General features: G+C 34.6%; 1 protein-coding gene across 2 annotated transcripts; it reads right to left on the reverse strand.

The window, feature by feature from the left end:
* Positions 1–14,270: 14,270 nt before the first annotated feature.
* LOC126966454 (band 4.1-like protein 4) lies at positions 14,271–105,968 on the reverse strand. 2 transcript variants are annotated; one of them, XM_050810495.1, is made up of 20 exons: positions 105,629–105,968; positions 79,220–79,321; positions 67,639–67,743; positions 64,174–64,295; positions 57,061–57,158; positions 43,518–43,638; positions 42,072–42,159; positions 41,018–41,170; positions 37,109–37,263; positions 36,479–36,579; positions 35,484–35,562; positions 34,401–34,586; positions 30,277–30,426; positions 27,151–27,232; positions 26,314–26,399; positions 24,906–25,088; positions 22,685–22,810; positions 21,406–21,639; positions 19,858–19,903; positions 14,271–16,550 (listed from the first exon to the last, which is right to left on the reverse strand). In XM_050810495.1, exons 2-20 carry the CDS (start codon positions 79,304–79,306, stop codon positions 16,434–16,436), a joined length of 2,319 nt encoding a protein of 772 aa, XP_050666452.1. In that variant the 5' UTR covers positions 79,307–79,321; positions 105,629–105,968; the 3' UTR covers positions 14,271–16,433. The 2 variants fall into 2 exon arrangements, with proteins under 2 accessions (XP_050666452.1, XP_050666453.1); XM_050810496.1 differs by lacking the exon at positions 19,858–19,903.
* Positions 105,969–137,201: the final 31,233 nt, after the last annotated feature.

Genomic DNA, 137,201 nt, shown 5'->3' on the forward strand with positions numbered 1-137,201 from the left:
AATGGATCAAGCATAAATTTTTTATAAAGAATTATATCGTAAAACAGAGGAAGAGGAACTGAGGTCTGAAATAACAAAACATACAAATAATAAATGTACATAGACAAATGATATAATAATACACGAAACAGAAGTATATGACAATATTAAAAACCTAAAAACAAATAAAAGCCCAGGCCCGGACATTATAAGTAATGAGATACTTAAAATTTATGCACCCATTCTTGTTCCTCATCTGACAAAGCTATTTAATATGATAATTGAGACAGAAGTAGTACCGAAACAATGGAATGCATCAGATATCATATTATTATATAAAAAAGGCGATCCTAACAATATAGAGAACTACAGGCCTATTAATTTACTGGCAAACATATATAAATTATTTTCCTCGATAATCTTAAAAAGGATAACACAACAAATTGATAACGAACAACCTGTAGAACAAGCTGGCTTTCGCTCAGGTTTCAGTACAATGGATCATATTCATACCTTAGAACAAGTTTTCGAAAAATATAAAGAGTACAATAGACCACTTTACGCAGCTTTCATTGATTATAACAAAGCATTCGATAGTATTAGTCATGATTCAATTTGGAAAGCACTTAAATCCCTTAATGTACCTCAAAAGTATCAGAACATAATAAAACACATCTACTCTAATAGTACCAGTAATGTTAAATTGTAAACAAGAGGAGAGTCAATAAAAATCGAACGCGGAGTAAAACAAGGAGACCCTCTGTCCCCAAAAATTTTCATTTTAGTACTGGATTATGTATTTCGACAAATTGACTGGGTAAACAAAGGCATAAAAGTTAATGGCTGTTTCTTGAGTCATCTAAGGTTCGCTGATGACATCGTACTACTAGTAGAAAATCCAAAAGACCTAGAAAATATGATCAATTCACTCGACAAAGAAAGTTTAAAAATTGGATTAAAAATGAATTTCAATAAAACTAAAGTGATGACCAACAGTTTTCAAATACCCATCACCACTAGCGGCAATGAAATTGTCGTTCGTTGAAAAATATATATATCTAGGCAAACAAATATCATTTGATAAAAATTCCAACGAAGAAGAAGGAATCTAACCTGGAAAAAATTTTGGTCTTTGAAAGAAATTCTAAAGGGAGATTTCAATCTAAAGCTGAAGAAAACTGAAGAAAGAAAATAAAAGATGCACTGACCCACGCATTGAAACTAAAATGGCAATGGGCCGGTCATATATCACGACTCACAGACAACAGATGGACGATAAAGACAACGAAATAGAAAGGGCAGGTGGGCATTAGAAAAGTTGGAAGACCGTGTAAGAGGTGGGCTGATGATGTGATTGAATACGCTGGAAAAGACTGGCTAATATTGGGCAAAGACCGAATAGTGTGGAAAAAAATGGAGGAGGCCTTCACCCAAAGAGGGGCCCATACTACTAATTAAACATTTATTATAAAAAAATAATACTAACATAAAACTATTCTCTTTTTAAGTTCTTATAATATTAGGCTTAAGTTAAGTTAAGTTTACTAACAATAATTATAAGTTTGTTTTAATTTTTAAATTTAGCTTAACTTAATTATGTAATTATGTAATTTAATATGGGAATAAAAGGCTTTTTTATTTTTTTTTATTTTATAAAACAATACGTACGATTGGCAGTGAATAATTTTCCAAGGGAAAGAGTGCGTGCTTCCATTTATAACTAGTCTCAACGTTTAAATGACTGTATTGCAGCCAATGGTAACCACTTCCAATAAGGTAATTATATTTTAAATTGTTTTATATTTATGTATTAAACTAACACACTGTAAAAGTAATTAATGGCTTCACAATAAAAAATATATTTTTTCTTTGTTTCAGTATTTATGGCAAGACTAAGTATAAATTAACGAATGTGTTTGAGCATTATAAAAAGTGATATTTTTTTTATAACAGCATAAATTGTGGCAGTTGGTAAGAAAAGACAAGTTACAGGAGGTTTTTGTGAGAGGCCCAACCCTCGTCTCTACGGCAGCTTCAAATTATTTTTTCCAAGCAGTTGACTACGAATGTGTGTACGACTGGAGTTTTCCCATTCGAAAGCATAACTTTTCGTGTTTACATTATTTGATATTCTTTAAACTCTTCACTTTGCTCGTAATACTTGGCTCAGTATATTTATTTTATTTCTAGGCAAAATTTCTCCTTTAACTTAAGGAAAATTTCACTTCAATGTACTTTATATTTCCCCTTGTACATATTTCCCACGTTCAAATTATAGCACGGGAAATCATTATTCGTATAATTTGTTACGGTATTATAAAGTTATTCAAGTGAAAATATTATCTTTGTTTTCTTTTCATGTAATTCTTGGCCTAATTTAGGAACTCGAGTTGTTTCTTGTAATGAATGGGCAACAGCTAGTGTTCATACTCACAAACAACGGCTATATGAAATGATAGTTGGAGATCATTATAATAATCTTTACTCGCGTATGTGAAAAAATACTCAACATTATTTAAAAACTTTATATTTATACAGTCTTCCAAAAATTTTTTTTATGAAAATAAGGGACGAGACGATTAGGACGTACAGCTGATGGTAATGGATACGCCCTGCCCATTACAATGCAGTGCCGCTCAGGATTCTTGAAAAACCCCAAAAATTCTGAGTGAGCACTACAACTGCGCTCGTCACATTGAGACATAAGATGTTAGGTCTCATTTGCCTAGTAATTTCACTAGCTACGGCGCCCTTCAGACCGAAACACAGTAATGCTAACACATTACTGCTTCACGGCAGAAATAGGCGCCGTTGTGGTACCCATAATCTAGCCGGCATCCTGTGTAAAGGAGCCTCCCACTGGTGAACATACTATTACAAAGTCAATGTATTTAATTAAATAATTAAAAATTCATCAAATAAAATAAAGATGACTTGAAATCTTAAATGAAAACAATATTGTTTTCTGACATTCCAACTTCTCTCTCAAACATTTACTTTTTTTGGAAAATGATAAATGATTTTAATATCATTTAAGTTTGCCGCGCAGAAACAATTAACTCTTTCATTTTATTATTTATTTTGCCTGCTACTCGGTTAAGTCGAGCTTGAAAGTCTTTTATTGGACGATGAACATACTTTTACATCCCAGAAAACGTACAAAACAAATGTGTTACGAAATTTTAAAGAATGGCCATAAACGTTATTGTGGTAAATGTTAAATTCTTAATGATACCATAGATTGAGAAGGAAGCGAAGCCCTCAAGCTATTTAATTAACAAATTTTATTGTAACGAAAATTCATAAAGAAAATGGAGCCCTGCTATGTTTCAGCCGACTGTTCTTCTCGACAATATCTTAGGGATTTTTTTTTTATAATAATGTATAGAAGACTACAAGACTTCAGCTGTCAAGAGAAAGATAATTAAAAAAAAATCCTATTTGGATCATCTACTGAGATAAATTATATTATCCTTAAGGTTCCAATTAGATGTTTATAATAAAGAGGTATCTTTAATGTATTAATTACTCTGGGTGGCTCAAAAGGAAACCCTGTGCAGAGGAACATTTCGTACCATTTCTTACCAACAGGTATATTCATCCATACTAAAAATTCTTTCAAAAAGCAAATCATTTGAAGTATATTGTAATCGAGTAGTTGATAATGACTTTAGACATACACACATACACAATCACAACACAAAATCTTTATAAATTAAATTTTTATTTATGATTTAATAACAGTGCACTTAGTGCATTAAATGTACCTAAAATAGTGTCAACTTGTAATTGGCAATAATATGTTTTACTTTTCGTGTGCTGTTTGTTCAATAATAAACAAAAGAAAAGAGATATCCAGTGAATATCGTCTGCTATATAATTTAATTTAATGTTAATAATGAATATTGTTAACATTTAAGGTGGTTCGTATTCTTGTATATCTTCAATTTAAATTTCAATATAAATATTAACTTTAATTGCAGAATATTTCAGCAAAATACAACATGGTCTCTGTTTCAATATAGCGTTACTGTATTATAGGCTATTGCCTCGTAACGTTATTGCAAATATGAATTGCCTGAAGGCTTTATCGAAAGCTAATTGGCCAATAGTCGATACCACAGCTGTGTCTTTTCATGAATACGTTTCATTCAAATCAAGGTTTCTATTCAGCTCTATTCATTTTGTTGATTGTACAATAAAATATATTTGTAGCAATGGGAGATACATCTGCGATAGTAATTACAAGTGTGTGTGTGTGTTTTTTGTGGGTTAACCTGTCATCTAGACTACTGTTGTTGTCCAATTATGAATTACATTTTCATTAAATACCCTAAATTTTTAAAATTTTAGAATGTCACCAGTAGGTGGCTCCTTTAGTAGCAGTAGTAGAGTAGTAGTTTATGGGTACCACAACGGCGCCTATTTCTGCCCTGAAGCAGTAATGTGTAAACATTACTGTGTTTCAATCTGAAAGGCGCCGTAGCTAGTGAAATAACTGATGAAATGAGACGAAACATCTTATGTCTCAAGGTGACGACCGCAATTGTAGTGCCGCTCAAAATTTTTAGGTTTTTAAGCATCCTGAGCAGTACTGCATTTTAATGGGCAAGGCGTATCAATTATTTCAAGTACAGCTGAACGTCCTGCTAGACTTGTCACGTATTTTCATTAAAAAAAATTTTTGGAAGACTGCAGTCCGCAGCCCATTCTCTCTTGTAACAAGCAGACGAATCGCAGGAGCGTTTCCAACCTCATTTAGCGTCGTGTTAACTTACATATGAATTCTAAAACCAAAAACACATTAGTACGTGGCGGGCGAGGATGGAACGATCGAAGATTCAATACTTCCTTTTTCATTATGACATAAGTATTTCTATTTCTTCACGATTATCTGATTAAGGACACACCAGGAGGAAAAACTTATGTATGAAAATTGCATATTTATAATTATCTTATTTGTATAGAAAATATTGAGTTTTATTCACAAAAATATTTGAGACTAGTGGGAGGCTCCTTTGCATTGGATGCCGGCTAGATTATGGGCACCACAACGGCACCTTTTTCTGCCTTGAGGAAGTAGTGTGTAAGCATTACTGTGTTTCGGTCTGAAGAGCGCCATAGCTCACTAGCTAATGATAATAGTTTCAGTAAATTACTGGGCAAATGAGACTTACATTTTATGTCTCAAGATGACGAGCGCAGTTGTAGTGCCACTCAGAATTTTTGTGTTTATCAATATTCTTGAACGGCACTGCATTGTAATGCGCAGGGCGTATCACTTTCCATCAGCTGAACATCCTGTTCATCTCGTCCCTTATTTACATAAAAAAAACAATTTTGGAAGACTGAAGAAAATTCTGTGCGGCATTACAAATGCGCTTGTCACCTATAGACATAAGATGTTAGGTCTCATTTGCCTAGTAATTTCACTAGCTACGTCGCCCTTCTGACCGAAACACAGTAATGCTTACACATTACTGCTTCACGGCAGAAATAGGTGCCTATCCGGATTCTGCTGAAATCTTGTCCGTATCTTGTGCAAAGGAGCCGCCCACGAACATTATCTTACAAAATCTGCTCTGCCTTGCATTGCGTCGACATGCATATTCTGCGTCTCAGTATATGCTTAGCCTAATATTTGCGGTACCGCGGCGGATTGAAATGTTGTTACCGAAGACTTGAATTGTTAAGTTACACTGTCTCCCTGAAGCCACACTCTATTGATAATTTATTATCAACAATTATGAGAAGCCTAAAAACTTTTTTTTTTAAAGTTAAAAAAACCGACACTCATATGTGTTTGTGTAACCGATTTATCATAATAAATTAAGTGAATAATTAGTATTGTTTAATGAACCATAATATTGTTTCTGTGACCTGTCAATACAATGTCTCTTGTTTATTTATATTCATTTAAATTTTCTAGCCATTTTCATCAGGCAAAAATATGTAATTTTATGATATATTCTGAATTAAGCATCAATCAGGAATATTATTTTAAAGTAAGTACGAAATTTTTTCTGAAGTAAAACTAAAAAAATTATTTAGTAATTAATATGTCTTGTCTTATCGTCGCCCTTTGATTTTCCACTTTTCAATTAACTTGTACCACACGCCCCGGAACCCCTTCCTTAAATACTGCTAATAAGTTTTCACCCTTCAATGCACTGGTCGTCGGGTGGACGAGATCGCACCTATGTTGTCTTATTGTTTGTCGGCGAATTGAGTTGGAGTGTTCTACACAATATCGTGATTAATTGGAATATTTAGTATTTATGATAAATTTATATCAAATTGTATTCTTATTTTCTTATTGAATAGAAGGAAAAAATGAGCTTGGTGAAGGTAATAGATATGTTGTTACAAGGTGAAATTCAAATTGAAAAACTTTATTCCATGTAAAACTTTATAAGTTACTTAGTGCAAGTTAGGTTGAAGTACAACAGCATTCAAATGAGTATAACAGTATTAATTAACATTACATTTAGAAACATTACTTCCAACGTTTCACACTATATGTATATGTTAATAGTGAAATAGGTATATGTTAATTTATTTTTTACGATACCTTTTTGTTACATGGGTAACATTTTAATATCATTTGGGAGCTTATTATAAAATATAACAAAATCCACTTAGAAAAGATTTAGCAATTTTACGGAGCCTAGGTATCGCGAGTTTATGTTTGTTTCGAGTATTGACATTATGTATATCACTATTCTTTTTCGTTCTCGTATATGTACTGGCAGATCTAGTACCACGGTGGTGCCATATTATTCCGTCAAGCAGTAATTGTCAAGAATTATTATGTTATGGTTTGAACACAATGACGTTATCTATATAACGTCATTGTTTGAACCGCGTCGTAGTTAATGAAATTATTGGCTAATGAGACATGACATTTTATGTCTCAAAATATGTCGATGTATCTTAGAAGTTAGGATGTTTCAAGATCGTAATGTAGGTACTGTGTACTCCTGTGTGGCACTACACAGCACCTACATTACAATAAATGGAGTATACGTCATTAGGTGGGCTCGCTGGTCTGAGTCTCGTCACTTATTGTCATAAAAGAAACGCTTGCAAGGATCTGGATATAGTGGGAGTTCTGCAAAAGCTACAGACGCAATACAATAATAGAACAGTACTTTAAGTTCGATTCGAATCGACGCATGCACACATATACACCATTTACATGGCCGCTAAGCAATCTTGAGAAGGCATAACTATTGAGTGCACAACCGCCACGAGACTGGTCGCTGTCGGAGTTAAATTAGCTGCGCCGCGCGGCAGCGTCCATGATCTTTTTGTATGTACCAGGCCTCACCTCCCTCGACCATATTTTAGTAAGAGATCACGCATATGACTCTTGTTATATACTCAACAGTGAGTCATGCCAGCCGAAATACACCGGGCGGGTTCAGTCCACCGACAGGTACGTTAGGAACCGGAAGAACTGGATGCCATATCTTGATGATGAGGATCATATTTGGATTTGTAGCGAGTGCTACCAAGCACTCTCTTGTTCCCACTCAAATTCATATTCAAATATTTTTGTTCAAAATAGGATGTGACATCAATTATTGAAAGTAAAAAACTACCTACTGGGCTACGAATGGGCGCAACAAAGTCAGCGGGCTTTTTTTTCATCAAAAAAAATTTTTCGAAAGTAATATTGTACAATTGTTAAACTTATTATTTAATAGCCTGAAGGCGGTCGCTCCATTCCCAATCTGTGGTATCATTAAGAAAGTCATTTATGTTATAGTAACCTTTACCACACAAACGTTTTTTAAGAATTCTTTTGAATATCGTAATACTTTTGTTTTAAACATTATCTAGGATCTTGTTTTAAAAGCTTATACATCGCCCCACAAAAGGCTTACTAACTCGACTAAGCCGAGTAGTAGGCATTATAAGCTTATGTCTGTTTCTGGTGTTGACATTATGGATATGACAGTTTCTAGCAAATTCACTTATATTTCTATGAACATACATTACATTATCAACAATATATTGAGAAGCAACAGTCAGGATGTTCATTTCTTTGAATATTGCTCTCAATGATTCTTTAGGACCTATGTTATAAGTACAGCAAATAGCCCTCTTCTGCAGCACAAATACTGCATTAATATCGGCAGCGTAGTCCTATAGCACAATACCATAGGACATAATACAATGGAAATAACTAAAGTATACTAGTCGCGCCGTATCTGTCAGTAACTCAACTAAAACATAGTGAGTGTTTGTTTCTGCATGAGAGTAGATCTGATAATCTGTGGTCAGTGCATCACGACGACATAGTGCATTGTGATGGATATGGCGCGTTATCGTACGTTACGCACAACACATGTGATAAATAGTCTGAGAGCCGAGTAGGACTCGTAGGACTTATTGTTAAATACTTTATATTTTATATCAAAAATATCGTTATGTATAATATGGTGTCTCCGAAAAATATTTAATTAATCTCGTCATGAGAGATAATTTTCAGACAACTCCACACCCACTCGCGATATTGCTTCAACATATTAAAATACTGGTCATCTATTAAACAGTGGGCTGAGGTCACTTTTTGTTCGGATTCTCTGGTATAAGATGTCTTGCATAAATATTATGTACGAAATACCAAGACAATTATTCTGTATTGTTTTCGTGACTCATAATGTAAAAATGGCTTCATATGCCGCAGTAGTACGCTGCTTACAGTATACATATAATCTGAAGAAGTGTTTACTTTTATCATAGAGTAAATGCAAGTACCTAGTTAACACGTTAGCAGCGGTGCCATTTTCATTAAACTTTCAGCCAGTGAGTTAGAGACCTATTACATCTCATAACCTTGCTTAAACGCAGTGCGTAAGTGATCTGAAGAATCTCCTAAAAATTGAATTATTGAAAAATCATAACTCGTTCAAATGATAAGATATGAACTCTGTGAATTTTAGATCATTGGTTACTCTATCTTCGACATGATATATGAATTTAAATGTAATTCTAAAATAAAATTATGTAGGTATCCATTTTATCACGCATCGCAAACTAAATATAGTGTTATTGAGTAGCAACTGAAATGAAGCGAAAGAATTATATTCAGTTATCGATAATAAAGGTTTTTGTGAAATAAATATTCATTTTGGAAAACTGCTCATTTATGAAAAGCGCTTTCCAATGAAATACGTTAAACACATCGATTGATTGCATTATATATATTTGTTTGTTATCATTGTTTGTTTTGTTTTCTACATTGCCTTTATAGATTAACAGCCTTACAAATAAACTTGGTATAAAGTTATAACTGATGATAAACAAAGAAAATGCAAAATGTTTACAATATCATTGACACCACTGTCAATACAATGATGATTCTGAAGTTTTGCGAATGACAGGCTGCCTTGCAAATAAACGCGGGAAACGTTATACGTCCAAACAAACCATTCGTAAGCAAAATGTCTATTTGTAAACATTTTAAATATTCTTGGTTTATGCTTAGTTATAACTTTATGCCAATTTTATTTTTAAGGCCAATAGAATTTATTGCCTTTTTTCGTAAGGAAAGGTGATCTCAGAAATTCCTTCATGAAAACCTGCAATAAAATATGCAAGATGATGATAAGTATTATTATAACATACATAATATTATATATCGTTGAAAAATATAATCAATCTCATTTCAAATTTTTCTAACTAAAATTTTACCAACTGTGATTTCATCTTGTTGTGCATGCTTATTGTTTTTCCCTGATCTCTTTTTATCTGCACCTCATTGTTTTCATCCATTTTTCAGATAAAAAATTGACGTTATGATTGTCACTTTGTTCAATTTCGCTATAACTTTATTGTTTCTTTTTCTATCTTTCGTCCAGTGTATTATATATTTTATGGATGTCTTTCATTCCGTCTGGTTTTCATGTCCAACTTCTTCCTGGTCTTTTCTTTTGAGTTATTGTCAATTGAATAATCTGTCTTCTAGTATTTTTCAACATTAATATAAAAATGTTTATAAATTAGTTAGTTAGTTAGTTAAGATGAACTTAAAGACAATATAAGCACACTTTTCTATTTATTCATGTGTCAATCAAGAAGCCTAAGTGTGCTATAAAAAGTGCTTCAATAATACATTAACGACTCAATAAAAAGATGGTGTGATTTATTATCGGTAAGGTTATTTTATTTATATACGATTGATATGCAAAAATCTTAAGTAAATTAATAAAACGAATATTTTTTCATTTAATTATTGACAAGTCCCGCTTGTCAGAATGAAACAGATGAAAGGATAGAGTCAGAAATGAAAACAATTGAGTCGCTCTTTCTAACCGACTTCAAAAAAGGTGGAGTTTCTCAATTCGTCGGTATGTTTTTTTATGTTTGTTACCTGCGACTGGGTGAACCGATTTTGATAATATATTTTTTTTATTTGCGTTGCTGGTGCTTCTATGTTACTAGAATTAGATCTATTAATTAGATTTTTTAAATATACGCAACTATTTTTATACTTTTTAGTGTATATTATATCTATTGGTTTGGAATAGTGTTTTTGAAGTCATTTGTTTATTTGTCAAATTTATTTTAAAGGTCAAGTGAACAATGATTAGCAATATTGTATTTTGTGTAATGTTAATGGCTTACAAGAACGTGAACGCTTACATACTAGTGCTATTCACACGTTATCACAGAAGTATCGTTACCTAGTGTTAATTGATACATCGTAAATATGTAAAAGCTAATATTTTTCAGCTTTCCCGTACACTAGATAGTGAAAGAAAATTGGCGCCAGTTGGTAGCAAGAGAGAGATGTGAATAAATTAAATAAGATAACACTAAATAAAATAATAATTACTAAATAAGCATATTTATATATCACCACTAAAGAATTTAGGTTTTTTGGATTAAACTACATTTAAAATTTGACAAAAGCTGTCATATAAACAAATGTTGATGTCAGCTTACGCTACATACACGAAAAAAAACCCTGGAAAAGATATCTAAGTCTAAACGACAAATCTAATTTAATTCAAGGAACTCAACATTAAAATTACCAGTTTAAGTAATTATTTTATCTTAATAAAATTATTATATTTGAGTATTAGTGTCTCTCATTAAACCTTATCTTAACTCATTAAATCCAAATCCCTTTAGAACGTAAAGAAGTAACAAATATAAACTCAAGCCAATAAATAAACATACAAACTTTCCCCTTTATAATATGAGTGTTATTTTAGATTAAAAACGTTAAAAACCTCCGATTGAATAGATCTTGATCGGAAAATGGGACAGACAGTCGAACTTAAAATTAATAGCAACCCACGTTTTTGTCTGTATTTAAAATAATACATAACTGCTACTCCACTGATGTCACTGTCCAAATCTTACGCAGCTAAAACTGAAATAGTTTTTACATTCCTGCCTATTGACCAATTATATTTTAAACAACTGGATTAACCGCAGATATGTATAGACATATAGCCATATTTAGGCTTTGATTTTGTATGAGGTGCATTGTCTATATGTATAGAACGTCATTGGTTAAGACAGTTACTCTGAACTGTCACTATTTCTTACTGTTGAGCGATTTTGAAAATTTTCCAAAATTTATATTTACTAATCGATGGAGCAACATAACTAGTATTTATGGGAAAATGAAGAAATTTTTGGTACTCTTATCTGATACTAATGCTAGTAGTCATTGAGTTTACAACTTTAACTTCCTCTCTGATTCTGATTTGCTCTAAGGATTGCTATGATACCCTTTTTTCTTTTATAAGAACTCCTAATTTAATCCACTTTTCTAATTATACGTATAAAATTTTCTAAATATATGTATAACTACGTAATTAACCTTAGTCGTCTCACAAACCAATAGCACACAAACTAGAACTGCACAAAAAAAAGGGCAGCGCTCTCTTTTCACTCTTTGCGTCTAGGTCTCCGATTTCCCAGATATAAAAGATCTCTTTACGCACTTAACGTATTATATCACTACCTAGTACATAAGGGACATCTTCGATCTCTAATTTTTAGAGTTCCGTTGCCAAATCGCAAATAACTGAACCCTTATAGATTCTTCATATCTATCTGTCTGTCCGTGTATGTCACAGCCACTTTTTTCCAAAACTATAAGAACTATACTGTCCAAACTAAGTAAGTAGATGTATTCTGTGAACCGCATTATATTTTTCTTACAACTGAAACTCAAAAAAATTTTATCATCATACCCATACATGTGTATGGATAGGTCTTCAAAACTGATATTGAGGTTTCTCATATATTTTCTTTCTAAACTACTTAGTTTGCGCGAGTGACACTTGAAAAAGTGGTAAAATGTGTCTCCCCCCCCTGTAACTTCCAAAATAAGAGAATGACAAAACTAAAAAAATATATGATGTACATTACCATGCAAACTTCCACCGAAAATTGGTTTGAACGAGATCATTTGCAACGTATGATTTTGAGCAACGATTTGCCTTTTCTATTTATATAATTTAATATCACTTTCCTTTAAATATAACTTTTATATTATGTTACTTGCTGCTACAGAACCCTTCATGAGCGAGTCCGACTCGCACTTGGCCCTTTTTTTAAATTAACTATTGAGTCAAACTTGAAACGGGAAACATATAATATTATTTGTCTGTTTGATATACATAGAAATAAATAGGTTACGGCCTCCCGCACAGATGGAGAGAACTCGATTTTCGGCACCGCACTGGCTGAATTACCGTACGACACCTTTTAGATCCCCAAATGCACTGAACATGTTAAGGAAGTACTTTTTAGTCATATTGATGCTAAAGTAAGGTGCTTTATGTAATACACAGTTGCCTTCGTGGAATTTAATTTAGTCTGGTCACAATCCAATTAAACTGATCCTTTCCGAATATAATTTGAATCTACCTAATAATTGTCGGAAACGGGACATTGGAGTCGATACCATAGATACGGTCGTTTAATTAGTTCAAAATCGCTATTCTCTAGACCCTTTGTATAAGGTCTGACAATAGTCGGACTCAATAACGAACAAGTTATTTGATGTTCTGGTCCTCTAATATTATTGATCCCATCATAACCCTACAAATTTATTTATTATTTTATTTATTTATTTACATGCAACCGTAACTTAATAGAATATTGTTTGAGACATCGATTTTCACAGATCCTAGGATGCGAGTCTGAGAGTTTCAAATAAATGAACGCAATAAAAATCTGAATTAAATGAAAATACATCAATAAATGTAAAATTAGTCTTTTCGACAAGTGATTATAGAAACTACAAACAGATGTTTAATATTTATCTAGATTATTATACACATTACACAGGTAAATACTATGGGTACTTGGTACAGCAGGTTTATTCCTCCAGGCTTCGGTCACACGCATTGACTTACTTGGGATTCACTTTAAAATACGCCTTCCTACATCAAAAGCCCATGTATATTAATAATTATTTTGTATTTCAATGCACTGATGATGAAGTGCAGATTTGAGAAAACTCTGCATCACCTAAGGCTAAGAGTAATCATCATAATTATCACATACGTCACGCAAGGTCCAAAGAGGATACAGTATTGTAGAAAGCACGTAGTTTTGGATCAAATATTTCTTGATGGGCTTGAAGCTTCACCATTGACCGTAGAGAATATCTTATAATATAAATTGCTCTTCGGTATACGTTGCGAAACTGAAGTGGCAATGGGCACATAGCTCGTAAGGTGGACCGACGATCTGGTTAAGATCGCCGGAATAGGTTGGATGAGGGCAACGCAGGGCTGATCGCCATGGCGATCTTTGGGGGAAGCCTTTGTCCAGCAGTGGAAGCTTTCCGGCTGTAATGAAATGATATGTAGACTCAAAAGACCCAAGGTAAGACTTCAAAAGACATATATTTACCAGTGGGAGGCTCCTGGATGCCGGCTAGATTATGGGTACCACAACGGCGTCTATTTCTGCCGTGAAGCAGTAATGTCTAAGCATTACTGTGTTTCGGTCCGAAGGGCGCCAGCGCGCTAGTGAAATTACTGGCCAAATGAGACTTAACATCTTATGTCTCAAGGTGACGAGCGCAATTGAAGTGCTGTTCAGAATTTTTGGGGTTTTTCAAGAATCCTGAGCGGCACAGCATTGTAATGGGCAGGGCGTATCAATTAACATCAGCTGAACGTCCTGCTTTTTAATTTCTTCAATGTTTTACAGTAAGGTATAAAGTTTATTTCAATGTAAAATCTTGAGTTTCAAAATATATACTTGGACACATACCAATCGAACTTTAGTAATAAATTAAAAATCAATTCATATCTTATTTTATTCCTTTAATAATATAAACAAAATTGGAAATTGTTCTCACAAAAAACAACATTTAAATCGCGATACACAAATAATTCAGAATCATTTATAAGTTATCATTCAATATTTGGCTTCAGTCTTTAAACCTGCAAAAATTGACAGCGTTGGGTTTAGAAATACTGGTTACAACACGAAACATTCATAATAATCCAAAATTTATTGACACCTTCTTAAAGTAGCCATTAGATTGCCGCCAAATTGTAGCCGTCGGCAAAGAATATATAATATAATATAGTACAAGTGCGGAAGTCTCACTCCGCAAAATCAATTAAACCAATAGGGACTCTTGCGGTCATACAATAAGGTGTACTTCAGATCGCACAGCGCTACTAACCTACATTATTATTCACTTAGAAGTTGCCTCTCTTTCTATCGCGTGACTCTTACCTCTTCTGACGACATTAGGGTTGACTTCTTTACCTCAAACTGAACCTACCTAGAATAAGGTCATCTCATAAATATAACTCAGTTTTTCTATAACATATAACTATAAATTATTTCGTTGTCAAACCTACATTAATTGTAGATAGTAATGAATGCGTTGGAAGACCACGGCATAGTCAAACCAACTTAGTATATAGGGAATAGTAGGTAGCTATCGTGAATGGTAATCTAATTATAATAATAATCACATTAAATTAGATTGTTACAACGTCATTAGGAAGCTTAAGGAATTTTAATTTGCAATGACCTTTATTTACGTTTCTCCATTTTTAAAATATCGGTCGAATCTGTAAAGAGGTTGCCAATAAAGCGCGCGTGTGTCACTGCTTGCTCGTGAGCCCCTACGCCTACTGTGTAGAGACCACCGCAAGTATTTACGATTTTGATACCTGCATGGGGACCAACCAGGAGTGTATATAAGAATAAGAATGAACCTTAATTCTAAACCTACATAACAACTGTACAGGATTGGATGAAAATATTTTATGGTATGGGCAAAACAAAAACAGTGTTTGTTATTTAGATATAGGTATATATAAAACAGGTACAATATTTATACAAAAGAAACTTATAAAACATAAATAAATCTGTCAAAACTGTACAGTAGACAATGCTATAAAAATACAAACCTTACGCTTAATAAACTTAGTGAATTCGTTTAACTTTTATCAAATAAAAAAAGATCTTTTTGGATTTATATAAAAATACAAATATCACTGTGACCTTCGATTAATGATTGGTCTCCGCTGCGCTCCAACTAGATACCGCAATACTTAAGAACAATAGCTTTTTTATTGCGGCAACTATTAGATGTTTGTGTGCGTGGCATCTTGACACTCAATGGCATCTTTCAAATTTTATAAAGTACGCTTCGTGTTATTTTACATTGAAATTAATAAAATACAAAATATTTCTGATAATATGTCATCCCAGTGTCATTCTTATTTCTTGTAGTTTTATTTTTATAAAGTTTTACTACGCATCCCCGCATTTTAGTTTCAATTATTAGCAAAGTTTAACAGAACATGTGGCACGTAAACGTCACACATTGTTGGAGACTCGAGTACTCCCACTTGGGCGTAGTATTCATTGCCGCACTTTGCTACTGCGCCTGCGGTATCTAGTTGGAGACTAGCGGAGACCAATCCCTAATCTAAGACTGTGACATTTAATTGAATTTAAATAAATTATTTTCATCCAAATTGAAATGAGGTACTTATCTATTTTTACCATCAAATAAGACGACTTAATCTATTTCATTTGTCTAGCAATCTCTTTGGCACTATAATATTAATTTGTAATATTTTTGCCTTACCATTAATCCGTACAAAACGCAGTTTAAATAAGATTAGGTTGTGTCTTCAAAATTAATTGTATTTTACAAAGAGTGTATATACCTGTATTACAATATATTAATTTACTGAAAAATATTCTTAAAATAATGAAATCTGTAATTACATAATGTAGATACGAATAATATATTTACACAATTCTTTATTAAAACTACATCTTAATTAATGAATTAATAAATGCAGCAGTAGAGATTCTTTTATTTTGTATATACATCGAAATTTTTCAAACTATATATTATAATAAAACCACATAAAACTATATGACGTGTCTCAAAATAAAGGTAGGATTACATTATGTTCCAAATTCATTATTTATAATTCTGTGCTCATTTCAGTCGCGTTGCTATTACATGTGTTGGGGAGTTGCAGAAGTGAATGAGCGTGGTTTGAGCTGGACGTGCTACCCTCCGGGTTCAGTTGCTCTGTAACCTGTTTGTAAGAGTATATTATGAATCAAATTGAATAATAAAAAAAATACCACATAACATATTGAGTTTCAATAATAGACACATAATTAACACATTATTACAATAGACATTGAGGTCATGTTAGTTAGTTAGTTAGTGTTAGTAATAATTCTACAATCCCGTAACCGATGAACATGCATATGCAAACCTCGCAGCAAACAGGGTCGGGACGGGATCCGTGCGTGCAAATCATTGTGCTAAGTTGACACAACGACGAGACGGTGCGATTTTACTTACTGCGTGCTTTCTATGAGGGGTTTAAGGATAATGTCGAGGGTGTTGTCATGTCGCGCGTGCCTCGGCGCGTGTGTTCGCGGCAAATTCGCGTTGTGATCGCGCGTCTCACGCGAAGGTCGCGCGTACCGTCGCGCCAAAGAGCCGCTCTCGCCGATCATTATGTTGTTGTTGCTAGCATGTCTCTGTACGCCAATCATACACGCGTGTAACTACCGATGCGTACCGGCACAATATACCGCAGTGATACAGACGCAGCGGGACGGAAACCCAATTAATATCTCTGTCGAGTATTGCTGTTGATTTTCCTGTATGTTTATTTTAATACTTTCAATATAGAGCTCGATTTATATCATTCGTTCCGTTTAGCTGCATCTGCATTAACTTAATACCCAGGCACAAGTAATAAAACCAACTAACAAAATATAAATCTGAAATCTGAGTAAAACATTTTAATTTAAGTACATACATATATACCAATTTATATTTAATTTCGGAAAGCTTTATACTCATAAGTATTCATTTTGTCTGTTGATTCTTAAAAGTACCTCAAATATAAGCATATCATAGATAAACACCAATATACAAAGCGTTTATAATGAATTCCCATAACTTTAGGGTTATATCTATAGCTAAACAGAAAAGTCCAAGAAACATGTGTTCTAAAATGCATAATATTATGGGAAATAATTAAAATGTTTTAAACTGTACGTTGTGTCTTGATTAAAACCAGTAAGTCAAGTTCAATATTAGCGACGTTGCCAAACTTACACTAGCAAAGTTAATCGAAGGACATAATAACCAATGAAAGTAAGATGTGTCATATTTTTCATTGATAAGTAGGTAGGTACAATTATTCATAATTTAAAGCTCTTAGTATGCTGCGTTGCCAATTTTCTCGTTAAGTTGTGTGACATTGATATTTGATAATAATTTCATTTATTTTGTATGAAACGAAAATAGAAAGAGTTATGAGAATTCAACATAAACACATATCACCCAAAATATATTATAATTATGGTTACCCGTCTTAACAAATTACATTTAGCTACAAAATATTATGTAGTCTTAATTTTAATACAATATCAATTAAGTCCTTTAGTAAGTTGCAGTACTGCCACAAGCCCCAGTAAGCAGCTTTACTAAGTAATATTAATCAATAGTTAAAACTCACTTATAACTTTATGTTATAGTTAAGTTTATAAGTTGAAAGTAGCAAAATATCTACATTATTTATAACACAGCAACCTGTAGATCGTTAAAGTTTTAGCGGCCTAGAAACAGGAGTTGCAGATCGATAACTCTCTTATTACAAATCTGTTCCGCCTTAAATGTAATTAAAGTCTCCGTTTTTTCCCCCTCGGTAACTTGACGATCAAATAATAATAGGCTACAAGTCTTTGCACTTTCCTGTGATAAAATTGATTTAGTACAGAAAGATGTCGCCGATGAATTTAATTATACTTCTAAGTATGTTTTCTTGTTCGGTGAGCTAAGAAATGGCAAGATCATTTTTATTTCATTAGACAAATTTAAAATATTAACCCGTGATGTATTTCTTACCTTCAGTCTTGAAAAGCGGAAATAATTAGAAATTTCAAATTCAAATATTTTTATTCAGAATAGGATGTGACATCACTTATTGAAAGTCAAAAACTACCACCCATTTCATAACGAATGCCTAAGAACTGAGAAGAATGGGCGCAACAAACTCAGTGGGTTTCTTTTAATCGAAAAAATATGTTTACAAAGTAATATTGTACAATTAAACTTATTATTTAATTGCCTGAGGGCGGTCGCTCCACTCCCAATCTGTTGTATCACTAAGAACGTTAAATATGTTATAGTAACCTTATAGGTTTATGTCTGTTCCTGGTGTTAACATTATGGTCTAACCTTCCAGTGTTGAAGGTCCATTCGACATGGCTTCTATATCCAATAAATTACCGCGGAAACTCACATCAAATGCTCTGAATATTGTTGTGATAGATCTGCGGATGAGTGATGTTATGATATACAATTATTCTTTTATAAATGCCAATTTGATTACTACATTACAAAATGATCGTTGGACGGTTGGCGTAGCATACGACGATACGAATTCAATTATAACGCCTTGCTCTCGTATTCCTGATACTTGATAATGGGATATGTCTGTGATTAACAGTCACTGACACTTTTCAAACCAGAAACAGGTGAACCGCTATATTGCGGCATTAAAAGATATTACAGCCGCTCATAATTTAAGGTGATTTTACCATTTGCCAACATTCTCTCCCTTGTCTACGTATGCTTAAGGAATAATATGAGATTGACAAGTCAGTTGTAGCAGTAAAAACTTGCCGGTCTTCGAAAGAGCTTTTTTTTTATGAAAATAAGGGACGAAACGAGAAGGACGATAAGCTGATGTTAATTGATACGCCCTACCCATTTCAATGCAGTGTTGCTCAGGATTCTTGAAACACCCCAAAAAATCTGAACGGCACTACTCCTGCGCTCGTTACCTTGAAACATAAGATGCTAAGTCTCATTTGCCCAGTAATTTCACTAGCTACTGCGCCCTTCAGACCGAAACACAATAATGCTTTCACATCACTGCTTCACGGCAGAAATAGGCGCCGTTGTGGTACCCATAATCTAGTCGGCTTCCTGTACAACGGAGTCTCTCACTGGTAGAACACTGCCTATGTATGCTTAGGAAATGAAACGAGTTTGACATTCAGTTGGAGCAGTAGAAACATGCCGGTCTTCGCTAACGCGTTCATTTCATCAAATTGTATTGAAAAGAGAGCTATCGATAAACAATGTTAGAAAGCGAAGCGCCCACTCACGAAGAGAGAAAAGCCATCGTGTGCGGGGTGTCGGCGAGGGGGCGCGCGGGCCGGCCGGAGTGCCGCACTGTCGCTCGCCACCGAAACGAGCGAGCGCTGCGACCCGGACACGGCCCGCGCACGGCCCGGGCCCGCCGGCGGTCGACAGGCCGCGCGCCCCGCGTCCGCCCCGCACCCGCTCCCCGCCCGCCACCGCGTACTCACTGGAGCCGCCGAGCTGACCGCGCCGCACTTCGCACTGTCGCTCGACCTGACCAAAGTCAATCTTATATTTTGTATTATAATCATAACTTTTACAATTTGGCCGAGGATATTTGGACAGCCCTAGCACAGGTTTCAGTCTTTCTTTTATGGAAAAGGAAGACATACTAGCGTTAAGGGTAAGCTGGTGTTAAGTTATCACCGCCGCCCACATTAGCACATTCTCTTGCAACACCAGAGGAATCATAGCAGCGTTGCCGGCATTTAAGGAAGGTGTACGCACTTTTTTTGAAGGATGCCTTAATGTACCGTAATATGTCCTATCGTCCCGGAAACACCGCACATAGAAGCTAATTCCACAGCTTTGTAGACCGCCACACATTCAGGTGGTGGGGATGATATCCTTACTTGTGGCGTGTCGTGCGAAGATGGAATTCGATAGCACGAATCAGGTACAACAGCATTTCGGAATACACCCCTATCTTATAAATATAAATTAAGATAAGCTGGCCACAACCTTAAACAACTGATAGTTACTGAGAAGGTAGACGGACGAAGCCCCAGATTTCGCAGACCTACTAGATGGTCTGACCGAATCCGCACATCTCTGGATACCGGACTTCATGGCGCACTGCACGTAGCCAAAGACAAATACAGATGGCGAACTATTGTCAAAAAGTTGAATCCTCGGAGAAATCACGACCCTCAGCAACGTGGAATTCGACGCCAGGACGAGGATTTTTTTTACAATTTGGCCGAGAAGTTTGGACAGCCCTAGCACAGGTTTCATTGTAATTGGGCTGCCAGTGACAATCACCAGCCTTAAGTTTTAGTCTAATGCTTTGGTCTATAAATTATTCACTTCTTAAGGTCTCCATAATAAATAAATAAAATACATAAAAATCGATATGGGCATGTGTATATTATGGATGGACCCGAATTCTTTAGGCATTATTCAGATTAGCCCTGAAAATGATTATGTAAAGTTTGGTAGCAATTGGATCAACAAGTTTAGAGAAACTTTAAAATCTGATCTGAATCTGAAGTCAGTGGTCTGGCACACAAAGTACATACAGGCTAAATTTTTTACAGGCAAATTGGGGAAGAGGTTTATGTGATGGAACATGAAGAGGCAACTATCCTTGTATATCTGGATGACAAGGGATTAAGGGATGCGTTGCCGGTCGGAATTAGTGCCTTATAAAGTTGCAGGAGTTATCTTGGAGTGAAGTAAAATCTCGCCTTACTAAGTACACCAAACTTTTAAGAGTCGAATTTGGTCCACTCTTCTAAGTGACCACAGAACTGAAAGTCGCCAGTCATACCGACGCCGATACACACTGTGGCACCTAGAGGAGTCCTTATTTCAAATTTAAATTTTCAACAAACTATTCCTGTTTCATGGTAGTCACTTTTCAAATCTATCGGAAGTCTCTTTATAATTGCCTTTTTTACGTATAATATTTTTATTAACTTTGCGAAACTTTTAGTTTTATATCGATCTTGCATCTTAATCAAAATTAACAGAATATTCACTGGGAAAAAACATACCTTTCAGAAGAATATGCGTAGTCCTGATCAGCGCCGAGGCCAGAGTCCGTGTGCTCGTGGGAAACTCTTGCACTTCCAGATATCAGCTCGCCACTGGAACTGTTGCTGTTGCTGTTATTGACAGGACTGTATGGGTTGTTGTTCATCGTTGTGATGGAGCCCTTGTACCCGTTGTTCGTGAGGAAGTCATCTCCTGGATGACTCATGGGATCATCGTAGCAAGGGTAAACGCGTCTAACGAAAAGAAATTTTATTTTTTTACACAATACAAATAATTTAGACAAGCTTCTTTATTTCAGACGGTACGAGAATGAATGTTATTCAATAGTGGGTATCTCTGCGAATCAGATCAATGACGCGACACGAATCGAATTTTTATTGTTACTTCGAGAATTGGGTACATTTCTCAAGTAAGGCTTCTTTCATAACGTAAAATTCGTGCGATACAAATTGTCATCCAGATAGGGAGTAAAGTTTAAGTAAAGTAGAGTATATTGTGGCATATCTTTAGCTGTTGGGATGAAAATAATAACTGCATGAATGATAATAATAAATGCATGTAATGAAACTGCATATGTAAAATATCGTGATGAACAATTGTATTATGCCATGCCTGCTATATGGCTGTCAAACCTGGGCATTCACAAAAGAAAAAAAAAACAAATTTAGAAAAGACAAAAAAGCAATGGAGAGAATCAAAATGCGGATCAGGAAACTACAAAAAGTATGTAGCGAAGACATTAGAAAAAAAACCAAGCTTACCGATACATTAAGACACGCGATAACATTTAAGTGGCAATTGGTTCGCCACATTTCACGCTTCACAGACAGAAGGTGGACAATGGAGACCAAATGGAAAGGACCACCGGGGAAAAGGACCACTGGTAGAACCAAAGCAGCAATGGGCAGATGACATCGTGCAGGCGGTGGGAAGAAACTGGATTGATCAGGGCAAGGATTGGGAAAAATAGAAAAAGTTGGGGGAGGCCTATACCCAAAATGGGGACTATTACCAAAATGATATAAGAATAAATAATTAAATTGGTCACTTTAAATAAAACTAACACTAGATTTTAAGAACTTTAAATTACTAACATTTAATTGCAAAATAAGGGTTTTGTAATTAAATGTGTTTGGCTTATTATTATTATATAATAATGAAACAATACAAGATATTTAGCAAGTAGCTATACAGTAATAATTATTTGAAGATTCATACTAATAAGATAACAACTGAAATAAAGAGTTTCATAGTCAAATATAATAAAAATAACCTAACCTTCCGTGTCTTTCAATATTGGTCCTGTGCACGCTAAGGATACTTGAGCTCGATCTTACGGAGCCATGATTGTCGTGATCGCCTTTGTGAGCCTTCTCTCGTCGCGACATCGACCCTTGTTCGTTCCTGTGTTCATGGTACCGAAAAAATTTAATCATCAGATCGTATATTAAGATTGAAAGACAAAGGAACAAAAGAAAAAGTTTACAATTTCAACAAAATAGACCTTATATATATGCAAGACCTATGCATTATCGTATCATAAAATAATCTCTAAGCTACAAAGTGATAATAACGTCATAAATCATGTATGATTATATAATTCATGCTATTTTTACTAGTTATTAGTTTATTGTACCAATATAAAAATAGAATTTCCTCTACCAGTACATTAAAAATTAAATAACGGGTTGCACTTCAGGAGTGCGCCGGCAGAAGAGAAAACTTGAACATTAACGTTGTGCATTTTTGAATATTATAGAATGGTTAGAGAATAACTTCGCACGAATTACTGTATTTATCAGCATAAAAGTACCAGCATTTAAATTTTGTAATAAAATATTGATTTATTGCGCCATCGTACACAAAAATGACAATTTTTATTACATAAAAAAAAATACATTTCAAAACTATAACAATTATTTCACATTAAGAAGATCTCTCAGAAAAATCAACTTTCATCCACAATTTCACCGAATATCTAACGAATTTCGATCAGGTCACGTATCCTGACGCGAGTTTAATATTTTATACCCATCCCAAGAAAAGTGCTCAACGCCGCTAAAAGAAGTTAATTAGGAAACTTTGGGATATTTATTGGAAAAACTATAATATAATGTATAAAAGATTGTTTAAATGAAGATGGATGTATAAGAACACTAGAAATTTTGAAAATTATCGATTTATATAAATATTTGTAAAACACCTTGTTGTTAAAAGCGACTTTAAATAAACGATAAAAAAAGCCTTGACTTTAAAACATAAATGGATTTAGATGATATAAAACAAATACAATGGATACAATATAATATATCTTGAATATATCGAAATATGATAATAAACATTGATCAGGTACACTGCTGTGATAGTAAAACCTGTACTAATGTAAATAGAAGGAAGGATATATTTTGCTTGATGCCTTAGTTGCGTGCTAGTTGCCCGTACTGCCATTTAAATTATAGCTTGGGCTTGGCATTTGTGAATCAGAGAGGTGGGATGGTAATACTCGTATGTAATTTGTGAAGTAGATGTCTCAGTAGTCATTATTACTTTCCAACCTGTTGCAAGTTAATTAATAATATTTACTGTACAGTTAGCACAGTTATATTAGGTATCTTTGAACACTTTGAATATATTTGACTGACTCAGTTAATTAACATTTTCAAAATATAATTTTTGTATCTTTGATGTGAATTTTGATTTCCGTCTCAAAGCACTGTTGTTTGTAATGTTCAATTTGGAACTGAAAGTTAGATTTGTTTTTCAAAACATAGATTAGATTTTCCTCGAAAAAATAACATTTTAATCAAAATAAATAGAAATAGGCTTAAAGCTAAAATAGCTAAAACTTTCAATGTGTTCAGCAATTAACAGTCGGTAACCTGCCGTTGCTGATAGTTTCAAACTGATACCATCAACACTTTGAAAAACAGAGAAAAGAGGAAAGAATAATCCTACTAATATTATAAATGTGAAAGTTTGTATGTCTGGATGTATGTTTGAAATTCTGAAACGCAAAATCCACTGAATAGATTTTGATGAAACTTTACAATAATATAGCTTACACACCAGAATAACAAAAAGGCTATAATTTATAAAACTATAGTGTGAATTATACAAAATATAAAAGAAGTGTGATTGTTACTAATGAATACAACTAGCGCCATCTCTTATCAACTAGCAAGCAAAAGATCAATAAATTTATGTGGCAAAACAACGTTTGCCGGGTCAGCTAGTTATTCATAAGGTTTCTATTTATATCAGATTGTGTCTGAATAAGTAATATTTTTATCATGGAAAATTCAATATCATGCAAAATTAGTGTAATACAAATTCCATGTTTTATATAAATAATTTGCAAAAATTTCTAAAGGAATTTCTTTAGAAATTTTCAATTGACGCCAGGTATAACTTTTAAAATTGTTTGCGTATTGGGTAATTCATGTCAACAGAATTTGTCTAACACTTTCCTAATACTATTTGTTCTCCATCGTATACGTACTGCTTATGCTTCGAAGATGTTCTCAACTTGGTGTGTCTGGCCTGGCTGGTCTGCACCACGGTATACGGGATCTCTTTAAGTTGCTCCTCCGTCATCCCCGCTGTATCCACTAGCGAGAACTCCAAATGCTGTTTCAGTTCATTTGGCAGCCACTTCTTGTCGTTCGGTGAACCAGACCGCGATCTAAGCAAGGATTTTATTTGTAGTACGCCACTTAAAATAGATATAACAGCTCACATTAAAATAGTTACATTTGTAGTAAAGTCACATTCCACTATTTTATCTGCAAAAACTAATGATAGTTTTTGGATACCAAATACGGAAAATAACTTAGGTTAGAATAATAGGTTTAAATTTTTTTCAGAGGTTAGATACACCTTAAAGTAAAACATTGACCCACTCATAAATAATTTTAGCTCTATTAATTTTATCCAATAAAATGATAATGCGTCATTGCCAAAGCAAAAAATAGCTCCTTAATTAAGCTACATCAGTCTATATATTTATAAAAATAAATTCTAAACTTGACAAAGTTCAAGAAAACGTAAGCATTAACAACAAAGTACGTAAGACCATTATCAAAATAAAATTTACGACAAAAACAAGTTTGAATATAAATGAACAAAGTAACTTGGCGTAACCTAGACAACTTTTATTACCAGAGTCATATTTGTAAGATTCAAACACGACCATTTGTTACAAACGTTTAACGCCGCACATAGATATCAAAGTTGTACGCGCTTATAAAAATGTTCGTTGCGAGCTAACGGTTCGTGGCAAAACTATTAGAGATGTTAGGAAGCTTGCCAAGTGGAATGTGACTCGGGTTAGAGTAAATTTAAAGCGGGACTTGCAGTTACGCTATTTTTCAGAGAAACTACGGTTGGAGATAATATTCTAGACATTTTATCACCACTCTGTATTATGTTGTCTGGATAAGTTTAACTCTGTTGCAATTTAATCGTAAAACCGCTAAACAGAAACGTAAATTGTGAACACAAATGAACTTTACTGATTGGATAGTTTAGTTCAGATAATAATGGTAGGTACTAATATAGGTTATAATGGTAGTGTGAGTTTGTTACATCGTTTGATTGTACGCGTAGGCTGGTGTACCATGGTGCGATTCTGATAATCACAGCTTTTGTTCAAACAGGTTGAAAAATGGCTAAAAGAACAAAATATAGGCTTCTATAAGACTTAGAGTACAAGTATTAAGGTATCTGTAATAAATTGTGTAACTAATTTGTTTAATATTGGCTCAATAAACAGTAAATTAATTTGAGAAATTCGCATATAGGATCAGAATAATATAGAACCAAAAATTACAAAGATACGGACGCAACATATCCATGTTTAATATAACTTTCGATTTACAAATTTTCAAAATGAAACACAGAATGTTTACCGATGCTTCTTGTGTCTTCTTGGTCTGTGAGATGATCGATGTGTTCCAATCTCTGGCTCCACGTGCGAGCGTCGGACGCTGGCGACCTGCGATTCAAGTATCACTTATAAATCACAATGAAATGCATATTGACATGTTGAGGGACTCTCTTATATATGCCATTTCGAGTTTAATGGATCTTATGGATGACGTACAAGAGTAGGTACATTTAGTTGAATGTAATTTATTACTGATGAACTTATTATAGAGGATGGAATTAAAGTAAATTTTCTATTTATTTATATTTTGACGTACCTACTTACGTATTTTAGTATGCTATAGCACATCTCATATATAGTATTAAGTATTGTTTCTATTTAAATGTAAAAATAAATTTTGTTTATATCCCATGTTGTGTAATAATAATGTTTGATTAATAATAAACACACTTCACATCATCATATTATCTAGCCCCAAATTAAACATACTAAACATTGGCTGTACTATGGATGCCACACAGCGATATATTCAATATAATAAACATATTGTAATATACATTACTACATATTATATAATCATCCATATATCGGAAAAAACATTAATGTACTACAGTGATAATACTCGCGCTAATCCTTTGCTATATATTTTGTTTTATAAGCTTTATGTAAATAAATCGAATTGAATAAAATTTTGGCACAGAATTGCCTAGTCACTTGTTCATTGGAAATTAATGTTAAACATTAACAAACCGTTGTTGATTATTGTGTTGATGCGAACAAAATAATGTCTTGAGAGACTGTATCGGTCGTCGCCTGTAGAAGACATAACATTAATATCGGAAGAGACTCGAGTACTTACTTGAACCCCACCGCCCGCGCCGCCCGTCGTCTGTCTTAATACCTCTTTCCATTGTGACTCAGAGTCAACTAACTCGTACTCTCTGAAACAAATTAACTCATTAATAACGATACTTAATAAAACTGGGATTTCCTTTCAACTGTGTTGAAAAGCAGCCACGGAGACCGTAGATATGAATCGAAGTATTTCAGCGGATTTTTCTAAAGTAGTTGGACATTTTTACTGAAAGCGCTTTTATAGTGTGCGCTATCGTGAACAAATGGCACACTGTAAGTGCGCCCTTCCAACTTCAACCTATTAAAATAATAAGGTTTTTGAAGCTTTGCTATTAATCAGTTTGAATTTTATCTACTTATGAGTAGTTACTATTAAATAATATAATATTTGATCCCATTATTTTAATTAACGAAATAAACATTCAAAATGGATTCTTATTTGTAATTTATACATTGTGTATGTGGATCTAATTTGTGGTTCTTTTTAATAGAGTTACGTTATTTAGTTATTATTAGGGCATTCCGAAATCGTATCCATACTTATATAACAGATGTTATTGTTATTATAGTCTTAACTATAATAACAATAACATCTGTGAACGGCTCGATCACCTAGTGTTGCGTAGATTGTATGTCTTTGTGTGTGCATTGTGTCTTCTATCACATTACACATTCTTAGCAAGACCGCCACAAATTAAGATATCATCGCCACTATATGGATGCGACATGGGTTCCTTAAAAAAAGCGCGTATACACTCCTGTGATTCCTCTAGTGTTGCAAGAGAATGTGGACGGCGGTGATCACTTAACATAAGGTAATCAGGTGTACGTTCGTTTGTCCTATATTTCAAAAAAAAAATAGTTGTAATATTTATTTAGTTCCCAAATAATTTCATTCTTCTAAAATCCGTCATCAGAAGAAAACATATTATTACATTAGTGCTCAGCTGACAGTAAACTTGATTGCGCGTGTACAATTGCGAAGCAAAATGAATCTATTTTTAAACTCCTTAATATTGGAGTACTACTTAAGCAAACGATTACGGATTAATAGTCGGAAAATATATCATGTTCACCCACTTATTATAGAGCACCTAATTGAAGGAGAAATCTGTACAATATATTCGAAATTGGCAGAACACGAATCTTTCTTTATAATTTTTGATGAAGATGTTAACATGCGCGTACGGTCGATCGCTCGGTCAGCGTCGTACTGAACGCATTAATTTATCGCCATAGCGCGTGAGTGGACCGACGTACGCTACACCGATGAGCTAGACTGACGATTCTCGTCAGCGCGACGTAGCTGTACGCGCGTAGCAATCCATCAGCGCTGGTCTGAACGCACTCATATGTTTTCTTTGAGCATTGCAAAATAAGAGAAATTGGTGTGAATATCTAAGAGATGACATTAATCAACTAGCAATAGGCATAGAGCCAAACTCGAAAACGAATAAATTACATATTCACATGAATTACACATTCTAACCAACGAACAATATTTGAATAATATTATAACAACCAATACAGCTGCTTGTGTGAAGACGTGTTCATGCTATAATAGACCTTATTTACATGTTATTATTAAGTAAGTGATTTAAATTTGTTATTATTTGTACATGTTTGTGTTGATGTTAAACTTAACTCATGTTGCTAATTTCAGTGGAAAGTGGATAATAATATGGTTATATAGACTACACTGTGTGGCTTATAATAATTATACTATGTTCATGTTGTAGATATAGCGATATCTATTACACAATGATGCATAAAATATAAATATAAATAAATTAAAGTGTCCGTTTATATAAAGATACTAGTGGACCCAACAGACGTTGTCCTGTACACACGTCTTAAATTTGAAAAATTGGTCCAGCCGTTAGGAGGATTTCACTAACATACACATGAGCAGGAGAATTATATTATATGGACGGAATTGAGAATCTAAACCAATCTCAAATTGACTGAAACAAACAAAAAAATCTGCAAAATCGGTCCAGCCGTTTAGGAGGTAGTTTAATTGTGAATCTAAACCATTCTCGAATCCCCTTGAACTCACACAAAAAATTTCATCAAAATCGGTCCAGCCGTCTAGGAGGAGTTCAGTGACATCCACACGCAAGATTGGCAGTCTATTTGGTTGTAAGATCGATTTAATGTGATGTAATAGTTTTAATAGAACAGCTTTTTTATGTATATGATTTAACTGACATATATTTCTAAAGGAATTTCTCTCTCAAAGTGCATTAGGCTCACTTAGTCTATATTTATTTGTAATAATGACTTATTACACATAACAAAACGTTAGTACTTAGAAAGTATATCTGTTTGAATTTTTCTTTAAGCTCAAAACGATTCCCCGAAAAAGAACACAGTAATTAAAGATATTAAGTATTTGTAGAACGTATCATTAACCAATTTATGGGGCTATTTTTTCAATATTATTTAACGTACGAAATATTGTTTATTAGATAAATTTAACAAATAATAATAAATATTTCTTATTTGTTCTGTTTTATTTTTTAGTAATATTATAGCACAAAAAAGTATATATTTCTAAAATACCATTAAACTGTTTAGAAAGTAAAGTAATATGTTACGAATTGGTGGAGCTTTATTAAAAATGCTTTTGTCAATGAGTTTATTTATCATTTCCAATTAGTGTTGTGAGCAAACGTTTATTTATATAAACAGATGCCCAGTAATATTATTAAATATGGATTCTGCCAACAATGGCTGGTGGATTATGCTATCGCAGACTCATTAATTAACTTTGATCTTTTAAAATAATGTTTCAAACTCACACTGCTGTTATTAATGTGCTGATGCTTTGAACCTGCTATATAATACAGGCTAAGTCTAATGGTTTCATGTTTAAGTAAGTCAAATCGCTAAGAAATAAATGCCTAGTATACATATTACAGCTACAAAAAAAAAACCGTAGCATTCATGCCATATTTATATCTTTAAATCGAACTCTTACGAGGTGGTACTAAATTCGACAATTTAAGTAAATTACACCTACATAATACATGAGATTGTTTTATAAAGCAAATTATAATAACTTAATTAAGTAACTTAATAAATAAACAATAACTTCATTATGTAAAGAAATTGATTCCAGACTTACTTGGGTTCAGGTTGCGATTCATCCCGTTCTGAAGCTGAGTCGTGTTTGTGTCGGGAGCGATGTCTTCTATGACGTCTCCCGGACCTGCCGGAGCCCCGGGACAATTCACTTTCGGCATCCGATTGTTGCCTTCTCGATCGATGTCTGTGTCTGTGGTCGATGTCAGCGTTATAGTTTACATCAAAACTTACATTCAATGGAAAATATGCAAATATCTGTAGGTAGAATAGGTATATACATCGAGTTTATGTTGAATTCTCATAACTCTAAAGAGACCGTTTATTAGAACCGAATAGTGTTTATTATTTTTAATTAGGTATTTTTTTTTTGCGTTTCTTATCTTTCATACAAAATAATTCAAATTATTATCAAATGTCAATGTTACACACCTTTATGAGAAAATTGGATACGCTGCATACTAAGAGCTTCAAATTATGAATGATTGTAGTTACCTACCTTATTATGTCCTTTGATAAACTTTGTAAGTGTGAGTTTGGCGACGTCGCTAAAATAAGGACATGGCTTGCTGGTAATATAGACACAAAATGGACATTAAAAAAAACTACATCCATAATATGGGTTTTAGAATACATGTTTCTTGGACTTTTCGTTTTATCAATAGATATAACTCTTAAGTATGGGATTAAATTAAACACTTGTATAAATACTAACTATTAGGAGCTTAAAATTAATATGAAACTAAAAAATGTCTGTTTCTTCCAGCAAATTATTGAAATCGTTGCATAAGACGGAGCTTTCAACGGCAGATTTCTCTCGTCTATCGGACATTGTTAATAGGAATTGATGTTCGGATAAAAGCATTAAAAATTTAAATTCTAGATTATTTAAGAATAACCTATATAGTTGGCTAAAAGCTTATAATTTTTATAGTGTTAAGGAATTCATGGATAAGAAATTCTGATAATCATTGTATTAAGTTAATATTTGCATGTTAGGAATAGTGCTAGCAAAACATATGCGCTCATTATTATAATATTTTAACACCATCTTATATTTTTTTTTTGGAAATAAAAATATTATTATTAAAAAAAACATTCTTCGCAAAAATCCATCCAAAGTGTAGGGGCGATTTTGGAGTTACGAGCGCCCGAATTAAAGACGAGTTGTTGAGATATTTTTTGAAAAGGGGGCAAACGGGAAAAAGGCTTACGTGATGTCAAGTGAATAAAAATCCGTCCATAGGCATAACAGAGGTCAACAGATGCGTTGTTGCCAGCATTTAAAGTGATCATATATATCAATGCTGAGATGGTTTGGCCATGTCGAGAGAATGAATGAAGAACGATTGACGAAAAAAGTCTATAAGGCCTCTACCGTCTATAAGGTCTTGAAAAAAGGCCAGGTCAAGAGTACTCTAAACCGAAGAGCACGTATGAAAGGAATAATGAAAGTGGACGAAGCGAAACAAGTATGTAAGGATCGTAGCAAGAGTAAAGAAGTGGTCTCTGCCTACCCCTACGAGAAAGAGGAGTGATTATATGTATGTAAGTTTGTATGTATATATTTAAATATGGGAGCATGCTCCAAGCTTAAAGCTTCCTCAGTCGTGTCGGTACTGAAATTCGGGTGACAATAGTAACTGAAGCTGCTCCACTGAGCACTCCCATAAAATATGTACACAACGCCATAGAATCAGGCCGATCAGAAATGACTCGTCGATTACTAACTATCACATATTTTTCATGATTATTTTCACTTGAACCCAATTATGAATTTAATCTTAGGTAACTTATACGTCTAGATAGTCTCTTGCTGTTAAACAACCGATAAATTAGGCTAGAAATATAAGTTATTAGTGTGCGTGAGAAGCTACGTCTTACACTCGCGATTTGTATGACACTTTGTGTTAGTGTGCGAGTTGATCAAAATAGACGTTAGTTCTAAATTAAATTTTTTTCGACGTTTTCACAGCTGTCATAATAGTCTGCCTAGACGTATAAATGATCTAAGAATTTAATAATGAATCTATATATATAAAAGAGATTTCCACGTATATAGTCACTCATCACGATATCTCTGGAACCATTAGAGCTAAAGACTTGAAATTTGGTAAGAATATTCTTCTCACCGAGTAGAGGCCAGCTAAGAATGGGACCAAATCTCTAAAAAAAAGTAATAGGACATCTCTCTCAGGTCTCCTGCTTTTCGGATCACCCAATGTCCAATCTGAGCTATTATAGTCTTGTATATAGTGGCGAAAGTTACCTTTGTATTCTAATGTTATTGTAGCTGTTTCTGATTAAAACACGAATAAAACTACATTTTTTAAAAATTTAAACGCAGCTAGATCGATTTATAGCCCCCGAAATCCCCTGTACACTAAATTTTATGACAATTGTTGGAACCGTTTCCGAGACTCAGATTATATATATGCAAGAATTGCTCGTTTAAGATATCAGATTTATTTTTGGTTTTATGAAAAAATAATCGTATAAAATAGTGTTGTGTGACATTAATCTCAACTCGTCATTGAGTTCAAGCGCTCGACTCTTATAACTCGTTCTCAGATAGGCACTCGACAATTACACGGGATTAAAGTGATTAAATAATGAAACAGCATTTATATTTCAATTAATTAACTGAGTAAGCAATTACTATTACCAGAATTAAATTCTAATAAAATTTAGTTTTAAGGCTGTAGTTCTAATATATATCCTCTAAAATTTTAATAAAAGAGGATCCAAATGATTTTGTTTTCTTTAGTTTTAATTCCACCAATATTTGTCTTTAAACAATTCAACACGTGTTTCGCCTCTACACGAGGCATGCTCAGGAGATGTTGACTCGCCAAACTCTGGCACGAGACATGTCTCGAAACACGTGTCGGATAGTTTAAAGACAAATATTGGCGGAATTAACCCTAAAGAAAACTCATAAACTTTGGATAGTTATGGATTTCCTCAAAGTAACGTCTACTTCAATATTTTTTTTATCAAAGAGGATGTAAATACTACGTAATAAGAGGCAGGACTGCCTAAACTTTTAAATTTAGTTTAGTATAAAACGAGCAGTCATTTGACATAAGCTTGAAATAGTAGTAATTACAGTAATCTGATTGGCTACGAAGTATAATCCGGCTAAGTTTGAAAGCGAACAGTTGCTAACAAGATCAATCAATGACTGCACATTTCACATAAATAAGTAAATCGCTTTTTTCTAAGAGTTTTGCTAGGCTGATTATAATACAAATTACTAAAATTTGCGCAATCGTTAAAACATTGATAACATTAATTTATTTTTCAATCTTAGTCGCTATTTCTACAAAATTAATAAGAATTATGCAATGAAATAAGCTTTACTGATATTCCAATAATCTAGGAGCTAATCTTGAAGAAGGTCCGATAAACACTTACTTCGCAGTTAACTCTAGTTAAATTACGACTCATTGCATATAAATTAAACTCTCGGCAGTAGTGCGACATTAAATTAAAAGTAGAATATTTATTTTAACACAAGAATTTATTAGAATCGAGCTGATACAGAGCCTGAAATACATCATTGATAATGTAAAAGAACAGATACGTAGTACATTGTTCAACGAGAGGAGAAAATTCCGAACGAGATTGTAATTTTTAGGCACAACATCAAGTCGAGGGCCGCAACTCAGGCGAGTGCTTTTTACTATACCGACAAGGAAAATTAAACAAATTATTGTAATATAAATAGAAAAATTTCAAATAGGAACTATATCAATTATAAATTGTACACAGGAAACTATTTAAAGTCTTTTTGACAGCCTTTTAAAAAAATATTTGTGCTGAAACCTTAGAATACGGGGAACAGAACAGATGAAGTTTTCAATCACTGTGTCCTAAATAGCCCTCACCCCCCGCTCAGTGCTTTCAACGCTCCACACATTACCGCTTGTTTCATAAATTGAATATTTTAATAAAATTAATTCGGCGTTTCGGCGTGACATAGTATGTATGTAAATTGTAACTGGCTAGTCTAGTCAAAATACTGAATATCCAATCAAAAAAATAAATAAAGTACCCGTTAGCAAAAGATTTTATGAAAACCCGTTTTTTCCACAATTTGTCGTATCAATGCACGATGGTAGTCTCCGAGAAGGCTAAGTACAAAATATAATATTATTAACTTACTTGCGATTAGATCGAGAATCGTTCGAGCTTTGAGAGTCGACGGAAGCCGATCTGTGTCGCGGTGCTGGTGGCGGTCGGTTAGCCGTCGGAGAGGTGGAGAAGAGGCCGCGTCGGGCGGGCGCGGAGCGGGTGGAACGTGGCGACCCACCCGCCGTGGTTGGCACGCTCGTACACTCACCGATCATTCTGTTAATATTTAATTTTCGTCACGGACTAGTAAAAAAAGAAGGACTACGCGCCGTGATATTTGCAAGTGAAGCTTTATGATAGCGTGTGTGCTGTTACGGGGTATACCAGATACACATTTTTATCTCCCTTAAATAATCATATATCCACAAATACTTTTAAAGTATTGTTTTTACACTTTTTCACAACGCACGACGGCATTTTTTAAATATTTTGAAAAAAATGATCTGTCATAGACGGTGGCAAATCTCATAATGGCGGCCGATCGGCTTATATTAGTATAAGTGTATGCGTGGGACTATGTATTTACACGTTTACCGGCTTGTTTTGGTGCCTCACTGTTATGTAAGGTGACACGGAGTCTTTCTTATTTTACTTGTCCGTGATTTGCGTGTTATATATTTTATTAAAATCTTAAGGATCACATCAGGAGGACATCTACAGGAGATGTACGGCAAGTATTCGACTATTGCGGGTTTTTAGGATCGTTATTTTTGACTGCGCTAATGTGTTCCTTAGCGCGTTGAGAAATCGCTCTTTTTGTTTGTTCGATATAGGAGCTTCAGTCAACTTTAAGGCATCAAATTCATAAAATACATGTCGTGAGTACCCGTCATAATAATTACAACATTAATCAGTATTCAGGACCATATATGTCATTTTATATTTAGCAATAAAACGCACTAAAATATGAAATCCGTTCGTCAACAGGAATTCAACCCAAGACGGAAAAAAAATTCACTTTAAAATAAAACACACTGGTATTAAATTATGCTTCTATTGAGATAAATTATATTGGTATATAATTACTCTAAAAAGCTAAGAATAATATAACATTACCCGTATGTATCATCACAAAATTTAATATGAAATTAACATTTGCTTAATATTACTCACGAGCTAGGTCGATGTATCGAGGTAGGTTGTTTTAGTTCAGGAGGACAATCTCTTATCCTCAATTCTTCTAACTTTGGCACTGAAACAAATACATTGAGATAGAATCTTGAATTATATTTGGAAGCTAATAAGCAATTCTCCATTAATATAAAATAAATTATTATAATAGGATATAGCATAAAACAAACATACTTATATTAATAGTTACAATTTTATAGAACTAACTTTCAATAAATAATTAAAAATATACTTCACGGATAAATTGGTTATAATTGAGTGATATCTCTCACTTCTGGGATTAATTGAATTAAATTTGTAACCAAAATATAATGACTGATGCGGGACTCGAAACCACGACCTCTCGGGTTCCGTCGTAAAACTTTAAAAATAACATATGCTTTAGATTTAAAAGGGCGACATCTCAAGTCAATTTCCAAACATGCAATTATTGGGGTTGAACAGGTTATCAACTGTAAAGTAGATCCTGTAGATGGAGTCCCAAGCCGAGTATTGAATAAGATATACAAAGATTTACGAACCTAGCTCAGGTGGAAGAGCGCTTACGGAATCTGATGTCGCGGGTTTGAGTCCCGCATCGTTCATAAATTTTGGTTACAAAAAGAATTGGTTCTACATACATGGGCACTAAAATCATTAAAACATCACATATTATATATATATAAATAAGATGACGACCCCTATAGATCAGTGGTTAGTGACTATGCCTACTGAGCCAGAGGTCGCGGGTTGGTGGCCGATAGGTGTAAACATTTATATGATGATAATAAAATGATATATAATTATATATGATATGAATTTTTGTTTCCGAGTCATGTATGTTTATAAGTATTTATGTATGTTTAAGTAAGTATATTGTATTAAATATATCGTTGTTTATACCCATAGTCCAGGCTATGGCCTAGTTTGGGGCGAGATAATTTGTGTAAAAGTGTGTCATTATTTATTTATTTATTTAAGAAAGATTAGTGACTTACCATCGTGAGAGGATGAGTAGGACGGGTGCGGACGGATGTAGCGCCGGGAGGGAGTCCTTGTGAAGCTGGGAGGAGGTCGAGGAGTGGTCCCTCGACTACTGCTGCAAGTATTATAACTGTTAGTATCGAACAACAGGATCTCGGCAGTCGACAGTCCCTTAACATTAACGTTAACATTTACTATAGCCATTCTCATCTAGATTTCTGTGTATTTAATACAATACAGTAAATTTACCAGTGGGAGGCTCCTTTGCGCAGGAGGCCGGCTAGATTATGGGTACCACAGTGGCGCCTTTTTCTGTCGTGAAGCAGTAATGTGTAAACATTACTGTGTTTCGGTCTGAAGGGCGCCGTAGCTGGTGAAATTACTGGGCAAATGAGACTTAACATCTTGTCTAAAGGTGACTAGGGCAATTGTAGTGCCGCTCAGAATTTTTGAGATTTTCAAGAATCCTGAGCGGCACTGTATTGTAATAGGCAGGGCGTATCAATTACCATCAGCTGAACGCGCTGCTCGTCTCGGACCTTAGTTTCGTATTCGAAAAAAAAGGTCAAGTCAATTACGGTTGCAAATTTATAAGATAATATTATAATTGTTTCACAATTCTCATATATACTTTAAGTACATACCTATTTCTCAGTCTTGAGCCTAAGGTGAAGATATCGGCCGAGGCCGGTGATGACTGCTGCAGCCGAAAGAACGTGTGATGATCAGTGCAGCATCGCCATAGGTGACGACACGCTGACCTGGTGGGAGACTCGAAGCCGTACGTTGATGTGTCATTCTAGAAGTAAAAAATGCATTGGAGACCTTACTACGGTACTATTCCTAGTCTTGCCTTAAATACTGAATGAAATAAAGAAAAAAAAATGACCCCACCAAACGGTCGACTAATTCGGAAGCTTCGAAAGCTCTAAGCTTTGAGCATAAATACGGTCATTTTGTTTGCTAAAATGTTTCTCAATTGTTAAAAATTTCTTATCCAAAAATAAAAAAATTCTGTGATCTCCCTTTGCGTACCGCTTCAGTAGTTGTTTCGATTTTACCATCCTATTCTTTTTTAAATTATCAGTTAAGAAATGACCAGTACGCCTCTTATAGGCTGCAAGTCTTAAGTCATCTTTTAAAATACGCGACATGGTTCTAGGTGCTATCTTCATCTCCCGAGATAAAATATTTTGGCATTGCAGACAGGATTTCTTCGAATTCATTCCCTTACTGCTTTTATCACCTTTTTTGTACGAACTCTACGTGGACGGTCAGATCTTTTTCTGTCACAAACAGAGGAGGACTCATTGTACCTATTTATAGTTCGGTACACACACATTTTACTAATACCAATCACATAGAGAGTCTTAAAAATTGCATTAGGCTCCATACCGACTTTGTGTAATGCAATCACAGCGTTTCGGTTCTCTTTATTACCCCACTCCGTTTTAATATCGCAAAATATTGTAAAATGAATTGGCGCCAAAATGAGAAAACTCAATGAACAATCATATAAAATGACAGATTCCAAATTCAAATATAATGTTTTGTTTATTTTTAATTGTAACAGTATTTATGGCCAGACTAAGTATATACCTACGAGTGGAAGTGGAAGGGTTAATAAAAAAACGGGACGAGATGAGCAGGACGACCAACTGACAGTAATTGATACGCCCTGCCCATTACAATTTAGTGCCGCTCAGTATTCTTGAAAAATCCCCAAAAATTCTGAGCCGCACTACAATTGCGTTCGTCTCATTGAGACATAAGATGTTGAGTGTCATTTGCCCAGTAACTTCACTAACTGCGGCGCCCTTCAGACCGAAACACAGTAATGCTTACACATTACCTACTGTTTCACGGCAGAAATAGGCGCCGTTGTGGTACCCATAATCTAGCCGGCATCCTGTGCAAAGAAGCCGCCCAATGGTGCAAGTATTGCGTAACTTTCTGAAAAACATATTTATATAACAAGAGAACCTTGTATAAAAATGTAAAAGGTTAAACGTAGGAGGCACTTAATTGCAGTTTCCCAGTAAACAGTAAACATTACAGAAAATAAATCCCCGTAGCCCCGAGTTATATACGTTAAGGATATAGCAACCCCGAGGGTTATTATTTCCTTAACGTATATAAAAGAACATTCCAAAGTCAAATGTAATATTGTATTTACTCGGCATGAAATTATAAGAAAGTTCTCAAAGTTACAAATTAGAAGCCAAGAAAGAAAATTTTCGAAGTTTTAATTTTACTTGTTTGATTTCATATCAGTCACTAAGAAACGAGCCAACTTATCGCATCAATTATCCTTTTTTTGATTTTTTTTGTTCAAGTAGGAAGCTATTTGCTACTGAAGCCTAACGTGCAGTTCGTACTTCATAGAAATATTTTGAAAACTGTCAAGGCCCAAACGGGTCACTCACAAAATTCAGAATAAGTACTACTGTGTAGTATTATTTTATTTATAACTAGTGACCTGCCCTGGATTCTCACGGACAGTAGCCCATCAGCGTCGCATCACACAGTTGCATAGAGCATTGAATTAGATTTAAATAGAACACATAATATGTTAACACTAATTGAAGTAAATTTATTGAAATTGGCGTTGCTTTGCGGAAATCCATAATTATTCAAATGATTTGAGTTTTCTTTAGTGCTAATTCCGTAGGATGCCTCGTGTAGAGGCGAAACACGTGTAGATTTGTTTAAAGACAAATATTGGCGGAATATTGAAGTATTCTTAAAAAAAAATCTATCCTTCAGTATACACATTTCTTAGTATTTTCATTGACTATCACATTTAAATGGAACTCTTTTTAAAGGATTAAAACGCGTGTAATTGTAGCTGTATTTTACGTTAGATTCTTCCATCACGTTTTCAGGAAGACGTGAACTGGAAAGGACTCGAAACGTCACATTAACTAAAATAATAATGAAAATGTAACTTTTACACAAAATATAATGTTAAAAAACAGTTACAATTACACGCGTTTTAATCCTTTGAAAAGTGTTTTATTTAAACATATTATATATCCATAAAAATAGACATATGTTTTCTCGTACATTTCTGTAAAATATTTTAATCAAACAACTTCACAGTATGTATGTACCTTCATTAATAAATTCAAACGTAGTCTGAAACTTTGTACTTCCAAGACTCAGCTAATTAAAGTTACATTTTGAACGCCACGAAACATATTAAACAAAACACCTGTATTTATTGTGTAATTACGAAAAGTTTTAGATATATTCGACTTAAACTCGTGCATAAATTTCATGAATTTAGTTAGGTGTTTGAATGAAGTTGGTACGCACTTAACTAGCTGCTGGCCGGGATTACGTCCGCGTAGATAAAGCGTTTTTAAAAATAATAAGTCTATCTATCTCATGTCCTATTCCAGTTCCGGTTACCGTTTTCGCTCCCGTTCCCAACATATATATCATATGAATCTTATTTCGAGGAAGATTGCTATGGCAAACTAAACTTACTATTGGTAAAGAAATAGCTCATCGACATGAATTTAAATTATTTACAAATCCCGCGGAAACCATGATTTTTTCCGGGATAAAATGTAGCCTAGGTGTAAAAGCGTAACAAAAAACTTACCTTTATAATATTAGTAGGTATGTTCTTCTTTATGGGATTATAATATTAACTGTATTATATCGAAAACTTTTATATTTTACTAGAATGTTTAATATTCAAAGATATATTTCATAAACAAGGCAGCCCGTATTATTTATATCGTTCACCGCTTTGATCAACTTTTGACAAAGAGTAAATTTAAAAGCAATTTTGAGACCGTTCCCCTATTTTTACACACTTCAAAGCTTATACGACTAAATGGGGAACAGGGTGTGAGAGAGACACGCGGTTCTGTTACGAGCAGCCACGAGCCCAGTAAATACAGCGCTCAGTTCGTGAAACTTATCTGTAATTGCCTGCTCGGGAATGTCTTTCAAGAAACGGCATAAGACGGACTTATCTGCTTCTTTTGATTGAAACCACTATCTAGTATAACGATCAGTGATCCAAATCGTAAGCAGGTCATGTGTAGGCGCCTGTATGAAAAACAGACAACGATGACGGAAATAAACATTCAAATACATCAAACATACATTGACGTATTTGAATGTTAACATACGCCAGGGCGCGTGTAATTATAACTTGATTGTTTCGATAATAATTTGATAATATTAACATTATTGAATACTAGTGGGAGGCTCCTTTGCACAGGATACCGGCTAGTTTATAGGTACTACAACGACGCCTATATCTGCCGTGAAGCAATAATGTAAGCATTATTATGTTTCGGACTGAAGAGCGCCACAGGTAGTGAAATTACTGGGCAAATGAGAGTTAACATTTCACATGGTGACGAGCGCAATTATAGTGCCGCTCAGAATTATTGGGTTTTTCAAGAAACCTGAGCAGCACTGCATTGTAATGGGCAGGGCAATTGCCATCAGCTGAACGTCATGCTCGTCTCGTCCCTTATTTAAAAAAAAAAGTGAACAGAGCTGGAGAGTAGAGAACTATTTGTACTTACATTTTTATCAGCGACGCGGATCATGAAGTACCGTCCCTTGTAGTACAGCTTGGAGACCCGTGGCCAGTAGTAGGTCGCCACCGAGTGTTTACCTCGCAGGAGCAGCAGGCCGCTTGGCGCGACTCCCAGGAAGTACTCCACGCTGTCTTCGCCCTGTATTTAAATGTATTCTGTGTTATCAAATTCAAATTATTTTTATTCTAAATAGGATGTGGCATCACTTATTGTAAGTTAAAAACTACCACCCATTCCAAAACGAATGCCTCAGAACTGAGAAGAATGGGCGCAACAAACTCAGCGGGCTTTTTATTTTCTCATCAAAAAAAATGTTTACAAAGTGATATTTAATAGCCTGAGGGCAGTCGCTCCATTCCCAAACTATAGTTTTATTAAGAAAGTCGTTTATGTGATACGTAACGTAATATTTTTGTTTTCAACAATTTCTCGGAACCTGTTGTAAAAGCATATACATCGTCCCACAAAAGACTTACTAAGTGGACTTAGACGAGTAGTAGGCATTATAAGTTTATGTCTGTTCCTGGTGTTAACATTATGGTTATGACAGTTACTAGTAAATTCACTTATGAGCCTATGAACATACAACACATTATCAAGAATATATCCTGTGTTAAATATAAACTTATCCATCTTAAATAATCTTAACTTACATCTTATTATTTTTGCTTTGTATATTCAGGTTTGTCAATGACAAATTTTACTTTTTCCAAGTGTTATTTTTACTGCAATTAACTTTTATTGTAAACTGTACGTTGTCGCTTTTATCTTTAACATTTATGTTCTTAGTGAGACGTACCAAGGGAACAATTGTAATTATCTTTGTTCGTTATAACTTGAATATGTATTTTTCCTTTCTTTTCAGTTTTTGTCTCCAATAAATTTAATAAATTAAATTTAATCCATCACCACCCATGCACCCATAGTACAGGCTATGCCTAGTTTGGGGCAAGATAATTTGTGGAAGAATGTGTCAATATTATTGGTATTATTATTATAATTCAGTTATAATTAAAAATTATTTTTATAATGCACTTACCAAGACAGGGTGGAGATCAACACCATACATGTCGAGCCACTTCACTTTGTCTAAATATCCCAGTTCTGCCTGAGCTGGTGAAATGCCCCTGCAAAACACGCACCAGTTATTATAATAATAATTAGGTATAATAATAAAGCCTTTTATTAATTTTCCATTTGATTTTTACATTTTTGGGTAAGTATATATGTTAGTAAGATAAGTGCACAACTGAGATTTTTTACGTTTATGTTGGCTATAATGATTTTCCTTATAAACTATGTTAGTTTATTTCATATTTTTCTAATTTACAAATGGATCCCAGTTGGGTATACGCCTCCTCCATTCCTTTCCATTTCTGTCTATTTTTTCCTTTTTGAGGCAGTTAGGTATGCGAATCTCTATAATTCACTTGAATTTTATGTGGTCCCTTCCATGTTGTGGTCTGAATGGTCCATCTAATGTCTGTTAGTCTGGAAATGTGTCCAGCCCATTGCCACTTTAGTTTTAATGCTTGATTTAATGCATCAGTTAGTTTTGTTTTCTTTTTTATCTTCAGACTATAAATGTTATAAATTTTCCTTAATTTTAGCATTTTTTTATGAAGATAAGGGATGAGACGAGCAGGACGTTCAGCTGATGGATACGCTTTGCCCATTACAATGCAGTGTTATTTGATTATTGAAAAACTCTGAGCGCCACTACACCTCGTCACCTGGAGACATAAGTTGTCAAGTCTCATTTGCCCAGTAATTTCACTAGCTACGGTGCCCTTCAGACTGAAACACAGTAATGCTATTGCTTCACGGTAGAAACAGGCGTCGATGTGGTACCCATAATCTATCCGGCATCCGGTGGAAAGGAGCCTCCCACTGGTAAAATGCTTCTTTCCATTCCACACTGACATGTCCTAATTAAGTGTGTTCCTTTTTTGGTAAATACCCATGTTTAGTTGCCATTTAACATAGTAGAAGTAACACACACTAATAAGTTGTACCCTATTATGCTGCAATTAACCATTTATATGAATAAGTATTTATAGAATAATATGTGAAAGTGCCTAATTAATATTTTGTTAAAATACATGATGGTTTGAGACTGGTTTATGCCATTATTGAATTGAATTAAGTTAAACCACTTACAATGCAACTATTTGGAAGTATATATTAAGACTATCTAAAATTATTGGCTCATCATGTAAATAGTTTGTGGCCTTAGTCTAGGGTCAGAAACTTTTAAGTATAAGCAACTAATTCAAATACTTCAAAACTATTCAAATACCAAAAAAAAGTGAGAACATCTAAACAATTTGTTTGGTATTAAAGCTTAAGTTCAAATAATTACTTATAAGGTTTGAATACTAAAAACAAAGACCATCGTAACATTATCTCTCATTCATATTATTCTCATGTGCGGGCTTTAAGATAATCCCATATAAATGTTCCCGGCTCTTTGTTCTATACTTACGTTAAAGTTCTGTGTATGTCTGCCGCTCTGGCTTCCAGCTCAGGTGTCTGGTGCGTCAGGAGTCGGAACTCAGACACGTAGCCGGGGGCGTGTCTACGAGGCTCGTAGTCACCCAACTCGGCTGTGAGAAAATATCAAGTTTAGAATTTCAAACATTGACAAATCGACACGACACTTTCACATTTTGAATGTAGAATCGCTAAGCCACGCTCATTTATACGTCTTGATGTTACAGTTGTGAAGTAATTATTGTTAACTATTTATTAATTATCTCTTGGTGACATTATTGATAGTAAACTTTCACAAACATTTTTATAATTCTTAGATTAAGGATTGGTCTCCGCTGCCTTATAACCAGATACCGCATTACCTAATAATAATACCTTCTTTATTACGGCAACTATTAGATGTTTGTGTGCGTGGCATCTTGACACTCAAATGCATTTTTCAAATTTTGTAACATATGCTTCGTGTCATTTTACATTGAAATTAATAAAATTAAAAATACTGATGATATGTGATCCCAGTGTCTTTCTTATTTCTTGTAGTATTCTTTTTGCATAGTTTTACTACACAACCCGGTATTTCAGTTTCGATTATTAGCAAAGTTTAACAGAAAATGTGGCACGTCAACCTCACGCATTGTTCAAGACTGGCTCGATTACGCCCACTTGGGCGTAGAGTTACTTGTCGCACTTTGCGAATACGCCTGCGGTACCTAGCTACCAATACAGAATAAAGGCCAATCCTTAATCTAAGGTAAGGTAACGTTTACATAATATTAGGTAATCAAATATAATACATAGTTCAATTTACACGTTGTAGATATTTGCTTAAGCTAGACGAATACAAAGCAATTAACCACAGTTCTCTTACAGCTATATCTCGTCTTATCTCACTAAATCGTAATTAATTTACTTAAGCAGGGTGAATTGCCGTCCTAAATAAATAAACACAATACTGTGTTCCCCAGATGGTGTAAGAAGCTTATTAGAGAAATCTAACGTGCATGCTGTTTTCTACAATCTATATAAGGCTAGATAGACATACTTGAAAGAAAATTCCGGAAGCAAAGAGAAAATAAAATGCGGAACCATATTTAGATGTCAGACTAGAAAAAGCTATATACAGTGAGTGATGTTGACATCCATTTCCTGTTGTCAATCTCTTTTTTTTTACACACTTATTATTAGCTTCACCTGTATGTATGTTTGTTTGTAACCGACTCATTTGAACCATTATAAACGGCCAGATTTCGTTCAAACCACGTAGATTAATTTGATAAAATTAGTCCATTTTTCAATTTGCAAAAACCGATTTATCTAATATTAGGAAATTTTCGAATACCGAAGAGAATTAATTTTTTATTTAACAATACACGTAATAGGTTAAAAAAACTAAAATCACACTTTTATATAAAAACCAATATTTTTTAGTTCGGTTTTTCTATAAAAAATGTGTTATTAAGTTTTCTTAACTACTATTTATTATTATATTGTAGATCGATACAATTATGCCAATTGAACTTGAGGGTTTGTGAAAGGGTTCAACATTACTAATGTTTTATAACTTACTAGCAATGCCCCGCGGTTCCACTCGCGTAGACTCGCGAAGTCGGTTTGAACGGAATGTCCAATTTTAATAATTTAAACAGTATTACAGGTATTGAGACGGTCTCTTATAAAATGTCATTTAATGGGATAAGGATTAATTAATACAGGGGGATGAATAACATGGTTTTATTACTGTCGGTACTTTTATCAAGAAGTTATAGTAGTTAGACATATGGTGTCCCGGACTTTTATGTAGATATTGATACGTTCTACAATACTGTAGAATATTTTATTGTTCTATCAATAATAGTTTCCGCAGCGCACGCGATGACATGTTTTTTAATGCCAAATTTTCTCACACCTTTGGGTTACATAATTGTATTTGTATTAGGGATCCCTATTTTTTTGAAAATGTAATATAGCCTATGTCACTCAGTGAAGATGCAGCTTTCTAATGGCGAAAGAATTTTTAAAATTGATCTAGTAGGTTTTGTGTGAAAATATTACAAACAAGCATACAAAAACACAAATGTTTTCTCTTTATAATATTAGTTTAGATAAGTCCTGGTACAAATCTTGAGTCGAATAAAATTCAATTAAATTTTCTCGAAAGATTAAACAACAATGGTCTCTTTATCTTTGCGAGATATTTATGAGCGTTTAATAAGTAAGCAACGCATTTGAAAATAAAATGTAAATTACCAGCCGTGTTCTGTAATTCATTGAAACTAAAAGAAAATATTGTAATTAAGTATTTTCTATGATTTACACATTTAAATAAAACACTTTTTAAAGGATTATAACGAGTGTATTTGTAATTTTGTTTTTACATTACATTTTTGCATAAAAGTTATATTTTTATTATTATTTTAGTTAAACTTACGTTTCAAGACCTTTCCCGATCTCGTTTTCAGGGGGACTACAATGTTACTTTCACGTAAAAATCTAATGTAAAAACAAAGTTTAAATTACACCCGTTTTAATCCTTTAAAAAGTGTTTTATTTAAATATTGTAATTTAATTATTAAATGTATTAATAATATCAAATTTTCTCCAAAGCATATCTCTTATAGCTAGTATTGGGATGAAAGGAACACACAGTCACACAAATCAACACACTTATACTTATTTAGAACGAATGCGCACTTAATTAACAATATATAAATAGATGAAATCTTTTGACATTATGTTTTATAGAAGTTTATTTACGTTCGCATGTTCACTTCTTTAATTTTAAATACGGTGTAGACAAGAGTCATAAATTTAAAAGCGACTATATTTAAACACTCCAGCTACCGTTTACGACCTCTTCAACAAGAACAATACGACAGAACCAAACTTAATGTGATTTACTTCTCTACTCTCGTACATTTATCCTGTAATCATTAAATTACTGCATCTAGTGTGGCAGGAAGGCGGCTAGTTCATTTGTTGGTTACTAGATGGTATTACCTAGTAATTCAGGACGTAATATGTCTGTTAAATTAGACGTAGGTAGGTAATCTATAGAGGAACGAAAGTTTTTTTTTATAAAAATAAGACACGAGACGAGCAGGACGTTCAGCTGATGGTAATACGCCTTGCCCATTACAATGCACTGCCGCTCAGGATTCTTTTATTCAAAAATTTAGAATACAATTGGACTCGTCACATTGAGACATAAGATGTTAAGTCTCATTTGACTAGTAATTTCACTAGCTACAGCGCCCTTTAGAACGAAAAACAACAATGTTTATACATTACTGCTTCACGGCAGAAATAGTCGCCGTTGTGGTACCCATAATTTAGCCGGCATCCTGTGGAAAGGAGCCTCACACTGAAAAATACTGATATGCCTCAGAATTGTTTCCAAACCAGAATATTACTTTTCAGTCTTCCCTGTTTATTTATACATATTAAGAACTGATTCAGGTATACGTGTAATTTCATGTAATTACTATACCAAATAACACGAATGGCGACTACGTACTGGAAGACGCAGTGTTGGTAGGCCCCCCACAAGATGGACCAACGTTCTGAATATGACGATGATGAAATAGCAATATCTAGACAATAAACACAGAAAACAACTTGTTCTGTTTCTTAAATTCAAAAGTATTAGCCGCAATAAGAGTACACGACGATCTGGTCAAGATCGCCGGAATACGTTGGATGAGGGTAGCGCGGGACTGATCGTCGTGGAAATCTTTGGGGGAGGCCTTTGTCCAGCAGTGGACGTCTTCCGGCTGATGATGATTATAACAGATGTAGTGAACCACATCCGTATTATTGTTATTGATATTTTCTGTGTTAATAAGTGTTATTGGTTACTCGTATAAGCCGTTTTTATTAACAGTAAATAAATCTGATTTTACTGTTTATGCACCAAAAAGCGTATTTTTTGTTTCTTACTTGTATTGTAATAGAAAAATAAGCTAATAAATTAAATCAACCAGTATATGATTATATTTAAGCCGGATGTGTTTTCAACATACAGTTAAATTTAAACTCAAAATTTATGTACGATGCGACATTTGAAACCGCGAATCTCGCGTTCCGTGCAAGCGCTCTTACCACTAAGCCAGCCGTTCGAGTGACGTATCGTTGATAAATCTTGTATTTCTTGTTCAACTCGCAGGTTGTAGCTTCATCTACAGGATCTTCTTAACAGTTAATGTCGCACTTCCAAATGTAAATGTATTTCACACATGAAACCACTACCTGAGAGTTGAACAAGACAAACAATATTTCGACAACGATACGTTACTCGAACGGTTGGCACAGTGATAAGAGCGTTCCCACGGAACGCGAGAGGTCGTGTTTTCGAGTTCGTTCATAAGTTTTGTTTTCAAATTTAATTTGTGTCATTAATCCCAGAAATGAAGGTTATCAGTTTAAAAATAAATTAGAAATTGTTTACATACAGATAAGTCAAAACTTCTTTCGATTCAGATAGGATCATAACATTTGACGAGCAATATTTCACAGACCGTATGAAGCCCTCGGAGAATAAGCTGATCTGCACTTGAATGTTAATTTTTCTATATAGTTTTATCTTAAATGAAGACACAGTGTCGTTAAAAAGCACAATCACCTTGACCACCTTGAATATTTATTATCAGGGCTCTTTTTGTTTTTAATTTACGGAAAAACAGAAAAAACTGAAGGGATGAATAATTAAAATAAAATCGAAAATGGTAATTTTATGTAAATAGGATAAGATTCGAGTCTCTAACATTCTGTTAGAGAGTGCTTCGGCGTGGCTATGTCCTCAGATCATATAAACTTTGACAGCTGTGAAAACGTCGAAAAAAATTGAGTTTAGAACTAACTTCTATTTTGAGCAATTCACGCTAACCTACTTACAAATCGCTAGTGTAAGACGTAGCTTGTCACGCTAAACTAATTCTCCTGGCCTGTTTTTATTGTTAGTCTTACAGTAAGAGACTCTATCTAGACTATAAATGAGGAGATCACAGACATAGCCCAAATGATTGCGAAACTGAAGTGGCAGTGGGCAGGGCACAAAGTTCGACGGACAGATGGCCGTTGGGGCAGTAAAATCCTCGAATGGCGACCACGTGAAGACGCAGTGTTGGTAGGCCCCCCACAAGATGGACCGACGATGGGGACAAGATGACTGGTCAAGATCGCCGGAATACGTTGGATGAGGGCAGCGTAGGGCCGATCGTCGTGGAAATCTTTGGGGGAGGCCTTTGTCCAGCAGTGGACGTCTTCCGGCTGATGATGAAAAAAAATAAGTACAAATTATCTAAATCATGATTCCATAGCAACTACAAATTGACATAAACGGGACGAATCGGGCAACTTTTTTTGATGAGATTGAGAGAATGGAGAACTGGGATGAATAGAAGTTACCTTTATGAATAGCCCATTTCTGAAGAACACACTGCACAGAAGGATTATTTAGCTAAAAACCTATTTTCTGTCAGGGCTAAGATTTAATTGTTAGATCTTAATCTAAGATTTGAACATAAATATTTACCATTATTCTACAATGTAATTATTAACAGTAATATCATTACTGTTCCTGTTCCTCATTTTCTCCATATTATGAGCACGTAGGGAGGTTATACTAATTATGATTGGGGTTCAAATAATTAAAACGTAAATATTAATGAAAATATTAGATTCTACGAGTAATTAACTTGGCTTCGCGGATCTTCAAAGGTGAGGAAATTCTCATTTACGCTTGGATAAAAATGAGACAATACAAATGATGTGCAAATTGAAAATAGAAGAAACTTGGAATTATATTGTGTTTATTTTGTCTGAAAGTTTTAATTAGTTTTTCTGGAATTATCTATTTGAACTGTATCTTTTTTTTTATGGAAAAAGGAGGACAAACGAGCGTACGGGTCACCTGGTGTTTATGTGATCACCGCCCCCCACATTCTCTTGCAACACCACAGGAATACAATAGCGTTGCCGGGCTTTAAGGAATGTGAACGTGCTTTTTTTGAAGGTACCCATGTCGTATCGTCCCGGAAACACCGCACAAGGAAGTTCATTCCACAGCTTTGTAGTACGTGGAAGAAAGCTCCTTGAAAAGCGCACTGTGGAGAACCGCCACACATCCACATGGTGGGGACGATATCCTAACTTGTGGGGTGTCATGCGAACCGATCCGTCGCTTATATTTATCAAAATGTTAATTCCAACCGACTTTAAAAAATAGAAGTATACAATTTGATAACAATGATGTTGTATTATGGATTGATTCGTTTTTTTTTTGTTTCGACGGGTTTTCTACCAGAATTAAAAAATAGACCTGATAATAGAATTTATCAGTTGTTGGCCAGGCCACCGCTCAAATTATACAGGGTGGCTTTTGAGAAGGGCGGTGATGGCCAAGTCGGAAACTACGAGACTTAGAGAAAAGTCGTGAAAGGAGTCATGCCCTCGATTTATAAGAAACCAGTAAGTGCATATTTAGTTTTTTAAAATATCTTGAAATTTTGACGAAAATTAACTCGATTTTTTTTTTCAATACAATTATCTTTGCAAAGTTTGATCCTTATCAGCAACAGAGTCCATTGGTCTAATAATACAGGTTGTAATTTTTTTGAAAAATCATTCGGGTTGATTTCCGTCAATAGTTAAAGAAAATTTGAAAAAACTAAATATGCAGTTATTGGTTTCTTATAAATCGAGGGCATGACTCCTTTCACGACTTTCCTCCAAGTCTCGTAGTTACCAACTTGGCCATCACCGCCCTTTTAAAAGACCATCCTGTATATGGCATTGTTAAAAGTAATACTGTTGTTTTGTACTGGACTTTATTTTAATTTAAACATATTTAGATCAACTGTAATTTTACTAACATATTTAACTATTGTAATCCAAGTTGTATAATATGGCAAGGAAGATGACAGTTAATGAATGGATGTGTAACCCTGTAAATTATCTGTAGTCTGTACACTTAGATATATTTTTAATTTTTTGTATGTAATTTATGTATTAGTATACGATTGTTGGGTTTCCGAATAAATCTATATATATAAAAATGAATTTCTGTTCGTTAGACTCGCTAAAACTCGAGAACAGCTGGACCGATTTGGCAAATTTAGGTCTTAAATTATTTGTGGAAGTCCAGAGAAGGTTTAAAAGGTGAAAAATAGGAAAATGCTGCTAAATTAAATAAAAACAACAAATTTGTTTTTCCTTTGATGTGTCCATTCATGATTTCCATGAGAGAATTTATTGACGCCCGGTTTGACACTTCTGCTGTGAAACAATTTCATTACGACAGCAGGGTGCATATTTTACGAAGTAATTGTTGATGTTATGATATATTATTGACAAATTTATATAAAAACATTATTTTATTTATTATATAAAGAACAACGTCTGTCGGGTCAGCTAGTAAATAAATAAATATTTGTTTCTTTTTGAAGTCATTTAATAATAATGTATAGTTCCAAATGCCACACAAATAGTTCATTCACAGGAAAACGCTATTTGACTGCTTTGTTCTGGAATTATTTTTCTGGGATTAAAATTTAAGTAATAGCGCCACAACTTGAGAGTATGGATACCGCGGGATTCGGATGGATGGCTAAGTGGTCTAGACCACTAAGCGCTTAGGCGCTAGGGCGTATCAAGAGAGGCGAGGGTTATAATACCGCATCGTCCATAAGCCTCTGGTATGTAAATTAAATTAAATTGGTATGTTGCTACTACTTATTTTTATTACTTAATGATTAGGAATCTGTAATGTGGTTACACAAATATTTCAACCACACGAGCACTTGTTTTTGTTTTATTTATTTTTTTCATGTAAGAGGGGGCAAACGGGAAGAGGGTCACGGGATGGTGAGTGGTAAGGCAACCGCCCATGGACATCCGCAACAACAGGAGTCAAGAGGTGCATTGACAGCCTTTAAGGTGGGGGTATGTTCTTTTCTTCAAGGTCCCTAAGTCGTATCGCTTCGGGAAAGCCGCAGCCGGTAATTGATTCCACAAAGTGGCTGTGCAAGAAACGTCCTCTCCAAGCTCCACGTGATAAATGCGGTAGAAAATGCAAAGAGAACCCACATCTCTACGCAACGCCAAAGAATCAAGCCGATCGGAGATGACTTGATCGTTGATGATTCGAGCCACTCTTTGTTGTATGTAGTAAAATGAAAGAAGCTGGTACTGGAGAGCACCCGCCCGGAGGTGACAACAGTACTCCATGTGAGGCCGAATTTGCGCCTTACATATTTGCAGGCGGTGACTTATAGTGGAGTACTGTCTCGCCTTCCTGAATACACCAAGCTTTTTAGAGGTTGGCCAGTTTGGCCTTCTCTTCCTAGTGACCACGGAACTGAACATCCCGTCGATATATCGACGCCAAGTATGCCAAATCAGGCTGTAGCAGTTAGAGAAATGATCTGTAAGTGGTAAAATAAATTATTTTTTCTCTTAACAATCTGACATTTGGTAACGACACTTAAATATCGCAGACAAACGCGCATACTTGTCACCTGATGATAAGTGATCACCACCGCCCACATCTAACAACACCAGAGGAATCACAGGAGCGTTGCCGGCGTTTTACATAAGTGAACGCGCATTTCTGAAGGTACCCATGTCATATCGTCCTGGACAACAACACTTCACAAGGAACCTCATTCCATGGTTTGGTTGTATGTGGAAGAAAGTTCTTTGAAGATGGCACTGTAAAGTTACGCCACACAACCAGATGGTGGGGATGATATCCTAATTTTTGGCGTGTCGTGCGAAGGTGGAATTTAGCGATAGGATTTACCTCGAACATCTCTTCCCGATTATATTCGTACATAAATAAAGTAACATTTATTTCAAAATATTTAAATAATATAAAAATTCATTAGTTTTATATTAAACGTGCCCAGAACGCGCTTTCTATTCCATTCTTTGAAAATAAGTTTTTAACTGAAAGCACTGCGTCTTATCGTAGAATGCAGCGCTAGAAACGTTACTACAATCAGCGTCCTCCACCAGTATTGAAATGTTCTCAATGGTATTCGTCGGAGAATAAATTTAATTGAACTTTACTTCAATTATGTACAGATGTTTTTGAAACTCAATAATTGATTTGTAAGTACTTATCTATTCAAAGATAGTAAGTGTGCTTTGTGCTTGTTAGGAATCTAATTAGGAACTTTTACTTTTTTTTATGAAAATATGGGACGAAACGAGCAGGACTTTCAGCTGATTATTGAAAAATCCAAAAATTCTGAGCGGCACCACAACTGCATACGTCACCTTGAGACATAAGATGTTAAGTCTCATTTGCCCAGTAATTTCACTAGCTGCGGCGCCCTTCATACCAAAACACAGTAATGCTTACACATTACTGCTTCACGGCAGAAATAGGCGCCGTTGTGGTACCCATAATCTAGCCGGCAGCCTGTGCAAAGGAGCCTCCCTCCTCCTACTGGTGAACTACTACTTATTAAACTTGCGGTGTGGACTTTATTTTATAGGTATTATATTGATTCAGAGTGAGCCGTCAAGCCCGAAAATGTAACACTTGTTCGAGTAGAGTCGGCTCGAGTCCACAAAGGGAGACTCACTTTATGAGAACTGTTGCATTTCGTGTGGTATGCTCACCATGTTCTATATACTGGGCTTGCGTGAGGCTTCTGGTAGTACGTCACCACCGGTCATAGCGGTCACAGGGGAGCGACAGGCCACTAAGTATATCTAAATACTGTACTATCATCATGGGCGAAACTTCCTTTCACATACAACTAAGTGTCTGGTCGACTTGTTATAGTTAATAAATCATTATAGTTGTTGGATGCATTGATGAACACGATTGAACATTTTCTGGGATCTTGATGTAAAAACATATACTTCGCCCCACAAAAGACTTCCTAACTTGACTTAGCCAAGCAGTAGGCATTGTTTATGTCTGTTCCTGGTGTCAACATATTGTTTATGACAGTTTCATTCAGCAAATTCACTTATGTACGCACATAACATTATGAAGAATATATTGAGATGCAACAGTCAAGATGTTTAGATCCTTAGATTTTGCATTTTTAGGACTTTAGATAATTTACACGTCTAGATAGAGTCTCTTGCTGTTAGACAACCAATCAAAACAGGCCATAAATATTAGATTAGTGTGCGTGACAAACTACGTTTTAAACTCGCGAATTGCTGTCTTGATTTCTCTTGTTAGTGTGCGTTAATTGCTCAAAATAGAGGCACAGTAGACGCACATATGTCTAAAGTAATAGAGGTTAATTCTAAACTCTATTTTTATCGACATTTTTACCGCTGTCATAGTCTATCTAGACGTATAAATAATCTAAGATTAGGAACTATATTATGAATAGCGCGAATAGCCCTCTTCTGCAGCACAAACATGGTATTGATTACCGGCAGGTAAGTTTAAAAAGTTTATCATTTTAGAACCAAAACTACAGAACGCATCTATAGATAGATCAAATGAAAACGTACGGCTAGAAAATCAAATATTGAAAAAGTTCAAAAGTTTTGTTTGTTCAGTCGACAAAGTTTAGCTTTAGGAGGCTATTAAGTGGCCGACGGGAGCGATCGTGGAGGCCGACGCAAACTGAAAATGCTATTCAGACCGCGACAGCACAAACATTACCCACCGCACTGGCTCGCAAAGGCTTAAAAATACAACTGCGTGGATCTCAAAATACATCAACGTCTCTGTTTGTTTAAGACCGGGACATAACAGGAAAAAATATTCAGTATATCTGATGGTACATTTAATTTTACCTTTTTATTTATTTTGTGCATTTTATTATATCAGACACTGGAGCTACCAGGTTTTACCAGTGGGAGGCTCCTTTGGAAGCCGGCTGGATTATCGGTACCACAACGGCGCCTATTTCTACCGTGAAGCAGTAATGTGTAAACATTACTGTATTTCGGTCTGAAGGGCGCCATAGCTAGTGAAATTACTGGGCAAATGAGACTTAACATCTTATGTCTCAAGATGACGAGCACAATTGTAGTGCCACTCAGAATTTTTGGGTTTTTCAAGAGTCCTGAGCGGCACTGCATTGTAATGGGCAGGGCAATTACCATCAGCTGAACGACCTGCTCGTCTCGTTCCTTATTTTCATAAAAAAAAACTTTATATTTATTTTGTGAATTTTATTAGATCAGACACTGGAGGTATTGGTATGCAGCGCCCGTTCACTGAGTTCCATACGCACTAATAATGCAAAAAGGTTCACACTTTAACTAACCCTGGCTCTCGTCCAAGAACAGAACAGTAGCTGTTTCACTTAGCCATTAGTGACAATAGGCACTAAATGTGCCGCTGTGACCTAAAAGATTTGCACTATAGAAGATTGTTATTGACATAATTTTAAGAATGCAGGTTTTACATATTGAATCTACAAATTAATGGGAGTTTTAATTATTATTTTTCAAAAATAAAGTTGTTAAAGATACATAGATTACCAGTGGGAGGCTCATTTGCACAGGATGCCGTGTAGTTTATGGGTCCAACACAATGGCGCCTATTTCTGCCGTGAAGCAGCAATGTGTAAGCATTATTGTGTTTCGGCCTGAAGGGCGCGTAGCTAGTGAAATTACTGAGCAAATGAGACTTGACATTGTTGTAGTGCCCCTCAGAAATTTTGGGTTTTTCAAGAATTCTGAACGGCATTGCATTGTAAAGGCAAGGCGTGTCAGTTACCATCAACTGAACGTCCTACTCGTCTTGTCCCTGATTTTCATTAAAAAAAATAAATAAGTTTTGTAATCGTTTATCTAATAGTTATATTGTATTATCTATTATCGCTCTCTAGTTCCTGAGATAAATATTCATTAAAATCCGCACACTGAAAGTGTTCATAAAATGATTAGATATATATATAACATATATATATTTAAGAGAAAATAATATTTTTTTCATATTAGAGAGGGTAACGGGAAAATGGATTATCAGATAGAGAGTACAGCTATAACCTTACTTAGAGATGGCATTTGAGGTGACAATATACTCTGAAATTGAGTGTCCCTTAGTTGTATCAATTCGAGAAACTGCAGTGGTAAATCACGACTGATCACTTGTTATGCACACATGGAAATAAAAATAACAAAGAACTTGATCGGTCTGTTTAATTTAACAAACTGTTATAACAATTACAACAAAGTTAGAACTAGGGGGCAGGTCATGGTATAAGCTGTTAATTTACTGCTCCTTCGCGCTATAAATAATACCATGAAATCATTGTTAAAATCTTATTAATTTGTCAGAAAGTTATAACAGAAATCTACATCTGCGAATTCGTGGACGGTCGCTCGTGTACAGATTACAAATATAATCTGTTAGAGGCTAAAGTAGACCGAGAAAGTAAGTTAATGCCAGTGAGTCAATTGATCTGTTAATCTTTATAAATGGTTAGCTGATGACCGCAACTTAATCCATATGAATAAATCTTTTTGTTTTCGTTGAGTAACGTGTGTAACGGACATAATATCATTGTATTTTGGAATATTTCACAATTATCTCGGAGAAACAGAGTAGATTCCAGACTAAGAATTTACTTTATAGGTTGCACGTTGCATATTAAGTGTATGATACTTTATTCTCGGTCTCAGTGAGTCTTACAGTTTTGTGCCGTTTGGTGTCGAGATACTTTGCGCGTGGGGCCCAAAGGCACGGAGAATGTACAAAGTACTATCTTCGCGCCTGGAACTGGAAACCCAAGCGCTGGCAGCTATTTCCGTCAACAGATCAGCCTAACTATCCAATGCAGAATTGCTGCCAGTATTCTTGGAACGCTTCCCCGTAATGGAGGATGCGTAGATGAAGTAAAGCGCCGGATGGTTATAGTAAAAACAGCTATGGACAAATTGAAAAAAATATGGAAGAACAGAAACATAACAAAAGCTATGAAAATCCGGCTCATCCAAACACTTGTTTCCATATTTTTGTATGCTGCAGAGACGTGGACTTACAAGTCGAGAAAAAGAAAATTAATTCTCTGGAGATGTGGTGCTGGAGGAAAATGCTGAGAGTTTCATGAACCGAGTTTTGCACCAACGTCTCCAATCTCCAAGAACTTGGATTAAAGCAACGCCTGTCGGTGTTAGTACAAAATCGCATCCTTAAGTTCTTCGGACACGTCTCCAGGCGCGAGAGTGAGTCCATTGAGCCTTGTCATGCAGGGCAAAGTGGAGGGCACCAGAGGGCGGGAAAGGTTGCCCATACGATGGACCGACCAAATTAAGTCTGCTGTGGGCGATCCATTGAACGAGCGTATCAGACTGTCGGCCAGCAGGGAAAAGTAGGGAATGCTCATGGGGCGAATCTCATCTCCCCCAAAAGATGTCACTTCGTGATGACCACGACCGCTCTACCAAGAGTGTAACGAAGAAGTTCCCCGTGTTGATAGTTTTATTTTAACGTAATCATAGTATTGTAAATATATGTCAATATTATAGAGATACAGTTGAAATAAGTAAGTTTGTTGGTATGTTCAATAATACTGTTACAGATAAAATAAATATTTATAAATACTCACACTGAAGCACATAAGCCGCGAGTTCAGCAGCCAGCTCGAAGTTGACTGGCAGCCGTCCACGAAGTACGTCCTGCTTCAGTTGTAGAAACAGTTGGTACCTGTACAAAACAAAACACATACGGTTTTACTACAAAAAGATACGGGTTGTGGGTTGTAAAGTTGGGCAGTTTTGAATATTTTGGAATAATTAGGGAATAGTTTCGTACGAATTGCTTTATTTATCAGTATAAAAGTACTAGTATTTATGTAGTTGAATAAAATATTCATTTATTGCGCTATCGTCCACAAAAATAACAATATTACATAAAAAAATTAACACTTCAATTATTATTATCAACAATTATTTTACATTAAAAAGTTTATCTCTCGGAAAATTCAACTTTCATACATACAGAACGATTCGGCTTCGCAATCACAATGATTCAACATTAAGTTGAAAAGGCCGAACTATTATTAGTTAGAAGTATAAATCTTTCATCCATAACTTCAACGACTGTCTTACGAATTTCAGATCAGGCTACGTGTCCTGACGCGTGTTTAACATTTAATACTCATCCCAAGAAAAGTGCTCAAATTTTAAAGTTATGCATAAGTGTAATCCACTAATTGTTAGAAGTAAGTCCCAAAGACCGTAGCGGGCCGCGGCAACGGCCGGTGAGTGCCAGAACCGAATCAGCCCTTGTTCACAACTATTTCAACAATAATTTCAAATGGAAAATTACATGCACGCTCCAATGTTTTACAATTATTGCTTTGCAAATTCCGTATGAAAAAAAGAGACCAATCAGAACGCACGACGTCTCACACTGATAACTTCATTTGTAATATTATAATATCACTACAGTGTACCCCTTCCATTACAATGTCACTAAACCTCTTAACACTTGCTTGCCCTGGACTAAGAAAAAATGACAAACCTCAATGGTTAATATTATGTTGAAACATAAACACGAATCCATGTTTATAATCAAAATTAAAAGTGAATACGTAAACATACATAATACATAAAGATGAACTTCCGTTGATAGGGACTGCTTCGAAAAGTTATCGACTTCTCAAATTTCGTAAACCTTAAAACGAGCAATTCTTGTATATATATAATCTGAATCTCAGAAACGGCTCCAACAATTTTAATGAAATTTAGTATGCAGGTAGTTTCAGGGGCGAAAAACCGATGTTTCAATTTTTAAAAAATTTAGTTTTATCCGTGTTTTAATGAGAAACTGCTTCAACAACATGAGAATACAAAGGTAAATTTCGCCACGATATACAAGACTTTAATAGCTCAGATAGGACATTGAGTGATCCGGAAAGCAGAAGACCACGGTCCGAATCCACATGTCCTATTAGGTTTCTTTCGTTCAAGTTTTGTATCTTCTTAAAAATCCGAGCAAGGCTCGGTCGTCCAGGTCCTTTATAATTAATATAATACAATGAATTTTAATACAACGGAGAAATCTGAAGAGTCTTCTAAAGTCCTATTAAAACTGAAAACAATTTATTAATCTTGAAACCTTTTAATTCTGAATTATTTATTTTCCTAAGTGGCTTCATAGAAAGAGCCCTCAAAATGAGCCTTCAAAAGGAATTTTAATATTAAAGGACCATCGCGTCGTAGCAGAGATTGTCAGAGATTTTATTTTCATTACGATGAGGGATACCTTAGGGCACGGATTTTGTTGCATGTAAGAAGTAACTTCTTAATGCCACATTCTGTGATTGTATTTTCAATTTTTGGACAGGAGTAATAGTTATTTATGCAACTGTTGTGTAATAAGGAGTATTAAAATACGAATGTGGGTTATAACCTAATTATCAACAGTTGCATACAAGACTTTATCTACACCCACAATTTGATCCTCTATAAAATATTCTGTAACGATTACCTTACTGCTACAATAAAAATGCCAGTCCCAGTAACCATAATAATATCATCCACAGGAGAGTTATTATGAAAACGGATGTTGTACTGAATTTCATTACAACACTCATTTAGGAGGTTAAATGGGACCGTATAACGAGTCCATTCAGAATATTTAAGAACCGTAGTAACGCTGTATAACTAACCCCAAAAAAATAAAACAATATTATTATTTTCACTGATGTGCAAACCCTATATCAGTAAAATTAAAGAGTAAACTACGCAGAATGTACCTACATTTCTACTTAATTCACGGAACTTGTATTGAGGTAGCAAACGTTTATGAATGAAAAACTATTAAAGTAGACAATTATTAGGTAAAATAGATATGTAGGCCTTTCTGTTTAATAATCTGGTTCCCTGACATGACAGCTTACTGGGGTTGACAAAATTTTTGACTTTGATAATTAATTATATTTTAACGGGGTATTTTGTAACAGTTGTATATCTTTTGTACGTATAAATTTTGAAATAAACATATTTAATTCTTCAATTTATTTTTTAAGCATTTAAAAACATCGTGTGATACACGGGTATAGGTTATTACAAAGTTATTATATTATTAACCCTCGCCTTCGGCTTGTATTAGATACGTCCAGTTTTCCACCCTAACATCACAATGTACTAAATACAGTGTGAAGTAATGAAGTTGATACAATAGATTCCGTGACTGAACTAGGCTTGATTTCTTAAACCATGTCAACATCACAGTTAACAAACTTTTATAAAATAATTTCGTCATTTCATATAACATTTGCAGGAAAGCTGGGAAATTTTAAAATTTCCTTTGAAATATTCTTGTTTCGCTGTCGCAATATTTGTTGTTCTTTACAATATAAGTTTGCTTTCACAAATGTAATGTAATTTGCATATTTCGCAATTTTCCTGGAACATGTAAGTACCTATCCAATTAAAATTATTTATATTATGAAAACTTTTGCGACAGTCCATTCAAAGACAGCGGATTCCCAAGAGCTCTATTGCCGTACCTTACTCTGTTCAACTATGCTTACAGCGAAACCTCTTAAAGACTGTTTCTCATAATATAGTATTAAGTTTTAAGGATACTATATATTATAACGTTACATTCAACTTAATAAGTAAATCTTGTTTCGGCCATTATATTAAATTAATTCCGTTCCACTCAGGATTATAAAAAATATTGCCAAACCAAACTGACTATAGATACATTATGGTTTTACGGCCTTACAAAAAAATATGCTTTGTATAAAATTTTACCTGAGAATAACCCAAGAATATGCAAAACGTTGATTATATCGCTGACAACACTGTAAAATCATAATTTTGAAGTTTTCCGAATGTCAAGCAGCCTTGCAAATTAACACAGGAAACGTTATACCTCCGAATAAGCCAATCAAGTAAGCAAAATGTCTATTCTCTTGTTCTTGGTTTATTCTCTTGTATAATTTAATGCTAAGTTTTTTGTAAGTACGTTAATGTATTGCGTGTTTCAAATCAAAAAATTCAGTCATACTTACAAGTTTAATTGCGATACACTCGGTTGTCAAATTAATGCTCTACTGAATTTTCGTAACACAAAAGGTACAATTACACCTAGATCTCATTGCACAATGAACACTTTAATAAGTCATTGTAGCTCGTAAAAAATTGACTTTGAGTTGACAAAGGGGAAAACTCTTTGTGAAGTGGAATGGGATTGTACCAAGTTTCTCGAGACGACTCACCCCCCGTTCAGGGGAGCATTAAAGGGGTCTAATAGTCTTAGCAGACTTAGGTAGACACTTATTACGTAAACTTCGGTGAGAAACAAATTAAACTTAAAATTCAACGAATTTTTACAAGAATCGATAATAATAAGTTATCAAAGTTATTATTATAAAAGTGGACGTGGAACGAGGTCTAACTAGAATAGCCAATTCATCATCATCATATCATCGGAAGACATCCACTGCTGGACTAAGGCCTCCCTAAAATATCACCAACACGATCATCATCATCATCATCGGTCATATTGTGATGGTGGTCTACCAACACTGTGTTTTCCGATACGTCATCATCGGTCCATATTGTGATGGTGGTCTACCAACACTGTGTTTTCCGATACGTGGTCGCCATTCGAGGACTTCTACTGCTATCTGTCCGTCGAGCTATATGTTCTGTCCACTGCATGAAAAATGAAACTCCAAGCATAGCCCTCACCATTGCCCACTGAGCGGCCATAAGCTTACATTCGGCCTATAGTTGGCCATGTCTGCGTACCGTAAGACATCACTGGCAACATACACTGGTTAAAAAACTTCGTGTTCAGACACTGTGGTAAATGGGACAAGAAAATTTTACGGACTAACCCGAACGCTGCTGAGTTAGATTTGATCTCTTTCCCGAAGTTGGACCTGCCTTACTGGATTTTTTATCTAAGATAGATGTACTCCTCAACAATTTTGAGAGTACAGTTCCCAACTGTTACGGGAGTAGGTGCGACATGGATATTAGACATGATCTTCGTCTTGTCCGTGTTCATTTTGAGACCTACTCCTTAGGAAGTTGTAGTGAGGCCATTGAACATGTTGTTTAGGCCAAATATGCCTAAAGGGTTTTTATAAATAGTATAACAGTCACCCCATTAATTAATTAAATGTTGTGGGTGCACAAAGAGTTGCACTAATTTCTTCTCCTTTCTACCTGCACCCTCTCCCTCCCACTTACGGAGTAGCACGAGCGCAGCTGATCGTTGCGTTCCGCGTGGAGTAATTAGTATTGAAAATTGTCAACGTCGTGATAACTCATTAATTCGTCTCCTTATGTGTAATCTTGTAATCAAGTATCTGGTGATGTCTAGTTATATAATATTGAACTCGGCAAGAAAGAGTGGCCACTCAAAGAAAACGCCTATAAACTAAAGAGGGAAATTCGCGACCCGGCACCTGGTGGAAAAATCGCTGCTGCTCTGGTAAGTCCTCCTCTCTTCTTTCCTTACACCGGCTTCCTAATTCAAATTTTTATCTAGATCCAGCGCATACGCTTATATCTTCCCAGCCATGATTACGATATTGTCTGCGAATCGAAGGTGAGTCATGTATTCGCCATTGATATTGATGCTGAGCCCGTTCCATATCAGAATCTTAAAAACAGTGGATTTTTTTTTAAGATTCTGGACGCAGAGGTTTTTTCATGACAATAATAGACGAGACGAGCAGGACGTTCAGCTGATGGTAATTGGTACGCCCTGCGCACTACAATGCAGGCAGTCCTCAGAATTCTTGAAAAACCCATATTTTCTGAGTGACACTATAATTGCACTCGTCACCTTGAGACATAAGATGTTAAGTCTCATTTGCCCAGTAATCTTACTAGCTACGGCGCCCTTCAGACCGATTTAATACAATAATCTAGGTTAACAGTATAGCAAAAGAGGCAAAAATAGATTAGTATCGTATTACTTTTAATTTCCAAAATAATCATTAAATCATTGCATTCTATTGTATTTGAGCACAACATGTAGATAGACGAGGTGGTTTAGCAGATAGCTGACAGTGCGTGAAGATTCGCGGGGCGCGAGCGTACCGCCGTGCATGAGATACAGATATTTCCTAATTCATCTAACAAAAGCCTGTCGACAAGCCGTATTCTTTCATATTCTCCGCACATGAAATAGGGAGCGTAAAAATATACATATATTAATTTAAATATTATTGTTAGTATTAGTTTTAAATTTGTTGTTTTAAAGTGATAGCCTTCACTTCTGGGATTAATTACACAAATCAAACTGAAAATTTTATAAACGACGCATCGTCTATAGAATCTTGTATAAATCAACTCTCAGGTTGTGGCTTCATCTACAGGATCTACTTTACAGTTGATAACCTGCTCAACCCCAATATTTGCATATTAGGAAATTGACTTGAGATTTCGCTTGTGCAAATCTAAACAATCTGTTATGTTTAAAAACCATAACCCTCATTTCTGGGATTAATTACACAAATAAAAGCGAAAACAAAACTTTATGAACGATGCGGAAATCGAACCCGTGACCTCTCGCGATCCGTGCGAGTTATTAGTTTTATTTATATCACTTTAAATAATATTTTTGTGTAAATTAACAACTGTGAATACCTATTTTTCCTTATGAATCAGCCTGCATTGTTTTGTATACGACACGTTTTGATGGTTTATTAAAATTAAAAAAAAAATCTAAAATAGCGATTCCTGTTGTAACGTAGAACATAGTAGAAACTGATATCAAATACAAAATCGAGCACAAGTGGCAATATTCGTAGCAAACGTAAGCAGTTCCAACAATAACTGTAGCAATTTGAAGGGTGGTATAGTGCCGAGTGGAGCTCTAACACATGGTTCTATCTGCGCCGGCAGATGTATTTTATTGTCACTTATTGTCCCTTCCTCGACCTTGTAGGATTGTCACTGCTTTCAGCTTCGACAACATTGTGTCAAATATCACGTTTTCATTGTTTTGTTCAACAAACGCATTGATGCTGAGATGCACGAACAACATGAAGCAATTTGAAAGTGATCAATGATAGTCATCAGTACTTTATCATTACATATTCTTGTTTTCGTGTCGCTAGCACATCAAAATAACCCTTTACTTGTTCGGAAACCTTGCACACGGTAATCAAACCATGAACACGGGAGAGTCAATCTGTGATAATGTATTGAATTATTCGTTTTAAGTCGAAACGCATAAGTTATCCAAAAGCAAACGTTTTTACCTAATGCAATGGTTTGTTAAAACCTGTGAGAGGTTTACCAGTGGGAGGCTACTTTGCACAGGATGCCGGCTATATTATGGGTACCACAATGGCGCCTATTTCTGCCGTGAAGCAGTAATATGTAAACTTTACTGTGTTTCGGTCTGAAGGGCGACGTAGCTAGTGAAACTACTGGGCAAATGAGACTTAACATCTTATGTCTCAAGGTGACGAGCGCAATTGTAGTGCCTGCATTGTAATGGGCAGGGCATATCAATTACCATCAGCTGAACGTCCTGTTCGTTTCGTCACGTATTTTCATTAAAAAAACCTGTGAGAGCATTACCTTGATATAAACACAACGTAAGAAAGACCCCTTAATTAAAAAAATACTTAGTTTAACTACTGACTTACTTAATTTAAAAATTATAAAGCAAATAAAACTTATATTAAGCATATATTTTAATCATTTAAAGATACATTTATTAAAACATAAATTACCTTGTTATTTCCTCAAGCAGCTTGCAAGGATCAGTCGCGTAGAATTTGACACCAAAATAAAAAGTGTGTGAGTCTGAACTTCGAAGCTGTCGACGAAGACGTTTGCCAGCGTCCAGCCAGTGCTGAGGACAATAATTAATTATATTGACACTACTCAGATAACTGGAAAGTCACATTAGATATTAAAATGTAATAATTATATCATGTTTTCATTTACCACCCTAAAAGGCAATTTATTTTCTCAAAATTGATTCCTTTAGAATTCTTTTTGATGACATTTCTAATATACTAGATACTACTACCGCTTCGGAAACAAATGGCGCTCTGAGAGAGATGAAGCGGCGCAAGAAACTCTTTTCAATTTTGCGCTCTGATTAATAAAATATACTATATTGTACTGTCATTGCTATTGCTATAAAGTAATCATAAAATAGTCTCAAGCTGTCCAATCACTTAGACATTCAGCTGTGGAGTAGTACGACTTACGACAGAGCCATTTTTTATAAAACATTTATATTTATTTATAGATAATGCCTGAACAGTGTCTGGGACTTTATCATAAAAGTGAATACATTTACCCTTAAAGCTATTATGTATCTTATGAAGCTTACTAGAATTGATTACAAGCAATCCCTTATTTCTAGTGTTATAATAATGAAATCAATATTAAGAGCAAAAAGGTGATGAATTTTGTGAACGATTAATAAATTTTCATAAATGTACTGACAATAAACAGACATAATATATATTTCTTTAAATGTTTCTTCTAGAGTCTATAACTAAGCTGATATATAGCACGAACAGCTCTCTTTTGCAGAGCAAACACTACATCAATGTCAGCAGCATGACCCCACAGTAAAATACCGTGAAAATAACTGAAATACACTAATCTAGCGGTCGCAACATTCGTGTACTCTCTAATCTTTCTATCCCTTCATTGGTAGTGCCATTGAACGAGATTTTTATATGTACTTCATGTAAGTTCATGTAGTTAATTTATTCTGAGTTATGATTCATTTGAGATAAATCTAACGGCCTTACAAATAAACTTGGTATAAAGTTATAACTGAGAATAAACCAAGAATATGAAAATTGATGACTATATCGCTGACAAAACTGTCAATACAATGATAATTCTGAAGTTTTCTGAATGACAAGCAGCCTTGCAAATACACGCGGGAAACGTTATAACGTCCGACTAAACATTTTGTGCATTCTGTGCTTATTCTCAAGAATAAATTTATACCAAGTATATTTGTAGGGCCATCTATGTTTTAAATATATAAAAGTTACTTAGAGTTAGCTAGTTACATTATTAATTATTATTAATAATTACATTACTAATCTGAAATTGTGTATTCTTCCCTAAGTTTGTCTCTCAGTGTTCTCATGTCCGGCTCTAACAGGCCAGCCTTACTATTTCACAAAGCTTACTTAGATATAAATGGTGTATTGATACATATATGGGCAACAAATACTTACGTTACGTTAATAAAAACACCATAAACATAAGAAAAATGCTGGGAGAGTTTCTTGCGCCGCTTCCTCTCTCTCAGATTTGTTTCCGAAACGGTAGCAGTATCTAGTATATTAGAAATGACATCAAACAGAATTCTAAGCGAATAAATTTTGAGAAATAAATGCCTTTTATGCCATAGTATCATATTAATATTACAAATGAAGAGACGTATATCTTATATTGTTCGTATATTTAATAAAAAGCAAAATTGACTACAGCGGTCGGAGCATTGCTAAGTTTTCGACGCTTATCCAAACGAAACTCATCGTTAATTAAAAAAGCTGATTTTATCACGGAATATGATAAGCTAATCTATATATATATAACAAAGTTGTGTTAGTTACACCATTTATAACTCAAGAACGGCTAGACCAATTTTTCTGTTTTTTGTTTTTTTTTTTGGATTTCTCTTAGTCCGGAATAGGATAATAAGTTATAAAATATCAAAATATCACGAAAAAATATTATTATAAAAAAGAATTATTTTCTGATACATTGTCTATGGATTGACATTTTCATGACATCTCGAGAATAGAATGAATTCAATGAAGTTTTTTGTTAGTTTAACGCTACATGAGTAATAAAATACAACTGACAGTGCACGTCATGTTATTCAAGTTGACTGGTTGGTGTGTTTGTTTCGAGTGTGCGAGTGACTATTAGCTTATTGTGCCGATATTATCATTAACAATGTCACGTCTAAGACGATCAAATTATTCCTGAAAAAGACGTAATGCAACTAGGATTCGAAACATTGCGAATGAAAGGACTGAAGAAAAGAACCGCGTTAGTATGGATTGACGTGGTGCTATGAATCACAAGAGCAAAGCGTAGCAGCCCGTAAAACAGATCGGCTGGCAATACGAAATCGTCCAGTAAAACCTCAGAGATATAACTTATAGATAATTTTCGACGCATAAGAAGAAATTTATGAAGTACTGATTTGAATCGAGCAGCGTTTCGATACGATTGCAATACTTATACTGTACTGTAGTACTGCTTGCATACTAGCTTTCGCATTGGGCCGATGGACGTTCTTTACGAGTATTCTGCGGAGAAATGCAAGAATTGTGCTGCCATGTTCTGAAAAACTCTCAAAAATACAATGTTTGTTTCCAAATGACCTCATTTGGGGCAGACATCTAAGAACGAGGATTTAATCCGACATTCAAGGTATTTATTTATTTACATACTTACACACAATACAGTAGAGGAATAACATACGTACTATACTTATTCCTATGTATTGTGTATGCTAATTCTAAAAGAAGTGTTTATAAATCAGAAATACGGGTTTTGCTTTTGATATTGTAGATATAAGGACAGATTCACCATAGTATTAGATCACTGCAACGTCTCGAAGATGCACAGCTTAAATTTTTACAATTATACTTCATGGGCAACATGGACAAATAACTTGATCGATGTCAAGAGATCAATGAAGCAATGATAATAGCAATTCTTCAGATCTGCAGCAACTACTTAATGAACATTTCACGTTTATTAAACATTTTATCTAACATTGAGTTGTTTCCATTTACTCAAACACAAAATTAAATCTTATAACTATATTTGCAATACTATTATTTATTACAAACAATTAAAACTTACACTACGGGGAAGCGTACCAAGAATACTGGTAGAATTTCCGCGTTAGATAGCTAAGCTGATCCGTTGACCGAATTAGCTGCCAGCGCTTGGGTTGCCAGTAGCCCTATTGAGGCGAGAAGATAGTACTTTGTACATTCTCCGCGCCTATGGAGCCCAAGGGCCAAATTTCTCGACATCAAACGGCACAAAGATGTAAGACTCATTAGGACCGACATATTTGCGACGCTTGAGTTGAGTTAAACACAGTAAAACTTTTTTCAATAATTGTGTGAGTATAAAGTAAACAAAACCGCTATGAACTCTGCAAGACAACTTTAAATAAGACACAAACTTACCGTCTGGTTGTCTTGGTCAACATAGCGTAGGCCAAAGTAAGCTGTCTCCAGAAGATCCAGGTGCCGGAACACAACGTCCAGGAGCGCCTGGCCCGTGCTGGTGTCCTGTACAGGAAACATTTGGTAATATTCATCCAACAAATATGTATCTCTTGTGTATTGAGTTTGGTATTGTATTACTCTACTATAGGCACATGAAATCAACAATATTACTATCACACGAAATTTATAAAACTGCTTTAGGTTGTCCTCATGTGTTAGTGCAAGTCACAGACACAGTAGACATAGAAATGCAATGGTATGTAAATGACATTAAGGCTGAGTTGCATCAACGAACTTTAGCCATAAAATACATGTTAAAGTAGTGGTGAAGCAAAAAATTTGTTGCACCATTTGACAGTTTTAGATGACGTCATAACTTTAACTGCTAACCGTTACCGTTAATGTTCACCGGTTAAAGCTATTGTTAATGTTAAATTGCGACCTGTGAAAAGTTTCAAATAAATATTCGATATTGACTTGATAGCCTAAGATCCCACTGCTCGTTGCTACAGGTATGTGTTTTATTGATAAAACTAATTTTTTATTGCCATTTTTTAACTGGTAACCATTATTTATGTTAAATAGTAAATTTTGTATTACAATAAGAAAAAACCAGATGACCGTTAATAATCAACAATAATAGGTATACTTGTTTACACCTAGCAACCTAACCTAACTAACCTAATGTTGTGGCTAACTGGAACCCTTATATTTTCAAATATTTATAAAATTTCCTTTAAAATGACCTAAAATTCATAAAAAACATATAGTTGCAATTTACATCAGAAAATTAATTATACTAAAATTAATTATAGGATTATACAATGCATACTCCCTCAACGTTCATTTAACATTACTTTTATCAAAAAATCACATACCTGCAGAATCGAGTAGTTAGATCTTGTACTATGATATGCCACTTTTTAAGCGACTTCAAAAAAGGAGGAGGTTCTCAATTCGTCGGTTTTTTTTTTATGTTTGTTACCTCAAAACTTTCGACTGAAAGTGTGTGTGGTTCCATTGTAATTTGGTCAAGATCTGACAATGGCATCCATGAGAAAACCATAAAAATCATACATTTGCTATAGATATGTATACCAAAGTAATAGGATAAATTTACGAATAACTCAATATCGCGCCAACCGATTTCGATGATTCTTTTTTTATTGGAAAGGATATACTTCAAAGATAGTTTGGTGAGAGTTTGGTTAGGTTCTGTTTACGAAATCCATGGCAAAGTAACGGAACTGTTCAATTAAGCGCTTACGTTCATTGCTGCATTGAAAAATTTTGTATATCTAATATATTTAGACAAATTCTTAGTTAGTTCAAATTCACTAAAAAACAAAAAATAAAAAAAAAATTAACAAAAAAATAACCGACTTCAAAAACACTATTCTACTATACACTAAATTTTTTTTTAAGTTTAACATTTTAACGCCAAGGAATACTTTGCGGTAAAAGATTCCGCAGTCCATTTTAAAGTCAGCGTTGCTGTTAACGTTAAATTTGACTTAAACCTTAACTATAACAGCTAATATGATGCAACACAGCCTTCAGTATGCTAAAATTTATATAAATTGTAATTCTTTACATATGATCGTTCCGTATCTGTACAATCTAATATATAAAATTCTCATGTCGCGGTGTTTGTAGTTAAACTCCTTCGAAACGGCTTGACCGATTCTCATGAAATTTTGAGTGCATATTGGGTAAGTCTGAGAGTCAGACAACATCTATTTTTCATCCCCCTAAATGTTAAGGGTGGTCACGAATTTTTTTTTTTTTGTTAATTTTTTGATTATGAGTCAACATTAAAAAGTACATACAATTTTCACCCATGTACGATCAACAGTTACTTTTGTATCGCGATTTTAATATCGGCAATACAACGTTTGATGGGTCAGCTAGTCATAATATATAAAAATTACGTGACACGTTGTTTGTCCGCGATGGACGCCTAAACTAATGAACGGACTTAAATGGGAATTACTTCATAGAGTGCAGTTTAATCCAACTTGAGAGTTAGGATTGTTTTTAATTCGTTTTGGGACCCATTATTATTTTTATTTCCAATATTTGTTTTGTATGGACATATTTTCTGTGAGAGAATTTATTGACGCACGGTTTGGCAATTCTGCTGTGAAACAATTTCATTATAACAACAAGGAGCACATGGTACGAAATAATTCTTGATGTTATGAAAAATGTTTGGCAAATTCCTATAAAACAGTATTTTTTTTTATTATCTACAGAACAACGTCTGTCGGGTCAGCTAGTAGTTTATAAAAAAAATGCACGTTGTTAGTACTTATGTTACCAAGGTACAAAAACTGTCTTTAGAATTATTATTTGTTTGTGCGCTTCTGTCTCAGAAACAGCTTAAATTCAAATGATTTTAAACAAAAAACCGTTCCATGTGGGCGGAAGAGTTATCTCTGGCGCCCAATATCATTCATGCTATAATATTAATATTCTATGTATATGTCGGGTGGAGTTGTGACTTTCATTATTTGTATCGCCCGATCCCTGACTTAAAAAACAGCGATTACATTCTCACATTTATAACGTAAATCATTTAAAATATAACTCTAAATGTTTGATGTATTTATAAATATCAAAATCATGTTTATTCAATGTTTTTACTTTATACTAATGATGTCGATATTAATTCGAACTAATCGCACTGAACTGAAACTCGGCAAAAATTTAAAAGAAGATTCCCTGTACAATATCGGAAGAAATTAAACCAGGTCAAACATTTTTATTCAAAATATGATTTTAAAATCAGTTGTTGAATATCAAAAACATCCACCAATTCGAAAATATATGCCTCAGACTTGAGAAGAATGGGCACAAGAAACTCAGCTGGCTTCTTCATTTTTTTTTAATAAAGTTTTGCCACAATACAATTTAGCATAATAAAACTTGTCGCTACATTCCCAATTTGTGGTATCATTAAGAAAGTAATTTATGTTATAGTAACCTATACGACACACGTTTTTTAACAATTATTTGGAACAAATTGAAACATCTACAAACTTTAGTAGTAGTAGTGGTATTAACTTAAATGGTAAAAATCTTCTAAGAACGTATTAAATATTACTATACAAGTAACAATTTGATATTTATAGTACAGCCAGTTAAAATAACCATACATGTGTATCAGTACATGACGAGAAATTTCAAACATTTGAAAGTTTTATATCGATCTCCCACGATACCGCTGTCACCAATTAGCATTTCTCAATGGCGTGGCTTTCACAATTAGCTGATCACGGGAGCAGTAGGATCCTGTAAGACCAGTAGTGATGTGATCTTGGCATTATAATGGCGGGCCTCGGATCACTCTCACGCGAATCGTGGTGTTATTAACTTTAATCTATAAATTATCTGTTTAAACATAATAATTATTAGCAATAATTTTAAGCCCACGCTTAGCTCGTAGCTTATAGACGTTATTAATACGTTTTCTTTAAGAATAACCTTTATTTATCTTAATAGAAATTATGTTTAAGTAAAATACTTTTAAAATGGATTAATATTTTTTTCATGAAAATATGGGACGAGACGAGCATGACGTTCAGCTGCTGATGGTAATTGATACGTCCTGCCCATTACATAGCGCTCAAGATTCTTGAAAAACCGAAAAATTCTGAGCCTTGAGACATAGGATGTCAAGTCTCATTTGTCCAGTAATTTCACTAGCTACGGCGCCCTTCAGACCGAAACACAGTAATGCTTGTGGTATCCATAATCTAGCCGGCAACCTGTGCTAAGGAACCTCACACTAGTAAATACAGGTTATTAAATATTTGAACTTTAATCACCACCAAAGCTTACGTCGACTCTCTCACGTGCATACAGCCTTCTTGATGACAGGTGGCTGATGGTGTTGTTTGAAAGCCTCTTCTTGCGTTTATTTTTCATAAAAATAAAGTTGATTTGTTTGCAATTTCGATTGACAAGAGAAGAAAAGGTTTGAATCTGCTAAAATATTAATATATTCAATTTATGGTCGGATATTTGAGTTCGGTAACGCTAGTGGTAACATACCACCAGATAACCCGTATGTTACATATCGTTGGGCCTCCTCAAGAATATAAAAAAATATCAGAACCTGTGTTGCGTATTAATATACCTGTTACGTAAAACCAAATTTGAAAAAAAAAATTATGAACGATGCGGGACTTGTACCCGCGACCTCTCGTTCGAGCGACGATTGTTGCTGATAGTAAGTTGATAAATTTTGTGTCCTGTTCAACTCTCAGGTTGTGGCTTTATCTACAATATTTACTTTTATAGATTTTGAAAACCTCAAATTTTATTTGTGTAATTATCTCAGAAGTGAGTTTTATCACTTTAAAAAATAACAAGTTGTTTACATACCTGTTTATAAGCATTAGTTGATGTTTTATCTTTAGGATTAAATAAATATAAAACTACTCTCTCATATTTTCTATTTAAAGTAATGAGCCAACTACACTAATATTCAGGGGCTTAGTGCTTCTGATAAATCTATCGATCGCTAAACCGAAGCCATGTTTGCAAATTGGACCACAATTTTGTTTTGAGGTTGTGTATTTTGTGCCGTCCGGTTTGTTGATGAAACTGAAATATTTGTTCAGACAAATTAAATCACAGAACAACTAAGCGGTTAGCTTGTATCTACCGGCTATATACATACACACGAAATTATCTTGTATTACTGCGTCAGTTGGTGCTATAATTGCGAACAATACGAACAGTTGAATAATAAATGATTTAATAACAGGGCACGATGAAGCTTCGGGCATGATCCAAAAAAACAAACGAATTACATTCCCATGGCCACTGCCAAAGGGAGCTGAGCTGATGTTTGACTGTATTGTTGTACACGCGATGGCTGCCTCCGGCTATTTCATTTGTAGTTGGTACCTACACGTATTTAACAGTCCTCTGTTTGTCGACAGCGATGAGTAATAGATTGTTTACGATCATTTCATAAAACACTGCCGCGGTCTTTGTTATTGAACTATCAGTCTCAGCAAAAGAGGTTTGTTTAACAGTTAAGCAATTTATCTTGTAATATGTCGAGGCTTTTGTGTAATTATAAATATCAATGGGAGACGCCTATTTCTGCCGTGAAGCAGAAATCTGTGAGCATTATTGTGTTTCGGTCTGAAGGGCGCCGAATTCACTAGTTTCACTAGCCGTAGCTAGTGAAATTAGTCGGCAAATGAGACCTAACATCTTATCTCTCAAGGTGACGAGCGCAATTGTAGTGCCGCTAAGAATTTTTGGGTTTTTCAAGAATGCTGAGCGGCACTGCATTGTGATGGGCAGGGTGTTTCAATTACCATCAGCTCACCGTTCTATCCGTCTCGTAGGTTAACTAACTTAACCTCAATCATAGAAAAATAAATTTAATCATTGAAATTTTGAAATTTTCAATGATTTACTATTTAAAGAAATTATATACCTACGAGTCCTGACGGTTACGGCGCGGCGTGGAAGAAGTGTTAGTGCCTACGCTAGCTCGCGGCTACTAGATTATTGAAAATTGGTTAATTTAAATGGTAAATTATATATTTTTATTTTTGAATTTATTTTTATGATTAAAATTTAGTTAAGCTTTACCCTTGTTTTCATTTAATGTCGCTGTTGAAAATATATTATTACGTCATATTTCATTAAGCATCATGTTATTATAGATATACATCGACCATAGATTTTCAAATAGAATTAGTTTTGCAAAAACATGTTGGTGCCTCATTAAATGCTTGAAAATAAAAATTCTTACCCCTTTTTAACCCTTTTCAGCATAACTCCAAATGAATAAAAAGCAATAAAAAACTTTAATTAATAACAAGGTCTACAGTTTCTATTTGAGAGACTTCACGAGTTCAAAAGTTCATTGTTCAAAAGTGATTAATTATTCATAGTGTTAAAAGCGCTCTTGAAGCTGCAGTTACAAAGCAAAGACACCAACAGAAGAACGAAGTGCATCTACGCAGTAGACCGTAAAGTACTGTCGGCTCAATTTGCCGCCTGCCTCGCGACAATACATCTCGCAATGACCCGACACTTCCTTCGCTATAAAGATTTCCTCGTAAATTGCTCTACAATACCTCATTTTCGAGGAACATTGAAGCACTCGCTCAAACAATGGGAATTATTATGTAACCTTTTGAAGTGCAAAATGAGTTTACTGCATAAAAATTGTGTGATGTGCATATCTATTTAAAAAAATTCATCAAACTTTAGTTTTTTTTAGTTTTATAATTGACTTAACAGTCATCACTACAACTCCTTTTCTATTAAATACGCATTATAATTGGTCGATAATGTTATATGAATGCGATTGATTTGAAATACATCTTAAAATATATAAATCCAGTGTCCTGATGTTTGTTTCCAGTGAACTCCTAAACTAATGAACGGTTTTTAATGGGGATTACTTCATGGAGTGCAGTTTAGTCCAACTTGAGAGATAGGATATAGATATTGTGGATAGTTTTTATTTCCATTTGGGACCCATAATTATTTTTATTTCTAACTAGCTGACCCGGCAGACTTCGTACTGCCTCAGTGGATAAATAAAAGACCTAAACTTTTATATTAAATAAACTTAAAACAAACAAAATGAATTCTTTTTTTATTAAAACAAATAAAAAAATGCTCGGTACGAATAAAATTTTATTATTATTCTCGATTTATTACACATGATGTTGCTTACTTACAAAACAGAGTTTTCCTAAAATACCTACTGGCTTTTTATAAGGTTTCAATTTGATTTTGACTGACACCCACAGTTATGTTACAGTCTGTTAATCAATTCAAAGCTTTCTGATAAAATTTATTTCTTTTTGTTTTGTGGTGCAGTTAAGTTCAGATTTTTTTTTTGACAAAACTTAAGATTTTTCAGTCTTCATAAAATTAATCTGATAAATAGTTACAACTGTAGTTAATCTACCTACTATTGTTACCTAAAATTTATTTTATTTTTTACCTCCTGAGAAAGTTAGAAAGATATAAAAATTCTAATTACTTATTAATTTTAAGCTATTATTTGATTATATTATTATTATTTAATTTATAAATTAATATCATTTTAATTTGATTTCTGAACGACGAGCGACACATCAAATGTAAATCAAAATCGTTGTTTTTATTTAATTCCGAGCATTTTCATTTTCACCTTTTAAACCTTCTCTGGACTTCCACGATTAATTTAAGACCAAAATTAGCCAAATCGGTCTAGCCGTTCTCGAGTTTTAGCGGGACTAACGAACGGCAATTCATTTGTATATATATACTAGCTGACCCAGCAAACGTTGTATTGCCATATAAAGTAAAAAGAAAAAATAAAGAATTAAAAATTTTGGGGTATAAAAAATAGATGACGACCGATTCTCAGACCTAACAAATATTAAATCGTACATAAAATCTACCAACTATAGGTAACTAAAATTATGTTTGTTATACCTCCTGAGAAAGACAGAAAGATAATATAGATTCTAATTAGTTATTCATTTTAAACTATTCTTTCAATTTGACTTTTGAACGACGCGGGACACATCAAAGGAAAAACAATATTGTTGTTTTTATGTAGTTCCGAGCATTTTCATATTTATTCACCTTTTAAACCTTCCCTGGAGTTCCACGAATAATTCAAGAACAAAATTTGCCAAATCGGTCCAGCCGTTCTCGAGTTTTAGCGAGACTAACGAAAAGCAATTCATTTTTATACACATAGATATTTGTTTTGTATGGACATATTTTCTATGAGAGAATTTATTGACGCACGGTTTGACAGTTCTAATGTGAAACAATTTCATTATAACAATAGGAAGCATATTTTACGAAATAATTCTTAATGTTATGACATATTATTGACAAATTCATAAAAAACAATATTGTTTTATTATGTACAGAACAACGTCTGTCGCTTCAGCTAGCTTTTTCTACATTCCGTGTTAGAGTAGGTACCTACGTTTTAAAACAAAATATTTCCTCTGATTTGATCTAACACTTAACTGATTCCATCTATCATTATTGATTACATCACAAGCTATGTATTGTTTGGTAATAATTCTAAAGTTATCTGTTAAAGTCCTAGCCCCATCTCAACTTTTTACTGCCACGTTGACACTGTACATTACTACAAGGCATTCGTAACGAGAGTGAATCATCAGGATATTGTGCAGAAATCGCTAAGTTGTCGTCGCCCGTCGCTATCGTTCACTGTATCTATGTTCAAATGTATTTCTGTAGAGAGGGAAATTGTGAGGAAAGGACTACGATTTATCTAAAATAACCAAAAATTGTAACGGAAACGTCGAACTTTCGTCGAACACTTTGTTCAAATTGGACGATTTCGGCGCGATACATCTTGATAATTTATTGTTTCTGGAACAAGTTGTTCTAACAAAATACGTTTAATGGAATTGTTGGACGATCAAAGGGTTGTCAGGATAAATATTTATACAGATAACAGTAATGTTAATGGTTTGTTTAATATTATAATGGGATTGTCTAATCCAAAAACCAAGTTGTATAATATTTTAATTTATTTTAAGTAAGAGGTCAGACTACAGAGGACACCTAAGCATACATACGGGTCAAGTCATGGTATGTATTCACGCTGTATCATCCTGTAATCCACAGTCCATTAAAATTCCACAAATAATTTTAGTTTTTGGTCCTTCGAGCCGGATGTGATACCAGATATACACTCTTGTAACATCAGATGAATCATCAATTTACCAGTGGGAGGCTCCTTTGCACAGGATGCCGGCTAGATTATGGGTACCACAACGGCGCCTATTTCTGCCGTGAAGCAGTAATGTGTAAGCATTACTGTGTTTCGGTCTGAAGGGCGCCGTAGCTAGTGAAATTACTGGGCAAATGAAACTTAATATCTTGTCTCAAGGTGACAGGCGCAGTTGTAGTGCCGCTCAGAATTTTTGGGGGTTTCAAGAATCCTAAGCGGCACTGCATTGGTAAAAGTTCTACAAATTGCACCACTAACGTTTTTAAATAAAATAATAGAGGTGTTTCAAGAATCTGGACCCAAAAATATGAAAACATCGTTTTAGCAAGAGGGATGGTTACTAATTTGACTATACAATAGATATTACACCTTGTACTTACAAAATAACCAGAAAAGGAGGTCCGTTTTATATTTGTCACGCAATGTCATGATTATTGCCCTGAGCTACTCAGACTATAGATAACATTTAAGTCATGCTCTTTACACGCTTATTATTATTACACGTATCAGCTCCTATTTGGTATTTATATAATATCATAGGATTGGATACAAAACGCTATGGTTAACACTGTCTGCATCAAGATAATGAAGATCTATTAATACAAATTATACCTTACCCCCTTAACGTAAGGTTCAAATGACAAGGCTATCTAAAAATGTCAATTGACATACCGAAGCGACATACTGACAAAGTATTCGTCATTGGATTCATGCTCTTTCATCACTAATAAATATAGGTAATGTATACAATAACATTTTGACTAGCAATGAAGTGATAAAAATATTACTTTACTTTTATCACGTTTTTTCTTATTTATCGATAAAAAGAAAAATGGATATTTTTGTGTCGTATAAGTCCTATTCTTACCATGTATAATGGCACTCCTAAAAATATCCTCAACTCATCTGTGGACTGTGATGCAACACCATACGAAACACAAATAGTGGCACAAGATTATCTGTGCCTGTATTGCTCAAGCAATTTTTGAGGCCCTTAACTTGAACGTATTGAAGTATTAACTCGAAGTTTTGAGGTCTTACTTATATCGATGAAATTGAAAACAAATTACTTTACTTTTATCACGTTTTTTCTTATTTATCGATAAAAAGAAAAATGGATATTTTTGTGTCGTATAAGTCCTATTCTTACCATGTATAATGGCACTCCTAAAAATATCCTCAACTCATCCGTGGACTGTGATGCAACACCATACGAAACACAAATAGTGGCACAAGATTATCTGTGCCTGTATTGCTCAAGCAATTTTTGAGGCCCTTAACTTGAACGTATTGAAGTATTAACTCGAAGTTTTGAGGTCTTACTTATATCGATGAAATTGAAAACAATTAGAAATATTTCTATGTTTAATTAGGAATTGCAAACCTCAGATCCATCAATTAAACGATTCCTGCGACCAGCGACCAAAAAACTACTGCGAAAGGAAGAATCGAAAACTAGAATTGTTTTTTGAGATTATTTACCCCAACCTTTTTTTATTTTAGAGCTTTGTCTTTGCCTTAAGCTATTCAAATGCAATCAAGATGAACTTTAAAAACAGTAATCAATGTATCCACATTTTAATAAATTACAAATTTACTATAATTGATAATTACAACTGCAAATAAAATTGTTAATGAATAAAACATAAAGAAATAACATATCCGTGGTGTTAAGCTCTATAGTAACGACATACAAAACAGAACAGCTAATAATGACAAGACACGTAGAGAGATAGCTCTTCGCAAACGGCGAAATACATTCAGTACGCTGTGGCGTTGACAATGCCATCCAAATAGAACTTAATATTCATAGAGTCGCGACGTACGATTCAGTGAATTCATCGCCCACACCTCATACCCGAGCTCCGCATATAAAAGACCTTACGCGAGGCCCTAGCTGTACTTAAAATAATTTGTCTCGGAATAGTTGCGCTTCAAGAGTGAGCGAACATGATAAAGAATCTAGCCGTTGTTTCATCACACGATCAAATTGAAAATACCGCGCGCGTCCTCAGGGGCGTCCGTGAATGCTTTGAAATAATTTATCCAATTTCTGTTAGAAAACCTTCCAGCCATCGTAGCCGCGTATTTACTTTGTATGTTATAATATCGAATGTTATTATTTGAACGAGAACCCCTGAATATTTTTGATATTTTTAAAGATTTAAATTTTTATGCTGCCTGTGATTGGTTATGTACATGCCCGATGCCCGAAATTTAAACTAAATAATGCAATCCGAAGAAGAATAAGTATATTTCGTTTCCAATACAAGTAATATATTGACCATAACGTTAAATATATTCCAGCTCAACAACTCATAAACTCAAGTGAACAACTTAATTTGGTGAAATTGTATTAAGGAATCACCAATTTTAAGTAAGTAATCAATGGAGGAGTTTCGCTAAGAGATGGAATCAGAAATGAGACGATCCGTAGGAGAACCAAAGTCACCGACATACCCCAGGTGGTTGCAAAACTGAAATGGCAGTGGGCAGGGCATATAACTTGACGGACAGATGGCCTTTAGGGCAGAAAAGTCCTCGAATGGCGATCACGTACCGGAAGGCGTAGTGTTGGTAGGCCCCCTACAAGATGGACCGACGATCTGTTCAAGACTGCAGGAATAGGTTGGATGAGGGCAACGCAGGACCGATCGTTATGGCGATCGTTGGGGGAGGCCTTTGTCCAGCAGTGGACGTCTTCCGGCTGAAATGATGATAATCATTAGAGGAGCATAAAGCTCACTTGATAAGGCCCCCACCACTTACGTCATAAAAATTTACCTGTATTTCATGAATTAGTTCTCGTTCGTCTAGAAGAATGACTCGACAAGCCAATGTTCTCGGAGAAGGACACAGACAGTCCAACATTTTACTTCAAAGTACCTGCAACATAGAAAATAAGTGTAAAAATAAAATAAAAAAGATCCAGTTTTGTTTGATTTAATAACAAATGTAAATTTTTCAGACTTTTCCCTCTACTAATAGTATAAGTCGGTATTACTTGCCAAATTTTATTGTTTTAAGTCAATGGTAAATCCCCTTTAAATTTTGATTCTCAGTTTTTGGCGGCATAAATGGCCGTATCTTTATTTACGTTAATTTAGATGTTTGATATTTTCACAGCTTCTTCAAGATGTTATAGACTTGAATATATCGATTTAATTGACCCTATAAGGGTTGTTTTTTTTTCCTTTTGAAGTACGTAGGAACCTTCATCAAGCCGAGGTTATAATAATACGAAAAATTATAGAAATTTTTCTATTCTATATTGATAAAGTATGTAAGATTATATTATAATTGTACATAAACTACTCTGGTCAATTTTATTCTCTCGTATCGCGCTTCCTTAGTTCACTCGAGTCGACTTGAAACGAACGAGCGTGACAGTTCAGTCTCATTCAAGACCCACAAAGTGCCCAGACTCCTAAAGAAGTTTTCACTTCAATTAAGTATTTATTGGAGGAAACGTTGGATTAAGTGAGAGAACAATAAAATACTCTAATAATTGGTAAGTAGAATCAGATATAAATCATCTTCCCACATAGCAGTGACAATATGTCGAACTTATCCAAGTTGTAACGTAATACAAAATCTTAGGCGTCACGTAAATGATACAACCCCAATTAAATCACGTCCGTCATTGAAAAAATGAAAATTGAAATCATACTCGTATAACTATAAAAATTGCATGCGTATAATGACACTCAATAATACTTCCTATCTCATTTTCTCCCACGTTAAATCTTATGAATTTATGTGTCACTCTTTACTGTCGCGCTTTTTCGTTTCATCGACTTTCAAATCACAATGATGCTCAAAAAGATTTCACTTCAAAAATAATCATAAAGTATTCATTTTATAGATATACCTATTTAAGTATTGTGAATTGATTAATTTCCCAATCCAATAAAAAGTCCTATGAATATATAGCAGTTATTACTCGATATAATTTCCCGCTGTTAGAAACCCTCTGAATTATTTGCCTTTGTGGATTAGCGCAGGTATTCCAAAACACGAACCTAATGTACGCTTTCTCCCTCAAAGCCGAAGTTGTTTGAAGGCAATTACAGAGTTATTTGCAGCCAGACTCAATAGTAATATCACCAAAGGGTTGGTCGAAACCAAATATATCCTCGTTAAAAGTTAGTCCAGGGAAAAGCGAGCGGCGTTCTCTGTTTTAACAATTTTATTTTAATTAGTAACAGCGCCCAACCCTAAAGGTGAGCTTTATATCACGGGAATTTCAAAGCCATGCTAAATATCACTTTATCAACCAATTTGTAGTTGTTAGATCAGAATCAACGTGAATGATTCTTATGTTAAATCTCAATTTAAAGAGACTTTAAATGGTATCGCGCTACAATTGTGATACTTTCTCCGAAAGTAAATATATAAAACATTAGACACAATGCCGTGCAATAGGAGACTCCTAACAAGCGAGTAAGCTGAGAAGTTGTGAACAAACAACAAATACGGCAATCCGAGCCATTAATCCAGACAATCCCGACTCAGATTAGTGCTCGCTGCTCGCCACCATCGAGCCTGACCCCTCGCAGCCGCTTCTCGCTATTGTGCGAGCGTGGCAGTAAAGATGCTCCACTCTGCAATTGACAACTTATTTATTAAGGGGATTGTAGCAGAAACATTCTCCCCTGCTTGCTCGTGTTTTTGAAGTTTTATTATTTGATATTTTATAATTGTTATCAGTTCTCTAAGCAGCTAATGCCATCGATGAATCCAAGCTTGTCTGTAACAATATTATATCATCTGTTTTAGCTTTTCAACACCTTAGATCGCTACAGTGATGGAGTAACAGACCTCTCTCATGGAATTTTGCTCTTTGTTTCCCCGGATATAATTATTTTTGGAGAATGTCTTGCCTACTACCTACCGAGCCTTAGCTGGTTAAAAGTCGATTGACATTCGTCATCAAAACACTGTAGATTCAAATACACCTGTCATTCTACCAACACCACGAGAATTAGAGATAAGGTATGAGTTGAATATTTTAATTACTGATTCGACTGAGTTATACATATGATAGTTGTTCAGTAAATTACAACAAATTATTGCATTAACCCAATCTAATCTGCAAAAAGAAAACGTAATGTTCTCTGAATAAGTTTATATGTATCAAATTCGGAGTACGTTTGAAATGTGTCTCGAATAAATATACCTAATAATGGAAGTATGCACAAAATGTATGTTTTAATATCCTCCTGTGATACTCTTTTATGTAAAACAAGTGCGTGGCGTCAATAAATTTTACTTTCACAGGGACAACAAGGGATTTGCGAGGAATATTGTTATCCTATCTGTAATCTAAATGAAACAGCCATTATGTGTATTTACTTCTGTATTGTGTAGCTGTGTTTTGGTCTGCATTATGTTTTGAGGTAAGTATATTATTTCTTAGAAGTTTCGGAGACTGTGTTACATATATTAGCATTGATGCGAAAACAGTTTTTTTGTATGGAATAGGAGGACAAACGAGCGTACGGGTCACCTGGTGTTAAGTGATAGCCGCCGCCCATATTCTCTTGCAACACCAGAGGAATTACAAGAGCGTGGCCGGCCTTTATGGAAGGTGTACGCGCTTTTTTTGACGATACGATATGGGTACCTTACCCATGTCGTATCGTCCCGGAAACACCGCAAAAGGAAGCTCAGTTGTGATAAATATTATTAAATTTGTTTTTCTTTTTAAGCGTAAAATTCTATAGCGGCGTTGAGCACTTTTCTCTGCTCTATATGTTAAACTCGCGTCAGGACACGTGACCTGATCGAAAATACGTAAGACGGAGGGACTTGAGTATTTTGTGACAATTGTGAACTATATAATATCATAATGTCATAACAAAAATTTGTAAGTTGAATTATGTAATATAAACTGTAATTTTTGTGTAGGATAGCGTACTAAATGAATAATATAATTCGTGCGGAATTATTCCCGTACCATTCCATAATATTCAAAAATGTGTTCAAGTTTTTACTTCTGCCGGCACTCCCGGAGTGCAATCTGTTTTTTTTTCTTAGGATACCATTTGATTAGACTTATTTCAACAATTTTTATGTTTAAAAATTTTATTTTTCAACTAACATGATTTGCAATTAATTATCCTTGTATGCGGTGTCATTTTGTCCAAACACAAACATTGTGTACAAATATAAAGTAGATATATATATATATCGCACTTTCTGAATAATAAAAATATCAGAGTTTTTTTAGGATTTTGTAGATTTACAATTCGACCCTTTCGCTAGCGATGCGAGCAAGTTCCAATTTACTTATTATTATTCATTGACGAAAATTTCCTTTCGCTATCCCTACTAATATTATATATATCAATGTAAGTTTGTTTATTACGCTTTCACGCCTAAACCACTGAACCGATTTTGATGAAATTTAGTACAGAGATAGACCAGAGTTTAGGAAAGGATATATATCGCTTATAAAAGACGTGACAGGGTTGGAAATTTTTACGAAAGTTCCTCATTATCAAAAATAGCACCATGAAAATTCGTTTTTATTTATTTGATAAGAAATAAATACGTATTCATTCTAGCGTTTTTAAAATTAAGACCTGTGTGGGGATGAAAAAAGGGCATAAAAGTGATAAAGTTGGTAGCTTAGAAAAATGTTTTACATATAACCACAGCAGTTTGGCGTGTAAAATTTACAAAGTGAGTAAATAAAAAATTATGACCAAAGTAACTATTTCACGCGCACGAAGTCGCGGATAAAAGCTAGTAGATTTATAAATATATATATGTACGTGCTACGATATCCACTTATTAATAATTTAGTATTTAGTTTCGTGTTCTGGTCCCGCTCTGATTTTTCACGAAAACTGATCGTATCGACAAGGACAATGCGCGTAATGTATCCAAATTATAATCTGAGCAGTGCGATGTCTAGTCTCGTATTTCTAACTACCTATGCGATATTATTGTAACGAATTGCCGATTATCTAATACCTGGCTTGCTAAATGAGCTGCCCTTCATTGAGCTGCAAAATTTAACAAAAAAAAACATCAATTATAGATTAATTATAGGTTTTATGAAACGACGATGAAAGTAAAACTTTTTTCCACATGATATAAGCATATGTATCGAAATTATATGTAATATTATTACTTATGTTTTAATCAATAGACAAACAAACTAGCGTGGAGCACTGGCACAAATGAGTAATAGTCTATACATAGTATACACTACACGGTCAGCTGCTGCGAACTATAGGCGCCGCCCGACCGTCACGCGACATGCAACAAACAGACGAAAAAGTTTGAGACGATGTAATAAAAGTTTCACTTTACTAAGTATAGCAGCTAAGATAAATTGAACCTGCTGAAGTTATATTTATTCGTTTTAAGTCGTACAAATATTTTCACTGTTGTTAATTTAATTTATATCTTAAGTAGTGACGTATTATTAAGTAATTATAAGCATTAATTCTAACCTTTCTGGTTTTTTAGACGTTAAATTCATCTATGTATATATCAGTAATCACGGACAAATAAAAAAAGAAGGGCTCCGCGCCCTCGTATTAGCAAGTGAAGCACCTTTATGCTAGTGTGTGTGCGGTTACGGGGTACACCAGATACACAATTTTTTCTCCCTTAAAAAATCATATATCCACAAATACTTTTATAGTATTGTATTTACACTTTTTCACAACGCACGATGGCATTTTTAAAATATTTTATTGCAACGCAAACTGATCTGTGACAGGCGATGGCAAATCTCATAATGGCGGCCGATCGGCTTGTATTAGTGTAAGCGTATGCGCGGGGCTATGTATTTACACGTTTACCGGCTTGTTTTGGTGCCTCACTGTTATGTAAGGTGACACGAAGTCCTTCTGATTTTACTCGTCCGTAATCAGTTATATGTAATATGATAAATAAATAAGTAAAAATTTTTAACTGACATTTGAGTAGAGATTTAGCTACGAGCGGAGCGGACGCTGTTGCATGCCGCGCCGCTGAGTGTCGCCTGCCGCATACTAATTCCCGCACCGAGTGCCCACAAAGAACTTAAAACAAAATCCACTGTTTATTCCTGCCATGTTTCATGCGACATGTAAATGTAATCAGACGTAACACAGAACCGGTATTTTGTTGTATTTATATCTTGGTTCTAACAGTGACACGTAATTATACTTGAGGGTTTTGTTTACGTTAGCCGTCAACCGGAGTGGACTCATTTGACACTAATTTTTATATTACCAACTAGCTGACCCAACAGACGCTGAACGAATGAATAAATGAAATTATTTTATTTGCACTTCTCTTGAAACGAATAAACACCTCTTTATTATTCCGTGTGAAACATTACAAAATAATTTAATAAAACATTAACTATCGTATTTGCTCGAATACAGTAATTTTTGTACGTACTTTGAAATAAATTAGATTCTTTATAAGCATGTTAGCAAATTAAACTTTCAATTCACTATAATTTTAATAATAAAAAATATTTTCAAGTGATCTGTGTGGTCTTTTTACGGCCGTTCCCAATATTCAGTCTATCGCTTACTTGAGAAAAAAATCGTAACAATCGTTGAATTTTATGTCGCAATAAACTTATCGACGGTAACTCACCTTATCCGTACATGCTGTCTGTCAATGGGACGACGTATAGCTTACCTGCCATAGAAGATTGTATGGAAATTGCAATTCACGCGTCCCAATATAAGGCGATAAGAATGGCTTATCGGGTATATTGGGACAGCTTCAGATTATAGGCAACTAATTACTGACAGTAGAAGGTAGTAATGTATCTCTATCTGTAGATAGTATATTGGGAACGGCCGTTAACATCCCTGGATAATTACTTAACCTCGATAATGCCATGTTTTTGAGTCATTTTAGTTGTATAATGCTCGGTCCGGTCATGGGTAGAATTTCAATAAATATGAAAAGCAATTTTTATGACCTAGTTTAAACTTCATCTTGAAAGGTTTAGAATAAGATCTTAAGATACATCTTTAAAAGAAAAGTGGAAAATATATTTAAGGCCTGAAATGTGATGTAAATTGAGAATGGTACGTCCTTTGTACACCCATCGTATTAATAGTCTGTGTTAATGTATTAAAGTGTTATAAATATTATACCTACAAGCACACTCTTGAACCGAATTTGAAATAAACATCAAAAAGGTGTGTTTAATTAAACTTTAATTACAAGCAATTAAAACAAAGTGCTTTAGCTCACGCGAGCGCTGTTATGAATTGAATGTTGTCAAAGCAATGACATGAATTTTATGAAATAAAGGACTCACTATTATTTTACCATTTCTATATTTAGCAAATAAAAAGTTAAAATTGTTTCTGACCAATTGAGATGAAAAAGAGATAGCAATTAGTTTTTCGCTCATAACTCAAAAACTATTAATATTTCAAAATGTCCCAACTCCTGGAACTCTTTATCGATTATTAATAATTTTAATTTAACGACCAAATTATGCACCTGCGTGGCTATTACTAAAAGACGGTGCATTAATAATTTGTTCACAGTAACAAATATTATTTTTTTTAAATCATGGTATCATAACCATCCACACACTTGAAAGAATAACTTCCCTTGTTGGGAAAAAATTCAAGTCAATTTTTCAATTGGTTAGGTTTATAGTTAATAAATTTAGGCTGGGATGTGTTACGCTGCTTTATGTAGTGTGAAGACCAACCATCCAGAAGGAATGAAACACCTTGTGACATCCTGTGCGAATGCAGTCACTCCACACGAAATAGAGCCTCTGGGAGGACATGAACTCCCACCCGAGTTCAAAAAGGATCCTCTCCTAGGGTGGACCTCCTCCTCTCAAGGAGTATTGTAGAAATATATATACCTAGTTTTGATAGGAAAACAACACAATAGATCCGTGAGGTTCACAACGTGCGAGAGGACTTATGTCCTCTTAGTACACAAACCACCTCTCCCCCAAAAAACAAATGTAATATATTGTTGACAGTGACAGGTGGACAGAGTGAAGGTGTCCATAAAAGGCGATGTCTTCCTAGCGTCACCTCTAGTTTGTGATCATCCTTCTGATGTCACAAGTCGAAATTAGATAGCACCTTCTGTGCTATATCCCAGCGGATACTCCATAGGGAGTGCCGCTTGCGGCTCTCTCTCCCCAAGAGAAGGTCGCCTTCAATGAAAGCTTAGAGGGGACTTGCCCAGAGGCAACCTTAGGTGGTGTTTAGTGGGTAGGCACTTAGGTTTTACGTGAGTCTCACATAACCAACGCAGACTTAGGCTGCCGGAGGGTAGCCCTTTCCCTTCGTCTGGGCGCAAAAAATATAGCGTCGAAACACTTCCGCTGCACGGTTGACAAGTTAGGGCGTTACTCTGCCCAATTACTGTTCGAATATTAGTCATTGTATTATATGAAATATATTCTTAGAAACTTAGCAAATTGTTCTATTTAATTATACAGCAAATTATTTAGAATGGTGGTATTAAGATAATATATTTAAGTAGGCGTTATTTTGCAAAAATCCATAATCATCCAAATGTTTTGAGTCTTCGTGAGTGTTAATTCCGCCAATACCAGTCTCGTGCTAGAGCTTGGCGAGTCAACATCTCCTGAGGATACCCCAGTGCAAAACACGTGTCAAATTGTTTAAAGATAAATATTGGCGAAATTAACACTCAAGGATACTCAAAACATTTGTATGGTGGTATTAAAAAGTCGTTTAGGTATTATCGAAAATTGCAAAATTACTATCTCCGGAAATTCATCGGAGCTGTGAATATGTTTCGTATTTTATAAATACACAAATGAACTCTATGCAATCAACTTTTATTTGAATTGCCGCTGAAATCAAACAAAACATTTTCATCCAATTCAAATGGACTGACGACTCACAAAATCGCTCGGAACGCATCATGATTACCTTTACAACGTTCATGACACTCGTGAAATATATCGCAATGAGTAACATATATATACATACTGCATAGTATTGTGTCTAACTCGCCAATACAGATGTATAGACTGCCGCTGTCGAATCGAGTCAATATCCAATGACATACGTTTGGCTAATAGATCGTGAATTCATTAATACGATCGAAAGTTTGAATGCCTCACAACTTTGATATGAAAAAGTCAGCCATTCAATGTGGAAATGGATAAAAGTGATCATTTATCAAGTTTACAATCAATTGTGATTTATGTCTCAAGTTAATTAATTAGTTCATCAAACATTTGAACACAACAGACTACAGAAGATTGCATCGAATATTCAATTGCAAGGATTTCACGTTTCGGGATCGAACTCATTCGCTTGAGAAACAGATAACAGGCAAACGTCCTAAAATAATAAAGAGAAGGTATCTTAATATATATAAATTACGTGTCACGATGGACTCCAAAACTAATCAACGTATTTAAATGGGAAATACTTCATGGAGTGCAGTTTAGTCCAACTTGAGGTATAGGATAGTTTTTATTTCGATTTGGGATACATTATTATTTTTATTTCCTGTATTTGTTTTATATGAACATATTTTCTATGAGAGAATTTATTGACGCACTGTGTGACAGTTATGTCATGAAACAATTTCATTATAACAACAAGGAGCATATTTTACGAAATAATTTTTGATGTTATGAAATATTATTGACAAATTATATAAAAAAACAGTAATTTATTGATTATGTACACAACAAAGTTTGTCGGGTCAGCTAGTAATCTATATATATATATATATCTTCTGTATACAAATGAAAATGATCTTTGTTAGAGGCTCTTTCACGCCTAAACCACTGATCGTATCGACATGCAACTACCACCATTCGATGAGAAATTAATCCTAGGTGGTTAATGGTTACTTATTTTTTTATTGTTTAATTTATTTCCGTTTACAATTCGGCTGAACGGCTAGTATTATATAGTATGCAGAGCAGAACTAGCTTCTGTAATCGGCTTCAAATATATTTCTTATTCAGATAAAAAGTAAATACTTAACCTTTACCTTTTCGCTACCCCTATCAACGTGTGGGCAAAATGCATGACAACCGGTACAGTAGTTAGACATGAAAATATCACAAACAAATAAAGAAATATTCGCATATTATAAATGAAAGAAAAAAGCTTGAATAAAACCAAGCCACGCATAAATTATAATATAAAACAATACAAGCCAGAAAGCTTAAGAAAATAGCCCATTATAATAAATGACTTAAGAGAACAACTTAATAAAAGTTATGAAGAATGAATAATTTATCTGAAGAAAAAGTAATTTTCTCAACGTAACAGCCGGCCATTGTCGTGGGATGAAGTGCAGGACCCGTACACTGTACACACATTCATCTAAGCTAGGTCAAAATTGATCTGTTATACTTTTTTTTTTAAATATTAAACGTGAATGTTTTTTTTATTCATTAGCTTATACCCGCGACTTCGTCCGCGTGCATTAGTTACTTTGGGGAGCATTATTTATTTTTTAATACACTTACTTTGCAAATAATAAACAAAGAAACTGCTGTGGTTAATACATTTTTATAAGCTACAAACTTTAGAAATTTTGTACACCCTTTTCTCCCTACATAGGTGTTTGTTTTAAAAACGCTAGAACAAATATTTATTTACATAGCGTTATCTTCGATAATGACGAGCTTCCATACAAACTTCCACCCTTATTTCAACCCTGCCAAGCCTTTTATTTGTGATAAAATTTAGCCTATGTCCTTTCCCAAGCTCTTTTCTATCTCTGTACTCAATTTCATCAAAACCAGTTCAGTTGTTTAAGCGTGAAAGAGGAACAAACAACCTTACATTTACATTTATAAGTAGGGATAGAATGGACTTTAATAATTTTATACTAAATTTTGCACTGATTTGATATTGTGGCTGAGAATGTAAACAATTATTGTACTAATTAATTTATGAATAATACATTTTACAATAGTATTCATTTTCGCTTTCTGCACTTCTTCTCCATTAAAAGGTATCACGTATTAATATATAAACATTTAGACGAGCGTGCTTTACGCTGTCTATTCATTTCCCCGTGAAAATCAATGAAAAGATATATTTAAGACGGCTTTATCATTTATTTTTTGTAAAATTTTTCATTTTTCGTAAGAGATTAATTTTCCTCGCAGATTACCATAATTGAGGAACTTAAAAATTGTGTCTAACATAAGCTACAACGAAAGAAAATATATGCCTATGAATAAAGTTTAATTATCTGTTTGATAAATAAAAAACAGCTTATGATTAAATAAATAGGTATATCCATGTATCAACAAAGTACTATAACAGAATACCGATTTTTTTTCAATGTTTCTATTTGTTTTGGCTATAATATAGTAGATTCAGTAATTTATAATGACTATAAGCAAGTTAAATAACGAAAAGCACTTAGTTTAACCTTATTTGAATAAAGTGTATTTGATTTTTGCTAAATTTAAAAAAAAAAATCTTTTGAATCAATGGCCAGATTTGTTAAGCTTTCGGAACGCACAAGAATTTCTAGGTTAATAGTGTAAGATGAGTGTTCACTTTTATGTGATCGTAACTCACGCATTTGTGAACACATAGCACTGGGAACTTTATGGGTTATGTCGTGTGATGTGTTTTGTATTCGGGCATGGAGTGTTAGAGGCCATATCTCAGCTGATAGCCCTCTTGTGTTGGCTCGTAAAGTTGACACTCTTGAAGCTCTTTCAACACAATGAAATGCGCACTCCTGCAGGCTGCATCCCTCTTAACACTGAGGTGAAAATTTCGGTTTATTTTATTTTATTCGAACCACCAACAGAATTACACATATATAAAATTGTACATTATTCAAGTCTTTAGTACTACTATATTTGTACATAATTCCATTTATAGGCAGCTGCTTACAACATGCGACAGAACTTATGGGTAGAATTAAAGGATATAAAATTGAACATTCAAAAAGATTAATTGTGAGGAAACACACCACATTTACAATTCTAAGAAGTTAGTGCTTAACATCTCCCACTTGAGAGGCAAGTGATTTTACAAGTTTTATTTTAAATTTTTGCCAAATTATTATAGAACAGAAATATCCCTGATAGTGAATTCCCTGTACAGTCTGCTTGGCCTAGGTATGAGGGATTATCAAGGCATGTGTAATTGTTCTAAATATATCTACACAGTTTAAAAAAAATACTTAATAAGGTATCATTTTCTGTAAGATATAATATAAATATTATACCTACATCTTACGCATAGTCCTGTACAAAAATTTGTGATAAATGGATGGTGGGTTTTTTTTTTTGTAGATAATCGGCGAGACATGCAGGACGTTCACCTGTTGGTAATTGATTCGCCCTGCCCATTACAATGCAGTACCTTTCAGGATTGTTAAATAACCCAAAAATTCTGAACGGCACTACAATTGCGCCCCTCACCTTGAGACATACGATGTTAAGTGTCATTTGCTCAGTAATTTCACGGCAGAAATAGGCGTTGTGGTACCCATAATCTAGCCAGGATCCTGTGCAAAAGGAGCTTTTCACTGGTAGGTGTCACTGCGTGTCGTTCACAAAGTTGTTTAAATGATTAAATGGCAGACAATAAGCATATGAAATAATATTAAACATTATCTTTAGAAAACAATAGGCTTAAACGTTATAACAAGTTTATATATTATATGACTAAGTTTTGATTGATTGCATCGCATTGCAAAACTGTATATTCGTTTCGAATAAACAAACTTAAACTGATGGATATGGCGCGCTGTTTTAAAGTTAACGAGACAATTTTCATCAAGTACACAACATTGCTGTATCAAATACAATATTACTATCTATGAAATGAAGTTAACAAATGACTCGGACTCAAGTGCTTGCTTGGAAGTGCGCCAGAAACACGCGACCCGCTTACAAATGATATCAGATCGGCGACATACGGTGGGATAGATTGCTTAAAGTGCTTGCGAATCGCGAACGAGTCTCCAACGCTGCCTCAAAAGCCGTGTGGTGTCGTGGGACACCGGATAGGAACGAAGTTCCTTATTATATAAATATTAATTTTAAATTCTATTCGAGATATAAATAAAATAATTACTCGGGTATACATTTTTTATTCTGATTTTATTATTGATAAAAATAAAAAAAAAAACTACTTTCCAAATTTATCAACTTTATTTTATTTACAATGATTTATAAAAAATATATAATAATATTCATGTTCCATTATTAAATAACCATCAAGATATTGTCGCGTAGCAAAGCTTCAACGGACATGAAGAGGGTTGTCATACTTCATGTCTTACGTTTCGGACATTTTTTCCCGGTTAGGGTACCCCTCTGCATCGTCCCATGAGGAACTTTGTTCCAAAATAAAAAAAATACGGGTTGCACTATAGGAATGCCAGCAGAAGTGAAAACTTGAACATTAAAGTTGTGCATTTTTGAATAGTAAGGGAATAATTTCACACGAAATACTTTATTTATCAGTATACGAGTAAAAGAACTAGAATTAATGTGGTTAAACACAATATTCATTCATTGCACAAAAAATGCCAATTAATCCTATTAATATTATAAATGTGAAAGTTTGTATGTCTGGATGTATGTTTGAACTTCTTTAACGCAAACACTACTGAATGGATTTTGATGAAACTTTGCAATAATATAGCTTACACACCAGAATAACATATAGGCTATAATTTATAAAAATATTGTGTGAATTATCTATACATTGAAATATAATTGGAGTGTCTGTTTGTAATATTGAAATAACCGTTTTTTACTAAATGTATATTATGAATACATAGACGTACCGTATATGCACTAAAATAACATTTTTTACAATTTTTGCCTGTCTGTCTGTTTGTTCCGTCTAATCCGGTGACTTTTATTGGCAGGTAGCTGATGTAATAAGGAGTAACTTAGACTACGTTTATTAAAAAAAAATAAAGCAATGTCCAAGAAACGGTCCAACTCTAAAAATAATTTAAATGGCAAAACAATGTTTGCCGGGTCTGCTAGTATTACATAAAAAGTTTAACGATTCAGAACTATTACAATTATTTTCCATTAAAAAGTTTATCTCTCAGAAAAATCAACTTTCATCCATAATATCAGAACAACAACACATAAGACAATCTTTTCTTCAACTATGATTGCCTAGTACCAAAACACTGTATAAAATTGTATTACGAATTTTCGATCAGGACACGTGTCATGACGCAAGTTTAATATTTTATACCCATCTCAAGAAAAGTTGTCAACGCCGCTAAGGACGTTTTCACTTCACCGATACCATATTTATGTTCTTCTGTTATCTATGCAGTAATTTCGTCGTGCGAACGACGTCAGAAAATATTAAAAGGTATACTCAAATCATACATACATAAGACAATCTTTTCTTCAACTATGATTCCCTGGTACCAAAACACTGTATAAAATTGTATTACGAATTTTCGATCAGGACACGTGTCATGACGCGAGTTTAACATTTTATACCCCTCACAAGAAAAGTGCTCAACGCCGCTAAAGAAGTATTCACTTCACCGCTCCCATATTTATGTTCTCCTGGTATCTATGCAGTAATTACGTCATGCGAATGACGTCAGAATATATTAAGGTAGACTCGCGTCATACATAAGACAACTTCAACTATGATTACCTGGTACAAAAACTCTGTATTAAATCATCAGGACAAGTGTCAAAACGCGAGTTTATCATTTTCCCATCCCAAGAAAATTGCTCAACGCCGCTAAAGGAGTTTTCAGTTCAAAAGCGAAACAATTCGAATACGAAACGGATATTATTAAAACAATAACAGACTGAGTCAAACTCTTGGCTACAATTTCGGTCGGTTGTTTTTAAGTGGTTCATTATTATGAGTAATTTGTTGAGCCTCAAATTACGGCAGGTAGCCTGGGGCCATCCCGTTCTCGTAACAATCACTAGAGTGCTCCACGGAGGTTTACCTTCATATGTCGACTACTCCACCCACAGTTTAAAATTCTTAAAACTGGCTTGGGAACAAAACTAGTCCACCCAACTGCTTATTATAGTGTAGAGACAGAAAGAAATCACAACATCAAAATAGATTAATGAATCATTCATGACCGTCGGCCTCTAACTGCTTATATAAAAACACTTGTTTATTTTAATATCAGTATTAAATAAATATTTTACCAGTGGGTGGCTCCTTTGCACAAGATGCCATCTGCCGTGAAGTCTGCCATAAAGCAGTAATGTGTAATCGTTATTGTTCTTCGGTCTGAAGTGCTCCGTAGCTAGTGAAATTACTGGGCAAATAAGACTTAACATCTGCTGAACGTCCTGCTCGCCTCGTCCTTTATTGTTATAAAAAAAGACTATAGTTGACAATAACATATCACAAAAACAGGTTGTTTAATTTAAAAATTAACTTATTTCCCACCTCGATGAAAAGCTGTCTTTCAGTCCCTGGTACGAGGGACAAATGTGGTCGATCCTCTCCCGGCAAGACGAATTTTGTCCCTCGTACCAGGGACTTAAAGCGAGATTTTTATCCAGGTGTGAAAAAAATCGTATACCTACGCACCACGTGAGATAAGTAAGACATTTCCACCCGCGATTGTCACTATTCCGCGGGTAAGAATGACCTACTTTTCTGCCTAGGTGCGTAATGTACTATTTTATAACTAATTTATACAGTAGGTACAATATAAAAACCATTTTAAATTTATTTTCTCGGAGCTAAAGCTATAAAACTTTGACCACATTTGCGTAAGTAAGGCCGGCCAAATTAAAAACCAACAACGCTCTACTTCTCGAAAAGTTTCAAACGCTTCGAGTCTTTTATTATTTTCAGTGTTCCGCCACGTCGTAGGCATAATCTACCCCCTTTGACTCTGAGTGAGCAACTAACGAAGAACCCTATAAAAGTTCAGTCTCGGATCTCACCGCACTCGCTTTGTGACACAAGCGTCTCTCGTTTCGCACTAAATGCTTCAAATTAAACGCGATGGCAACAAATTCGTGCAAAGTTGGCAACAATGGGGCGAACGGGCCGTCGTTCGTCGATTCAGCGTCACGCCCGCATAACGAGAGGTTAAATTAAATAACAACGAAACTTTGAGAATCCGTCTGAAGTGTACCGTGAAGTAGGAGCAGTGTTAGTTCGATTTGTATTGAAAGTTTTGACCGCAAACTGTTCGTGACGGCCACTTGACTTGTAGCGAGTGCAAACTTCCCCGCGGCTGCGTGCCCGTTCATACAATAATTAAGTGGCACTCGAGAGTTTCACGGGAAAAACTTTGGTTCCAGAAAATATTTATGTACGGACTCATTAAGCGTTTCGAGTTTCGATACTTTTCCGCTGTTACTTTCAAGCCTTAGAAGTGTGTTGCTTTAACTTTTAATGATTCTTGTTACCACATTGAAATTAATTTTATTGTAATTGTAACTTTGCGGGCTAAATGATGGGATTTTAATAGAAGTTTATCGTCTGTATAATTCGACTTTAAACAGTCAAGTATAATTATTATTATGAAATGTTTAAAAGATAGTTTTTTTTTGCTACAATAATCCCTACTATACAGGGTGTCTCAAAGTTATGGGATATGAAGGGAAAGTACCTTAAATATCGAAGATAGGCTATTTTACTGAAAGAAGATTTTATATTATTTTTAAAAGTTAGTAATTCTGCATTCAAAGATTTTCTAAAAATTACTTGCCTCGTCTGGGACTTGAACCGACTTAAATGTTTAAAAAAAACACCCCTACTTTTATGATGCCAATCGAAAGAATGGCCAAAAACTAATAACTCTTCTTGAGTAACATAGTATTTTAAAAGAAAGTAGTCAATCTGTGCTCAAAATGTGATCTCTCTTGTCTTACGCAAATCGCCGATCTTTTAATGAGTCCGCTGCCTGTTGATTTTCTTATCATTTTATGGTGAATACTCGATATGATATGGCAATACAATTCTGTTTGTAACTCGCCCACGTTCTCGTATCGCTTTTTGTATAGCATTTCTTTCACATATCCCCAAAAGAAGAAATCTAATGGTGTAAGGTCCGGGGATCTGGCCGGCCATCTAATCGGTCCATTCGTACCAATCCAAGTAGGAAAACATTCATTTTACGTTGTTCCTTTCTTTTAAAATACTATGTTATTTAAGAAGAAGTTATTAGTTATTGGTCATTCTTTCGATTGGCATCATAAAAGTGGGGGTGTTTTTTTTTACATTTAAGTCGATTCGATTCCCAGACGAGGTAAGTAATTTTTAGAAAATCTTTGAATGCAGAATTACTAACTTTTAAAAATAACATAAAGTCTTCTTTCAGTAAAATAGCCTATCTTCAATATTTAAGGTACTTTCCCTTCATGTCCCATAACTTAGGGACATCCTGTATATGTGAATATAATATAAATGTGAATGTAAGTTTATTTGTTACGCTTACACGCCTAAACCACCGAACCGATTATGATAAAATTTAGTACAGACATAGACTAGAGCTTGAAAATGGATACCTTTTAAAAATAATACCGTATTTCAGGCAATTTGTATGAAAATTCGTCATTATCGAAGATAAAACCATGAAACTTTTTTATTGAGCTATGTGTTATAAAATAATTTATTAACATTGGTTCAAGCACTTTTGAAACTTTGATTTAATTTGAATTAATAGGAGATCAAAGTTCACAGGGAAATACTATTAAAGAGACTGTCCACAATGACAAGGCATATCCGCTGTATCATAGAAGAGAACTGACAGCAGCGGAAAAAGCAGTTTTTATTTTTTTATGGAAAAGGAGGACAAACGAGCGTACGGGTCACCTGGTGTTAGGTAATCACCGTCGCCCACTATCTTCTGCAACACCAGAGGAATTACAGTAGCGTTGCCGACCTTGAAGGAAGGTGTACGCGCTTTTTTTGAAGGTACCCATGTCGTATTGTCCCAGAAACACCGCACATGGAAGTTCATTTCACAGCTTTGTAGTACGTGGAAGAAATCTCTATGAAAACCGCACTGTTGACGACCGCCACACATCCAGATGGTGAGGATGATAACCTAACTTGTGGTGTGTCGTGCGAAGTTGGAATTCGAATTTAATTCAAAGTTTGTATGATTGTGTTTTATTTAATTTTTTTTTTATTTAATTTAAAGTATTCTAAAAAATTAAAAATTATTCCCCAAAGTAACTATTCAAATCGGTCGAAGGCCCGGGTAAAAGCTAGTATGTAAAGTCTTTATTTTCTTTTATATTTCTAAGTAAATGTCTTACACGGGACTGCTATAAATGCTCTACCGGAAGTTACAACAGCAATATTAAGACGAATAAATAAAGTGTGCAACTGTGTCTAATTATATACATAAGATACATAATAGCTTTAAAGGTAAATAATATATATACTTTTATAATAAAGTCTATAAATAAATTTAAATGTTGTATTAAAAAATGACTGTCGTAAATCCTACTACTCCACAGCTGAATATCTAAGTGTTCGGACAGACTGGGACTAGATTATGATTATCTTATAGCAATAGCAATGACAATACAATATTGTATATTTTTTTTTTAAAGAGCGCAAATAAGAATGCTGGGATTGTTTCTTGCGCCGCTTCTTCTCTCTCGGAGCGCCATTTGTTTCCGAAGCGGTAGTAGTGTCGAGTATATTATTATTATTATAGAAATGACATCAAAAAGAATTCTAAAGGAATCGATTTTGAGAAAATAAATGTCTTTTATGCCTTTTTATTACATGAGAGACATTTATGACGTCATGATCACACAATTCATCAAAGTGCTTAAGTATAGAATTCTGAATGCAATTATTATCAAACGTATACCAAAATGGCATTGTTCTCCCCGCTCTGTCCATGATCATTGTACCAAAAGCCCTTTGACGGACACAATTGAATCTGCTAATCGGAAATGGACATGGTACAGCGATGTACATACATACCTACATTCAGTATAATATCTACCTTTTGTTAGATATGAATGACAATAGTAACTTCGCCTTAGCCACAGTAGACATATGTATCAGTATGGAAACTAAGCCTTGTTGATAAAATCGTTACCTACATTTGCGTACACTCCATTAAAGCAATAGGGTTGTCAGGTTATTTTTCAACCGACTTTTAAATAGGAAGAGGTTCTCAATTCGACTGTAGTTTTGCAGTTTAGTTTAGTAAAAAGCGTAAGATTTTTATGTAGAGTGTATGTAAGACAGCTATACAGTGTCTAATGCAATATTATAGTCTACATGATAACTGTTATGTAATATTTTTAACCAACTTTTTTATTGCATGTTTTTCTTGGAAATATTTTTTAATTTTCGTTGAAATATTGACGGGAAACTTTGAAATGTGTATTTTTAAACTTTGTCCGATGAAGTTTCACTTCTACCACAGTCTTAAGAAACTCTTTCCTGCAGTCATCCCACGAACATGTCTAGACAGGGAGATTATCGTTTTCGTGACTGTCAATAACGAATATGACATCTATTTTGAGATCCAACATGGCGGATGTGACATTTACAATAAAATCATAATGGGTATCATTTTCGATATTTTTGGGAGTGTGCTCAGGGGCCTCGTAGATGCGCATGTTTGTGTGAGTGTACTGTACTGTAGTAGTTTCTGTACTGTGGCTTAGCTACTGAATGACAACGAATATTCATTTAGATTTTAGTCTAACGAAGTTAGCATGTGATTCTACTAATGTGATAGGAATACGATTTTAGTTTCTTAAACCTAATTACTATAGCACTCACATGTTTACTTGGAGGAGAGTAAATAGTTAGTTAGTGGGAGGCTCCTTTGCACAGGATGCCAGCTAGATGTATATCTGCCGTGAAGCAATAATGTTTAAGCATTACTGTGTATCGGTTTGCGCCGTAGCTAGTAAATAGTAAATTACTGGGCAAATGAGACTTAACATCTCTCACATGACACAAGCTGACGAGCGCAGTTGTAGTGCCGCTCAGAATTTTTGGTTTTTTCAAGAATCCTGCATTGTAATGGGCAGGGCGTTATTACCATCAGCTGAACGACATGCTGGTCTCGTCCCGTATTGTAATAAAAAAAAATATAACGCGGCATGTTGAACTTCATCAAATACTGGTTACACTTCTGTGTAACAACACACGTCACACACGTGCTCGATTGTTCAAATTCTAAAATAAAGATTTTATGCGTGGGGGTTGTGTAACATGTCGTACAAGCCTAGCATTTTTATTAAACTGGAAAAAAAATCTATGTTTAGCCAGACAGCCAACTTCATCACGTTTCCATCAGCTCTATAGAAAAAAAAATAACGGGTTTCACTCCGGTAGTGCCGGCAGTAGTGAAAACATGAACAATAACTAACGAATAATTTCGCACTGATTGCTTTAATTATCTGTATAAAAGTATGTGTAAAGTTAAATTTATTTATTGCGCTATTATATTATTTATTATTATATTATTTTCCATAACTATCGGCTTAGGAGAGTCTTCAGGAATTACAAAGCTTAAAAACCAAATAAATAAAATGTAAAAATATTTCCCGGCTGAGTTTCAATCCCTCAACCTTGTTTCGGCTTCGCGATCACAATGATTCAACCACTGCTCCAATAACTCTATGATTATTAAGTTGAAATAGCCAAACTATAATTCTAGTACTAACTAATTAGTTAGAAGAATAAATCTTACATCCATAATTTCAATGACTATCATACGAATTTTCCGTCAGGCCACTTGTCCTGAGGCGAGTTTAACATTTTATAACCATCCCAAGATAAGTAATCAACGCCTCTGAAGAAGTTTTCACTTCAATAATGATTCATGCATCAAATGGAATGAAAATAACATAGAAACTGTACCCTAGGAACGGACCGATACAAGCTAAGTTTAAATAACATTTTTATTTAAGGCTGGGGACCGAGCCAACGGCCTTGAGGAATCGAGCGGTGCTAGGTTACCTCTCTAGCACAACATTGCCATAGTTTTAATTCAGAATTTGAAACATTTTTAATTTATTAAAAACATGCTTAATACAAATTTCATTACAAAAATAACAAGACTATGTCATGTCAAATAGTATTGGTAAACAGTAAATAATTTCTCATACAATTTTTATCTAAATTGAATCTAACATGGCTGCCACTGTAAAAGTTAGGGCTACTTTGGTGACTATTTTTCGCATTGTCCACTAAAGATAGAAATGTAATGAAAAATGAATTTTCTTCTCATACTCTGTAGACATATAATTATATTTTGTAAAAATAAAAGCTTTATAGAAACCGCTAGGAAATGGTTTCAATAATGCGCTATTTTGGCGATTTCATGGGATAGCGGCCTAAAATATTCACGAGACCGAAAAGGCAATCGATAGTTCCCCTTCTCTCGTTGTTCAAGACACTTTTCTTATTATTTCTATTTATGAAAGAAAACAGGAAGTAACTAAATTATGTTAATATTATTTAGATTGTATACTTTCCCCTAATTTATTCAAGGCGGCGTCAAAGCCTTAATAAAAGCATTAAAATATGCACGTTTTTTGACCCAATTATATATCTAGAGAAATTCTTTAAAATTTTCGATAAGCATAGGTGGAAAATATAAAGGACTTTTATAGAGACGAGGCTTTAGAAAAGGTTGTGATTTCAGTAGCAACAAGAGCTCTACTAATCCAACAAATTATTAACTGAATAACTGAAATTCTTTTTATATATAATAATAATTAATATTTAAATTAAATTTTCTTTATTCGCTAATTAATTTTCTATTCAGCTTCAGTTCGCAACTTCGTGTTTCTTCACACAAATCGTTTTTCATTCTGTTTGAAACGTAATTGAAATTATTTCATTGAAGTTAAATAAATTTGATGGGTGTTTGTACAAGTTCATAACTTATTAACTATTAGAAACATTTTAAAAAGGTTTTTTGAATGTTCTTTGCGAATATCCCTACTTATATTATTTAAAATGTGAATGTAACTTTTTGTTATGTTTTTTAAAGTGATAACCCTCACTTCTAGGATTAATACACAGATAAAATTTGAAAAACAACTAAATTTTATGAACGATGCGGGACTTGAACCCACGACCTCCAGCGTTCCGTGCCGGTGCTCTAACCAACTGAGCAAACCGTTCGAGTGCCGAATCGTTATAAAATCTTGTATGCTTTGTTGAAGCCACAACCTGATAGTTGAACAAAGTATTAGAGTCCCGCATCTTTCATAAAATTTTGTTGTTTTTCAAATTTTATTTGTGAATGTAACTTTGTTTGATACGCTTTCACGCCTAAATCCCTGAACCGATTTTGATGAAATGTTATACAGAGACAGACTGGAGCTTGGAAAAGGACATAAGGCTACCTTAAAACCCTAAAAAATAAATGGAAATGTTAAATTATGGGATGGAAGTTTGTATAAATGGAGATAAAACCACAAACTTTGTATTTAGGCACTTGATAAGTAGTAATTTATAAACATTTGTACGAGAAATTTTTAAACTTCGACCTACATGGGGATGGAATAGGAGATTAAAGTTCACAGGGAAATACTATTAAAGAGACTGTCCGCAATGACAAGGGATATCCGCTGTATCATAGAAGAGCGCAACCAGTAGCGGATAGAGCAGTTTGTATGTGTATTATTTGCAAAGTATCGTAAAAAATCAAAAATGCTTCCCAAAGTAAGTATACCACGCGGAAGAAGTTGCGAGTAAAAGCTAGTATAAATTATAAAACAAGGTATATTTCTCAACAGTCAAAACATAGGTGCGATAAGTTGATCTTCAATTACATCAATAAGAGAATTGTGTTTAAGTACAATAATATTTTTATTATGTAACATCAACAGCCTAATAACTGAAGTTCAAAGTTGTTGACCTCAGTTTCAAAGTAACTACATACCTTCTAAATACCTATACAGGTTGTCCAGAAAGTATATGCATATACTTAATCTGGCCATAAATAGAGTAAAAATAAGTAATTTAAATATTTGAATTTGGAACTTGTCATTGTGATTTTTCATGTTCACGCCAATCTGTGTTAAATATTCTTATAATATTAAAATGAAGTGGGGTGGTACAGGGAACCCAATAGCTGGGATGTGATAACATTTTTAAAACTCTTCATCCGCTTGGTTTTTAGTAATCATTGATTGTCTATGGTCTGCTGATGGGTACAATGACACCTAGACCGTTTGTGACAGAGAAATCAAATCAAATCAAAATCACTTAATTCATGTAGGTCACGGAAATGACAAATGTCAAAAAAGAAATATTTATTCTTATTGAATTTACCGCTACTTCGTAAAGGGTTGAGCTAATGAGCTAAAGTAGCAAGAAACTCATTGCCACTCTTTTAAATCAAGATTTTCATTTTCATTGTTTTACAAATCATTTCAAATACGATATAATATGTATGTAAAGTGAAAAAATCTGGTGTTTTTATAATATATATATTTGTTCTTGTTTTAAGTTAAGTTTTTGCAGTAATAATATAATTCAGGGGAGGTGTCGCCCTTGAGGTTCATGTGTCACGCGGGGTTCACAGAAGATCAGCGTTGCAACACTTTCGTGTTGAAAACACCTGCTGAGTGGCAACTTTTTTTAAACAACACCGTTTTTATATTTTTAAGTTGCTTCATTTTTGTTATTTGTGTGTGTGTGTGCTTGTAAATAAAGGCGTTACTTTCTTTCTTTCTCTTCTTTATAATATTAAAAATAAGGGAAACTATATTAACAAATATTATAGGCGAAATTAAAAAAAAGAACTTCTCCTAGCAACAATTAGTCTTATAGTATCTATATACATATACTATACTAATTTATAATCGCCGACTATGTGGTGGTTATATTGAACACTAGCTGACTTGGCAAACGTTGTTTTGCCATATAAATTATATATGTAAACATTCCTCCATTGAGCTTCAACGAATCTATTTCAAAAGATTTCATTGAGATCGGTCGAATAGTTTAGGAGTTATTAGGGAACATACAAACATACATTCTGTTCTATATATATAGATTAAAAGAAAGTATATCGCAGTTTTCCAATGGTTGAAAAACCAAAAATATTCCAAAATATTTTTTTTTATAATTTCTAACTTTACCTAAAAGATTCAGTCTAAATGAAAGCTCAACTACAAGACTTTAATTTTAATTTTATTTTTATTAAGAAATTCAGTAAGAATTTTATCAATACATCTATTCATTAACATAAATAAAATTTTTAACAAAAAAACAACCGCCTTCAAATACACTAGATATTCCAAAACAATAGATATAATGTGCACTAAAAAGTTTAAAAATAGTTGCGTATTTTTATACAATCTAATTAATTAATCTTATTCTAGTTACGAATATTGTTATTTTTGGAATCGGTGTCCTTCCGCCGCGACCCTCTCTCGCCTCTCGCCTCCTCACGACTCAAGCACATCTCACCTATGACTATGTATGTAGTAACAAACCTATCTTGCATGACACCGGCTTTCCAATAAAAAAATAATCATCGAAATCGGTTGGCGCGAAATTGAGTTAATCGTAAATTTATCATCCACTTTGCTATACGTATGTATGGCAAAATTTAAGACTTTTATGGTTTTCTCATGGATTCCAGTGTCAGATCTGGACCAAATTACAATGAGACCACTCGAGAAGCACCACTTTCAAATAAAAAAAGAATTATCAAAATCGGTTCACCCAGTCGAAAGTTTTGAGGTAACCTCCTCCGGTAGTCCTCCTTTTTTGAAGTCGGTTAAAAATTGGAGTGTCTATTTGTAATATTGAAATAACCATTTTTTACTACATGTATATGAATATATATACGGTACATACACCAAAATAACAGATTTACAATTTTTGTCTGCCTGTTTGTCTGTTTGTTCCGGCTAATCTCTGAAAATGCTGCCGATTTTGACGGGACTTTTATTGACAGGTTGTTGACAATTGATGTTATAAGAACTAACGTTTATTTTATAAAAATTCTTTTATTTTAGAAAAATAAAGTACTAATGTTGCAATGTCCAAAAAATAATTTATATGGCAAAACAACGTTTGCCGGGTCAGCTAGTATATTAATAAGACTTCTTTATCTTTTTATACACTTATCAGAAAGCAAATTATGTTTCAATTTCCTGTTGAGGTCTTAAGTAATAAAACGTTTATGAGTTATTATGCATATAATGATAAGTTTGTACTTCCGACGAAGCCAATGCTATCTATTTTATTGAAAATTATATTTCATTTACCAGGATATTGTTTCCTTTACGTAATATTCATCAGCCAAGCTTTATTAATATTAATTAAGAGCCAGAAGTAAGGCCAAGATGGACCGCTCGAAATGAATAACTTCAGGCAACTTGAACTGGAGCTGTCAAGTTCTTACAATCAATCATTTCAACAGTGAAATGGTTAACTTTTTGATTTGAAATCCACTTTTCATTTTCCATTAATATTACGTAATTTAGAGTATTTTCTAGGAAACTATAAAGATATTGGTTTAAATGTGAAAATTTCCTCTAAATCAGATGTACATAGACAATTAACAACTTCACATACCAACAACAATAATTCACATTTAATTGCAGCTTAAAAGCGCCATTTTGTTCGATGACTTTTTGTCAACTTGTATGTATTGCTATATATATCTTTTTGCTGTAGAAATTTTTGTTTTGGCAATGCTCTCTTGAAAAATTCAAATTAATTTTTTTTATTCAAAATATTATATCAGTTATTGTAAGTCAAAAACTACCACGTATTCGAAAAATCATGCCTCAGACCTGAGAAGAACGGGCGCAAGGCACTCAGTGGGCTTCTTTTTTTTTAAATATGTTAACAATTTAATATCTTATTTATTATTTAATAGCCTAAGGTAAGTCGTATTCCGATTCTGTGGTACGATTAAGAAATTCATTTATGTTATAATAACCATTACCACACAAACGTTTTTAACATTTCGTTTGAATTTCTTACTACATTTGTTGAAAATCAGAACTAATCCTAGCTTTGAATTTCTTCACTATTAGGGTTCCGTAGCCAAATGACAAAAAAACGGAACCCTTATGGATTCGTCATATCGTCTGTCTGTCCGTCCGTATGACACAACCACTTTTTACAGAAAGTATATAAGTACTATACTGTTGAAACTTAGTAAGTAGATGTATTCTTTGAACCACATTGCGATGTATAGACAAAAATAGAAAAAAAAACAGTAAATTTTTCCCCATACTCTGAACTGAAACTCAAAAAAAATTTTCATCAAACCATTACGTATATGGATATATCTTCAAAATGTATAGGTTTCTAATTTTTCTATGTACCATGCAAACTTCCACCGAAACTTGGTTTGAATAAGATCTAGTAAGTTGGTTTTTTTTCAACTTTTACATAAAAAAATACTTGCTGCTATGGAATCCCTTCATGGGCGAGTCCGATTCTCACTTGGCCGTTTTTTTTGTCCTTATATGGACGGATAGGACATTGTTTAAGTCGTCTCGGACCCTGCGTGCTCTAGGGATCACCTGAAAACTTGGTTCATCTCCAAATTGTTTTTACAGCATCCCGCTCAGGTCAACCGTCTATTTTAAGGCTAAGAGATGATGAGTCTAAATTTATATATATTCTTTTACCCAAAATATATACGACTTTCCGATTTGGTAACATCAAAAAGAAGTCAGTTCTAATTAATTGAAACCGTGTGGATTCGAAAGTAAAAATTTATTCCATAAACAACAAAAGCTTCATTATTTTATGTTTATTTTTTATAATTTAATTTAGGAAAATATTTAATTCATCACGAAATTCTAATAATAGTCTAATAAGCAAATACTTATATCAATTGTCTACTTAGAAATTCAAAACAGGCACTGTAAAGGTTGTTGGCCAAGTTAACTAGAACAAGGAATGTCCGACTCTACATTAATTCTCGTCGGAAAAATTTGTCGCATTTGCGCCTAGAAATAACTTGAATATAAACGATAGATAATAAGATAATTGTCAAGCCAAAGATCATCAACTGTAAGACGCCAGGAAGCAGCAACCGAAACGGGCGTTCAACCCGAGTGAAGCCTTCTTTGAATGTACATTGCTTACCACAACAACAGGCCGAAGTATCGCTACCAATACTTCCTGTAATGGATAATGATCAATTCATAAGTGTCTTCCCACCATCTTAAGAGTGTTATTCCTCTCCCGCGCTCTGATTCACACACTTATCCGTTAACTGTATCATAATTAACAATATCATCAACAAACTACTTACAAATCGCTTCCAAACTTGATTCTTGTGAAACTCTTCTCTACATTATCCGACTGCGGCCCACAAATTCTTATGACAATTTCGCATTTAAATTGAACTTGTACGTCGAGGAGCCGGTATTTTAAAAGTACACTTTCACAACACTTAAAGTAAACATTATAACTCAAACGTGTCTTTAATTTAATGTAAAACCGTAATGATAGACAATCTTTGCATGTATTTAAGCAAGTTATAAACAAAAGAAAGTCTCGTGTTCAAAGTACACGTGATTTGCGATATGCCACCTGTCACTACAGCGTACAAGAACTCACTGCCGAGATCCGAGAGCCGTCAGCCGAGTGCCTCGTGCAACTTGACGAGAGCGAACTGCCGACTAGCGGCCCTGTTCATCCCGCCTTCACAACTTCTCTCATAGTTTATAATACGAAAGCTCAGGCGGAGTGGAACTCATATTTGAAATGTTACATATCCATTGCTCACTTTACTTGACTATTAAATAGAAAGCCTATCCATACTGAGAAATGAAAGCAAGCTTTGCTAACATATCATATATAGTTTACAGAAGCTTTTTCACAAGTTGTTGTTAGCAAAATTTACGTTAAAGCGCCATCTACATCACTTACTGCAAACTACTCGTATATGTATTACTACGGTACTGTACATGGTCTAAATCTACGTACAGGTCTGAAATACGTGTAGTTCAGTTTCGAGCCACTAGATAGAGTAATAGTAAGATCTCTCAACTTAAATATTGTTTTCATAATTGTTTTATTATATGTTAACTGATAATACTTAATATATTTTAGTAGTATAACTAACTGGCAATGTATTAAAATTAGTTACTTTTTTTTTAATAATTGGGATTTAAGGTTTTTTTATTTAGTTAGCTCACGGGGAACTAATGTTATTTGTGTTGTACTTTGGTCACTAAAAATATTGTGGTGAAAACTAAAAACTCCAATAAATACTGTTAATAGAGTAAGATTTCTCTATATATATTTATTTTATTTATATTTTTATATTAAATTTAATATATGTATGTAAAAATATAAGAAATGTAAATTATTAAGTTCATTAAGTTTATTAAGTTCCTTAGTAATTTGAATATGACACCAGCTGTAGCTAATGCTGTGTGCGATGTGCCAAATCAAAATTGATCACACATTATCGGGCTATGAGATCGTCTATACGCTTGGTGTTATTTTACATTGAAATTAATAATATTATATTAATAGTATTATTTTTACAAAGTTACACTACGAAACGGCATTTTAGTTTAATTGTTAGCAAAGCTTAACAGAGCATGTGGCACGTCAACGTCACACATTATTCGAAACTGGCTCGAGTACACCACTACGCCTGCGGTATACCGCAGGCGTAGTGGTAAAGCACAGCGAAGACCAATCCTTAATATAAGGTTGTTATCACACGTAGTTGTAACACCTAGAATCCTCGTCGCAAGAGGTAGAACCGATAACTCATAACACAACGTCCCCGGTTCAATGTACAATTTAATTTGTTTTTTGCCAATACGGGACGAGACGAGCAGGACGTTCCAATAATGGTAATTGACACGCCCCGCCAACCCAAAAAATCTGAGCGGCATTACAATTGCGATCAGCATTACATTACATTACACATTACTGCTTCAAGGTAGAAATAGGCGCCGTTGTGGTACCCATAATCTAGCCGGCTAATCTTGCGTAAAATAGCCTCCGACCGGTAAGTATTTCTTTGACGCTTGATAAGATTAGCGATTCTTCTGATGTTATAAGATTGTTTACCATCACAGTTATTTGGAGCGCTATCATAATATGAACAGTACAGTACAGTCAAATTTGTTTGTTATTGCCTCCTCTGTGATATGAGTCACTCGATTTGTCACTCATTATTATTCTACAGTTCCTCCTTATAGTAACTGACATCACTACCTTACGTGATAATATTCCTCAGGGCTTCGTCTATAAATCTGAATCATAAACATTATTAATATATTCATTTGAATGATTCTTGTAAGTATAATGATATGACCCTATTATATTTTCACATTTTATATGTGCAATACAACTGTCGGAAGTCAAATAAGTTTAATTTGTATAATAATAGCTGACCCGACTGACGTTGTTCTGTTCATAATAAAAAAACTCTTGTGGATGGAATTTCGAAAAATCCGTTCTTACCTGACTTCTACTCGGCGAAATGAATATTCCTGCCAAATTTCAAGTTTCTACGCCTTGGTGGTAATGGTTCTAGAGATGTTGATAGTGTTGCCATGATTAAAATCAGAAAAAAAAATCTATTGCAAATAACATTTAATATTTATACCTGCGTCTGCGATGCGTCAGTTAAAACAGCAGGCAGATCTGACTGCAAAAAACAGGCGTATCGAACTTGGGTTGCGGCGCTGGGCTCACAGGATCCGAACTGCAAAGTTCCAAATATGCAATTAAAATGACCGTGCCTCCAGATTTTTTAAGCGGCGAATCGCCAGTGCGAAACACGTCGTCAAAATCGGCGAGCAGCTTTCCAGTTACCCGACCGGAACACGCAAGTTCTGGTCTTTGTTGATAGCTGCTCTTGGTAACTTCAACCAGGCGTCCCTGCCGCCGTTGCACATGAGGAATGACACCCTGGCCCATACGGCAAAAGCGAAAGCCGATCTCCTGTGCGCTCTTTTTGCCTCTAACTCAACTCTTGACGACAACGGAAAAACACCGCCGACCATCCCGCGGTGTCAGAGCTCTATGCCTGAAGTACAGTTCAGACAGAAAACTTAGAGGCGTTTAGAGCAAGCCGTATTCTCTAAAACTGACCATAAATCATAATCCAGCGGATTAAGATTGGAACTAGACGACGGCCAGTCTTCAGCTCTGATGAAGTCTGAAACGTTCGTTTCCAACTAAGACTGCGTAGACCGAACTTTATGACCCAGCGCTGAGTTTTGCTGGAAGGGCCATTCTTCCTTATTGAACATGGTGTTGTTAAGGGGCTTCACTACATTCTCACGAAAGGTATCTTGATACACTTGTGCCGATATTTTGATACCTTTCTCACAAAAGTATGGCTCAGTCACTCCTTCATACTTCCCCACCAAACCATCACTGAAGTCGGATAGTGCCCACGTTGCACCCTGTCGACTAATTGGGAAGCTTCCTTAGAGCTTTGAGTTTTAATTATAATAATAATAATAAAAATCATTTATTTCGGACACTATACATCCATAAGTATTGGTTATTAAGTTAGTAACAATTTTTCTTAGACAAAGTTAGTAATTGTATGTTTGTTACAAATTATCTTAAAAATTATGTTAGGTTAGTTATTTTCACAATAAGTTGCACCTAGTTAGAGGCGCATGCAAACCTATTCAATGATTCAGCAGTGGGGAGTACCACCTGCCATGCCAACGCGCTTAAGACAGTGTTGGGGCTAGCCTGGAGCCTGTTCATTAATGATGCGCATCTTTTTCTAATGATCGCGTAAAAATCATCAACGCGCGCCTCCGCAAACATGCCGGATGCGCTACAAAACCTAGGCAGCCCCATCATTACCCTAAACGCGTCATTATATTGCACTCGCAGCGTGTTGTATGCCCTCTGCGTATAGCCGGTCCAAAGGCTGCACGTGTAAAATGATTGACAATAAGCCTTAAACAGAGTTATTTTGACTTGTTCACGACAACGCACAGACCTTCGGGCCAGCATATTACAGCGGACAGCCAACGCCCTACGCTCCCTCTCTAAGTCTAGGTTATCACTTAGGTTGTCGGAGACCCAGTGGCCAAGATATTTAAACTTCGTTACCATATTCAGTGGTGCGTTACACAGCGATAGAGGTTCTTTATGTTCGTAAATTTGATTAGCCGACTTAAATATCGTAAATTCGCTTTTATTTGTATTGTATCGAAGACCATGGGCCTCCGCATAACGTTCACATATTCTCAGTAGCTTTCTTAACCCCTTCATTGAGGGGCATGTCATCTGCGTAGCTGATGTTGTTGACACATACACCAGCCACGTGACACCCAATACTGGTACCGCTGAGCTCCTCAATGAGCTCTTCAATGTTCTTCTCGTCTTAATTATTACGGTTAATTTGTTTGTTAAAATGTTGATCAAAGACGTATAAATGATCTAAGCTAGAAAATATAATGTTTACAAGTTGACGAATCTAACAAGTTTTCACTTCTGACATGGTCACTGATACCGACTGGTATGAGCTAATGTACTCTGTGTACTAACCTACAGCCTACTTACTAATTCTAGAAATAAATTATTTTTAAACCTCAGCTTCTTTCAAATACTATCTGAACGTGATTCCGAATCAAATGACACCTCGTTCATATTTTTCCGAGACTGCAGAGAAAAGTTTAACAAAAAGTCTCTTGTTGACTAGACTATAAGTTGAAATCTCGTTAAATATTTAAAAAGCTATTCATTTTAGCCGCAAATTGCACGTCTCGCATTTTATATTTAGTATTTAATTTTAAAAATTGTCACGCACACAGTCAGGTCACGTATAAGAATTTCCGCGCTGTAAAATGTCACTTCAGTTATTTCCATCATTGACTTTGATAATTATTTCATTCACTAAAGAAAAACTTAAGAATATTATTGGTATTTAAATAGTATACTATCGAACTAGAGGCAGCTGGTGACTTTATTTGCATAGATTTCATTTCCCTGCTGGTAAATGAAACGTTGCGACGGATGTTGTATAAAACATGAGTCTGGTATGGTATAGGAGCTCCTGTTTCCGCAAATAGACGACTGACTTAGTTGGGTCCATTTTGGGTCCATTCCAACAGCCCAGCTCTTTCCAGAGGTTCAGAACACTCCTGGGGTGTTCACAGACTACTCAGAGTTACATTAATAACCGTATTCCAGGTAACAGTAATAGTGCAGGTATCGCTTCTTTCGACTGTGCAGCTTGAGATATTTATCCATCGGGCTGTTGTGTAGGTTGTTGGTGAGAGAGCGTATCCATGAGCGCATTTGGCTGAAGGGCAACGGCAGGAGTGGTCATCATGCCCGCTTTGCAAGTTCACCCGCTGCATCATTCCTCAACGAACTGCGGTGTCCCTTGATCCATTGAGTTATACTCACTTGGCAATATAATGGATTGAAGCTGATTCCTCACCAGTTTAGGTGAATGTCATAACCTAATCCACCTATAATCCGAGCATGAAAGTGTATCCGACACATGCCAGTGAGTTGTGAAGATATATGGTTGGCTGCTAGCGTTCGGTCAATTATAGTTTGGGCTTGCGATGTAACGAAAGTTGGCTTAAAGCCCCTATAGTTTTATTTCGGTTGGTTGAAAAACTATAAGTAAGTAGATTCTCACCCTTAGATGTATTTTATGTGGCCCAGATAGTGTGATGACCGTTGGAGTATACATAGATGATGAAGGAAGACTGTTTCACAGTACGTGACCAACGGTGTTGGTACCTCGGTCTACATGCCTGGTGTTCACAGGGGCGTGCCATACCATATAGGCAATTAGGCAGTGCCTTCCTCGTTAAGAACCTACATAAATATAGTACTAGTGTTAAAGTTGATTTAGTTTAATTTAGTTCAAACTCAACTCAAGATCAAACTAAAGATATATTAGAAAACTGTAAAAGAATCACTAACGACCGTTCCCGATATACTATCTACAGAATGATAGAGATAAATTACTACATTCTACTGTCAGTAATTAGGTGTTAATAATCTGAAGCTGTCCCAATATACCCCCCTAGCCATTCTTATCGCCTTATATTGGGACACGTGAATTGCAATTTCCATACAAATTGCTATCGCTGGTAAACTATACGTCCTCCCATTGACAGACAGCGTATACGAATAAGGTGAGTTACCGTCGATAAGTTTATTGGGACAGAAAAGTCAACGATAGTTACGATTTTTATCTCAGTTAGGCCACAACCGGAGATAGACTGAATATTGGGAACGGCCGTAACGCTGTAAAAGACTCAAATAATGAATATAATTGTTATTCAAATGTTTTTAATTGATTGATAGAGTCGGTTATATTACAAATAGGTACATGCGTTAACTACTTGATGTAACATGTTTTGTAAATATAACAATGGGATTGAAGTAGGCAGTTATACTATTTATAGTCCAAATACTGGCCTACTTCTGTCAACAAAAGACACAGATTAAAATCGCTATTGTTATGATTTCACTAGAAGAACACTTACGTAGTCTATCACTTCTCCAAATCTCATATCTTAAATTAGACTTATAATTTTATGATATTTTACGTAGCAGTAGTATCATTTACAATATTTTTAAGTATTTAATTCCTTGAGGTTACGTAGCATCATAGGATGTGTTACCCTTAAAATTAATGATATCTTAATATACGTAGGTCACACTTAAAGTTTTTGGTAACTTAAAAAAACAACATGTTATGACCAAAATATTATGTTATTTTTGTATTGCTTTTCAAAATACTCTCCTTTACATTTGAAACATATTTTCATGCGATCGAACCACTTTTTAAAACAGGAGGACCACAGACCTGAAGGCATGTGTTCTACGTGCTGATTGAAAGCTATCACTGCCTCCTCGGAATTGGTAAAAAAGAAACCTCTCATCAAATCTTTGATTTTGGGGAAAATACAGAAATCACAGGGTGCTAGGTCGAGGCTATGTGCAGGATGGGTGACGAGTTGTATTTTTTCGGAAGCTAAAAATGACTTAGTTTTGTGAAGAAGCGTTTTCATGATGTAGGAGAACGCAGCTTTTTGGTCGGCATAGAATACCACTCGGCATTAACACTAATTCGATCTTCAAGTGGAATTGTGCAGATGGGACCCGTAGCTGAGAAAAATGATGCGATCATGTTTTTACCAACGTTTCTCGCCTGCCTCAATTTCGTTGGCCTGTTCTTATTTTCAAACACCGATTCTGATGATTGCTGATTTATTCGGGTTCAAAATAATAAATCCACGTTTCATCCTTTGACAATGTCATAAACAGCATTGGAATGTCCGTGGTCATACTTCATTAGCATCTGTGAACTCCATTCCACGCGAGCCCGCTTCTGCTCCGCTGTCAGTCCATGAGGTTTCCAATGACAATAAAGTATCCGAAATTTCAATTCTTCGTGTAAAATTTTCTGAATTTGGCTCATACCAATCGCCAATAGTCCTTGAATCACGTCACAAGTAATCCGCGGGTTTTCATTCAATTAGCCGCTTAACAGTAGGTAACCACAATCTTTTCATTGGCGGTAGTTGAAGGCCACCCTTCACAAACTTCGTCATGTAAAAAAACCCGACCTCTTTCAATTCAAATTCAGCAAACCATCGCTTCAAGGTGCTCAAATAAGGTTCTTTCCCAAAAGCATTTTGAAGACGAGCTGCACAGTCTTACGGCGAGAGAGAACTTTTAATATCATAAAAAATCATCGCTCTAAAATCTTCTTGACTTAATTCCATTTTCGTTCGTATTTAGAACTTTGATGTGTGATAAAAACAATTGACAAATGATTTCCTGCCAATTGTTGGTTGCCTGCTAAAGATTGTAATGTTTCAAAAAATATAACATTCGAAATTCAAATAGTTCCGATTAGCTAGAAGTGCAAAACTTTTCCCATGTAGATGTTACTAATATTATTTAAGTTATATTATATTACTAGCTGACCCAGCAAACGTTGTATTGCCGATATTAAAAACGTTGTCGTACAAAAGTAACTGTTGATCGTAGATGGGTGAAAATTTGAAGTTGTATGTATTTTTCAATGCTGACTCATAATCAAACAAATTTAAAAAAATTGACAAAAAAATAAAAAATAAAAATTTCGTGTGGACAATCCTTAACATTTAGGGGGATGAAAAATAGATGTTGTCCGATTCTCAGACCTACCCAATATGCACTCAAAATTTCATCGGACAAGCCGTTTCGGAGGAGTTCGGTCCCGCACACCATGACACGAGCATTTTATATAATAGATTTTAATTCCTGCAGAGTTATTGTTTATTTTCTTTTTCGAATCTTAGCGGAATTTACACTCAAGAAGAAGTCTCGTGCTAGAATTTGGCGAGTCAACATCTCCTGAGGATGCCTCGTGTAGAGATGTTTGAATTATAAGATGTAACATAATTATACATAAACTGTGTACATAATATGTAAATTGGAAGTACCATAATTTTATTGCTATATTAGATTTGATTATATTAGAGTAATTTAACATAACAATTATATTAATTAAAACTAATGAAAGTACTTGTAAAAGTTCAGGCTTTTCATGGTTTGTGTTGATAATAATAATACTAATATTGACACACTTTTTACACAATTTATCTTGCCCCAAGTTAAGCATATATAGCCTGTGTTATGGGTTACAAGACAACGATATATTTAATACAATATACTTACTTAAACATACATAAATTCATATAAACATACATAAATACATTTAAACATCCATGACTCGGAGACAAACATCTATATTCATCATATAAATGCGTCATCGACCATTGCTTCAGTAAACAGTAAATTATGCTGCACTGGTACTGCTTGGTTTTCATTGTATATTTTAACAGCGTAGGCGATGATCTAAAACACACTCTCCAAATTATGTTTTCTACAAGATTTTAGACTATTCAAAAAAAAAATTTAATGATTAAAAAGCCTACTAGTGAAAAGATTCTGTTTATCTAAACTAATATTATAAAGAGGAAACATTTGTGTTTTTGTATGTATGTTTCTAATGTTTTCACAAAAAAACTACTGGATCACTTTTAAAATATTCTTTCACCATTAGAAAGATGCATCTTCACTGAGTGACATAGGCAATATTGCATTTTCAAAAAAAAATAGGGATCCCTACTAAAAATTCAATAATATAACACAAGGTGTGAAAAAAAATAGACATAAAAAATGTGTCATCGGATGCGCTGCGGAAACTATTGTTGATAGAACAATAAATGTTCTACAGTATTATAGAACGTATCAATATCTACAAAAAAGTCCGTAGCAACATATGTCCAACTATAACTACTTTTTACATTTTAGAATTTGATAAAAGTACCGACACTAATCAAACCATATTATTCATACCTCTGTATTTAACCTTATCGCATTAAAAATATTGTATTAAAGACCGTTTCAATACATTTAAAATATTTTTTTAATTATTAAAATTCGATATTTCATTCAAAATATATAACGAATTTAAAAATTTAAATCTACAGAAAATAATGCAATAGTAAAATAATAACTAAGTAATACATTTATGTTAGCAAAAAAAAATTAAAGTCCACTACCACGAGACCGGTATCTAAGCAAGTGAAATCGCGGGGCATTGCTCGTTTTTATATATCGATGATTTTGTAGCTTATATATAACCAAAACCATGAAATAGTAGATTTATTATAAACTCTGCTTTTCATTTCGATTGCGAGGAAATATAACAATAGTATTTACATAACATTTCTTTAATTAGTATTCAAAGTAAAATTAGCACAGTTTTGAATACTGAAGGAAATTGTTTTTCTCGGCATATTAACGGTATTTTTCAGAATTTGTGAAGATGACATATTGTGAGAAGATGGCTCTGACGACAACAAGGAATCTTTAGATGTAGAAGGGACTGGCTCACTTGGGATTAAATTAATGGCTTATGTTATAGAGTCGGTAATCTTGCTTTTGTTTTCTACGGATTCTTCGATGTATCCCTTCGCAACCTAATCCGATTTCCATCCGCCATGTCTTTTCAGCATTGTTAAGTTTTCTCCCGAATCTGCTAGAAGGGTAGCTGTGGTCCGGCGGAAGCAACGGCCCGTGTTATTTTCGGGATTTTCTAATTTTAGTAAAGTTGCGATCTGTTTGGGAAAGGTTGCAAATTTATTGCGTCCTATAACTTGCTTAGTGCACTTCCTATTTTGATAGTTGAGGAAAAATTTATTAGTGGACATGTTTTGAGGACGTAGAGCTTGGAACTTTTAACTATATTTAGGTTACCTTTGACAGCAAATTTTCGCTCTCGTTTGTTTTTAGTACCGGGTAAGTTTATTGCTTGCAAGAGCGTGTCCATCTTGACGTCCGCGTCATCTACGGTAATATTAGCAAGTTCAATGCCTCGGCACGCACCGCTTATGCCAATTACGAGTGCCAACGAAAACAACATTAATAACTTTTAAACACTTTGGAACAAAAGAAAAATAGGTATACGAGCACTAAAATATGAAAGGAATGTATATTGCGTACTTTTGTGGCCAAATATTTTTCATCTGCAGCAGTATTTAAGGAGGTTTCCACTTGATTAGCTGAAAGGACCTTTCTTTTTTTGTTTTTTGCCCACTGGATAGCCTCTTCAACAAAGATGTAAGCCTCGAATATTTTAGTATATAAACATTGTCCTTCATTTGTAATATTGCTTTCAGCGTGGAATATATACTCCAGTGTATGCTGCTGAAGTTTTTTGGATAATTCATCAAAATAACTCAAAAGAACACTTTCTGAGAACGTAGTTACTAGTTTTTCTTTTCTCCAATTTACAAAATTATCGTAAACTTTGAGAGATTTTTCCCGAGACTTTGGCGGTAATATCTGTTGCACAACTCTCTGTGCATTAATTTCTATAAGCGTAATAGGAGAGAGTGCTAAATCCTCTTCTTCACATTTGAAGAAATTAATAAACGCACGAAAAAACAAGATCTGTTTTCCGCCGCTTTTTTTTTAATTATACGACTTTGATATTACGCTTGGGCTCCAAACCTACACAGCCTACTATTAAATTAATTTAGTAATATATATTTTTTTAATTAATTAAATAACCTACTGTATTTTAATTTTAATTTAAATATCTTTTATGTCTTAAGAAACACATGAGGCAAATAAATGAGAGTAAATTTTATAAAATAACAAATTCTATGTATGGCTCATTTTCTTTGCCTTAATATAGATACATTTATGAGTAGATACGTTAATGCACTTGTGCACAAAAATCGATTTTGTGCAGCCTATATCGTGCACAAATAAGCAATTTCAGAGCATGAGAAGTGAAAGTAATATAGAAAGATTCCTTTACACATACTTAGTCTGGCCATAAATACAGTTACAATTAAAAATAAACAAAAAGTACATTTGAATTTGGAATCTGTCATTTTTATATGATTGTTCATTGGGTTTTCTCATTTTGGCGCCAATACATTGTATAATAATTTGCGATATTAAAATTGAGTTAGGTGATAAAGAGAACCGAATCGCTGTGATTGCATTACACAAAATAGGTATGTAGCCAAATGCAATTTTTTTCTTTCTTTCAGTATTTATGGCAACACGAGGTATATCTACTAACGGTCGTTCCCAATATTCAGTCTATCTCTTACTTGAGATAAAAATCGTAACTATCATTGACTTTTCTGTCCCAAAAAACTTATCGACGGTAACTCACCTTATCCGTACACGCTGTCTGTCAATGGGACGACGTATAGCTTACCAGCGATAGAAGTTTGTATGGAAATTTCAATTCACCCGTCCCAATATAAGGCGATAACAATGACTTATCGGGTATATTGGGACAGCTTCAGATTATTGACAGCTAATTACTGACAGTAGAAGGTAGTAATTTATCTCTATTATTCTGTACATAGTATATCGGGAACAGCCGTAAGTGTCTGGAATACCCTTTCATCAGACCTATGTTATATATAAATTATAAGATGTAACTTAATTATACATAAACTGTATATATAAAATTGATTCCCCTTATGTCCTTTCTCTCGTTAGCCTCAGAGTTCCTCTAGGTATAAGTAGACAACCAATTTCACTATAATTTTAATAATAAAAAATATTTTCAACAGATCTGTGTGGTTTTTTTTACGGCCGTTGCCAATATTCAGTCTATCGCTTACTTGAGATAAAAATCGTAACTATCGTTGACTTTCCCAATAAACTTATCGACGGTAACTCACCTTATCATCTTACATGCTGTCTGTGAATGGGACGACGTATAGCTTACCTGCGATAGAAGTTTATATGGAAATTGCAATTCACGCGTCCCAATATAAGGCGATAAGAATGACTTATCGGGTATATTGGGACAGCTTCAGTTTATTGACAGCTAATTACTGACAGTAGAAGGTAGTAATTTATCTCTATCTCTAGATAGTATATTGGGAACGGCCGTTAGATGATTCATGTCGATTAAATGTGTTACTGCAGGACAAACGCATAAAAGTATATACACATTCCTGAAGACTTTTAAGAAAAAATTGCATTTATCATATCGTACACCTGTAGACACAGTAGCAAGCATTGAAACGCTTTAGAAATTCTAGTGTTTTCTAATAGATATACAATTTCATATTTTCACACAGACTCTCTGCGCGTCGGATGCGGGTCGTAGCGTGTGATTATAACGGTGACATGACACTTGTTTGCCTGCAGTCATAAGAGTCGCTCAAGTGGAAAGAGCTGGCTCCCACCGTATCTTATATCACAGACCAGTCACCGCCTTTAAGTTATTTGAATACTCAAAGCACTAATAGGGTGGCTTGTACGTACGTATATACGTATATGGTACAACCACGGGCTAGTAAAAAAATAAGGAATCCGTGTCACCTTACATAACAGTGTAGCACCAAAACACAGTTATGTAATGTTAAATTATTAATGAAGAATGGTAAGTAATAGTAAAACCCTACTTATTAACATTAAGTAAGCTTGAAAGTTGTATGACGGAATATGATGTTGTTTGTAAGAAAAATTAACCTTATGGTTAAGAGGAGGTTATAAAGAAGAATTGACAATCAGGTTACAATCACGGACTAGTAAAAAATAAGGACTCCGTGTCACCTTACATAACAGTGTAGCACCAAAACAAGCCCATTAACGTGTAAATACATAGCCCCACGCACACACTTACACTACTACAGGCCGATAGGCGGCCATTATGAGTATTAAATTATTTTAAAAACGCCTTCGTGCGTTGTGAAAAATTGTTAAAACGATACTATATAAGTATTTGTGGCCATATATGATTATTTAAGGGAAAAAATTAGTGTAATTCGTATCCCCCGTAACCGCACACACACTAGCATAACGGTGCTTCACTTGCTAATATCACGGCGCGGAGTCCTTCATTTTTTACTCGTCCCAAGAAACGGGAACGGAAAAATGGAAAAATCATGTAAATTGGATAATAAATCTCAGCGTAATCGGTGTACATACATAAAAATACACCGATCGAATTGAGAACTTCCTTCTTTTTGAAGTTCGTTAAAAACCGATACTTAGATAATGCATTGTCTTACAATAAATAACTAGAATCACGCTCAAAAAATGTCCGAAGCAAAACTCTGCCTACACGTCTATTAGGCAGAGTTTTTGTTCATAACTTGAACATAACTGCGTCGAAATAGATGTCAATTTGAATGACTGTTTTAATGTTATCTGTATAACTTAATGTTAACGCCGCTCGGGCATTTTGAGGACCTTTTATAAGCCGATTAGGAGTCTAGCTGTTTATAATACGTTCATGATTGAATGTATAGTACTATGATATACATATAAATACTAGCTGACCCAGCAAACGTTGTATTGCCGATATTAAAATCGCGATACAAAAGTAACTGTTGATCGCGTACATGGGCCTAATGAAGAAGCTCATTGTCGCTCAGAGGGCAATAGGGAGAGAATGGCTTTGCTCGGAGTTTCCCCGCGAGATCGAATGAGAGAAATGAGGAGATCCGCAGAAAAACCAAAACTAAAGTGGCAGTGGGCGGGGCACATAGTTCGACTGACAGATGGCCGGTGGGGCAGAAAAGTCCTCGAATTCGAAGTGACCTAGTACCTACCGAAAGACGCAGTGTTGGTAGGCCCCCCACAAGATCGACTGACGATCTGGTCAAGATCGCCGGAATACGTTGGACGAGGGCAGTGCAGAACCTGTTGTCGTGGAGATCTTTAGGGCAGGCCTATATATAAAGCGGCTTTAGTACAGTTCAGTGCAGCCCTGTTTCATCGAAAACAATGTGATCCATTATGACAGCCACTGTTAACTATAGCTCACTGCTAAGATTGATTCTTTTCAAGAATTTTATTATATCTTATGCAGTGAGCTCACGTATCTCAAGTGGGGGAAGAATTGGACTTCCCAGTGAGATGCTACTTTTACACATTAAAGGGCGACATTCAGAGAGGATGTGTAACGGGGTTTCATCTGCACTATTAGAGAATCTACACGCTCTGCGATTTCTGAGGCCTAGGGTTGAAAGGTATTTGTTAAATCTGCAGTGCCCGTTAGTGTCCTGGTTAGAATGCGTAAGTTCTTTTTATGGTAAAGGAGGACAAACGAGCGTACGAGGGTCAACTGGTGTTAAGTGATCACCGCCGCCCATATTCTATTGCAACACCAAAGGAAGCAATAGAGCGTTGTCAGCCTTTAAGGAAGGTGTACGCGCTTGTTTTGAAGGTATCTATGTCGTATCGCCCCGGAAACATCGCGTAAGGAAGGTCATTTCACAGCTTTGTAGTACGTAGAAGAAAGCCCCTTGAAAACCGCACTGTGGGTCAGTGGTTACATCCAGATGATGGGCATGATATTCTAATTTGTGGCATGTCGTGCGAAGGTAGAATTCGGTGGCAATAATCAGGTGAAACAGCTCTTTGGAACACTTCCCGTGATAATGCGGTAGAAGACACCAATGACATTATCAGTATATAATTACTTTTAAATATCATTGGAACACACAGAATGAAGCGACGACGTCTCTAAGCAACGCCAAGTGATCCAGCCGTTCACAGAGCACCGGGCCCCCAACAATTCGAGCTGCTCTGCGTTACACGCGGTCAAATGGATCGAGCTGATACTGGGGTGCACCAAAGTTAAGTTTTCTCTACTGAGCCCTACTGCCCCATGTAAGTATAGCCTTTTACTTGTAGTTGGGATTAGGGTTTTGGAATGAGTAAAACCCGGAGTATGGATACATTGCTGCCAATAATTAATTTCAAACACGGCGTCAAATAGCCTTTATTCAAGTTGGCGCTTTGATCGATAAGTAACTCAAACATTGTACTCTATTTTATAATAAGGTACCTACTTACTAATATTTTGTTCTGTGTCCAGTATTTCAATGAAAATTTCGATAGGAAAATTGGTTTCGATTTCTTTCGTTGTGTCAACATTGGCAATAACCAGTGGTTTTGGAGTTCTTAAATCTTCAATGTTAACAAAGGATGTTTGTGGAGTATTTTATTAAACTATCAACCGATAATATGTAAAAGTAATTTAAACTTAATGTGCTTAATGTTTTAATGATAATTAAATAGCATGTTCATCTAAAAACTTTTCTGACTTTAATCTAAACTGCCATTTTATTGAAGCAGTTTTAGTGATAAAAATTAAAAACGAATTATGATTGCAAAATTTATTAGCCTTATATTATCATAATAGTATCCTTAAAATGAATATAATAATGATTTTATTACGACCACGCGGCCAACACAGCTCACAAATGAAATTGTCACCGTATTCCGTTTCAATAAGTGATCTTGTATCTTTTGTCCCTCTTACATGCAGTTGTGTTGTCACCGTATTCCGTTTCAATAAGTGATCTTGTATTTTTTGTCCCTCTTACGTGCAGTTGTGTTGTCACCGTATTCCGTTTCAATAAGTGATCTTGTATTTTTTGTCCCTCTTACGTGCAGTTGTGTTGTCACCGTATTCCGTTTCAATAAGTGATCTTGTATCTTTTGTCCCTCTTACGTGCAGTTATGTTGTCACCGTATTCCGTTTCAATAAGTGATCTTGTATCTTTTGTCCCTCTTACGTGCAGTTGTGTTGTCACCGTATTTCGATTCAATAAGTGATCTTGTATTTTTTGTCCCTCTTACGTGCAGTTGTGTTGTCACCGTATTCCGTTTCAATAAGTGATCTTGTATTTTTTGTCCCTCTTACGTGCAGTTGTGTTGTCACCGTATTCCGTTTCAATAAGTGATCTTGTATCTTTTGTCCCTCTTACGTTCAGTTGTGTTGTCACCGTATTCCGTTTCAATAAGTGATCTTGTATCTTTTGTCCCTCTTACGTTCAGTTGTGTTGTCACCGTATTCCGTTTCAATAAGTGATCTTGTATCTTTTGTCCCTCTTACGTTCAGTTGTGTTGTCACCGTATTCCGTTTCAATAAGTGATCTTGTATCTTTTGTCCCTCTTACGTTCAGTTGTGTTGTCACCGTATTCCGTTTCAATAAGTGATCTTGTATCTTTTGTCCCTCTTACGTTCAGTTGTGTTGTCACCGTATTCCGTTTCAATAAGTGATCTTGTATCTTTTGTCCCTCTTACGTGCAGTTGTGTTGTCACCGTATTCCGTTTCAATAAGTGATCTTGTATCTTTTGTCCCTCTTACGTGCAGTTGTGTTGTCACCGTATTCCGTTTCAATAAGTGATCTTGTATCTTTTGTCCCTCTTACGTGCAGTTGTGTTGTCACCGTATTCCGTTTCAATAAGTGATCTTGTATCTTTTGTCCCTCTTACGTGCAGTTGTGTTGTCACCGTATTCCGTTTCAATAAGTGATCTTGTATCTTTTGTCCCTCTTACGTGCAGTTGTGTTGTCACCGTATTCCGTTTCAATAAGTGATCTTGTATCTTTTGTCCCTCTTACGTGCAGTTGTGAAGACAGGGACAAAACACACTTGATCGTGGATTGCATATTGTGGGGACCTCTCTCGGACAAGATCGCTGTAGTTTAATTTTTAATTTATTACAAACATAATACAATTTTCTTTACAAAACTAACATTAAACTAACTAAAACTATGTCATGTTTAATAGTATTGGTGTACAGTTAATAAATTTTCGTACAATTTATATCTAGATTGAATGATTAGCATGGCTCCAACTGTAAAAGTTAGGGGTAGTTTAGCGCTATATTTCGCACTGTCTATAAAAAATTAAAATGTAAAGAAAAACTGAATTTTCGTCTCATTTTTTGTAGATATAATAAAATTATTTTTTGTAAAAATAGTAAGCTGTATATAAACCGTCAAGAAATGGTTTCAATTATGCGCTATTTTGTCGATTTCTTGGGTTAGCGGCCTTAACGAATTCATGAATATTTGCGAATATGCCAACATTTATATTAAATCAAACTTTGCAACAAACCATTAAAGAATGGTTTCCATTAGTGTTAGTTTCCCACGTTACGCTGTGTTCCCTTATGAATCACTAATTGTCCTTAATGGAACAAACATGTTCCTACTTCTGCATAATAGTTGTTTTTACATGCACTACTTACTAGAACCACTCTGTTGCATATGCACGGCGGTATCAACAATTGAAAACATTGAATTTGTCCCTTTGAATTATAATAACATTGTAATCTTTATCCATTTACCTAGGTACTTTAACTTTAACCATAAATTTTAAGAGTTCGTTTAAATATTAATAGAACACTTTAAAAAAAAACGTATATTATTAGTGTTCACCCAGCAAACGTTGTGTTGCCATATAGAGTAATAAAAATCATCAATATTTTAAATTTTTGGGGTATAAAAAATAAATGACGACCGATTCTCAGACCGACCAAATATATCGTACATTGAAAGTTATCGTAGTACAATAATCATTATATTCGACTGCCATCTTGCGATGCAATAGATGTTGGCCGTTTAAAAACTGAAACTTGAGATTTATTTTAATACACCTCACAAATCTTATTCCTTTAATATTACTAAAATACTATTATTTGTATGTGCTACCTATTGATGGTTTGAAGTCAGTGCTTGCCCGCTTGGGTTGTTTGGTTCTAGAAGAAGCTTTCCCGCTCAAAGTCACGCGTGGCGAGTGTAGGTGATGCAGTAATGTGTAAACATTACTGTGTTTCGGTCTGAAGGGCGTCGTAGCTAGTGAAATTACTGGGCAAATGAGACTTAATATCTTATGTCTCAAGGTGACGAGCGCAATTGAAGTGCCGCTCAATCCTGAGTGGCACTGCATTGTAATGGGTAGGGCGTATCAATTACCATCAGCTGAACGTCCTGCTCGTGTCGTCCCTTATTTATATAAAATAAAGGTATCTGCTATTACTTTTGGCTTGGCTTTGGGACGAAATGACAAACATTCCACATCAAACTAAAGAAGAATCACGATTATAAATCTCAGCGTAATTGAGAAACTCCTTCTTTTTGAATTCGGTCAAAAAATATTCTAAGACAATCCAAACAAATAACTTTTAAGTGGCTGCTGCAGTTCATTGCTTTCCAGCCCTCAAAGTACTAACAAGACAAAGAGCAATTAAAGTAGATGCTAATAGAGGAGCCGACGATTAGCCAAATGAACGAATTAGGCGACCCGGATTAAGAATGATATCATTCAGATCCAGTTTGTGATAGCTGTATGTGTATGTAGGATGCAGGGCGTGGGACATGCTCTTTATACAAGCGTTCCTTTCATTAATCTCGTTAACAAGTGTGTCTGCATAGCTAAGCTTTGTATGAGACTTACAAATATGGTTTTGCTCAAGCGAAGGTATCGAATGATAGATACACATCTCTGTATATCAAAATAGAAATGTAAGTCGTTCGTCGTAAGTTTCTTTATATAGGACTGATCGTAGGTAAAGATACAATTCAATTTTATGAACTTTACTTTTCAAATATTTGAGTATTATCACATTTCAACATACTTATGATATTTAATAGTCGAAGTACTTATTGTTGCTGTAATCGCGACGGCCGCCTTCTTTAAGGTAGCTACTGAAAAACAGTGTTGGGTTATACCCAACTAATATACTGAGTAGCAAACCTTATTATTTTTATCGAGAGTCTTACTTTAGTTTTTTCTTTGGTTCTTGATGTATATTAGTTTTAATTAGGCATATTCGTAATTAATTAGATAAGTTAAATCATGTTATTTGTTATTATATTTTGTAAATGTTCACGTGTATTTGTAGTGTTTGTTCCAAATAAAGATACACTTACTTACTTACTTATGTTATATTTTATACATATTTTTTTTGTTTTCAAACATATGTTTATTACAATCAATAATAGTAAAATATAGTACAAAATATTGGGAACAAAAAATAGATGCAACTGATTTCACACCTGCCAAATATATCGTACTACAATTATTGTATTCGATTGCCATATTGCAATCCTATAGCGGATTTGTGGATGGAACAGAATAATATAAAAATCGCGATACAATAGTTGTAGATCGTCGAAGTGCGAAAATTTGAAGTTGTATGTATTTGACAATGCTAAATCATAATGAAATAAAAATAATAAAATTGTCAAAATATTAAAAGTTAAATATTTACAGGTGGGGATTCATAGATTTACCCGATGTCCACACAAAATTTCATACAAATCGGTTAAGACGTTTTGGAGGACTTTGTTAACAAACACCGGGACACGAGAATTTTATATATAAGATTGTTCCCTGTTAGTTCTTATTTGAACACAATGATCTATGTATTTTACATTATATCTGATTAATAATTTATTTCCGTACAAATGTTTTCTTGTCCATCATAAAAGTTGTATAACAACAGGAGGAGTGGAGCATGAAGGTCATGTAACAACGTATTATATCGACCTTGTATTTGAGGCACTACTTACAATTATTATTGCACTACATTGGCATTAATCTTATTATAACAAAATGTAAATCTGCACTTTGAACCATGGACTAATAAAAAAAGAATTACTCCGCGCCGTGATGTTAGCAAGTGAAGCACCTTTATGCTAGCGTGTCGGGGTATTTATTTATTTATTATTATTATTATGATACACTATTGATCTTACACTAAACATTTATAACTATTCAAATTATAAACTATAACATATTATAAATAACTAAGAATAATTATTCATAACTTATAACTATGGTTCGAAGTGTAACATCCTGTGAAGTGTATACAGCATTCACAAAACAAAAACAACAACACGTTAGTAAAAACAAAAAATATTGAAAATTAAATAAAAAAAAACAATAAGCATTATGACATCTCTTTTTTTAGTTCACTTATAAAATTTGACCCTTTATTATATCGGAAGATATCGATAGTGCTATTATTAGCTTGTAGATTGTTATAAGATCGTTTCATTCTGTTGAGGGGCGAATTTAAACCTAGGTTCGTTCTACTGTGTTATAGATAGAAGGAGTTATGAATGGGTTGTCTAGGAATGATGTGCGGGACATATAGAATAATATTTGATAAAAGGTTTGGACATTCCAAATTTCCATTAATAATTTTGTGTAATGATGTGACATCTATTATGTTTCGTCGACTTTCGAGTGACTGGAGTTTAAAATGTTTGAGCCTTGAATCATAGGCAGCACGGTATGGACAGATCTTCAGACTCCAATCCTTAAAAGCCAAAAATCGAGTAAGGTTGCGTTGAATGCGTTCATGTCTATTATGTGTACCGTATATTGGGGGTTCCATGTAACAGATGTGTATTCTAATTTACTGCAAATGAAAGCGTTATAAAGGTCGATTATTGACTTTGGATTAACAAAATCGTTACACGTCCGCTTCAAAAATCCTAGCAGTTGCCATGACTTGGTAGCAATTTTATGTATATGTTCAACAAAGCTTAAGTTTTTGTCCAGTAGAACTCCTAAATCATTCACCACTTGACAGCTTTCTAGTGGTATATTCGATATGCTGTATAAGACGGGAATAATTTTCTTTTTATTTCTTGTAAATTGTATTGAAAAACATTTCTTTAAATTAAGGTTCATTTTGTTTATGAGACACCATCTGTTTATAGAATCCAAATCAGACTGAAGAAGTGAAGCATCATAAAACTTTGGGTGATTTTTTTAATGATGTTTCATCATTATTCATATAGTAAGAATAACATGATTTAGTTAATGATTTAATATGTTTATTGGCCATGGTTAACTCTATGTGGTCTCGCGGGTTTTTATATATTTTGTGATTTCGTGCAAACCAAGTGGGATACTTTGCGTTACGGGGTTTAGCTTTAGGTATAGTGAGATACCACTTACAGGGGTAGACCACTAACACAATTTTTTCTCCCTTAAATAATCATATATCCATAAATACTTTTATAGTATTGTTTTTAAAATTTTTCACAACGCACGACGGCATTTTAAAAATATTTTATTGCGGCGCAAACTGATCTGTCACAGACTATGGCAAAACTCATAAAGGCGGCCGATCGGCTTGTATTAGTGTATGTGTATGCGTGGCGCTATGAATTTACACGTTTACCGGCTTGTTTTGGTGCTCCACTGCTATGTAAGGTGACACGGAGTCCTTCTTTTTTTACTCGTCCGTACTTTGAACGTTGTTTTATAACTCATTATCTGACTCGACAGACGCTGTTCTATCAATAGAATTACCGAAACTTACCTTAAAAAAGCCGTACGCAAAAACAATTATACTATCATCAAATTTATTTTCATAACAAATGTTCATAAAATGAAAACCACTGGGCCAAACTATGTAAACTTTGTATGGGATCAAATGGCATCTATCCCGCATCGAACAAAAGAAGAATTGCGTAAATCGGATTATAAATCTCAGAGTAATCGGTGTACATAATACATAAAAAAATACCGATCGAATTCAGAGCCTCCGCCTTTTTGAGGTCGGTTAAAAAAATATTTTGTAAGTATTCGCGAATAATCCATTCTAAAGCGTAAGTGTTATCTTATTTAATTATTTAAAAATGAAACTAAAACGTATTCCTGAATGATGTTACCCATCGAGTACATAGTCATACAAATCGCGAGTGTAAGACGTAGAATGTTACGCACACTAAACTAATATTCTTAGCCTAGCCAGCAAGGGGCTCTATCTAGACGAATAAATATATCTAAGCATTTAGGGGTACGCACACTAATATTATAAAATGTGACAGTAATTCTGACTGTTATCTTTTGCACGACTTTACCTACACTATGTTGACATACGGCCGTTTTCAATAACGTATCTCTTGTTACGGATACATAGCTGTCACCGTTTAATGTCAAGATCTATAGTTATGTCCAATATAGTTATAGTTATTGCAAACGGCCGTTAATATAGTAGATATAAATATATTGAAGGGTAAGGCATACCTATAAAAAGCTTTAATATTTTCATTTAAAATACGATTTTTTATCACTTCTTGCATTTGAAGAGATGCCTCAGAAGTCTTAAAAACGACAGCAAGATATTCAGTCCATTTATATTTATTATTTATGTTTATTGATTCATTAATATGATTTTGATTGTAGAATAAAATTATAGGATTTTTAAGTTGCAGAAGAAGTTAAGAACCCATTTAAAGTTTAAAGTATGAAATTAAACTTCAAACTATTATTCACATCTCTTATAATAATTATCTGTAAAGTGTTTTACAAATATTTGCTACCTCTGTTATTAATATTTACATAATATGCATTCAGGAGGAATGTGTCGGGGTGTTTTGAAGAGTTCTCAGAACTGCTTGAACTAAGAAATGTTTAGACAGGGATTCTTTTGTCGCAGATGAGAGGAGGAATAATGAACTACAGTCGTAGATATTAAAATGCTGTGTCAATGTTCGCTGACATGCAGTGCTTTCACATATAAACCTTTTGTTGTTATTTTGACGTGAACAACTTGGTACATTAAGTATTATATTCAAACAAAACAAATGTTATAACAATTTTTATAATTCTGTGATTACATAAAATTTAAACTATCATCACGGAGAAGCGTACCAAGAATACTGGCAGCATTTCCGCATTGTATAACTAGGCTGATCCGTTGACAGAAAAGCTATTATCGCACAGGCAATTGGACTAAAATATATTAGATAGTAAATCGTAAGTGATCTTCTCTCCATCCAGCTTAGCGAGCAGTCGGTCCGAAGTTCGAGTATCCTTCCGAGAAAAAAAAACCCGACAATATTCTAATATACCATATTTAATTTGATTAAGATTAATTATTAATTTAATTTTAATTTAATTAATAAATTTATATTAATTAAGATTAATAAGAATTAATAGAAATATATTCTAGAACACTATACCTACCTATATATATAGATTAAATAATATATAAATCGTATATATATATTGCATGCAATGCAGCAAAGGAGCTGCTGAAAACCAGTGGTGTGTTGGTGTTTCAAGCACTTCACAACTTAGTACTGAGTCAGCTCCTTTTAGCAATGAATTACTCGCTGGACAGTTTCATATTATTCTTATTTTATTAATTTTTTCAAATAGTTCAACATGAATAAAGACAGGAATTTCAAAGATTTTACCACCACTACGGAAAAGTCGCGTTTTAATACGAAGAAGTATCAAGAAACTCATTGCCGCTCTTTGGAGTAAATACGATATCTGATTGTTGAGCTTCCTTCTCTTATAAGCTACATAAAAATAAGGGAACAAAAGAACAGGAAGCGGTAGTTCAATGGTGAAAATACATTCTAGTCTACGACTAAAGTCATGCCAGCAGAACACAGCTACAGCGGAAACACAATCACTACGCATGTCTTGAACAATATTCATAAATGTATGTTAAAACATAATTAAATAAAACTAACCACTTCCTGAAGGTTCTGGTACCTTCGTTACGTCTCATAAACAAACCATGCGTTCACGATTATTCGTGCTCGAATACCATAATAAGATACAGCATGATGCAATATTATATTGCACTTTTTTAAATAAAAAATATTATTGATGAAACTATTTCAAAAATTTTTGATTTTTTTCAGTGTTCTCACAATATTCTGATGAGTGTAGAAAAAGCTATTAAAAGATAGCCAATAGGGAGGCTTCTTTGCACAGGTTGCCGGCTAGATTGTGGGTACCACAACGACGCCTATTTCTGCCGTATGTGTAAATATTATTGTGTTTCAGTCTGAAGGGCGCCGTAGCTAGTGAAATTACTGGGCAAATGACACTTGACATCTTATGTCTTAAGATGAAGAGAGCAATTGCGGTGCCGATTAGAAATTTTGGTATTTTAAGAATCATGAGCGGCACTGCATTATAATGGGCATGGCGTATCAATTACCGGCGTATTAATCAGCTGAACCTCCTGCTCGTCTCATCCCTTGTTTCATAAAAAAAAAATCACGTAACATATTTGTCTTAGAGACAATATAATACCGAGTCAACTCGATACTTAGTACAATCTATATAAAATGATGGTGCTAGAGACAACTAACGGAACTCTCCAACTGATTGTAATAAATCAACTCAAGATATTCGCAGCTGGTAAGTTGGTTGCCCGTATCATCCAGGACTGTCTATGCTTTCTTGAAAGAATCTACCTTGCTATTGTAAATATTGGGATTAAATAATACAATTAATGTACACAAATATAATATGCTTATTAAACATTTTTTTTTCAGCAAAGTTTATATTATAGAAAGAGAGAAAAATAATTTATTCGAAAAGAACAAAACCGATTGATAGTTAGTATAAAATGAATAAAACAACAACAGAGCTGGTGCGGCTTGTGAAGCGGCTGAAACAGCTAAAGCATGCAAATACTTTTGATTTTGTCCCATTTGGTGTCGAGACCCTTGTTCCGTGGGGAACTTGTGCTATAAGGCTTTTTAAGGAAAGAACAAAAAGTTTAGTCGACATCACAGGAGACCGAAAAGCTGGCAACTACCTCGGACAAAGAATTAGTCTAGCTTTTCAAAGGCTGCCAGTATCTTCAGAACCTTGCCAAAAGGGATAGGAAGGTTTTTAGATTTAGATTCTGCTTAAATTTGTAAATATTATTTATTATAGTTAGTTATTTAATGATATGTGCATCTAATTTAATGTATTTCTAATATATTTTATAAATGAATAAAGACATGAATTTCATAGATTTTACCACCACTTTGGAAAAGTTGAGCTTTGAGCGTTGAGCCAAAATCGAAATAAAAACTATCCAATCCAGCTTGAGAAAGCTGGACTAAACTGTACTGCATGAAGTTATCTCCATTAAAATCCGTTCATTAGTTAAGGAGTTCACTGGGAACAAACATCAGGACACCGGATTTATATATATAAAGATTACATTTATAAATGTTATTACTTTAAGAATATAGAGAAGAAGAGTTGTGTTTCGTATTATGTACTTCAATTAATTAATCACAATTAATTATTTTAGTATGTAACGGTAATGTACTAACATATAGATAGACTAGTTAAAGTAGGATGTCGTTAAACTGGCTTTTATCTAGCTCCTTACTAAGCCTCGCTAATCCACTTTGCCAACTCAAATAGATTCCTTAACACATCACTTCTAAGAACTGCAGTCGTTAAGCAAATGTTAAACTGATTTATTCAATTGTTTCCAATTGTAACCTAGTCTTTTGTAATACGATAACAAATTCTTTGAACAAGAACTAAGTTATCTATTGTCTTTTTTAACATTTACCTGGGCTTCTCATGTTTAAAAAGAATTGAATACAACTATTGTCAAGGAATTGTGATTGTAAAGAAGTCTGTATAAAATAAAATGTAGTAGTAATTGAAGTAGGTTTAAGTATTTCGAGCGCATTTTTCGCGTCTTATCTACCAATTGATTCTGAATTGCTATTAGTGGGTTGTTGAACTTAAGGCCAGCTCACACGTGACTAATCTACGTTTCAATTGAATAGTTATCGCTTAGTTACAAACTTCAAATCATACATTATGAACTAAATCGTACTTTATACCTGTACGTTTTTGTCGTTCATTAATTTATAAACTAAATAGTAATTTCATTTTAAAAAGGCGGACTTGATTATTTCTTATTGAGTATTAAGGTTATCGTCTAATTTACTTCTAGATAGAATGACAGCTGTGAAAATCCGAAAAAAAATGCGTTTAAATATAACCTTTATTTTGAGCAATTCAGGCACATTAACACAAATGCCATAAAAATCGCGAGTGTAAGACGTAGCTTATCAGGCACACTGAACTAATATTCCTGACTACTACTGTTCTAGACGTATAAATTATCTAAGTATATCAAATAAAATTTGAAAAACAAAATTTTATGAACGATGCGGGACTCGAACCCACTACCTCCGGCGTTCCGTTTCGGTGCTCTAACCAACTGAGCCAACCGTTCGAGTATCGTATCGTTATACAATCTTGTTTACTTTGTTCAAGTCTCAGGTTGTGGCTTCATCTACAGGATCTACTTTACAGTTGATAACCTGCTCAACCCCAATATTTGCATATTAGGAAATTGATTTGAGATGTCGCTCTTGTAAATCTAAACTTCGCACCGGCGGGGAACGCCAGAGGTCGTGGGTTCGAGTCCCGCATCGTTCATAAAATTTTGTGTTTCAAATTTTATTTGTGTATTAATCCTATAAGTGAGGGTTATCACTTTAAAAACATAACATATTGTTAAGAATATCAATTTTAATTCCGTGGTTCGGTAATACTTTTAGTACATCTTTTTATGTCAACGCACGCATTTGGTCTGATACTTACCTTATCATAGTAAGTTTTTTACTATCGCTAGTTTCATTCGTAATAAAATATTTGAAATATGTCACTGTACAGGATTTATGTTACTTACGTCGTAGCTGTTCACCTCAATAAGTTGATAAGGGTCAGTTACACGCTGTATATGGTGCATCGTGCAATACAGCCATAACACGGCCGCGCGTGCCCCTCGCCGGCGGAAACACGCTCTGATGCTCGACTGATCACTTCACGTTTATTCATTCATATTGCACCTTATAACACATATACATATATCATATTTATATTATTGGTTTGTCTCCAATAAATATCACAATACCCTTACATACTGGTGGAATGACAATGTGGATTCTTTCTGGTTCGGACGTATTACTTTTACTAGTGGGAGGCTCCTTTGTACAGGATGCCGGTGCCTATCTCTGCCTTGAAGCAGTCATGTGTAAGCATTGCTGTGTTTTGTTCAGAAGGGCGCCGCAGCTTGAGAAATTACTGGGCAAATGAGACTTGACATCTTATGTCTCAAGGTGACGAGCGCAGTTGTAGTGCCGCTCAAAATTATTGGGTACTTCAAGAATCTTGTGCGGCACGGGGCGTATCAATTACCATCAGCTGAACACCCTGCCCGTCTCAACCCTTATTTTCATTAAAAAAACATGTATTTTCTTTTCAGCGTTTTCTTATATGCTCCGTCAGTTAACTGTGCTTCCAATTTATTAAAAGTTCCCAGTCCGTTATACTATTTTTTCCTCTTTTTTAGATAGATTTATTAGAATTACCCTTCACTGTATTATTTGATAGATATTTCCAATTCCCTCACATAAAAGTTACATTTACCACGGTGTGCAAAAAGATTGGTTTTGGATTCTCTCTCCATTTCGTTCATCTCCACGAAAAATGTTATAAAAAATTTCAAAATACACATTAGTCACTTACTGAGAGTAGTCTTTTGAATAAATGAGAATGAATGAAAATTCCATGTTGCATTAAAAATAATGTTACTAATTGTCAATAAGAGATATATGTATCACAAAAAAGCGACCTTATCACTTATCAGCGATATCTTTCAAGTCACCTAAGTCACCTCGGTGTAGAGACTATTTCAATTAAGTATAAAATAAGAGAATTCAAAAATCGAAAGTAAACCAATAAACGATAAAAAATAACATATAAATAAGATATTTTTTAAAACGATATTAATTTATAGAAGTATTTGCATCTCTACAGAATAAAATATATTCTACTAACGCCTTACTGTTATATCAGTAATGTATGTCGAAATTGCAAATATTTCCACAATTCGCGAACACAATGCAGATTAATATCGAGTCAACACAACGTTGTTATCGTATAATAAAACTAGAAAAACTAGTCGTCACATACCTCCATAGATAACAGAACTAATACGATATTATGCTGTCCTTATTTTTTATGAGAAAAGTTTTACCCTGTACCTAATTGAAGTTGTTAATTACTTGCCTGAACTACATCCATTGTGTTCGAAATACATTTCATTCAATTAATCCATTCAAAATATTCGGCTTTAATGTTTTTTTATGATAATAAGGGACGAGACGAGCAGGACGTTCAGCTGATGGTAATTGATACGCCCTGCCCATTTACAATGCAGTGCCGCTCGGGATTCATGAAAAACCCAAAAATTCTGAGCGGCATTACAATTGCGCTCGTCACCTTGAGACACAAGACTCGTGACCTTGACCTTGTTGTGGTACCCATAATCTAGTGGGCATCCTGTGCAAAGGAGCTCTCAAGTTAGGATATCATCCCCACCATCTGGATGTGTGGCGGTCCTCCACAGTGCGGTTTTCAAGGAGCTTTCTTCCACGTACTACAAAGCTGTGGAATGAGCTTCCTTGTGCGGTGTTTCAGGGACGATACGACATGGGTACCTTCAAAAAAAGCGCGTACACCTTCCTTAAAGGCCGGCAACGCTCCTGTGATTCCTCTGGTGTTGCAAGAGATTGTGGGCGGCGGTGATCACTTAACAACAGGTGACCCGTACGCTCGTTTGTCCTCCTATTCCATAAAAAAAAAGGAGCCTCCCACTGGTAAAAGTACATCAATTTAATTATGAATTAATTAAATGAAATCTATTTCGAATGCTTATTTCCGTTGTATACGCAACACACAATATTTTGAACCCGAGCAATAGTAAATTTAGCATTTGAGTTAAGGCTCAACAAGGCTTCATATCGCGATATAGCTGAGAAGAAGAAACTAGAAAATCAGTGAGCAAAATTTTTTTGTGATTACATAGACAAAGAAACTCAATATAAATGATTAAGAACAATCTATTTCATTGAGAAGTAGCTTTATCGTTAATGAAGTTTTACTGAATTTTGCTACAAGATATATTTTAAGCTTTATTAAACTTGTGTATATTTATATATTTTATTCATAAGGAAATATAAAAGTGGAATAATTTAATAAACAATAATTCCGTGTTAGATTAAGAATTGGTCTCCGCTGCGCTCCAAGTAGATACCGCAGGCGTAGTCGCTAAGTAATAAATATAATAATATACTAATACTACGCCCAAGTGGGCATGCTCGAGCCAGTCTCGAACGATGTGTGACGTTGACGTGCCACATGTTCTGTTAAACCTTGCTAATAATTGGAACTAAAATGCCTGGTTGCGTAGTAAAATAATACTACATGAAATTAAATAGTCACTGGGATCACATATCATCAGTAAGCATTTTGCATTTTATTAATTACAATGTAAAATAACACGAAGCGTACGTTACAAAATTTGAAAGATGCCATTGAGTGTTAAGATGCCACGCACACAATCATCTAATAGTTGCCGTAATAAAAAAGCTATTGTTCTTAGGTAGTGCGGTATCTAGTCATCACGGAGCACATCGGAGACCAATCCTTAATCTATGTGGGTATTATTTATTTCATTAATTTATTTTGAGAAAAAAGAAAGTTTCCAAAGTCGTGTGACGGACAGCTTCGACACTACAGACTGCAGCTGAGAAAGCCTGTTGGGATTTCACTCTTGACACCAGTGTACGTAATGGATTCAAGGTCATTATTTATTTATTTATAACGCAAATATATGCGCTAGTTTTACAAGGCCCACCGAACCCATGCTCTTTACGGGGAAAGAACATGTTGAGGAACATGATTGGAGCTGAGAAGTGGGTTGTGTTTACTCGTTGCAGCACTTTTATATTTAAGTGGCGAGATGAACTAGATCGCCAACTTATGGTCAGCGATACGCCCTGCCCATTGCCATTGCGGAGCAATTCAGAATTCTTGAAAAACCGAACATTTAATGTTGCGGCGCTGCAGTCGTGATTTCGTCATTTTGAGACATATGATGTTAAGTCTCTTATGTGTTATTTTATTTTCAAACTGAAACACAAATAGTGCCTCTATATTACTGCTTGTCAGTCGGAAAAAGCACCACTGTGGTACCCACCCATCTGGCATCTTAGCGAGCTGGTATGTAGACCTCCACGGGTAAGATGTCTATTTATTCCTGTTGAAAATAATTTTAACAACAAATTAACGACAATCAAACCAATAATAAAATTTATTCCGCCTCAAAATCATTTTTACTTTTAGATTCAGGCGTAGTTTTAATAAATATGTACTTTTCGATCTTAAATTCGTTCAGAAGTTACCCAAAAACGTTATAAATATTTCATATAAAAAATACAATGTATTTGGGGTACTGAAAGGTAACTTTTCACCAACATTTGTGAAAAAAAAAATATTTTATTAAAGATAAAAATTCAAAATTCAAAAACTTTGTTATTTGAATTTTTAATATATTTTTTAACTTTTTTCGATAAGACTTGTAGTTTCGCCGGGAATCGAGATAACCGTTTTTTTCCCTTAAACACCTCACGTTTTCCAATTCCCGACCTCAGGGCGCCCGTAATTTATTTTTCCTTTCATCCTACTATTATTCTTATTGATTTAAAACAATATCGACCCTGGTCTACTTAGTTAAACGAGTATTTAATAACGCAATGTCTGTCCAATACTCTAACACGGTTGTTTTTATTTAACTTAGTGAAACTTCCCAGATCGCAGTAACTTCTCAACAGCCTTGTTGACGCCAGTCCCGGCGCCAGACAGGAGGATATACTTTTAACACTCCGTCTATAGAAACTTGGGGGCTTTCGTCTGACTTATTGTGAACAAAATCAATACAACCTCATTTGCATCAGAACAAAGATCACATGCCCTACGAAGACAGACATATTAGTAATTTTTTTCCTGAACAGATAACGCTATTAACTGGAAAATATATACAGTTATGTTACGAAGTCAAAATCAATGACTTTTGTCCAAGAAATTTATGACGGAAAATAATACGAATATTGAATTTAAGACTAATATTATCTGATATTTTAAGAGACTATTTATATATATAATTTTCTTTGATTAACACATTTAAATACTATTATAGATTCAAAACAAATATGAAATGAAAAACGTTGTAAACGGGACCAATTTATATTGTTATTTTATTCTACGAAGCTGTGAAATAGCATCATACAAGACCGAAAACCATACTGTCTAAACTCTAAACAATATTTAGTCTCACAAATTAAATTTGAAAACAAGATGATCGATGAGGGACTCGAACCTGCGACCATTAGCGTTCCGTACGAGCGCTCTTTCATTCCTAAATAAAATTTACATATTTTATTTGGGAAATTTATGAAAGTTTATTAGTAAAATGCAAATAGTTATAAATAAGTATATTAAGTTATATTAATTTTGATTTATATTTGTTTAAATAAAACACTTTTAAAGGATTAAAACACGTGTAATTGTAGCTGTTTTACTACGCCTGAAAATGAGATCTGGAAAGGTCTTGAAACGTCAGGTTAACTAAAATAAAAATGTAACTTTTACGCAAAAATCTAATGTAAAAATAGTTACAGTTACACGCGTTTTAATGCTCTTAAAGTGTTTTATTTAAATGTGTACACTAACGTTTATCAAAGAAAATAATAAATTTGTTTCCTTCATTTGCTTGGAAAAATAAAATAAAATAAAATATAAACATGGGTCCCATATTTCTATTAATTATAACCGAGTTGTGTTGTTTTAACATTATGTCGTCACGGGAATCAAACCACTGTGCTCACAGTCAGTATTACCACTCTCAACTAACTCTTAACATTAGCACTGA

This window comes from Leptidea sinapis, chromosome 10 (genome assembly GCF_905404315.1).
Source record: "Leptidea sinapis chromosome 10, ilLepSina1.1, whole genome shotgun sequence".
NCBI classification, from domain to species: domain Eukaryota; kingdom Metazoa; phylum Arthropoda; class Insecta; order Lepidoptera; family Pieridae; genus Leptidea; species Leptidea sinapis.

Coding starts and splice junctions, on each gene's coding strand:
- LOC126966454 (XM_050810495.1), bottom strand. CDS start 79,306: ATGTTGGACTGTCTGTGTCCTTCTCCGAGAACATTGGCTTGTCGAGTC. Junction 26,400..27,150: donor GCGCGGGCGGTGGGGTTCAA/GTAAGTACTCGA, acceptor CTTGAATCGCAG/GTCGCCAGCGTCCGACGCTC. Junction 22,811..24,905: donor ACATCTTCGAAGCATAAGCA/GTACGTATACGA, acceptor CCATGAACACAG/GAACGAACAAGGGTCGATGT.